The sequence below is a fragment of the Musca domestica genome, unplaced genomic scaffold (genome assembly GCF_030504385.1).
Source record: "Musca domestica strain aabys unplaced genomic scaffold, Musca_domestica.polishedcontigs.V.1.1 6, whole genome shotgun sequence".
Taxonomy (NCBI): Eukaryota; Metazoa; Arthropoda; class Insecta; order Diptera; family Muscidae; genus Musca; species Musca domestica.
This window is the reverse complement of record NW_026712363.1, coordinates 20,808,595-20,930,656: the sequence shown is the minus strand read 5'-3', so window position 1 is coordinate 20,930,656 and position 122,062 is coordinate 20,808,595. Positions and strand designations below refer to the sequence as shown.

At 35.8% G+C, this 122,062-nt stretch overlaps 2 protein-coding genes across 5 annotated transcripts; one reads left to right on the top strand and one right to left on the bottom strand.

Moving 5' to 3' along the window:
• The first annotated feature begins 14,542 nt into the window (after positions 1–14,542).
• LOC101887805 (glycogen-binding subunit 76A) lies at positions 14,543–64,344 on the top strand. 4 transcript variants are annotated; one of them, XM_005185568.4, is made up of 3 exons: positions 14,543–15,526; positions 61,440–61,642; positions 61,725–64,344. In XM_005185568.4, the coding sequence occupies exons 2-3, from the start codon at positions 61,475–61,477 to the stop codon at positions 63,429–63,431; spliced, it is 1,875 nt and encodes a 624-aa protein (XP_005185625.2). In that variant the 5' UTR covers positions 14,543–15,526; positions 61,440–61,474; the 3' UTR covers positions 63,432–64,344. The 4 variants fall into 4 exon arrangements, with proteins under 4 accessions (XP_005185625.2, XP_011293370.2, XP_005185626.2 ...); XM_011295068.3 differs by lacking the exon at positions 14,543–15,526 and adding an exon at positions 19,945–22,112; XM_005185569.4 differs by lacking the exon at positions 14,543–15,526 and adding an exon at positions 36,959–37,291.
• An 11,297-nt stretch (positions 64,345–75,641) lies between these two features.
• On the bottom strand, positions 75,642–110,996 carry LOC101889422 (uncharacterized). Its single transcript, XM_059129161.1, has 6 exons — positions 110,345–110,996; positions 91,596–92,204; positions 79,311–79,371; positions 76,454–76,528; positions 76,004–76,246; positions 75,642–75,892 (listed from the first exon to the last, which is right to left on the bottom strand). Exons 2-6 carry the CDS (start codon positions 91,687–91,689, stop codon positions 75,802–75,804), a joined length of 564 nt encoding a protein of 187 aa, XP_058985144.1. The 5' UTR covers positions 91,690–92,204; positions 110,345–110,996; the 3' UTR covers positions 75,642–75,801.
• Between the last annotated feature and the right edge of the window lie 11,066 nt (positions 110,997–122,062).

The following is a 122,062-nucleotide window of genomic DNA, read 5'->3' as shown; positions in this document are numbered from 1 at the left end:
TTTTTCAAGTTTTTTTCTCCAAGAGACCCGAATTAGATACTATTTGATAACTTCCTCCATGGAAAGCAGGGTATAAAAAAATCCGTTTGTAACGCCTCTAAATATTCGTCGTAGACCCCATAAAGTATATACAATCATGATCAAAGTTGATTTAATGATGTCCACCTGTCTGTCTATTAAATAATTTCTCATTTCAGTCTTGGAGATATTTTCAGTCTGGAAATATTTTATATCAAATCAATAACGAACCATTTGTTATTACAATAATTGAAAATTTAAGAAATAATATAAAAATGTAGATAATTATAATCAAGAAAAATTTTTCTTCAACTATATATTAGTTATAATAAGTTGATTTATTTTTAAACCTACTAAAATAAAAATGGTTTGCTGTTTTTCCTTCTATAAATCTAAAAGTTTCATTTAATTTGCAAAAGTTTAATTTCGGTTGCAAAAGGTTTCATTTCGGTTGGAAAAGGTTTCATTTTCCATGTAAAACGTTTCATTTCCACTGCAAAAGGTTTCATTTCCGCCGCAAATGGTTTCATTTCAATGGCAAATTTACCAATAACAAATGCTACTTGTTGTTTTTATACCCTCCACCATTCTATGGATGGTATATTAGCTTTATCATTCCGTTTGGAACTCCTCGTAAAGCTCTATTCACATTATCCGTCCGTCATACGACAGTCTAAAAGACGTTGACGGTTGACGGACGGAACAATCATTCACATTTTCACATTATAGTTGTGTTCCAGAACCTGCAAATTAGTACTAATTAGCACTAATTCTGCTACAACGCGTCCCCGTACTCCAAAAACTAGCAAAACTTGCAGCTCTCTCGAGAAAAAAATGGCGCTGAGTGGTGCACATTTCTGCTTGTTTTAGCTACATGAATTTGGCCGAGCAGAAATGTGCATATTGTAAATTTGACATTTAATTGGCAGGGCTAACAAGGTTGAAAAATGTATTGATACATTTCAATAAAGAAAATGATCAACTTGAAAACTAAAGAAAAACTAATATTTGTCGTGCAAATAACAAAAAGAGAAAATATGGAGCAACTGATGTATTCACTTTTGGATGATTCCAGCAGTGAAGAGGACTGGCTGAATGAGGAATCAGATTATTAATTATTATTATAAATTATTAATTTTAACTTATCGTCTTCAATACTCATTTTTTAAATGTTGGCGCTCTTTTCAGTAAGGTTTCACCAGTCCGATTAAGGTTGTTTACTTTTGGAATTTTGACATTTTATCGCATTTCTGCTAATTTTTCGTTCCCTTATTTTTTGAGCAAACCTAAATGAGAATGACATTTCGAACTGTTCTCTCTTCTGCTAGTTTTACTACTAAAAAAGTACTGGAACACAACTTATGTTTCCATCAGGAATACATTATTTTGTTTAAAACATATGTTTTATCAAATATCAATGAAGCTCATTTAATGAACACATTTGTAAAATTTGATTTTGGGACGTTCAGAGTTTCATTTTTGATGTGAAGTAATAGTGTGAATCAAACCATAAAAATGGGAAAAATAATGTTTGACGTACGGCTGACTTCCGACAAATTGACGGAGACTTGACGCATAGTGTGAATAAGCCTTAATATTCATGATAGACCCATGGCACAATTGCAGAAGGTAGAACAAAGCTACCCCCCAAATACAATTTTTTTTGTTTTGGTGCCCTTATTCTGTCAAAACATGTACACATTTTGTGTATGTATGTTTATTGTTTTGAATAGAAATACAAGCATTGCATTTTTCTAGTTTCTTTGAAGTTGAACAACCTTTCTTATTGAGCCATGGGTATAACAATGGTAGAAAAATATAGGTAGACGCATCGACACAGCTGCTGGGACAATGAAATGTCAAACCAATTTTGGAGTTGAAAATGTTGAATGAAAAATTATTTAAATTTGTAAAAATTGTTGAAAAATGTGAATTGTAATAACCTACGAATGACGTCGTCAAATACATAGAAGTATAAAGATGGGACAAGACAGAGTCAAAATATTGTCACCAGGTGTAAATACATCTGTTGTTACGATATCATAACAACATAATCACCAATGTTAAGTTGTTTTAACAGCAAATGCAATATTCAAACGTCAGTGAAATGCAATTTTTAGTTCAAAATTTTTGTTTACAGAAAATTTTATTCTTAAAATTGCTCTGTAAATATAATTTTTATGCTAACATGTCACTGTTGTGAGCAGCGCCTCCATATATTTTTCACATTAACTATTTTTCTATTATGCATTTTGTCCAGTCTTTACCATTTTAGGTCTTTGACGTCGTATAAGAAAACATATAAAAATCTACTTATATTTGAAAAAAACATTTAATTTTTTTTTGACATTTCAATGCTCCTAAGCATTGATGCATCTTCCTGTATTTTTCTGCCATGGGTATAACATTTGATGCGGCCAAAACGTGTCTCGTCGAAACAATGGTTCGAGATCCTAGGTCTCTTTGGACCAAATCCGTTTCAGGACATTTGGAATCGATCTAGAGGTGTCTGTCCGTCCATCCATTTGATGCACACGATAACTCTCGAAGGGAGCCTCCGACTTAGCTTAGAAAACTTAGATCGAGTTCGTAGATGAGCAGTATTGTTCCCATCCTACTGGTACCTACCTCAAAAAAGGTAAACAATTTCAATGAAAATACATTACCTAATACAACATAAACAGATCATCCAATTTTGTTCAAACTCTGTGCATCCCAATAACCATATTAGTGCTAGGACGATATCAGTTTACTCTCTCAAATACCTCCCCCACAAAGGGTCAAAATTTTGAATAAGTTTATCTCTCATAAAATGCATAATAATCATACATCCCACACAAACGACATTCTTATATATGATGTTTTCCTTTTGGTTTTTCTTTGTTGGAGATTATAAGAAGTTAGGGCGAAACAAGTTTTTCGCTTAGAAAAAAAAAACAAAACAATTGACATTAAAATTAACAGACAGAGCTGTATTCTTTTACAAATTCGCTTCCTGGCCGACCTTATATAGGGCTTGATAATAATGTTTATTCATATCCCCTAACTGGGACATTTAAGTCGACTTTGGTTTCGATTTTTGAACTGATTAATCGAGTTTTTCTGTACTTTCATATATAGATGGCGCTGTTACGGGTTGAAGTCTACAATAAGAAAGGCCACCAATATTACCTACTGGATTTATATGCAATTTTAGAATATGTAATACAAATCTCCATCACTAGATGTCGTCATACTGTGGATAAACTCATTGTGATTGGTCGATTATAAAGGATAGCCCTGGTAAAGACTTTGTATGTAAACGTACCTTTAGTTTGCTTTTACAGTTCAGACGCTGGCCGAGGATGGTTTCGAGATACTTGGCTTCAGACGATAGGCTCAATGTGACGCCATCCTGCGATGGTGGTAGCCCCATAAGCGAAAATTTTGATTATTTACGTACCCGCTAAGATGGAAATGGGACTCATCAATCATGATTATTTTTGATGAAAAATATTCTTCCTCTTCTTGGTGGCGGTGATTAAGTATGGCTGGAACGTATGTTATACGCGATTGTGTACTCTGGGGACTGCCAGCATATTTTGTTGTGCCAGTCTCTTCGAGGCCAGCGGCTCAACGTAGCAGTGTTTCGTCAGTAGGCGTTGCAGGGCCAGGAAATCTGCGACGAAATTGACGTTGTGCCAAAATCACCGACCGATTATTGGTCAAACAAATAGTCACCGATGTTTCGCTTGTGTATACTACAAAAATGTCAAACAGAACTGACATTGAGTGCCAATTGTAAAATTTATAGAATTATCTGATAGGAGGATTACTTTTGCGCCACCTTGTATAAGTAGATTTTTATATATGTTTTTGGAGTTTATTATAATTAGCGTTTTCAACAATTTTATTTATAAATATAAATAATTTTTCATTTAAAAATTTCAATTCCAAAATTGGTTCGATAGTTCATTGCATGGTAGAAGAATATAGGTAGACGCATCGACACAGCTGCTGGGGCAATGAACTGTCAAACAAATCTTGGAATTGTAATTGTTGAATGAAAAATTATTTAAACTTTAAAAAAATTGTTGAAAAATGCGTATTATAATAATCTCCGAATGACGTCGTATAAGAAAGCACATAAAAATCTAGTTATATTTGAAAAAACATTTAAAAATTTTTACATATCAATGTTTCCAGGCATCTACCTGTATTTTTCTACCATGGTTCATTGTCTGTCCAGCAGCTGAGTCGATGCGTGTACCTGTATTATTCTACCATGACCTGCTACATATACCTTGGCAAAGTAATACAGGTATACGCATAAGCGCAGCTGGTGGTATAACGAACTGTTAAAAACATTTTTGGAATTTTATTTTTTTTTTATGAAAAATTATTTTAATTTTTCGGAACACAAGAAAATATGTAAAAATCAATTTAATTATACTCTACAACGCTATGTGTTGGGGGTATTATAAGTTTGATTGGGCCAAAAATTATGTAACACCACGAAATATTGGTTTCCCACATAGGAAAGTATATATGGATCATCCTAGCTTGCCGAGCTGAGTCGATCTAGCTATGTATGTCCGTCCGTCCGTCTGTCCATGTTAATTTGTAATCACTCTACAGGTCGCAATTATGGCCCGATCTTCACGAAATTTAGAATGGAGATGGGACTGGGGTCAGAATAGAACCCTATTTCTTTTGGAGATGATCGCCAAATGTTTAGGGGTTGAAATGGACCAAATACTGAAAAAATGTCGGATTTTGCAGTAGCTATACAGGTCGCAATTATAGACCAATCGACGCGGAATTTCGCATGTAGCTAGAGTTTAGGGCGGGGAAGAAGCCTACCAATTTGTGTGGTCATCGGATAATATTTAGCGGGTAAAATAGGCCATATCTTTTTTGTTGAAAAAATTCAAAATTTTTCATTAAACCGCGAATATTTTAAATCCCGGCAAAATCACAAAGCCTTGGCAAGGTTACTTCTGATCTTTACATTGATGTTAACATCCATCAAAACGGATATATAGCAAAATATGTGCGATATATATGTCTATCAAAGAAGATATGCATGAAAGATCTCTTATATGTCGAGAACGGCTGAACTGATTTCGACAGTTCTCATTAATTCAGAATGGCCTCTTGGCAGGAAAGACAAAACCTCTAAAAAAATTGCATAAAAATATCTCTCTAAAGATGAAAATATTGATTTTGTAAAATTGTCTCATATTTTTTCAATTTTGTCATATTTTTGGCATATTTTCATTTTGAATTAAACATTTGGTAATATTTCTATAGCTAACAAAACTAAGTAGTTGAGATATCAGGATATCATATACAGATCGTATTTATGGCCCGATACTTACGAAATTTTGCATGGGGATAAGATGAGGGTCAGAATAGATGCCTACTCTTTTTGGAGATGATCGCCATATATTTAGGGGTTGAAATGGACCAAAAAACTGCAAGATTTTCTGCAGGTCGTAATTATCGCCCGATCCTCACGCACATTTGAATGGGGGTTACCGGACATTACAAAAGCCAAGCAGTTTTGGGTGGAATACAGGAAAGACGCACTTCTGACTATTTCGTTAACGATGATTTCGTTGAAGAATATAGCCAAATGTCTGTATCTCATATAGATGCGTTTCAGTAAAAAACCAACAATAAATGTTAATCTTTTGCCACTTCTGAGAGATTATAGGTCTTTGGGAAATATTGGTTCCAGATCTAGGAAGACCATTTACGTGCAACATCTACTTATAAATTGGAAATGAGCAAATTAGTTCAAGTTTCTATTATTCGAAAATTAGAGGACGGAACCTGATGGTTTTCTTTTATTATTTGTCACAACATCTTGTGGAATTCTTTCGAGTATCTCGCCCATATAAACTGTATGGTTTATTATAGTGTTGTAGGGTATTCAACGGTCGGCCCCGCTCGACTGTAGCCTTTGCTTACTTGTTTTTTAAATACTTTTGACAAATCAATATTCTTAAGTACTGGTGCATCTACCCAGCGGATTTTTTGTACATACATCTTCCAACTGAGACAATTGACAATGTATGTGTGACTTATCTAAAGCCTTATACAATTTCTACTTACATTTACACAGCGATTGCCTAGGCTGTCAGACGAGTCCGATGTCTACCGACAATGTAAGCGAAGGCTGGATGGGTTTGAAATCTATCGACATTGTAAATAAAGTTTGGATGGGTACGATTCCACCAACATTGTAAGCGAAGTTTGAATGGTCTTTTATATAAATCGCTGTATTAATATTCGATTGTGGAATTTAAATTTCAGCTGTTTTTTTTTTTTAATATTCTTATTATAATAAAAAAAAAGAAACTTATTCTAAATTCATGGAAAGAAACAAAGCTTAAACTAATGGAACAAATTAAAATTTAACGAAGGACATTGTTCGGATATGTCTGGCCTTATGGATTGAGAAACAATTTCTAATTTTTTTGACGTATTCCTTGAATCCTTCAAATCGAACAATCCATTGTGCTAATTCAGCTAAACTTCAAGATTTTCTTCCAAATTCACAGGGCACATACTTTGCTAGCAATTTAAGATTTTCGGAGGTACATTCCAAATTTTCATTTGATAATTTAAAATGCAATTTTTTACCTTCTTCTCAAGAATATTGGTAAATGGTGTTGTGGGTACAGTCTATTTAAAAAGTCTTCATCTGACCGTTAAGAAACGGACTGAGCCGAAAGAACGGTAGTCCTTTGGAGAGTGGTACCCAATTGCATGCATTTGGAACATCCATGAAATCCAATTCCACATAAAAAAAGCTCGGGACGGACTGTCACAAACAAATGCTCTTACTGTAATTTTAACTTTCAAGCTTTCTAAATCAATAACATTTTGATTGGTATATATTTCATACATTAAGTCGTGTAAGTATGTATCCACATCTGCGGGTTTTTTGTCGCCAAGATATGTTTCAATTAAAAATACTTCCGAGTCCGGGCAAACCATCTATGCCAATGTCCAAAAATAGTTGCTCTATTTTTTATACCCTCCACCCTCATTCCCTTTGTAACACCTCGAAATATACATTTTAGACCCCACAAATATATATATTCCTGATCAGCATAAAATTCTAGGTCGATTTAGCCATGTCCGTTCGTCTATCCGTCTGTGGAAATCACATTAGCTTCCGAACGAAATAAAGTAGGTTGATACAATTTTACTCAAATGTGTATAATGTCTGCAGAACTTTTGGTATTGAAAATGGGTCCACGTTTTGGTATAGCCCCCATATAATGGTACCTCCTTTTTTCGGTATTTTGGTGATTTAATCGACATTATTCACCGGAAATGTTTCAAATTTGGTATTTAAAGTTCGTAGCATGGTACAATGAAGAGAAGGTAGGTCAACTTTGAAAAAATTGCAAGTATAGAGGTCTACCTGTTTGGCTTGTAATGTCAGAAATAGTATCAAAACAATAACAAAATCAAACAACTTGTTGCATTTATTTTGAATAAATAATTGAAAACCGCGAAAACTGAATGAAAGGTCAACACTTCTTTTCAAAACCAGGTTCTATATATCTCTAAAGGATTATTTCGCTACAAAAACTCTAGATTTTGTCGATGCGTACGATGAAATAAACATTTTGAAAACACCCGAATTTGAATATTTTCTGAACAATTTTTTTGTTATTGACAAGAAAACACATACAAAAACAAATAAAGATGATATATTAAGCCAAGAAAATAAAAAAATTGAAATCATATGGTATCATAGCCCTACCTTGATATCATTGTACCATGGTTCGTAGTAGATACTACAGCCTTTGACAGAAAGTTGTCAGTGCAGGTCCACGTCTTCGTATAGCCCCCATATAACGGTACCTCCCGATATTCGGTATTTTGATTATTTAATCGACATTATTCACCGGAAATGTCTCAAATTTGGTATTTAAAGTTCGTAGTAGATACTACAGCCTACGACAGAAATTTGTCTGTGCAGGTCCATGTCTTCGTATTGCCCGCATATAACGGTACCTCCCGTTACAAACTTACAGCTTTTTTACTTTTTCTATGCAGATAAGTACCCGGTTTAACATTCCTTGTAAGCATAATATTCGTTTCCACACAACTACTGACTGATGATGGAACATCCAAGCCTTCCGGCCCCAAAATATCTAAAAGTTCATTGCAGCATGTTTTACCTGCACAGCAATGGTCGCACTAGTTGATTGTTGAAACAAATCGTCCTGATCGTTGCATGGAATCTGGTCATTTAATGCAATATTATTGTTTTCCAAACATTCCGTTCTCAACTGAACATTTCTTTTTAAATTATCGGCTTCCACTTTCTTTAACCGTCTTAAATTTCTCTTACTGAATCCTGACATTTTATTTAACACACAACAATTACTTTATTAATTCAATATTGCAACTTGCACTTTTAAGAACACTTCACGGAATGAAATGCTTTAAAAGAAAGAAATAAGCATCGAAAATGAAAAACGGTACAGCACCAGCTGCAACAACAAACAAAAAAAAAAACTTTACAAAACAATACAAATGCATTCGGTTCAGATGCATGTGCGATGGACAAATTTTATTATATTTTGTTTTGTTATTTAATTTTTACATGGGTTTTGTTTCACAATGTAATTGCAATAAAGACTCATTTAAATCGGGTTGTTAGTTGTATGCATGGCCCAATTATTAGTTCCTCCGATTAGCCCAGCTGATTTCACCCATTCTGTCAAAATACATTTGTTTACATCTGGAATTCGCTGCAAAATATGACAAACTGTCATCAAAAAATTTTTACAGTTATGATGAGAATACTGGCATACACAATTAAAATTTGATTTTCTAACTCTGCACAATTGCTTTCTCGTGATTTTAAAATATTACAAATAAAAAATGAAAGTTTACAAGGTTTGCAAAAAAAAAGTTTGAATGGCAATGTAATTTTTTTCTCCGTTCCAAAGGACGTAGACAAAAAAGCCAAATGGAGCACAAATTGCCAGGTAAAACCAAACAATGTGTAATGTGCTACAAATAATTGATAAAAATCAACTTATGAGAAAAGGTAAGAGCTTATTCCACTCGTACAAAATAAATGTGAGATATTTCTTTTTTCTCCATCAGTATATGCTGATTTAAATCCCGAAGAAACCAAAACCAAGCAAGGTTCTCATTGCCTCCCTACTCCTGGCCCAATGCCAACTCAAAGCCAACAGCATTATGCTAGGAACACAATTGGAACGAACGACGAATTTCGCGCGACAAAATGAGCCGCGTAAATTCGTCGTATGGAACTCAATACCGGCGAAATTATAAAACAGCTGATGAAGTTGTTTACTTTTTGCTCATTTGTTGACTACAATAAATCAGAGAATTGTATTGTTTATTAAAATTGTTAAAATAATTAACATAATGTATATTATAGTAAAAGCTTATCTGCTTCTTCACTCAGGCGCAAGTACACAAATTAATTATGTTTTTTTATACGAGTAACAGATAGTAGAGTGACCATAACAAATTTTAAAGTAAAAAATTGACTTTATTTACTAAAACACATAAATTTCGTACAAGTATGGCTACCTTGTACTGTTTTGTTCGCCGTTCGCCGGCGTATGAAATAGAAATAAAGCTAATTGAGTTCGCGGCGTCCGACGAAATTTTCGCCGGAGCCGTGATTGTGTGCATTTCCTTATACACATATGTTTTTTATTTTTGACGACGAACATACGCCGTGAACAATTCGTCGTTCGCTCCAATTGTGTTCCTAGCATTATCCAACAACTAATTGGTGACTTCGAAAAGAGTAACCAAAACTTTTCCAGTTACAGAAGGGATTTACATTTCTCTTTTTGCTCTATTAAATTTTCCAGGTCAACACGAAGACAGATATATGGACCCTTCCGTTGTGCAACCCGAAAAATAGGCCCATGTTATTGACAACAACAATTTGGATATTAAAGTCGGCACCATTCGATAGTCCTGCCCTTGTTGACTGATTCGGATTCGATTTTAAATATTTAATAATACCCTGTTCCTAGGAGTGATGTAGGTTTTAAATATCTAATGAATAATAAAATAAAAATTAACTAACAACATAACAAAAATACAATTATTGCCTTTGGGAAATAAAAATTATGCTTTGTTAATGTTTATTTGCAAATTCACCACAAAAAAAAAAAAGAAAAAACGAAGGCGAAATATTTTTCGCTTCAAAAGAAATTTTGACAGTTCAAAGGTGTAAATCAGCTGTTTTTAAGTAATTCGCCCTTTACACGACCTAATAAATGGGCCTTGGATGTATGCTATTAACCACTGTTATTTCATTTTTTCCTATTGACAAAATATCATACATTAATATGGGTATTAAATTGTAATGGCCAGCGGACTGCCGACAGCATTCTTCTACCATAGTACCTACTCCCATGTTTATTTTCTAGAATAAGCTATAAATATTGTTAGAGATTTTCTTGTTTGCATTCAATTCGGTCTCATCTTAACATTGAATAGTGTCATTGGCTTTCCTTTCTACTTTCCTCTCCTGCACTCTGCCTCTGTTGATAGGCATACATATCAAGTTTATTGTATTGCAAAAAAAAAAAACAAAAAACAAAAAAGAGCGCTCAACTGAATCTATTTGCAAAAATACAAACAACGACAACAACCGCAGCAGCAATGTATGCCAAGTAAATAATAATAAAAATATTTTTAAAAAGCCGGTAACATTTTCAGAGTGATTCGGCGAATTAAGAGAGAGAGAGTGAATGAGCGTAAATTCTACTCCACCTAAATAGACCAATAACAGGGGAGTACTTATGGATTTAATGCAGTGGCGTATATCATGCATGCCGTATGAGATTGGTCTGTTCCAGAACTGCAAGAATGTTAAAATTTTTACCACGACAACCGATTTTTCCTTTATGATATCGAAAAGAAAAATGTGAAACTAGTAGATTCTTGCTGGTTCGGGAACAAAGCAGAAATTGGAGCGTAATGTTCGAAAATGGCCGTACTTCCTATAGTTTGTAAATAGAGGTCTAAATCAACGTGTGAAGCATAAAATAGCAGTCGGCTAAAAGGGGAGCAAATGACCGGAAGCCAAATTTACAAATTGTAGCAAATCGCTTAAAAATATCGAATATCGGGTGCAGTTATGTGAGGGTTATAGCCAATTTTTATACCCTCCACCATAAAGGTGAGATGAAAAAACCCATTTCCGACTGTTGTCATTTCTAAGCCACACGTCCGGCAGTTGTTAAAATTATTCCAGAGACAGCTCATTGTATTGTTTACAAGCGTACAAAAGCATTTTGGTGAGAATTTTCCAGAAAAAATAGTTATTCGTGATGGAATTCAAGCGTGATAGTGTGATTTCTTTTTATTTGGCTGGAAAACCAACAAGTGGCTATCGTTGGAGCACTCCAGCATTTAAATGTGAATAAATCTTTTGTGTCTCGTATCATCGCTCGTTACCGTGATAATGGTAGCGTAGCCCGACGTCAAGGAAGTTGACGGAAGAAAACAGCAACATCAGCAGAAACGGTTCGAAAAGTAAAGAAGCGACTTGATCGAAACCTGCGTTGCAGTGGCCGCAAAATGGCTCGTGTGCTGAACATATCGCAATATTCTATTAGGCAAATATTGAAAAATGAGCTCGGGCTAAAGCCATTGAAATTCCTAAAAGTGCAAGAACTTACACCGCAACAGAAAGAAAATAGACTCAAAAGAGCTAAAGAGTTGGTTCGCTTGGCCGAAAGTGGTGAACTGCCGAATTTGGTTTTCCCCGTCTCCGATGATCGTGTTTACCTGTCAAAGAGGTCAGCTGAAAATGTGCACCTTCGGTTGGCCACCAGAACTCAAGCAACAACCATGGCGATGGTGTGGGCCGCCATAACATCCGATGGTCGCTCTCCGCTCGTATTAATCGGCCGTATCATCAGAATAAATGCCGAGTATTATCGCGAAAATATTCTGGGGGGTGTATTAAAGCCTTGGGCACGCAAACATTTTGGCCGCAGAACTTGGACATTCCAACAGGACTCAGGACTCCCAAAATCTCCGGATACCAATCCGTTGGGCTATTGCTTCTGGAGTATTTTAGAACGCAAGGTTGGCACTAAAAAATACCAAAGTGTCGATCATCTCAAGCAAGCGCTTCGCCGGGAATGGGACAAAATACCGCGGAGCAACAATTGGGCAGCGTGTGACGGTTTCATTGGTCGTTTGAAGGCCATAATTCGTGGCCAAGATGACCAATTCGAACAAATCTAAACTTATCCTAAAATTTGATGGTTTTTCCGACATTTTTTGCTTTCATTCAATAAAATTAAAAAAAATGTTAAAATTATGGCGTTTGACTTTGTTGCAGTTTTTATCTCACCCTGTATATGGGAGCTAAATCATAGCCGTTCAAGATAAAATTTGGCAGAGGTATTTCCAAGCTCTATAAGATATCTGGTAACAAATATCATTGCTGTCGAATGCATATCGGATGAAACATATAAAGGGTATTTTTTAAGCTAGATAGAACTTTAAATTGTAAAAAGTAACACAAAAAATGAAATTTTGATGAAACTTTTTTTATTTGTTTCAGTCTACACTGCCAAATCATCATGGATAGACTCACGTTTGAACAACACTACGAAATTATCCAAATTTTCTTTGAAAATCAGGCTCTAGAGCAGTTGACAAATGACCCGTTGTTTTATCGCAAAATTGTGTTCAGCGATTATCCAAATTTTCTTTGAAAATCAGGCTCTAGAGCAGTTGACAAATGACCCGTTGTTTTATCGCAAAATTGTGTTCAGCGATGAGGCGCATTTTTGGCTTAACGGGTTTATTAATAAGCAAAATTGTCGCATATGGAGTGAGACCAATCAGCAAGAGACCCTACAGACTCCATTACATTCAGAAAAATGCACCGTATGGTGCGGTTTTCACGCTGGTGGCATCATCGGACCTTATTTCTCCAAAAATGAGGACGGAAACTCGCGTTAGGTCAATGGAGATCGTTACTTCACCATGATCAATGATTTTTTGTTGAAAAATATTGATGACATTGATCCGGAGGAGATATGGTTTCAATAGAATGGCGCTACGTGCCATACGGCGAACGCAACCATCAACTTATTGAAATCAAAATTTGACGATAAGTTGATTTCGAGAAGTGGACCTGTCAATTGGCCTTGGAGGCGACCGTGCGATTTGACACCTCTCGATTATTTCCTGTGGGACTACCTGGAGTCACAGCTTTATGCTGATAAACCAGCAACAATTGACGAATTGAAGGTCAGCATTGTTCGTGTTATTCGTGACATACGGCCAGCAGTGCTCGAAAAAGTGGCCAAAAATTGGACGTCCAGTAGGCACTTCGTCAAGAACAGCAGCGGTGCCCATATGCCCGAAATCATTTTCAAATGCTAATGTCACGTTTTGATCTTTCGAATAAAAAAAATTAATTAAAATTTAATTTTTTGTGTTTTAATTTTTATAATTTCAAGTTCTATCGGTCTTAAAAAAAAAACACCCTTTATATGGGAGCTACATCTGAACAGATTTTCACCAAATTTGATGTACTTGCTTCAAGACTGATTTCGGTCGGATCTGCCAAAATTTAGGTCATTTGGACTTATATTGGCCATTTGATGCACAATTAACCCGAAATCAGTTGAAGATATATGTGGGATCTATCTCTAAATCTGACCCCCGATCACTGATCTGATCACCGTCCTTGGGCCAAACAACTATTGTTTGCAAAATTTCATCTCAATCGAATAATAAATGTGACCTGCATTTTGTTCACAAGAATACAAGGACGGACAGATTGACATGCATAAATCGACTCAGAAAGTGATCCTATGACGATCCTCAAAAGTAACTATAGTTCTATCTCGCTTCGTTCTCCATGTTACAAAAAAATGCACCAAGACATATTACCCTTACCCAGATGTGGTGTAGGGTATAAAAATGAGTTAGAGAATCGCTCGCACTACAGCTCTTGCATCTTGGGCACTTTAAATGAAATACTCCGTCACTGATAACATTAATGTAACTTAAGTTGAAGTGAGAGAATCCAATGCTAATAAACTCCAAAGCTTAGCAATAAACAACAAAACCAAAAAGGCAACACAACAGTCTGAACTCGTTCTCCAAAACAACATGTCATGTTACAGCAACATTATGGGACTGGCCTGGTATTACAAGATAAATTCCGACCAGTACACCAGAAGAGGTATGCGGGTTTTGCATCTCATTCCAGTATTGAATTCCTCTCCAAATCTCGTTGTTAAACGAAAGAAACGCATAATTGAATAGTGGACAGAGATTACTTTGTAAGGCAGAAACAGAGGCTGCAGTAGCAGGAACATTAACACCAAGTGTGTGCTGTTTGCAGTTATCTTCGACACTAACAGAGAGTGAGAAAGAGAGAGAGAGAGAGAGAGAGAGGGAGAGACATAGCAGCTAAGAGTTCTTGTAGTAAAAATTAACTAGGTATAGCTACTTAAAGAAAAATAGGTACTCAGATTATCAATTAATCGATGAAGGCGAACAACAACAAATACAAAGGCAAGTGTGCTATCATCAGATACAACAGACCAATCGAACTACCAAACAAATTGCAAATAAATGGCACTTGAACGAAAAAAGGTGGCAATAAAATATTTGTCAGAAATAACAACGGCAACAGCAGCAACAACAACAACAACATACCTACATTGAAATCTTTCAACAACAAAGAAATCTAAGGCACCCAAAAAGGCCTTTCAGATAATTCACAACAAATTCACCCTGCACATGGCAAAAGGCAAAAAACAAAATAACAGAAACAGAAAGAAATGAATGTAAGCAGAAGAGAAGAAATAACAGCCACAACAACACTAAAATTAACAAACAATCTGCAGGCGGCCAGAGAAAGAAGTGAATGCAATTTTTTTGCATTCGTCCTCCTCAGTCAAGTGGTGGCTGATGGATAGCTACATAGCTGGCTACTGCTGCTGTTGGGTTGTTTGACTGTTCTTGTATATTCTAGTTGTGGTTTTGGCGATCGTCGACGTTGTGAGAAGTGTTGTGGACTGACAAAAAAAATACTTGAAAATAATTGATAATAAATAGAAGAACAACAAAACAAAAATATATCTGCAAAGGAAACAATTTAAAAACAAAGAATTATGACATAAAAGACGATAAAGTGAAAGTGATAAAAGACGTTGCTTATATTGCAGCAATAAAAAAAAACAAAATAGGCTTTGTATTTTTTTAATAAAGCCTTGAAATAGATTCTCGAAAAATCCTCTATGATGCAAAACTGCATCATAGAGATTTATCATAACAACCGACACCTGGAGCAAAGCAACTCAAACTGTTAATGCCCATATTTACAGCCATAGATACGTGCCAACAACATTCATAGATACATTTCCAGATTAAATTACTTTGTGTTGATGTGCCAGCCTGGAGCCATTGTGGAAATTTAGATACCGACTTTCCAATTTGTGGCATCAATTTCCCAAAGGTAAGTTCATAATCATTTAAACTATTTTGTTGTTACTTGTTTGTTTCGATGTAATGTAAACAAAATGTTATTCAAACAATTAATTGGGTGTTGATCATTAAAATGCTGTAAATAAGAAAACAAAATAAACAATAATATTTATACACGTTGAAGAGATCAGCAATCTCCTCTATCTATCTAGGGGGAAATATATGTATTGGACAGGAGTATCCTATGCAAGTTCTTAAGAGTTTCACAAGCAATTTTTAACGTTTTTATACCCTACACCACATAGTGGTAAGGTGGTAATTTGATCGAAATCGGTTCAGATATAGCTATAGCTCCCATATATATTGTTCATCCGATTTGTTATTTATGTCCTCCGCAGCCGTAATATGCACTCTGAAACAACAATATTTGGGGAAATATATAAAATACAGCTCAGAGATACATTTGCCAAATTTCATCGAGATCGGTTCAGATTTGGATATAGCTCCCATATATAACTTCGTCCGATTTACCTTTTATTGTGCACCAAACGTCTAATATTTGTCTAAATGGGATGGAATTTAGCACTTACGACCGAATTGAGTCTAGAAGAAGTATGTCAAATTTGGTGAAGATCGGTTCAGATATAGCTATAGCTTCCATATATATTGTTCATCCGATTTGTTATATTTGTTACCCACAACCGTAATATGCACTCCGTAACAACGATATTCAGGGAAATATTTCAAATACAGCTCAGAGATATCTCTGCCAAATTTTATCGAGATCGGTTCAGATTTGGATATAGCTCCCATATATATTTTTATCCGATTTTAAATTATTTGTGCACCAAATGGGCAACACAAGTCCGAATTTAAAAGACACAAATGCTTCGGCATATTTAGTCCTTTGAACTTTAAATTATAATTATAATCATAGCGTAAATGATTGAATTCTCCCATAAAAACTTTTAATTGTTATGTGGAGCTCTACTAAATTAGCAAAGTGGTGTAGGTATCATAAAGTCGGCCCGCCCGACTTTAAGACTTTCTTTACTGTTTTTTTTTTTTTTTAATTTTATTGAATGAAAGTAGGAAATAGCATAAAATTTTAGAATAAGTTTAGATTTGTTTGAATTGGTCACCTTTGGCACGAATTAAATTAGGTCCACGTTTTCATATAGCCCCCATATATCGGTACCTCCCGAAATTCGATATTTTGATGATTTTAGCGACAATATTCACCGGAATTGTTTCATATTTGGCATTTGAAGTTCGAAATGCATACTACAGCCTATGACAGAAAATTGTTTGGGCAGGTTCACGTCTTCGTATAGCCCCATATAACGGTACCTCCCGATATTCGGTATTGTGATGATTTTAGCGACATGATTCACCGGAATTGTTTTAAATTTGGTATTTGAAGTTCGTAAGCAGAAATTTTTCGGTGCAGATCCACGTCTTCGTAAAGCCCCCATATAACGGTAACTCCCTATATTCGGTATTTTGAAGATTTTAGCGACATTATTCACCGGAATTGTTTCATATTTGGTATTTGAAGTTCGTAATGGATAATACAACCTATGAAAGAAAAATGTGTGTGCAGCTCCATGTCTTCGTATAGCCCCCATATAACGATACCTCCCAATATTCGGTATTTTGATGATTTTAGCGTCATTACTCACCTGAATTGTTTCAAATTACGTATTTAGAGTTCGTAATGGGAACTACAGCCTGTGACAGAAAAATGCCTATGTAGGTCCAGGTCTTCGTATAGGCCCCATATATCAGTACCTCCCTATATTCAGTATTTTGACGAGTGTACTTAAACCTACCGAAATTGTTTGAGATGTCGTATTTGAAGTTCGTAATGGATACTATAGCCTGTGACAGAAAATTGTCTATGCTGGTCCAAGTCTTCGCATAGCTCCCATATAACGGTACCTCACTTTATACGATATTTTAACGATTTTAGCTACATTATTCACCGTTTATTTCAAGTTTCGAATTTGAACATGGTAATGGCTTCTGACAAACAATGCCACGTCGTATAGACCCCAATATAACGGCTATATTCGGTATTTTTAAAATTTTAACAGAATTTTTTAAGGATTTAATTTTTTGAAAATTTCTAAATTCATTCCAAATGGTGGAGGGTATTCAAAGTTCGGCCCGGCCGAACTTACTGCTTTTTAACTTGTTTTTTTTTTTAATTTTGTTGAATGAAAGTCGGATATAGCATACAATTTTAGAATAAGTTTAGATTTGTTCGAATTGGTCACCTTTGGCACGAATTAAACCGTCATACGCCAATAAAACCGTCACACGCTGCCCAAATGTTGACCTGCGGTATTTTGGCCCATTCCCGACGATGCGCTTGCTTAAAGTGATCGACACTTTGGCAGTTTTTAGTGCCAACCTTGCTTTCCAAAATATTCCAGACACAATAGTCCAACGGATTGGTATACGGAGATTTTGGTGGCAATTGTGCGCTGGAAATGAAGCGGGGAACCTCATTTTGTAATCATTCTTGGGTAGCGCGTGCTGAGTACAATGGTGCTGAGTCCTGTTGTAATGTCCAAGGTCTTCGGCCAAAATGTTTGCGTGCCCGTTAATAAACCCTCCAGAATATTTTCGCGATCATTTTGTTTGTTTACAAACTGCTGGACAACGAATGTTTTCTCATCGGAGACGGGGACAGCCAGATTCGGGAGTTCACCACTTTCGGCCAAGCGAAGCAACTCTGTAGCTCTTTTGAGTCTATTTTCATTCTGTTGCGGTGTAAGTTCTTGCACTTTTTGAAATTTCAATGGCTTTACCACCCCGAGTTCATTTTTCAACATTTGCCGAATATTGCGATTTGTTCAGCTCACGAGCCATTTTTCGGCCACTGCGACGCGGGTTTTGATTAAGTCGCTTCTTTACTTTTCGAACCGTTTCTGCTGATGTTCCTGTTTTCTTCTGTCCACTTCTACCAGTATCACGGAATCGAGCGATGGTACGAGACACAAAAGATTTATTCACATTTAAATGCTGGAGTGCTCTAATGATAGCTACTTGTGGTTTTCCAGCCAAATATAAAAAAATCACGCTATCACGCTTGAATTCCATCACGAATACCTTTTTTCTGGAAATATTCACAAAAATGCTTTTATATGCTTGTAAACAATAACAGATATCGGACGAGTGGCTTTAATGACAGCAGTCTGAAATTGGTTGCAGTTTTTTTTATCGCACCCTGTATATTTGCTTTTACACTGAATTTGGTCGTATGTGCCAAAATTCAGGACATTTGGACTGATATTAATAATTTAGTGCACAATTAACCCGAAATCGACTGAAACTTATATATGAGAGCTATAGATATATCTGAATCGATTTTCAACAAATTTGATGTACTTGCTTCTAGACTGAATTTGGTCGGATGAACCACAATTCAGGACATTTGGACTGATATTAGCCATTTGGTTCATAATTGACCTGAAATCGGGTGAAATATGCAAATGGGAGCTATAGCTATATCTGAATCGATTTTCAACAAATTTGATGTACTTGCTTCTAGACTGAATCCGGTCAGATGTACCAAAATTCAGGACATTCAAACTGATATTCGCGATTTAGTGCACAATTAACCCAAAATCTTCTGAAACATATATATGGGAGTTATATCAACATCTGAACCGATTTTCTCCAAATTTGATGTACTTGCATCTGGACTCAATTCGCTCGGATGTACCAAAATTCAGGACATTTGGACTGATATTGGCCATTTGGTGTACAATTAACCCAAAATTGGCTAAAACATATATATGGGAGCTCAAGCTTTATCTGATTCGATTTTCTCCAAATTTGATGTACTTGCATCTGGACTCAATTCGCTCGGTTGTACCAAAATTCAGGACATTTGGACTGATATTGGCCATTTGGTGCACAATTAACCCGAAATCGGTTGAAGATATATATGAAAGCTATATCTAAATTTGAAGAGATTGGGCCGAACAAATTCTTTTATTCTTTTTGAAAAATCTCAATCGGATAATAAATGCGACCTGCATTTTGTGCTCAAAAATACAGGGACAGACGGACGAACGGAAAATTGGGTGGACTCTTTTTGCTTTTTATGCGCTAAATTATATTCTTTGAATAATTTGATCTTTTGTGAGGGAGGGGAGGTACCAGAAGGTGTAGACCGACATTGCCCATCTCTGAACTCGATGTAAGTTTGATAATAATATTACCATATAGCAAGTTTGGGTCAAATCAGATACTCCCTTCGAAATCCTTCAAATGTCCTGCAAAGGATTTGGTTCAAAGAGACCTAGGGCCAAACCCTTTTCTTTCGATGAGGCCCATTTTGGCCGTATCAAATGATATATTCCCCTTTGTAGCCCTATTGCTGAGGGTGTAAAAAGTCGCTTTACATATGACTCCAACGTGATATGTAACCTAGCTCTTTGAGAAATGTCCCGTGTATGTTTTTCCCAATATATCTAAATAGATCCTATGTTTTGGATGCTGTATGATCCGATCTCGTGTTGCAAGATCTCATACCGCCCCATGTGTTTATGTTGCAATTACGTTGAACTAGTTTTCCTTAGCCGTTACAACTAATTTAAACCAGCCATGCCTTCAATTGTTAAATCAATTTGCATCAATGGCTATGCAGCAGTACAAATCAGAAGAATGCAACATTAATTGCCGGTGAATTTCATATCATACATGTCCATAGACAGACGACGTATGTAAGTATGTCGCCAGCATATTGTAGATGTTTCCACATTGGAATCGTAGCTTTAGCTTTAGCAATTGTGGACTATCTTGCTCATGATGATTCTAGAGAGAACACACGACAAGTAACCGGCATCAACTACATAATTGGCGGAGAAGTTAATGTTGTAACTATGAGTGTGACGCGGCTGATGGCAACCAAACAAATCTAAACCAACCAGTAGACCGAGCGTGCGACCGACCGACCGACCAAACACAATAAGTATACAAAGTAAAGTATGGCAATTTTTGTTGTTGTTGTTGTTTTTTGTATTTTATATACAACACTACGACCTTGCAATGCCCTTGAATGACACTGTTGTGTGCGCAGAGCACAAAGCAGCGCAAAATAATACCCAAATACAGAGCAGCAGAACCGAGGGAGAAGAAACACAAAAATACAGCCAACAAAATTTGTGAACATAACACACAGCCAGCCAGCCAGTGAGCCGAACAGAAACAGAACAGAAGAAAAAAAAAATAAAACGCTCTGTCGTTTCTATAGAACAGACAAACGGAGTACTGCTCAGCGGAATTCTAAATACGGGACACTGGTGTAAAAGCCATTTGTATGGCGGGCGGCTATCAGACTTGTACGGACGTACGGCCAAAAAAATAACAAAACAGCAATACAGCAGCGGTGGATGACAATATTACAAAATAAATAAATGATACAAAAATAAATAACAAAATTAAGAAAAATAATAAAAAAAACAAAAATAAAAATTTAAAAATCAAGAGCAATAAATACAACAAATATTCATAAAACATAATTACAACAAAATAGAAAGAAAAAAACCATAAATAAAATAAAAAGTGTTTTGTAAAAAAGAAAAATTCAATTCAAAATCTTTAAGAATTTTTTTTTTTTTGTTCCAGTCAATTCCAAAAATAAGTGGAAATTTTTGTTTCAAAAACATCTGTCCAACTGTCTGTCTAAAACAAAAAAGAAAACTGTGTGAAAATAATCGAAAGCAGTTTTTTTTTTTTCAAAAAATTCAAGTCTTCAAGTTTTTGCAAATTAAAGAGCCGATTTCAAAATTTTCTGTTCAAATACAACAAAATAGAAATTTCACGAACCCTTGGAGCAAATCACAAGAAATCGTATTTCTAGTTGCCTTTTGACTTCCAGTGCGCAAAAATTTGCCCTTTAAAAAGCCCTTCGAAGCAAACAGCAAGAAATCCCCGAAACCCCCTCCGTAAGAAAAAGTTACAGGACTACTAATACAGCAGCTGTAGTTCTGGCAGCAAAAGTTGAATGACATTGTGAGGAAGAAAAGGCATACACGTTCAAATTTTAACTCCACGCTCCCTCAACATTGTCCGTGTCGTTCGGCTGGCTCTTCTCTCAATTGATGTGCCTCCGCAAACACCCACTCTTTGGTACATTTTAGGATACCGGTGGCTGTTTGATAGTTTTTGTTGCTGTTGGTTTAATACCAAGCGCGTGTGTTAATAACGTCCTCAGCGACAGAGACAAAACCGAGATAGCTCCCGACAGAAAAATCTATCAAAATAATCACAAGAAAAATATATATCAACAAATCATAGCAGATCTTTGTCTGCAAATGCATGTTTGCGTGCGTGTGTTTGAGAGAAAGTGTGTGGAATAAGGACCCTTTGAAAGTGTGTCACACGCGCTAAACATAAACCCAAAGGATATACAAGGGTGAGAGTGAGGGTTATCACACACTCACACTGAGCAATAAGCAGCCACTAAAAGAGAGCACAAAATCACCCTCCCAGCCAGGCGAAATTTAAAGGAGACTAGACCCAAAGTCAAATAAACAAAGAGCGCGAGAGAGAGTGAGAGGCAGAGAGAAACAACAACAGTTGCAAACATAGCCAAAAAAGTAAGTTATTTTTCGCTTTGTTTGTTGGCATTTTCTTTTAATGTTTTTCATGTAGTTTATTTTGATTCCATCATCCTTAAACCCAGCGAAAAATGTGTGTGTGTGCGTTTGTGTGGAAAGCATAATTGATAATAAAACTTCATGTCAAAACAAAAGTTTGAACAAACAAAATAGACGAAAAGAAAGTAGTTGGGGTGGGAATTGTCAGTGTTGATATTAAAGGTTTGAGAGTCGTAGAAAAACAAAAAACATTTGTGTGTTTGGCACATATTGGCGTTATATTTGTTGTTGTTGCTGTTTTATTTCGTGGAAAAAATGACACGTGTAGGGAATTTTCCTTCAACGTAAGCGTAACGTTATTTCTATACTTTTATTCTCGTTTGGTCGTTCGGCATTCTCGAGAAAAATCAAAAACATATCCCATCACATAACCTCACCCAACATAAGCTTTTATTTGGCCACAGACCCGAAGGCATCGTTTTGTATGTTAGTTAATTATGAAGATGGATGGCATGGTATGAGTGTATTGTTGGTTGGATGATGTCAAAAAGTTCTCATTCTAATTAAATTAGGAAAGTTTCTGCAACAAGTGTGTATTCAACGAATATCAATTTTTTTTGTAATTTTCTCAAATATTCCATTGCGGTAAAAATTGATGTAATAATTGACATTGGGCATATGCACTTGTCCTTGAAATGAGTTGTTGTTAAGTTGTAAAGTATTATGATAAATTCAGTTCCTCTATGAAAATTAAACTCCTGCAATGGATTTAAATCGGTTCTAATTTAAATAAGAACAATAAGTAAAATTCATTGAAGCGAGTAACATGTATCTGAACATGGTACAATCAAAAAGCCATGGCAGAGTAGGGATATGTAAGTCGACATTCGATTAATCAGTGCTTCTCCAGAACAAAATGCCGTTCACCAATCAATTCCTCTTTTTATACCCTCAGCTACATTGCACCCTCAGCCATATGGCTACAGAGGGTATATATCATTTGATACGGTGAAAACGTGCCTAGTCGAAATAACGATTTTAGACCCTAGCTCTCTTTGGACCAAATCCGTTTTAGGACATTTGGAGTCGATCTAGCGATGTTCGTCCGTCCGTCTGTCAATCTGGCTGGTGCGCACGATAACTTTCGAAGGGAGGATTTGATCCGAACTTGGTACATCGTAATATTGTTGTCAAACTTAGATCGAGTTCGGGGTTGGGGGACATCGGCCCACTTCTTCTGGTACCTCCCCCACAAAAGGTCAAAATTTTCAAAAAAAATATTTTCTGCACAGAATTAGAAACGATAATCCGATTTTGCTCCAACTTTGCAAAAATGGAAAATATCGGTCCATTCCATCCAATACCTAACCCACAAAGGGTCAAAAATTTGAATAATTAAAACGGTTATAAAATGTGATGTAAGAGTCCGATTATCAAATTACACATATTAAAATATTTTTATGAACCCATGGTCTGGTGTGAAAATGAAATATATCGGTCCACTCTATCTGGTACTTCCCCCACAAAAGGTCGAAATTTTCAAAAAAAAAAAAAGATGTAAAGAATCATTCACTTGTTTCGCAAGTTATGGCAGATAGTACACGCGTTTAAGCAGCCAGGATTTAATCGACTTTTATTACTCAAAGTGCTATAAGTTGATGGTGGAGGGTATACAGTTCTTGGTCCGGCCGAACTTAATTGCTTTTTATACCCTACACCACATAGTGATAGGGGTATTATGTCTTTGTGCATTTGTTTGTAACACGGAGAAGGAACAAGGTAGACCCATAGTTACTTTTGAGGATCTTCATAGAATCACTTTCTGTGTCGATTAGCAAATCAGTTTATCTGTCCGTCCGTCTGTCCATTTATTTTTGGGAACAAAATCCAGGTCACATTTATTATCCAATTGAGATGAAATTTAAAAAAAAAAAAATATGGGTTGGCCCAAGGACGAACCCTATTGAAATTGGCGAGAATCGGTTCAAATTTAGATATAGCTCTCATATATATCTTCAACCGATTTCGGGTTAATTGCGCACCAAATTTCCAATATCAGACCAAATGACCTGAATTTTGGCACATCCGAGCCGAATTCAGTCTAGAAGCAAGTACATCAAATTTAGGTTATTGCTCACCCTAAATGTAATCACATAAATTTTACCATTTGATGAAACTCGGTCCGGTTATTATCGAAGTCATGCCAAGCATCTACGACTCATCTAAATCGGATGCTAGTTGTATGCTATTAACCACTGTTATTTCATTTTTATACCCTCCACCATACTATGGAGGGTATATTAATTTTGTCATTCCGTTTGTAACGCCTCGAAATACTCATGTCAGACCCAACAAAGTATATATATTCTTGATCAGCGTAAAATTCTAAGTCGATTTAGCGATGTCTGTCTGTCTGTTGTAATCACGCTATCTTTCGAATGAATTGAGATAGACGGCTAAAATTTTGCACACATGTTCATTTTTCCAGTAGGCAGGTTAAGTTTGTAAATGGGCCATGTAGGTCCACGTTTTCATATAGCCCCCATATAACGGTACCTCCCGATATTCGGTATTTTGATGATTTCAGGGACATTATTCATTGGAATTGTTCCATTGTTTGACAGAAAATTGGCTTCGTATAGCTCCCATATAACTGATCCTCCCTATATTCGGCATTTTGATGATTTTGGCGGCATTATTCACCGGAATTGTTTCAAATTAGGTATTTGAAGTTCGTAATGAATACTACAGCCTACGTCAGAAAATTGTTTGTGCAGGTCTACGTCTTCGTATAGCCCCCATGTAACGGTACCTTCCGATATTCGGTATTTCGAAGATTTTAGCGACATTATTCAACGGAATTGTTTCAAATTTGGTATTTGAAGTTTGTAATGGATACTACAGTCTAAGACAAAAAATTGTCTGTGCAGGTCCACGTCTTTGTATAACCCCCATATAACGGTACCTTCCAATATTCGGCATTTTGATGATTTTAGCGGCATTATTCACCGGAATTGTTTCAAATTTGGTATTTGAAGTTCGTAATGGATACTACAGCCTAAGACAGAAAATTACTGTGCAGGTCCACGTCTTCGTATAGCCCCCATATATCAGTACCTCCCTATATTCGGTATTTTGACGAGTTTAGGTACAATGCTCACCGATATTTTTTGAGGTGTCGTATTTAAACTTCGTAATGGATGCTACAGCCTCTGACAGAAAATTGTCTATGCTGGTTTCAGGTCTTCGCACAGCTCCCATATAACGGTACCTCCCTTTATAGAAGTTTTCGAATTTGAATATGGTAATGGCTTATGACAAACAATGCCCATGTAGGTCCACGTCGTATAGACCCCAATATAACGGCTATATTCGGTATTTTTAAAATTTTAACAGTATTTTTTAAGGGCTTTATTTTTTGAAAATTTCCATATTCATTCTAAATGGTGGAGGGTATTCAAAGTTCGGCCCGGCCGAACATACTGTTTCTTAACTTGTTTCTTATTGAAAAAATAGCTTACGTTTGGATGGGTATTAAATTGTAATGGCCAGCGGGTTTCTGGGAGACATCATCCCTGAAAAGCTCGAAAAAAATCAGCTGATTTGTCAAAACAATTTGTACGCCATAAAAATAAACAAAACACGACAAATGTTTTTTTATTAAAACAGCTGATTGAATTTTTGAATAATTGGGCTGCCAAAATTTCTTTCCCAAATTGCTTTATTTTGCTTCAATGTTGTGCTAAAACAAGTAAAAACATTGTAATCAATTTTTGGGTAGTGTCATCATAAACATTCTTCTGTGGATTTTTGTTCATCACATAATGGCATCATAAAGCTTGCATAGAATTCAAATGTGGAATTTTTTTATATTAGTTTCTTTTCTTTTACATTACTTCACACCCTCTTCAATTGGTTTTATTACACCCTAATATTGAAATAAACAAATAAATAAAACACGCGAACATTTAGGTTAATTTAAGAAAGACAATTGGTCTGGCCGATTCGCCGTCTCACCGTGGCACCTAACTGAGACAACATCGCAATCATCGCCATCATCAACGGTATGAGCGATAGGAACAGCAGTGTTGGTGGCGGTGGCGGTAGCATTCGTGTCTGTGTCGTCAGCAGCATAACTCGCCCCAATATTTGTCTGCTGTCTTGGCTTGTTGTTCTTGTTGTCTTTGTAGTATTATTATTATTTATATGACACAAGTTGAAGGGATATTAATAAAAAAAATGAAAATTAAATGTGGAATTGTTTTGTTGTTGGTGTTGGCTTTCTTAACAAATAACATTGCTCAATAAATGACATAAAAATAAAAAAAGAAGCTGCTAAGTAACAACACAATGTTGTAGGCATATCATCGATAATATTCAAATACGAAAACAAAATACCCCCTATTGTCCGAACTTTTGGTAATGTACACAAATAAACCAACGATTTGCTGGATTTCATGTGATTCAATAACAATTGAAAACAATTTAACAAATACATACCTACTTCAAATGAAAGTGAATTTGTTTTTTTGTTGGAATTGAAGGCGACTTGAGTTTAATGCTGACGATGATGATACCATCATCATCGCAGCTTTTATTCGATTTTTATATTCCAATTCAGTGGATGATGGATGCTAATAATTAAAATAAAAGTATTTAATTAAATCGAGGTATTTATTTTATGGTAGGTTTGTAATTTTCTCAATTGGATTGGATGGAAATTCCCATGGTAGAAGAACACAGGTAGTCGCATCGAAACAGCTGCTGGGACAATAAACTGTCAAATTAAATTTGAAATTGAAAATTTTGAAAGAAAAGCTTTTCAAATTCGTAGAAATTGTTGAAAAATGAATATCATAATAATCTCCGATTAGCGTCGTATAACAGAACATACAAAAATATACTTATTTTTGAATTTCAATTTCAAAATTTTTGACATATCAATGTTCCCAAGCTTTGATGCATCTACCTATTCTTCTTCTACCATGGAAGTTCCATTGCAAATATAAAAGCTCCACTGTAGACATACCATAACTTAGAGTTAAACATATCTATGTACAGGGTGAGATAAAACAAGTAAAAAAAAACATTAAGTTTGGCCGGGCCGAACTTTTAATACCTTCCACCTTTGGGGAATGGAAACATTAGAACCAATTATGACCCACTAATACCAAATTCTTAGACATATTCTTGGGAAAATGTGGCAAAAATAATCAAAATACCGAATATCGGGAGGTACCATTATATGGGGGCTATACCAACGCGTGGACCCATACATACAATATTTCGCCACACGAACTAGGACCCATTAAGACCTACAAATACCAATTTTCAGAGAAATCCGCGAAAAAATGTGGCAAAAATAATCAAAATACCGAATATCGGGAGGTACCGTCATATGGGGACTATACCAAAACGTGGACCGATATATCTCATTTTCAATACCAACCATCCTAGACACAATACAAATTATTCTGCCAAATTTTGACGCTCTACGTCAAATAATGTGGCCTCTATCGTGATTTCAACAGACAGACAGACGGACAGACAGACGGACAGAAAGACAGACGGACATCGTTAAATCGGTTTGGAATTTTATGCTGATTATGAATATGAATGTCTACCGCGAATATTTAGGGATGTTACAAACGGAATGACAAAGTTAATATACCCTCCTTTGCAAGGTGGAGGGTATAAAAACTGCAACAAATTTTTAATTTTTTTTTTTAAATTTTATTGAATGAAAGCAAGTATCGAAAATAGCATCAAATTTTAGAATACGTTTAGATTTGTTCGAATTGGTCACCTTTGGCACGGATTATGGCCTTCAAACGACTAATGAGACCGTCACACGCTGCTCGAATGTTGCTCTGCTGTATTTTGGCCCATTACCGGCGAAGCGCTTGCTTGACGTGATCGACACTTTGGTATTTTTTAGTGTCAACCTTGCTTTCCAAAATACTCTGGACACAATAGTCCAACGGATTGGCATTGTGCGCTGGAAATGAAGGCAGGAACCTCATTTTGTAACCATTCTTGGATGTCGCGTGCTGAGTGCCAAGGTGCTGAGTCCTGTTGGAATGCCCAAGATCTACGGCAAAAAGGTTTGCGTGCCCAAGGCATTATACACCCTCCAGAATATAATAATTCGGCATTTATTCTGATGATACGGTCGATAATTTTCGGCATTTATTCTGATGATACGGTCGCGAAGAGCGACCATCGGCTGTTATGGCAGCCCACATTATGACCATGGCCGGCGTTTGAGTTCTTGTGGCCAACCGAATGTGCACACTTTCAGCTGACCTCTTTGACAAGTAAAAACGATCATTTTTTTTTTTGTTTACAAACTGCTGGGCAACGAATGTTTTCTCATCGGAGAAAACCAAAATCGGCAGTTCGCCACTTTCGGCAAAGCGAAGCAACTCTTTAGCTCTTTTGAGGTGTGAGTTTTTGCACTTTTTGGAATTTCAATGGCTTTATCCCGAGCTCATTTTTCAATATTTGCCGAATGGAATATTGCGATATGTTCAGGTCACATTTTTCGGCCACTGCCATTTCCTTAAAATTCTCACCAAAATGCTTTTGTACTCTTGTAAACAATATAATGAGCTGTCACTGGAATAATTTTAACAGCTGTCGGACGAGTGGCTTAGAAATGACAGCTGTCTGAAGTTGGTTGCAGTTTTTTCATCTCACCCTGTATATCTTTATCCTATATCCGGTTTATTGTGCACCAAATGGCTAAAATCAGCCCAAATTGATTGATTCTTGGCATTTCCGACTGAATTCATCCTAGAAACAAGTATATCAAATGATGGAAAAATCGGTTCAGATTTAGCTATAGCTCTCATATATATGTTTCATCCGATTTAGTGTTAAAGTCCTTCACATGCGTAATATGCATTCCACAACATTGATATTTGTTATAGAGCATGCGACACTGCTCGAAAATACGTCTGCCAAATTTTATCACGATCGGCTCAGATGCTTTATATAGCTCCGAATTTACGGTTATTGCTCACAAATGTGTAATATCATTCCAAATTTCAAATATTTTTTTCCTATTCAGCCGAATTTTATAATTTGGTGAAACTCGGTCCGGTGTATCTATTGCTCCAATAAATATTCTTTAATATAATCCGTATCGAAGTCATATCATGCACTATACAGGAATGTGGTTTGGTTCATAGTTGGTATGATCTACTTCACATAAATAACTTTTTTCTTACGGCAGCTCTACTAATTACGCATAGTGGTAAAGGGTATCATATAGACGGCCCCGCCCAATTTAGTTAGGCTTCGTTCCCAACCAAGGTAGTGACCACGTCCACTTACGTGCAGCGAATTGGAACTCACTTTTGTGAAGGCGTTGGTCGTCGCATTGTATTTATCCGGATGATACGGCCAAAGCGTGTCTCATCGAGATAACAGTTTTAGACACTAGGTCTCTTTGGACCAAATCCGTTTCAGGATATTTGGAGTCAATCTAGGGGTTTCCGTACGTCCCAATGTCTGTTTGTCTTTTTGGTTGATACGAACGATAACTCTCGAAAGAAGTATCCGATTTAGTCCAAACTTGGTAAAAGGTAATATTATTATCAAACTTAGATTGAGTTCGGGGATAGACAATATCGGTCCACTCCTTCTGGTACCTCCCCCACAAAAGAACAAAATGTTCATAGAAAATAATTTATCTCATTGGAAGAGAAAAGAGTTCAATTATCTTCAAATTTCACACACCCCAGTATCCTTATTAACACAATAATGGGATATATCAGACCAATCCTTCTAGTACCTCCGCCATAAAGGGTTTCAAATTTTGAATAATTGTATCTCCCGAAATACGAAATAATTACCCGATTCTCTTTAAATATCGCATATTCCAATATTTGAATAAACAACGGGTCAACACTTTTAATAATATAATCTTTTACAAATTGCGGAATAAGCATCTGATTCATTCTAAACTTCACAAATTCCAATATTTTTACTAACTCAAGATCTGTTGTGAAGATGGTAGATATCGGTCCACTCCTACTGCTACCTCCCCCATGAAGGGTCACAATATTCAATATTTACATATCCCATAACCTATGAAGCAAGTCAACGATTATGTGCCAACTTGGTATGTCTTAATACTTTTCTGAACCAGAGATCTGATGAAAGTATGGAATTAATCGGTTCACTCCTTTTCGTATCTCCCCACCAAAAGGTTAAAAATTTAATTAACTATGTCTGAATTTATTTATACATTTGCACATCCCAATATTTTTTTAAAGAATTAGATGTAGCGGAACACTTTGGTCCATACGCTGCACTCTGTTCCCACATTACTTATTACTTGATAATGAGAAAAGTAATTTAACGTGCTTTGTAATTTTGTTAAGGAATAACCCATTATTTCCAACCTACTGGTAATGCAAAAGCTAGTTTGTTTACATTTACTTTCAATGATTGTCCTTGTCCAAATTGAGAGAAAAATGTTACATTGTTCATTGAAGTTGGTGATAATCTCCGTTCCGATTTTCAATTCAATTGTACAATTTTCAAAAAAAAAAAATCTTATAAAAAATAATAATATTTCAATTAAACAATGAAAAACAAAATTTTGTTGTTATTTTTTTCTTCTCCCATCATTATCAAGAGTTTCTATACAAAAAACCGAATTCAAAAGCCACAAAAAAAAAAACACAAACACATTAACAACAACAATAATTCACATTTTCATTTTCGTAATTCAAAAGTGTGAGTGGGTGTGTTAGGGGGGTTTTGGTGGGGGCAGTGTTGACGGCCAAGACAATGATTGCCTGGTGGTTGTTAGTGTTGTTTTTTGGTTCTGTATTAAAGACAATTTATATTTGTATGACATTGGATGTCAAAGAGAATGTCATGCAGACACGAAAGAAAATCACACACACACAGACACACGCACGTACGCCCGCACACCCACAGTTAAATATACGCAGCATATGCTGCCACAAATACCGACGTAATTTCGTTTTCAATTTGAATTGAACGCTTGCACGCAAAGACCTCTAGGAGAAAGAGGGCGGGGTTCGTTGCCCATCCAAAACAAAAAATTAGGCTGAACTGCTTTTCTAGGTTAAGAAATAGAAAAAAAAAAACAACAAAGAATATAATAATTGTTTTACTCTCACTTTTCTTCTCTATCACTCTCTCTCTCTGACTCAGGGTCACCAATACATTGGTGTACATTGGTACAGGATGAGGCAAATATTATTTTATTTCATTTCATTTTGGAAAAAATTTATGAATTTTGTAAAAACAAACAACAAGTAAAACCTATACTATGATGCATAGATTCCTAAAAAACTCTTTGGACTTCTCTGTGTAAATGATGTGACAAGGATGACGATGAAATTTTGCAAAGCGATTGCAATTGTCATAATAATATTATTTATTTGCATTGATAATTTATGGAGTGCAAAAATCGCCGTAGATGTTGTACATACATGTATAGGCTCTGTGAAGTATGAATCATGCAAAGACGCAGTAAAACCATGGTTTATTGTTAGACACGAAATAGGGAAATTTCGTGAATATTTAAAGGACTTCGATAAAATATACACGTTGTCCAAATTGTCGATCCTCTATGGATTAGTATCCGAAAGAATGGACCAATATTGTCCATTTCGTATCGGTCCTAAATAAGCATGATATAAATATTGTGACGATTGGACTACATTGGTTACTTCCTTCACTTTACATCAAATCTGTGATAATTTTTTGAAAATGTTTTAATGTGCGTGAGGTACCAGACATAGCGGACCGAAGCATTCCATTTTCATGCTTCATCTAATACTGATAAAAATATTGGTATGGGCAAAATTTGAACATTTATATCCAATTTAATGCGAAATCATAAACTCCGATAAATTTCATAATCGTATCAGGTTTCTGGTTAAGGGTGAGATAAAAAAACTGCAACAAAGTCAAATGCCATAATTTTTACACCATTTTTTTAATTTTATTGAATGAAAGCAAAAAATTTCGGAAATAGCATCAAATTTTGGAATAAGTTTAGATTTGTTCGAATTGGTCACCTTTGCACTGATTATGGCCTGCACCTTTATGACTAATGAAACCGTCACACGCTACCCGAATGTTGCTCTGCGGTATTTTGGCCCATTCCCGGCAAAGCGCTTGCTTGAGGTGATCGACACTTTGGTATTTTTTAGTGCCAGCCTTGCTTTTCAAAATACTCCAGCTACTAGAGTCCAACGGATTGGTTTCCTGAGGTTTTGGTGAAACCTCATTTTGTAACCATTCTTGGATGACGCGTGCTGAGTCCTGTTGGAATGTCCAAGGTCTGCGGCCAAAATGTTTGTGCGCCCAAGGCTTTAATACACCCTCCAGAATATTTTCGCTATAATATTCGGCATTTATTCTGATGCCACTGTCGATTGATACGAGCGGCTGTTATGGTGGCCATCACCACACCATCACCATGGTCAGCGCTTGAGTTCTGGTGGCCAACCGAAGATGCACATTTTAAGTTGACCTATTTGGCAAAGTAAACACGATCATTTTGTTTGTTTAAAACTGCTGGACAACGAATGCTTTCTCATCGGCACTTCACCACTTTCGGCCTTGCGGTGTAGGTTCTGGCACTTTTTGGAATTTCAATGGCTTTAGCCCGAGCTAATTTTTCAATGTTTGCCGAATGGAATATTGCGATATTTTCAGCCCACAAGCAATTTTCGGCCACTGCGACGCGTGTTTCGATCAAGCCGCTTCTTTACTTTTCAAACAATTTCTACTGATGTTGCTGGTGTCTTCCGTCCACTTCCTTGAAGCGGTAACGAGCAATAGTACGAGACACAAAAGATTTATTCACATTTAAATGCCGGAGTGCTCTAACAATAGCTACTTGTGGTTTTCCAGCCAAATTCACGCTTGATTTCCATCACGAATAACTTTTTTTCTGGAAATTTCTCACCAAAATTCTTTTGTACGCTTGTAAACAATATAATGAGCTGTCACTGGAATATTAATTAACAGCTGTCGGACGAGTGGCTTAGAAATGACAGCAGTCTGAATTTGGTTGCAGTTTTTTCATCTCGAACTGCATTTTCATCTCACCCTGTACCAGAAGTGGTATACCATTTATTTCACTTTCTTTGCGCGTCTTATTTATCAAAAGCTTGAACCCTATGTGAGGGAGGTGCCAAAGGAATGGCCCGATCTCTACCGAATTTATAACAGATCTTGCGTTGATGGAAATATTGTGATGAATTCAGTCTGAATGGAATCGTATGTTAAATTCGTGTTTTAAGAGCTTCATGGATATTCAAAATTGTGAGCCTTTGTATGGGAGGTACCAGAAGGAGGGAACCGATATATCCCATTTTCACAACAGTTCTTGTGTTTGTAGAAGTAATGGGATGTGTGAAATATAAAGAGAACCTAATGCTTATTTCGGATTTTATAAACGTTTTGGTTACTCAAAGCTTTTACCCCTTTGTGGGGGAGTGCTGATAGAGATATTGAGATTTGGTACATTCTGAATGGAATCCAATGTTAATTTCGAGCTGCATGAATATTCTTGAGCTGCATGAATATTCAAAATTTTGACCGTTTGTGGGGGAGATATCAGAAGGAGTGGACCGATATGTTCCATCTTCACAGCAGATCTTGTGTTAGTAGAAATAATAGGTTGTGTGAAATATGAAGGGAACCAGATGCTTATTTCGGATTTTATGATCGTTTTGGATATTCAAAATTTTGACTTTTTGTGACGGAGCTATCAGAAGAAATGGTCCGATCATTAACATCTTTATAACAGATCTAATGTTAATGAAAATGTTGAGATGTACCAAGTCTGAATGGAATCGGATGTTAAATTCTCGTTTTATGAGCTTTTTTACCCTTTTTTGGGTGAGGTAGCAGAAGGAGTGGACCGATATGTTCCATCTTCACACCAGACCTTTGGTTAATAAAAATATTGTGATGTGTAATTTGAAGACAATCGGACTCTTACATCACATTTTATAAGAGTTATAATTATTCAAAATGTTGACCCTTTGTGGGTGAGGTACTTACTTAGATAAATTCTCTACGCCAAATAAATTACTTGGATAAATTATCCATGTTATCCAAATGATAAATTTTTCACATTGCCCAAATGACTCAGATGAATTATCCACGTCATAAAAATAACTAAGATAAACAATCCATGTCCCCCAAATGACTCAGATGAATTATCCACGGCATTAAAATGACTTAGATAAATTATCCATGTTAATCCAAATGGCTTAGATAAATTATCCATTTTATAAGATACATGATCCATGTAATCCAAATGACTTAGATAAATTATCCATGTTATCAAATTTACTCAGATTAATTATACACGGCATTAAAATCACTGATAATAAGATAAGAAGATAAGTTATCCACGTCATAAAAATGACTAAGATGAATTATCCATGTCATCTAAATAACATAGATATATTATCCACGTCAATAAAAATTACTAAGATAAATTAGCCATGTCATCCTAATGACTTAGATAAATTATCCATGTTATACAAATGACTTAGATAAATTTTCCAAATGATAATTTTTCCGTGCATTTATTGCTTCAGATAAAATATCCATGTTATCCCATTGACTCAGATGAATTATCCACGCCATTAATATAGATATATTATCCACGTCAGAAAAATCACTAAGATAAATTATCCATGTCCAGATAAATTATTCATGTCATTTAATGGATTAGATAAATTATCCATGTAATCCAATTGACTTAAAAAAATTATCCACATCCGAATTTTCTCCGGTATATGGTGGATTATTCATAGTAGCCGTATCATATCCTCGTCATACAAAATGCAGATATTTATAACCCGCCCATAAAAATAATATCCTCCACGCCCTTCGCATTGATTGAACTTTTGATATTTAGAAATTGTTTGTTTTTTATTAAAAAACAACAAACGTATCTCAAAAGGGCACTGCATTTGGTGTTGAATGCTATGTGAGGGCAATCGCGAAAAATCTGTGCGGTTCAATAACATCTGTAGCTATTAGACATGTACATGGGACATCTAAAATTAATTAGCACATGTTTTTGTTGTCGCTTTTTGCAATGAACTCAATAGCAATCCCAAAACGAAGGAAAAAATTGAAAATGTTGTTATAACGTTCAGAACACCTCCGTCTATATTCATCCGGCGTCAACAAAAAGTCTCACCTTTTTCTTTTCTCAGCATCTGCGAGTATGACTGACAGTTTTAAACCATGTTCTCTCGATGAACTTAAGAACTTCATGCATGCATTCCGCCGAGAGCATCTTCAATTCAAAATAATTAAATTCGATGCACTTTTCGATTTTACACTCAACCGAAAGTGCATACACAAACACATACATACATATATTTCAGTGTCATTGTCGCCTGCCTGCCTGACGTTCTATGGATTCTTATCAAGACAAATACAACGTAAGAGAGATTTCAACACTTACACACTGGCTGGCTGGTAGACAGACGGATAGATAGATCCCAGTAAACAATTTTTTCCGACTGCTCTGATTTTAGATTTTTTTCCGAAATTTCTGACGTTTTTTTCAGAAATTTCTGATAGAAATTGGTCCGATTTTCTAAACGTTTTTTTTTTTAGAATTTCTGCACATTTTCCTGTGTTTTTAAGCGAAAAAAAACTCGAAAAATGTGCAAACGGAGAGAGTAGATTGTCTATTGCTCTGGCATATTCTCTCCCACATGTAAACGGATGGTGGTGGTTTGACACATTCTCTCCCATAGTAGTTGTTGTTGTGATCATTCATTTCAAGATCTCAACAACAACAAAGCGCAAAGCAAAAATGCTATTTGTTATTGTTATTGTGAACTGTTAGATTTTCCGTTGTAAAAATGTGCGTTTTGTTGTTGTTGTGAATCAGCCTCTTTCTCTTTCGTTCCCAAAAAAATATGATGGAAAAAAATTGCAAAAACAACTACATACCGGTTTTCTGTGTGCACTGCTTTTTATTTTTAGTTCTTGTTTAGCAGTTGAAACAGAAACGTGCTTCGGTATAGTTAAATTATCTGTTATCTGTTCAACTCTTTTGTGCATTAAAATACTGTATGTTATGTTCCTAATAAAAATAATATTTATAATGTTAATGTATTATAGATGTAATATTTAAACTACATTTTTACGAAACCCGAAATAAATTGTTTGTTTTTTAAATAAATATGTGTTTTTTTTTTCATTTTTAAGTGGTGTGACGATTTTTTCGATATTTCTTCCGAATTCTGAACGATTTCTTTCAGAAAATCGGAACTTTCTCCCGAATTCTGAGCGTTTTTTTTCAGAAAATCTGAATTTTATTCCGAATTTTCTTTCGAATTCTGACCGATTTCTTTTAGAAAATCTGAATATTCCGCCGAATTTCCAGACGAATTCTGCCCGATTTCTTTCAGAAATTCGGAGTTGTCCTCCGAATCTTTTCCGAAAATCTAATTTTTTCTCCTATTTTTTCAAGAATTTTCACCGAATTCGGACCTAATTCGTCCAGAAAATCTAATATTTTTTCAGATTTTTTTCAGAAAATCTTTCCGAATTCGGTGACCACGTCCATACAACTTTCGTACCGAAATCGGAAGGAATTCGGAATCAGAATCGGACATTTTTTCAGAGATTCTGACAGAAATCGGACCGAATTCGGCAAAAATTGTTTACTGGGATGTCTTTGCATTCGAAGATGCAAATACCAAAATACAAACAAACAAACAAATCCCGAACGAAACCAAATGCGTTTTTATGAAAACACAAAATTCCTATTTGAAATGCCCAGAAATCGAAACAACAAAATCAGTTGATTTACAGAAACCGGCTAATGAGTGCGCGGTGTGTCGTTGTTGTCGTTACGTTGATATTCCTTTGTGCCATTTTTTTAAATGAGTCTAATGCGATGAATATTTTGTACCTAATTGAGAGCTATTAAAAATCCATAACAATTAATTAAAAAGTGAAGAAAATAACTGGAGTCGTTGTGGGATTTCAAAATAACAAAAAAAAGTGTAAATAAATAAATTATTGACATATTTGAGTGACACTTGTAAGAGCGAAAATCGTCAACGAATTAGTGTTGAACTCTGAATTTTGGGCATCGTGTCACACGCTTGATTCCAGCGGAATTTGAGTAAAATGTAAGAAGAGGTCCTCATTCTGGCCCTATGCTGTTATAATCGTTGAAAAAAAAAAACTGAAAAAGAGTGAAAGTTTAGAAATTATCATTAATTCAGTCAGATTAGCCGACGACACTGTTGACCCCTTATGGTTGAGGTTCCGAAGCAGTTGGACAATATTGACCAATTCGTATCTGACTCAAGACTGATAAAAATATTACAACGTGCCAGATTTGGACTATATTGACTACTTCCTATACTCTACAGTGTGAGATAAAAAACTGCAACAAAGTCAAACGCCATAATTTTTATTTTTTTTTTTTAAATTTGTTGAATGAAAGCAAAAAATGTCGGAAATAGCATCAACTTTTAGAATAAGTTTACATTTGTTCGAATTGGCCACCTTTGGCACGAATTATGGCCTTCAAACGGCCAATGAAACCGTCACACGCTGCCCGAATGTTGCTCTGCGGTATTTTGGCCCATTCCCGGCGAAGCGCTTGCTTGAGGTGATCAACACTTGGGTATTTTTTAGTGGCAACCTTGCTTTCCAAAAACTCCAGGCCAATGGACCAATAGTCCAACGGTGGCCATTGTGCGCTGGAAATGAAGCGAGAAACCTCATTTTGTGACCATTCTTGGGTGTCGCGTGTGTGAATGCGATGGCGCTGAGTCCTGGAATTGGAATGTCCAAGGTCTGCGGCCAAAATGTCTGCGTGCCCAAGGCTTTAATACACCCTCCAGAATATTTCCGCGATAATATTCGGCATTTATTCTGATGCCACTGTCGATTAATACGAGCGGAGAGCGACCATTGCCTGTTATGGCGGTCCACACCATAACCATGACCACCGCTTGAGTTCTGGTGGCCAACCGATGTGCACATTTTCAGCTGACCTCTTTGGCAAATGAACAAAGTACAGGTCGCATTTATTGTCCGATCCTGATGAAATTTTGCACAAATCATTTGTTTGACCCAAGGACTAACCCTATTGAAATTGGGGATAATCGGTCAAAATTTAGATATATCTCCCATATATATCTTAGTCCGATTTGCCTTTCGTTGTGCATCAAACGTGTAATATCAACCCAAATAGTATGGAATTTTGTACATACGACCAAATTAGGCCTGAAATTAAGTGTACCAAATTTGGTCGAAATCGGTTCAGATATAGCTATAGTTCCCATATATACTGTTCATCCGATTTGTGATTTTTGTCCTCCGCAGCCGTAATATTCACTCTGTAACAACGATATTCGGCGAAATATATCAAATACAGCACAGAAATACCTTTCCCAAATTTTATCGAGATCGGTTCAGTTTTGGATATAGCTCCCGTATATATTGTGCATCAAACGTGTAGTGTTACCCAAAGGGGATGGAATTTGGTACATACGACCAAATTGAGCATAGAAATAAGTATGTCAAATTTGGTGGAAATCGGTTCAGATATAGCTATAGCTCCTATATATAATGTTCATCCGATTTGTTATATGTGTTCTCTGTTACAACGACATTCGGGGAAATATATTAAATACATCTCAGAAATACATTTGCCAAATTTAATCGAAATCGGTTCAGATTTGGATATAGCCCACATATATATCTTTATCCGATTTTAAGTTAATTGTGCACCAAATGGGTAATCCTCTCATATATTAGTTCCTTTGGACTTTAAATTATAATAATAATCATAATTGGTATTATTTAATTCTCAAAAATTCTCCATAAAAACTTTTATTTGTTATGTGAAGCTCTACTAAATATGCAAAGTGGGGTAGCGTATCGTAAAGTCGACCCGCCCGACCTTAAGACTTTTCATACTGGTATTTAGTATTGAGTGAAGGAATAGATATATAATTCTGAAATTCGATATTTAGATTACTGGTATCTGTGTAATGGTATCTATGTTTGAGATTTGGCGGTGATTTGGAAATGAGTCCTATATTTGTGCGAAAAGTACTAAGGGATGTGAAGGGAAAGGGCGGGAATCCTCAAATTTGATATTGAGGTCTCGGTTGGTATCTGATATAGAGAAATTTGATATTGGGATGATCATTGTTGGTATCTGAGTTTGAGATATGAAGATTGTTTTGAAAATGCGTCCTTTAACTGTACGAAAAGAACTAAATGCTATAACAATACCAAAAAGTTTGCCGTTGGCCGTTGAGATAGTCATAAAATTCTGAATTTTGGTATCGAGGTTACTGATGGTGTCTTAGTTGGGGAAAGTGTACGAAAAATATGATAAAAAAAATGTTGGAATTGGCTCTCAAATTTTTTATTCAGCTTTCAAAATGTTTGCTGGGATGTCACAAACACTGATACCACAGTGCAGTGTAGGGTATTGCAATTGTTTTTGTTTTCTTGCCAGCCCCTTGCCATTATGACAAACTAGTTTAAACCGAAATGCCTAGGTTTGTTTATTTTTCAAATAAGTATTTGTTTAAACAATTAATATTAATTCTAATCATTTATGGTTCAGTGACTTTTTATTATATTTATAATAGTTGTGGATAGGATTTCATTTGATTATTATTAGCATTCAACTGTTATAAATAGCAAACAATTTTTGTTTTAATGCAAGTTCGCTTGTCCCTACTTCGTTGTCGTTGCTAATCGCTCACACTTCAGATAAGAGAGAGAGAGAGAGGGCGAGAGAGGTTGGATTGTATTTTGCACATGGTATGTATATATTTCTTATGTCACTAGGCATATAGGAATGCAAGAATGATTTCATGACAAGTTTCCATATCTGTCAGCTGGGTTCGGTTCGATTTAAAACGTCTCAAAGGGCATTTCAACAGATAATCCAAATCTAAACTTTTTGTTATTGTAATTTCAACAATACTATTTTCATTTGCACTCTCTTTGTTGATAGTAGGCATAATTCATGGGGTTGATTAGTAAACAATTGATATGTTTTGACAGTTCTGTCAAATTGCCAATACAATTTAATATAAAGTAAAATATTTGTAGTATTTCTACACGTTTCGCTACACGTCAGTTTGTGAAAATTATATTTATTTTATAAAAATTGGATTCATATAAGACTTCCGCTTTAAAGGGTGCAATGATAAATTCATCGGAGATTTCAATTTCAAAATGTTTTTTATTATTTGTCAATTTATAAGATGATAGTCTAAAAATAAGTTGACTTATTAATCTTGAGCTAACGCCTTTCTAGAAAAAATTTCGAATATCCTTACAGATAGATCTTACACTTTCAAGTATCGGATTTATTTTTATACCCACCACCTTGAAATATTCGTCAAGGACCCTATAAATCATAATCATATTCATTATCAGCATAAAATTCTAAGTCGATTTAACTATGCCCGTCTGCCTGTCTGTTGATATCAGGATACAGCCCACATTATTTGAGAAAGAGCTTCAAAATTTGGCAGAACAATTTGTATTGTGTCTAGGATGGTTGTTATTGAAAATGAGATATATCGGTTCACGTTTTGGTATAGCCGCCATATAAGGGTGCATCCCGATATTCAGTATTTTACCCAATTTTTTCTCGCATGTGTTTAAAAATTGGTAATTGTAGGTCATAATGTTTTTTTAGCTCCGGTGGCGAAATATGGTATGTATAGGTGCACGTTTTAGTATAGCCCCCATATAACAGTTCCCCCCGATATTCGGTATTTTGAGAATATTTCCACATATTTGTCTAAAAATTGGAATTCTTCTCCCCTGGAAAAGAATTATCTATATAGGTTCACAATATCGTATATCCCCGATATAACGGTACACCCCCCCCCCCCCCCTCCGATATTCGGTACTTAGATGATTTTAACCAAATTTTTCAACGGAATTGTCTGAAAATTTACACAAGGAGTTCCTTGTTAGTACTTTATCACCTGGAAGAGAATTATCTATATAGGTCCACGTTTTGGTGTAGCCCCATATAACGGTACCACCCGATATTCGGTATTTTGATGATTTTTGCCATATTTTCCCGCGAATTTGTCTAAAAATTGGTATTTGTAGGTCATCATAGGTTCTAGCTCGTGTGGCTAAACATTGTATGTATAGGTCCACATTTTGGTATGGCCCCCATATAACGTCAGTGAAGACGAAGTAAACGAAATAGCAAATTAAATAATTAATTAAAGGGGAAATGTAATAAAATTATAAAATAAAAATACGAATAATCGGAATTATAAAAACAGAAGTCCGTTTTATACAAATATTCAACAATTTGTGGTGGAGCCGAGATTTTAATTTTGTAGACACATAAAATATGTCGTGGAGTCTGCTGGCTATTTTAGGCAGTCTTTAAAGATTATTCTACTCCAAAATGGGCTCTGCAGGAAAAAATAAGTCTGGCATATTGCAACATATTTGGAGAAACTGCTTTAGGAGGAAGGCTTGGAGGTGTAACACAACAGATAGACATATTATAAAAGGCCATCTTTTAGTGAAAAAGCGGAAAAACATTGAGAGGCCTTTGCTGACAAGTAGCACCAAATGCAGGCAAGGAAAAAATAAAAATAGTGAATTTTCCGAAATGAAATGAATTATTATTTGTTATATTTTTATACCTTCAGCCATATGGCTAGAAAGGGGATTATTTCATGGGACACGACCAAAACATGTCTCATCGAAATAACGGTTCTAGACCCTAGATCTCTTTGGACCAAATCCGATTCAGGACATGTGGAGTCGATCTAGCGATATCCGCCTGTCCGTCTGTCTGTCTGGCTGGTGGGCACGATAACTCTCGAAGGGAGTATCCGATTTGATCCAAACTTAGTACTTCATAATGTTATTGTCAAACTTAGATGGAGTTCGGAGATGGCCAATATCGATCCACTCCCCCAACAAAAGGTCGGAATGTTCCAAAAAATATTATAATATAATTATTAAAAATCCTACTATTTGTATTAGTGCAAAGTCATGTAGGAAAATTGACAATATCGATCCAATAATTTTTTAACCCAATGTCTGGTGTGACTATGGAATATATCGGTCCACTCCTTCTGGTACCAAAATTTGGAATATTCATGAAGCTCATTAAACACGAAATTAACATCCGATTCCATTCAGACTTGATTCATCTCAATATATCCATTAACACAATATCTCCTATAAAGATGGTAGAGATCGGACCATTTCTTCCCGTATCTCCCTTACACAAGTTTCTAGATTTTGAAAAACAACTCGCTCAAAGTAAGCGAAATAATCATCCAACTCTCTTTAAATTTCACACATACAAACATTTTTGCTAACGCAAGATCTGGTGTGAAGATGATATATATCTGCCAACCCCTTCTTGTACCTCATCCACAAAGGGTCACAGTTTTGTAATACCTTTATCTGTAATAACTTGATATATCCGAATATGTCCTCCTGAGATGAATATGGAATTTATGATTTCACATAAAATTGGATATATTATTAACCGGAATTGTTTCAAATTTGGTATTAGAAGTTCGAAAGGGATACTACAGCTTAAGACAGAAAATTGTCTGTGCAGGTCCACGTCTTCGTATAGCCTTCATATAACGGTACCTCCCGATATTCGGTATTTTGATGATTTTAGCGACATTGGTCACCGGAATTGTTTCAAATTTGATATTTGAAGTTCGTAATGGATACTACAGTCTATGACAGGAGATAGTCTGTGCAGGTCCACGTCTTCGTATAGCCCCCATTTAACGGTACCTCCCGATATTCGGTATTTTGATGATTTTAGCGACATTATTCCCCGGAATTGTTTCAAATTTGGTATTAGAAGCTCGAAAGGGATACTACAGCTTAAGACAGAAAATTGTCTGTGCAGGTCCACGTCTTCGTATAGCCTTCATATAACGGTACCTCCCGATATTCGGTATTTTGGTGATTATTGCGACATTATTCACCGGAATTGTTTCAAATTTGGAATTTGAAGTTCGTAATGGATACCACAGCCTTAGATTGGAAATTGTCTGTGCAGGTACACGTCTTGTGTAGTCCCCATATCAGCTTAGATAAGTCAAAATTTCAAATAAGTTGTGATACATCCCAAATCTACAAATTTCATTAGCCCTCATATCATGAAAAAATATTCCAAAAAAAACTGTACACATATATATGTGGACTTTGTATCCTAAACTAATGATAGTTTGGGCTAATTCGCGTGGCAAATATGATTTTGTGTGGGTTTTCTGGAAACAAATATTGAATGGAAAACATTTTGGCAAGTCATTGTGAACTACATATATCTCGATGAACGGGGAGAGGTGTACAAGCGTTTTATTATTTTATAAGATAAAACATACGAAAGATGCATTCATTCAGGAGCATAGACACATGTGTCTTTATATTCGTATATATGGATAGCATAATTTCTTTCATGTTTTGCTCAATTTCAAATTAATAACAACAAGAAAACTAATTTCATCATTAATTTTTGTGTGCAAATATTTAAAAATTCTCACAGCTCGTTTTTCGTGGGCGGTTTAATGTTCTTATTTTTAAATTAAAGAAAAAAATTGAAAAAAAAGTATGGGAAAAAACAAACTAAAACGTGTCGTCTTAAAAAAATTTAAAAACAAATCCAGGAAATAATTTATAAATCATGTGACATTTTCAAAACATTTTGAAAAAATCCTAAGGCAAAAAAACTTAGCAAATGCGTTCGCGTGTTCAGTTTTTTTTTTTCATTTTCAACTCAAATAACATCTGCTTGGAAACATCAAATTTGAATTTTGAATATTTAAGGCAAATAATCTCATTAAAAAAAATGGTTGTTATTGTACACTTTTTTGTTTTGTTAATTAACAAGTCTATTAAAAATTGACACTTCATTGAGTTGTTATGCCTTCTCCTTTAAGTATTTGCTAAATACGTAATATATGTGGATAATTAGGTTGGCTAATTGCAACCACACTCGGGAATGTAAAAATGAATGTGAGAATGTGTTAACATGAAATGATGCATATTTTTGAAACGATACGCCCATTTCAAATTGTTTCGTAAGTAAACAAGTACAAATGCCATGAAAGGTGTGAGATAATATGATACCTTGTCCCAATGTATCCCTGTCCTAAGATGGAACCTAAGATATTAGATTTTTTTTTCTATAACTAAAAAAACTTGTATCATTTCAAAAAAAAAAAAAAACAAAAAAAAATTCTCCAAGATGTAACACAAAGCTAACTTGTAGTGTGTTTACATACAATTGATAATCCATATATAATGTGAACTTTATTAAAGGCTAGTCTACACATTGTGTCAGAGTCATATGTAAAGATATTTTTGTTTTGTTTTTTATAGCATAGTTTTGAGCGCTTCTAATATATTTTTTTTTTTTTTTTTGAAATTCAAAACAAATGTCATAGATTGGTACCGAAAGCCAACGCTTTGTGCGGTAGATGCCAGAAGGAGTAGACCGATATATCCCATCTTCACAACAAATCTTGCGTTAGTAGAAATAATGGGGTATGTGAAATATGAAGAGAACCGGATGCTTATTTCGGATTTAATAATCGTTTTGGTTATTCACAATCTTTGACCCTCTGTGTGGGAGGTACTAAAAAGAATGATCCGATCTCTACCATCCAGAGGTGCCAAGTCTGAATGGCGCCAGGTGTTAATTTCGCGTTTTATGAGCTTCATGGATAATCAAAATTTTGACCCTTTGTGGGGGAGGTACCAAAAGGAGTAAACCGATATTGTCAACTTTCGCACCTGATTTAGCACTTATGCAAATATTAGGATTTGCAATTTTGGAGAAAAATCGGATTATCCTTTCTCTTTCTGTGCAGAAAATTATTTTCTTTGAAAATGTTAACATTTTGTGGGGGAGGTACCAGAAGGAGTGGACCGATATAGTCAATCTTCACACCAGATCTTGGGTTAATAAAAATATTGTTATGTGTGTAATTGGAAGGCAATCGGATTCTAACATCACATTTTATAAGCGTTATAAGTATTCCAAATTTTGACAGTTTGTGGGCAATGTACTTGATGGAGTGGACCGACGCTGTCCATTTTCACACATGACCTAGCTAACTTATGCAAATATTAGGATTTGCAAAGTTGGAGCCAAATCGGATTATCCTTTCTCTCTATGTGCAGTAAAATATTTTCTTTGAAAATTTTGACCTTTTGTGGGGGAGGTACAAGAAGGAGTAGACCGATATTGCCCTTCTCCGAACTCGAAGTTTCAAAAATATTACGTTGTACCAAGTTTGGACCAAATCGCATATTCCCTTCGAGAGTTATCGTGCACACCAGCCAGGCAGACAAACGAACGGACGAACGGGTTTATAATAGCCATTGGGTTAATATTAGCCGTTATTTGCACAGTAAACCTGAAATCGGATTAAGGTTACATTTGGGAGCTATATCCCCATCTTAGCTGATCTCAATAAAATTTGGCAAAGATATTTCTGAGCTCTAAGATATCTTTTTACCAAATATCATTGTTGTCGAATGCATATTACGAATGTGAGAGGCTTAAACACGAAATCGGATGAAACATATATATAGGAGCTATAGCTATATCTGAACCGATTTTCACCAAAATTTGAAGCAATTGCTTTTAGGCTGAATTCCGTCGGATGTTCCAAAAGTCAGGTCATTTGGATTGATATTGGCTATTTGATGCACAATTAACCCGAAATCGGTTGAAGATATATATATGGGAGCTATATACAAATCTGAACCGATCTTGATACAATTTAGCCGAGGTATTTCCAAGCTCTATAAAATATCTGGTACCAAATATCATTGTTGTCGAATGCATATTATCCCCTCAGTGGATTGCTTGTGTGTTAAAAATTTCGACCATAAAATCTGCAATATTACCGGATACACTAAATACCTAAAATAATCGGATTCCAAAAAATCGTAAACCGAACATATCAAAAAATGCTGAATGTTGAATGGGCGTAATATGCTTAGTCAATTCAGCCATGTTTGTCCGTCTGTTGAAATCATGAACTCGCAGTATTAATCATAGAGGGGCCGGGACCTTGTTTATTTTCGGTGTTTTAGCCCCAATTTCCAACCAAATCCGCTATAAAATGATGTTTTTTGTTACTTGCTATAGATATAGATAGCTCCCCATAATGGAAATTTTTTTGAGGATAGGATTGAGGATTTAGCCTGGCCCATCTTAATGTCGTTTTGCTTTTTATACCCTACAACACTATGTGTTGGGGGTATTATAAGTTTGATTGGGCCAGAATTTATGTAACACCTCGAAATATTGGTTTCCCATATAGGAAAGTATATATGGATCTTCCTAGCTCACCGAGCTGAGTCGATCTAGCTATGTATGTCCGTCCGTCCGTCTGTCCGTCTGTCCATGTTAATTTGTAATCACTCTACAGGTCGCAATTATGGCCCGATCTTCACGAAATTTAGAATGGAGGTGGGGCTAGGGTCAGAATAGAACCCTATTTCTTTTGGAGATGATCGCCAAATGTTTAGGGGTTGAAATGGACCAAATACTGAAAAAATGTCGGATTTTGCAGTAGCCATACAGGTCGCAATTATAGACCAATCGACGCGGAATTTCGCATGTAGCTAGATTTTAGGGCGGGGAAGAAGCCTACCAATTTGGGTGGTCATCGGATAATATTTAGCGGGTAAAATAGACCATATCTTTTTTGTTGAAAAAATTCAAAATTTTTCATTAAACCGCGAATATTTTAAATCCCGGCGAAATCACAAAGCCATGACAAGGTTACTTTTGATCTTTACATTGATGTTTACATCCAACAATCGGTTATATAGCAAAATATGTGCGATATATATGTTTATCAAAGAAGATATGCTTGAAAGATCTCTTATATGCCGAGAACGGCTGAACTGATTTCGACAGTTCTCATTAATTCAGAATGGCCTCTTGGCAGGAAAGAAAAAACGTCTAAAAATTCGCATAAAAATATCTCTCTAAAGATGAAAATATTGATTTTTTAAAATTTTCTCATATTTTTTTCAATCTGATTTCGTTGAAGAATATAGTCAAATGTCTGTATCTCATATAGATGCGTTTTAGTCAAAAACCAATTGTTTAGCTCAGAGGGGCTCCGCCGATGGGAGTAAAACGCCGAATGCGTCGAGCAGTGGACCGTAGGGGGGAAATATAAAAAGAAATAAAACACAATAGTTTTTCTTAATATATAGAACTATTTATTGCTAGTTTGATGGGTGGTAACGATATTACCTGTGGCAACAATATGCCCTTCTATGCACAACGATATGTGCTGCAAACGATATTGCCGGTGTTGTCTGTCCGAATCACAGCGAAATACTACTTGATGTCTAAAGGAGGCGGCAAAACAAGTGACAAATAATTACTCGTTAAAACGTCAAAGGCGCTAGCACAAGGTTGCAATAAACCGTAGCGCGTACATTTTAACGAATAATTAAGGACCAAACCAGGGGTCAATAAAAAGCAATATTCAATACAATTCTAAATTAAACATGCCGACCCCCTTGAAACATCAAAGCATGTTTCAACACAATTAAACTTAATCTAATTTAGTTCCAATAATAGGTACGGGATGCATAGTGCAGTGTGAGCTTTTTGTTCGAACAAAATGTAGGGAATGGAAACGCAGATAAATCAGCAGTAACAGATTCGGGATCCAACTCCGCTACAACGATAACATGAAGCCGCAGATGAATCTGCAGTAACAGATTCGGACTTCAATCAAGCTACTTTATTACACGAAATATAATACTTTGAAGCCGCAGATGAACCTGCAGTTACAGATTCGGACTTCAGTCGAGCTACATTTTTTCCCGAAAGGATATTCGCTAGGCCGATTTCATGCGGAGGTCGTTTTACAACATTGTTTACAGATTTTAATTTCGCTTTATGATTTCCATCTGATAAATTGGTTTTTATGAATTTAATCAGGTTCCTCTTCGACATTTTGTTAAGCGATTTCAAACAAACAAATTTAAATTTTGAATTTTCGACTCCAACCGATGTGGAGGATGTACATATTGAGGGACGAAAAACTGGGGCTGCAGCTGACAACAACGATTTTGACGAGCTTGCCTGAGCTTTTGGAGTCAAAACCGGAATCGAACTATTCGGTTTTAATGACTCGCGATGTAATAACGTGTGATGACGTTCACCACATTTCGAACAACTATTTTTACTAGTACAATTTACTAGTTTATGTCCCTTTACCAAACAATTTATACAATGTTCGTGGCGCTTGACGAATGCAAATCTATTTGCGGGGAATAATTCCTTAAATTTTGAGCAAAAATGAAGTCGATGGCATTTCTCTCGACAAAGAGAACATGATTTTGCAATAAAAGGGGGAGACGAACATTTGGAATGGGAATTCCTAGCAGTATTTAACGAATCTGAACTAGGCGAAGGAATCGATTTCTCTTGATAACTTTTCAAACACACAAGCGTGTTTATCCTTTCTGAAAGGAAGGTGTCTAAATCTTTCCACGAAGAGAGAGCCGCTTTGTTTTTAATACCTTGTTCCCACAGCAGTGTCGTTTCTTCCGGTAAGCGTTGCAGGCAAAGAAAGACAAGTATCGGATCCCATTGATCCGTGGGAACGCTATAAGTCGACATGGAGGAGATACAACGATTAATTCCAACTCTAATCTCTTTCAAACCAGAGATTGTTTCCTTATCTAGAATTGGAAGACTAAATAACGAAGACAACTGACGATGTACCAATATACGAGTATTGTCATACTCATCATTTAATGCTTTCCAAGCGAAAGCGAAACCACGATTTGTTAAAGGAAATTGAGAAACTATTTCCCTTGCATCACCAGTAGTCTTTTGCAGCAAGTAATACAGGCGCTGCACATCACTTAAGCGAGAGTTATTTATATAAATGGCGCTAAACAAATCCCGAAAGGAAGGCCAAGAAGAAAAATCTCCCACAAAAATATCAATATCAATTGGGGGCAATGCCATGTTGTGAACGATATCACAACCAGAAGAAATACTTGTGGCAATATTTTCCTGCGAATCAGGAACCAAAGGAGATAGAGCCGATTGCTCTTGATTTTTATCCGCGTTTTTACTCAAGTTTTTTAATACACAACGAGTTTTTACAATTTTTCTATTAATTGTGGCCATATTGCTAGAGTAAATGTTTAAAGAAACATTATATTTACTTTCTGCCAAATGCAGATATTCTTTTGTAACATTTTCCGAATTTTCTAAGTTTCGTAACGACTTATTGACCGATTGCCATAACTTTTCTAGCTTGCTCTTCCTTTCCTCTAGTATACTAATATCTAAATCGTCACCTTTTATAGCACCGATTTGTGCACCAAATTCTGTCAGAGCGTCAGATGCTTTTATGAAAGTTTGTAGAGGAGCGAAGGCCATAATTATAACACGAAACGCTGAACAAGTTTGGGGAAAAATACAAAAATAAATAAAATAACAATTTTATTTTTATTTATTTAATTAGCCAAAATGACCGTCTATAGGGTGTATAAGTTTACTAAAGGATAAAAAACAACGATCAAAAGTTTAATACACGATAGTATTAATATTATTCTTACTTCAATAATAACAATAATTTTACACCCAATACCAACTAATATAACAAACAGGGGTGACCGACCAACGTAGTGTAGCTACTCAACCTAAGCGGACACGACAGAAAGAGGAATACATAAAAATATTCTCCCTTCGTTTGTTATGTTCGTTCACTGATCTAACAATGCACAAACAACAAGTGCTGATCAGAGAACGACGACAAAGCAACCAAGCAGCGGTGGGGGTTCAAACAGTGTTGTTGTTGTTTGCGACAAACAAAACAGAAAATGAATTTGACTGTTGTTACAACGAGAAAAAGAGAATAAGTGTAACAACAACAATATGCAATATTAAAGCGGACAGACCAAACTAAAAGAATGATATTGCGATCTTTGCTTTAGGTAGTAAAGCACACCAAACTAATAACTAACAACGACGACGTGTTTGTTGGTATCAACGAAACGAGATGTTTAATGTTTTGTTGTTTTACATGAACCAAAACAAAAAGAATATTAGCAAACGATTTTTGCAATAATTTTCTTTTGGAGTTTTGTTTTGATTATGATGCTGCCGAATGCAAGCATCCAAAATAGAAGCCGACGATTGGCGGGAAACAAAACAAGAGGCAAAGAAGTGACGTTGTAAAACGACCTTTGTACCTAAACAAACTGATTGTTTGTTATTGTCGAGGCAATTTACTAACGCGAGCTCACTTTAAAACACTGCACTATACGTACCTTGTAATGCAAGATTAATGGACTGTATATTTTGGATTCCAAATCCGTTCAAGAGGGCTGGAATATCCGGTTCGATTGGACCAATGTTTAGCTCAGAGGGGCTCCGCCGATGGGAGTAAAACGCCGAATGCGTCGAGCAGTGGACCGTAGGGGGGAAATAAAAAAAGAAATAACGATATTACCTGTGGCAACAATATGCCCTTCTATGCACAACGATATGTGCTGCAAACGATATTGCCGGTGTTGTCTGTCCGAATCACAGCGAAATACTACTTGATGTCTAAAGGAGGCGGCAAAACAAGTGACAAATAATTACTCGTTAAAACGTCAAAGGCGCTAGCACAAGGTTGCAATAAACCGTAGCGCGTACATTTTAACGAATAATTAAGGACCAAACCAGGGGTCAATAAAAAGCAATATTCAATACAATTCTAAATTAAACACCAATAATAAATGTTAATCTTTTGCCACTTCTGAGAGAGAAAGAAACCTGATGGGTTTCTTTTATTATTTGTCACAATATCTTGTGGAATTCTTTCGAGTATCTCGCCCATATAAACGGTATCGTTTATTATAGTGTTGTAGGGTATTCAACGGTCGGCCCCGCTCGACTGTAGCCTTTGCTTACTTGTTTTAATTAAATAAAAGTTTCTTAAAAAACACATTAATATTAGTTAACATTTTTCTGAATAAAATGCTAAAAAAATACTTGAAATAACCACAATCCTAAAACCAGTAAAGAAAGTCTTAAAGTCGGGCGGGGCCGACATTATGATACCCTACACCACTTTACTAATTTAGTAGAGCTCGGCATAACAATTAAAAGTTTTTATGGGAGAATTCAATCATACACGCTATGATTATATTTATAATTTAAGTTTCAAGGGACTAAATATGCCGAAGCATTTGTATCTTTTAAATTCGGACTTGTATTGCCCATTTGGTGCTCAATTAAATTGAAATCGGATAAAGATATATATGGGAGCTATATCCAAATCGGAACCGATCTCGATAAAATTTAGCAAATATATTTCTGAGCTGTATTTAATATATTTCCATGAATATCGTTGTTACGGAGTGTATATTACGGCTTTTAGTAACAAGCAAATCGGATGAACAGTATATATGAGAGCTATAGCTATATCTGAACCGATCTTCACCAAATTTGAGATACTAGCTTCTAGAGTCAATTCGGTCGTAAGTGCCAAATTCCATCCCATTTCGACAAATATTAGACGTTTGGTGCACAAACAAAGGTAAATCGTACGAAGTTATATATGGGAGATATATCCAAATCTGAACCGATCTCGATAAAATTTAGCAAATGTATTTCTGAGCTGTATTTGATAGATTTCCCCAAGTATTGTTGTTACAGAGTTCATATTACGGCTGCGGGGGCCAAAAATAACAAATCGGATGAACAATATATGTGGGAGCTATAGCTATATCTGAACCGATCAAATTTTGCATACTTATTTTCAGGCCTAATTTGGTTATATGTGCAAAATTCCATACTATTTGGGCTGATATTACACATTTAGTGCACAATAAAAGGCAAATCGGACGAAGATATATATGGGAGCTACATCTTAATTTTGACCTTGGGCCAAACAAATGATTTGTGCAAAATTTCATCTGGATAGGGCAATAAATGCGAACTGTACTTTGTTTACAAAAATACATGGACAGATGGACGGACAGACGGACTGACATGCATAAATCGCCTTAGAATGTGATTCTATGCAGACCATCAAAAGGAACTATGGGTCTATCTCGTTTCCTTTTTCCTGTTACAAACAAATGCACAAAGACATAATACCCTGAGCACCTTGTGGTGTAGGGTATAAATATTAGAATAAATTATAGACACTTAAAAAAATCCACATTTAGCGTTTTTTTATGTAGAAAAAAATACATAATTCTATACTTATATTTGTATTTATTCTGCATATATTTATCACAGATAAAAATTATTCACATATTCTGCCTATTTGACGACAACATTGGCATTTAAAGATTGTCATACTATGTAAATTTCATTAGACAACAACAAATAAAACCTAACACTACAAAAAAAAAAAAACAAAACTGAAAACAAATCACAAATCATGAAATACAAATTTGAGATAAACCAACTGCCAAAGACAAAGACATCTGGCGATGAAGCATAGAGCCCCGAAGAAAGAATCTCTCAATTGAATTTGAACGAAAAAAAATTCTATTCACCTAACAACAGCTGCTCAGCATTAGTAGCAGTACAACAATAGTTCTGGCAACAGGCAATGGCGATTAAGAAATACACAAATTGGCCAATTACATGATGAGGCGGCCTTGAACCACTCTAGCAAAAAAAGGGGGTTAATTTCAGTTAGGAAAAAGAAATAGTTGGCAACAATGTAAGGAAATAACAAAATGCCGTATGATTCGAGAAGAACGACAAACGAATTACATACTTAGGTGATAGGAAATTCATCAATTAGAAATTATTCCTAAACCATGGCCCACGACAGACAGACAGACAGACAACAACAACAACAATGTATGCGTGTGGGTGTTTGGTACCATCTGTAAGTTGCCACACGTTCGCCATTCTTTTGGAGGAAACACATCAAACTTCCGTTTTAAACCAGAAACTATTTCGTCGTCGTTGCCACACAGATTTGGGAGGGTGGGAGAGTAGAGCATGGGTAGGGGGTAGCTATCTTCGCCATTTGTCGCATGGCATGCAAAGAATGATTTGCATCACGAGTTTGTTGCGCGCAATGCAAATTCCTCAGCTGATCTGCTGATCTTTGCAAATGACCAGATGATAAAAATATAAAAAGAGAGCATTTCTCTTCTCTACATAGTACCAGCAGAAACCAACCAACCGCCCACCCACCCACTACCCACAAACGAAATTGTTTGCTTTACATGTGTGGGTGTGTGCGGCATATTTATTGCTCAGCGATGGTGGGTTATTTTGAATGCTGCACAATATTTTTAAGCGACAAAAATCGCGTTTGTTTCAACTGCAAAACAGACAGCTTTTGTTTATCTTGCGACTTGTTTTTTTTTTTCTCAATTCTTAAAATTAATTTTTATTTTTATTTATCGTTAGCTAAAAATAACATGCACTTTTTTGCAAAAAAAAGCGCAGTAGCAGCGTAAAGCGCATACATCTGGATATATCTTTTTATTTTGTTTTGTGCATAAATAAATATTTTTTTTTTATTTTTTTTTTGTTTGGCTTTTAGTTGTTTTTGTTTTTATACTTTCTGTTGTTGTTCTTCTTCTCAAATGGCTGGCATCCAAATAATTTGAAATGCACTTAACGCCGTTTTTGACTTATTCTTTTGACAGTATGAACCCATTATAGGTAAATCATATTTTTAAATCATAAATTTTAAAGATCTCTTTCCGGAGCTAAAATTTGGTACAAATTTGGTACCAGAACTAGTAATGCCAACTAGATGCACTCTACATTACAGGCATTTAACCGGGACCGACCATGTGATACCCTACAACACTACAATATGTTAGAAGCCCCCTTATGTCCAAATCCATTTTGGAAAATTTCGCTTTTGAAACTATGTTACGGAGCACTGCCAAGATATTACCCTTAGCATTCAAATAGATTCCAATGGACATCCAAAATGCTAGAATTCTTCCCTGTCCCTAACTCCCTTCTCTGACGTCTCGATTGGCTTCAATTGTGTGAACAGGAAATTTTTCTGTTTTTGGTTCATTCGAACCCTTAAATATTTTGCGATCATCTCCAAAAGCAATAGGGTTCTATTCTGGCAATAACCCCACCTCCATTTTCAATTTCGTGAGGGTCGGACCATAATTGCGACCTGTAGAGTGATTACAAATTAACATGGACAGATAGGAAGATCCATACTTACTTTCCTATGTGGGAAATCAATATTTCGAGATGTTACATAATTTTTTGCCCAATCGAACTTATAATACCCCCAACACATAGTGTTGTAGGGTATAAATAGGACGATTTTATGAAGCGTTCGTATCATCAGGGCTGTATTTCTGTACTTTTACGAAGCCGTTCTAAAAAGTGATTTCACATTTTAGACGAATTATACTCTCAGCCATATGGCTAGAGAGGGTATATATCATTTGATATGGTCAAAACGTGTCTAGTCGAAATAAAGATTTTAGACCCTAGGTCTCTTTGGACAAAATCCGTTTCATGACATTTGGAGTCGATCTAGCGATGTCCGTTTGTCTGGTTTTTTTTATATTTTTATTAATCCATGGTCTGGTGTTAAGATGGAATGTATCGGTCCATTCCTTCTGGTACCTCCCCCACAAAGGGTTCACATTTTGAAGAGCCAAAACGATTATAAAATCCGAAATAAACATTCGGTTCCCTTAATACTTCATACATCCCATTATTACTACTAACACAAGATCTAATGTGGAGATGTGATATAACGGTCCACTCACAGTATCCAGTATCCGATGTCCGGTATCAAATATCCTTGTTGTGGATCAGAACTGATTTCCACTAAATTTGATGAACATGCTTCTTGACTGAATACAACCGGATATGCCGGTTGGTATGCCGGTTGATATTGGCCAGTTGGTGCACAATAAGTCTGATATCGGATAAAGATATATAGGGGAGCTATATCCTAATCTTATCCCATCTCGATAAATCTGGTACCAAATACAGGGTTGCCCATATTCGACGGACCCATCTGGCAACGCCATAACTTTTGACAGATATGTCACATCGCTTAATGACATATCGCGTTTGAAGCGTCAGTCCAAGCAGATTTTTACCATGAACCAATACACGCCACGCGAGCGCTCTGAAATAGTTGAAATTTACATTCAACAGAAGAAGTCAATTGTGAAAACTCAACGTGCTTTTAAAACATTAAAAAATGTTAGAAGTGTTTATACGAAAAATTTTCGACTGGTAAGGCTCTTTCTAATCCGAAGAGGCCATATAAAAGTCGACCAAGGCGATCGGCCGAGAATATCGCTGCCGTACGAGCCAGTGTTGAGAGGTCCCCAAGAACATCCCAAAAACGCCGTTCTCAGCAGTTGGGCATGGCTCGGTCCACTTTACAACGGATTATTCGCATTGATTTGCATTTGTTCCCGTACAAAATTCAATTGACGCAAAGAATGTTGCCTGCGGACAAGCCTCGTCGATTGGAATGGGCCCAAAGGTCCGTCGAATATGAGCAACCCTATATAATTCCTGTAGAGTGCGCATATTACGAATGTGAGGGATTTAAAACGCCAATCAGATGAAACATATACGTGAGAGCTAAAGCTATATCTGTATCAATTTTCAAATTTCAAATTTGATGTACTTGCTTCTGGACTGAATCCAGCACGATGTGCAAAAATTTAATCCATTTGGACTGATATTGGACATTTGGTGCACAATTTACCCAAAATTTATTTGAAGATATATATGGGACCTATACCTAAATACGAACAGTTTCTCACCAAGTTCAATAGGGTTCGTCCTTGGGCAAAAATATATTTTAAAAATATATTTTCGGGAAAATTTCATCTCAATTGGATATTAAATGCGACCTGCATTTTGTTTACAAAAATAGATGGATGGACGGGCTTTTATGCAAAAGCGACTCAGTAAGTGATTCTATGAAGATCCTTACAAGTAACAATTTCACTTCCTTTTCCATGTTACAAACAAATGCATAAAGACATAATACCCTGACCACTATGTGGTGTAGGGTATGGTTAGGATGGGTCTGGTGGGTCTAGCATATAATCAATCAATCGCACAGTACCTACCACATACTGTAGTTATATTATATAAATTATTTTTTTGGGGAACATTTGTGTTTATCTATGCAAATGCATATATATTCGAATTCCCTGTTTTCTACATCTGGTCAAATTGATGTATCTCTTCTTCCTCGCTCTCGCTCTCGCTTTCTGTCTCTTTTGGCTTTCTGTTTTCTTTTAGCATGACGTTGATGCATTTGAAGTTTTGTTTCTATTTGCCGTTTGTATGAATGATTTCATTGTTGAAATTTTGAAATATTTTTATTTGATTATTTTATTTTTTTTTTTTATATAATATTGGCAATTTAGACGAAATAATGAATAGCCAGGCAATAAATTAGCAAATACTGGGTGGGGATGAAATCCGAAATGTCGCATACAATGTGTGGCCGTTTATAAACATCCGTTCTAGAAAGTCATGTGGTTAGATTTTTAAGACAATCACTTCGTTTTTGTTAAAATTAAAAAAAAAAATAAATCTGCAGTGGAATCTAGGAGTTGAAAACTCAAATCTTTATTTTTGATTTTCTTTCTCCTTCGAGAATGCATTCCAATTGGTATAATCGCCGTTTTAATTTTGAAATTGTGATATTTTGTATTTAATTTATATATGTATTTTTTTTTTGTTTTGTATTATAGAATGTAATTCTATATTAGATATCTTCTTATTTACATTTTTGAAAGCAAAATAAAAGGGGTGTGACTACAGTCTAGTAATGGGGCACGTGATTTCTTTTGTAAGACCTGCCCACTTTTTTATTCTCAGACACGTTTGTTTTTATTTTTTTTTCTCGAAAATATTTGGTCTATATTTTGCCTCTCGATAGATCAATTAATTTAGTTGGTCGACGATCACAAGAACTTAAGGTTGTTATTTTTTTCCCTGTGACATTTATTCTAATTAATTTATAATAAAATATATATTCTGGCCGACATTATTATATTAATATAAGGTAAATGTACATTTATTTAAATAATTGAATTAATTGCTGTGGGCGGGTTGATTGCGTCCTTAAATTTCAAAAAATATACGTTGTGCCTTACATCTGATCTGAGTGACCACAGCATACATAGTCTTACTTCGAATTCGGTTTTCGGTGATTTTCAACACGGCAATATCGCCCCCATAATTCCATAGTTAAGGCTATCGGTTGCATTTTCGTGATACTGGAAGACTTCATCAGAATTTTGGGAGGAGACTGCTGGAATTTCCAGAAAAATATATTACAATTTGTATATGTTTCGGCTGAGATTCATATACCCACAATACAATACATTGGACGTATTGGTCTTAGGCCCGCCATGTATTTTATCGATCTTCCTTTTCCAAAGGAGTACCTGTGATAAGATGTAGGGCAGCATATCTCTTCAAAATATCTCTCCCAAGAAGGGTCATCATTTTGAATAGTAATAACTCTCGTAAAATGTTAAATTATTTTCCGGTTCTCTTCAAACTAACGGATCAACAAATTTAGGAAAATCGGACATTAAGTTCCCTTTTAAAGGGAGTTATTATTGTAATTCTTATTATTATTATTATTATTATTATTATTATTATTATTATTATTATTATTATTATTATTATTATTATTATTATTATTATTATTATTATTATTATTATTATTATTATTATTATTATTATTATTATTATTATTATTATTATTATTATTATTATTATTATTATTATTATTATTTTTATTATTATTATTATTATTATTATTATTATTATCATTATTATTATCGTCTGTCCGTCTGCGTAGCGACGTCGTAATAGATACTGCAATATAAAACAAAAAATCGGCCATGTGTAGGTCGATATTCGGTATTTTGATGATTTTAGCGACATTATTTACCGGAACTATTTCAAATTTAATATTTGAAGTTCGTAATGAATACTACAGCCTATGACAGAAAATTGTCTGTGCAGGTCCACGTCTTCGTATAGCCTCCATACCACGGTACCCCCCGATATTTGGTATTTTGATGATTTTAGCGACATTATTTACCGGAATTATTTCACATTTTGTATTTGAAGTTCGTAATGGATACTACAGCCCATGCCAGAAAATTGTCTGTGCAGGTCTACGTTTTATAACCCCCATGGTACCTCCCTATATTCGCTAATTTGATGATTTTAGCTAAAAGTTTCTCATTTGAATATTGTAATAGCTTGTGACAAAAGTTGCCTATGCCTATGTCCACGTCGTCGTATAGACCCTAATATACGGCTACATTCGGTATTTTTAGGATTTTAACATAATTTTTAACGGATTTTGTTTTTTTGGAAAATTGTCAAATTTGTACCAAATGGTGAAGGATATTCATTACAGCTTTTTTACTTGTTTCGTATCCAAATAGTTATACCCTACAACACATATAGTGGTAAGGGTATTATGTCTTTGTGCATTTGTTTGTAACATGGAGAAGGAAGCGAAATAGATCCATTGTTACTTTTGAGGATCTTCATAGAATCACATTTTGAGTCGATTTAAGCATGTCGGTTAGTCCGACCGTTTGTCTGTCCATGTATTTTTGTGAACAAAATGCAGGTGGCATTTATTATCCGATTGAGATGAAATTTTGGCCCAAGGACGAACCCTATTGAAATTGGTGTGAATCGGCTCAAGTTTAGACATAGCTCTCATATATATCTTCAACCGATTTCAGGTTAATAGTACACCAAATAGACAATATCGGTACAAATGACCTGAATTTTGGCTCCTCCGACCAAATTCAGTCTAGAAGCAAGTACATCAAATTTGGTGAAAATTGGTTCAGAATAGCTTTAGCTCCCAAAATATGTTTCATTCGATTTGTGGTTTAAGTCCCTCGAAAACGTAATATGCACTCCACACCATTGATTTTTGATACCAGATACAAGCTCAGAATCCTTTCAGATTTGGATATAGCTCCCATATATATCTTTATCCGATTTCTTTTTTGTTGTGCACCTAATGGCTAACTTCAGCCCAAAAGGAGTGAATTATGGCCTTTCCGACCGTATTCAGCCTAGAAGCATGTGCTTCAAATTTGGTGAAAATTGGTTCAGATAAAGCTCCCACATATATGTCTAAACCAATTTGGAGTTAAAGTCCCTCACATTCGTAATATCAAAGTTTAGAATAACTTTATATTTGTTCGAATTGGTCACACGCTGCGAATATGGCCTTCAAACGGCCAATGAAACCGTCACACCAATATTTTCAAGAAAATCCAATATATACAGGGTGAGATGAAAAAACTGCAACCACAGCTCATTATAATGTTTACACGCGTACACAAGCATTTTGGTGAGAATTTTCCAGAAAAAAAGTTATTCGTGATAGTGTGATTTCTTTATATTTGGCTGGAAAACCGCAAGTGGCTATCGTTAGAGCAATCCAGCATTTAAAAGTGAATAAATCTTCCTTGGTTCGAAATGTAAAGAAGCGACTTCATCGAAACCCGGGTCGCAGTGGTCGAAAAAGAGCTTACACCGCAACAGACAGGAAATATACTCAAAAGAGCTAAAGATTTGCTTCGCTTGGCCGAAAGTGGCGAACTGTCGAATTTGGTTTTCTCCGTTTCCGATGAGAAAACATTCGTTGTCCAGCAGTTTGTAAACAAACAAAATGATCCTGTTTACTTGCCAAAGAGGTCAGCTGAAAATGTGCACCTTTGGTTGGCGCTCTTCGCTCGTATTAATCGACCGTGGCATTAGAATAAATGCCGAATATTATTGCGAAAATGTTATGGAGGGTGTATTAAAGCCTTGGGCACGCAAACATTTTGGCCGCAGAACTTGGACATTCCAACAGGACTCAGCACCATCCCACTCAGCACGCGTCGCCCAAGAATAGTTGCAAAATGATGTTCCTCACTTCATTTCCAGGCGCTCAATGGCCACCAAAATCTCCGGATACCAATCCGTTAGACTATTGTGTCTGGAGTATTTTGGAAAGCAAGGTTGGTACTAAAAAATACCAAAGTGTCGATCACCTCAAGCAAGCGCTTCGCCGGGAATGGGCCAAAATACTGCAGGCCAACATTCGGGCAGCGTGTGACGGTTTCATTGGCCGTTTGAAGGCCAAAATTCGTGCCAAAATTCGGACAAATCTAAACTTATTCTAAAATTTGATGCTATTTCCGACATTTTTTGCTTTCATTCAACAAAATTTAAAAAAAGGTAAAATTATGGCGTTTGACTTTTTTGCAGTTTTTTATCTCATCCGGTATAAATCTGTCGACAAAACCGACTAATACTTTTTAACTTGTTTTTTGTTAAGATTACTATTTGTGTGTAGCTGTTCAAGTAGGTAGACGATTTGCAAAAGTGTTATGGCACATCTTCGTAATTGAACAGTCTGAAAGACCAAACGTAATTTAAAAGTATTCTTCATGTTTCCTAATTTATTCGGATGCCAGCTGGTTCACAGCAAGCTAAATCGTTGTTTATCCACGTGGCCTATATAGGGTTACCCTTAAAGCCCTTCTGACAACTAATTATGTTGTCATTGTCGAATTGTTGTCCAAAGCGATCCCTTATCCGACCTGTAGTGAGATTCTCTAATCCATTTTTTCAGCTATCGAAAAATATCGGTAAAATTAGAACGCTAAATTATGAGTGGAAAGTCTAAATTAAAGTTCACATCACTGTTGCGCTCGGTAGGATTTGGTGACAACTTTATTTTGGTCGCTAACTTCCCAATAAAATCGTTAGTTACCGGAATTATACCCATTTTAATTTTACCGATTTTTGTCGGTAACTCAAAAAATATCTTGCAGAATCGCACAACTGCTATAGGCCTTGCTCACAATTTTTTGTGATTTCAAATATTTCTGAGAATATTGAAGACTGAAAATATCTTACAAAATTATCATTACTCACACCATCTCCCATCGCTGTTAGCTATACTGTAAAGATGTCATATGGATCATCATTAATATACTCAATATATGTGAATATACACAAATATATGCATATGTGTGTACATACATACAAACATATACTAAATATAATGAAATGAAAATAAAAAAAAAAATCGGTCAACAATTTCAATGATTTCATAAAAATTTGCCCAAAAATATATTTTTAAAAACAGCAGAAAATGAAAATTACGAAGAAGAAGAAGAAAATGAAGAACATCACAACAACAACAGATACTAAAATAAAAATCTTTGTTCTTTTTTTTGCAGTTCGGCAAAACGAAATCGCTAAAAGTTTGACGTAAATGAACGGTCCAGGCGATTTGCCCTTACAACACTACAGTGGAACGCCCGACGCCAATAATTGCAGTCTCATTTCGATAATACCCACACTAGGCATGTCATCATGTAGAGGTCGGGCCGAGGCATTTGCACGCCGTTTATCATCAAAGTTGCGCACGTTAGGCTCACAGGTGATGTATAACTGAATGATTGATTTATGATTCTCCCGAAAAAAATAATAACAATTGTTTTTCTCCCGCTTTTTTATGACAGGCTGACGATAGCGAAAACTCTGGTGATGAACAACCCATAGTCGTCAATGGAGAACCCAAAAATACTTGGGTCTCCGGCCATGATGGTGGCCAAACTGTGACAGATCTACAACCCTTGCGGCATGAATCCGATTCCTTTTTTGATTTCGATTGTGAACTGGAAAGTCCTGGCAGTCCCGTGGATGAATGTGAATATTTAAGATTAATAGAATCTACTTCAAATACACCCCACAATTCGGCAGCAGAATCGGGATATGCCTGTGCCTCTGCCGCCAGTTCTCACAGTTCCTCAGATGGTCCCTATTTTGATGTCAATTCGGAGAGCGATCCAAGTCAACAGCAAAAGTCGCATCTCTGTCAGCCACACCACAAGGAAGATTGCGATGAGGTGGACTTTCCCAGAGGCATGCAAGTGAATGAAGATGAGCAACCATTGCCGGTTTGTAATGGTCATGCCTGTGTACTCTTTAACAAGCCCTTGAAAATTCCAACGGTCAATAATGAGGGCGACAAAACACAGCCCACCTACAAGGATGTGAAAAAGCCACTGCCTAGTGAAGGTCCTGACATTGAAAGTGCAAATCAGCCCAAAAACGGCGACAAACATCTGCAAGATGAAATCCTCAAAGAACTACAACAACAATCACAGAATGTTACACAGCAGGAAAGGGAAGAGAGTGCCACAACCGAATCCTCGGCAGAGATTTCGGAAACGACTGAGACGAAACCCGAAAATGAAGAGACTGCTGTGGAACACACCATTGTTAATGGCCATGCCGAGAATGGCGAAGAGGTTTTGAAAATCGAAGTTTGTGAACTGCAAAAATCACCAGAAGAAACCAAAGAGGAAGACACGCAGACCGGCGTAGTGGCATGTGCGGAAAATTCCGAGAAACCAAATGAAGCGAAAGACAGCAACGATGTAAAGAAACAACTTTTGAATACCTCACATTTGGACACCACAGACGATGAGGATGAAAGTCGACCTCAGCGGGTAAAACGTTGCTCATCTCTGAAAACGGGCAAGACTCCACCCGGCACACCAGGTCGCAAAAAGATTGTACGCTTTGCCGATGTTTTGGGCCTTGATTTGGCCGATGTTAAAACGTTCCTCAATGAAATACCCACCATACCAAAGTCCGCCTTTGAGGATTTGGAAATCCTCGACAATGAGCCACCCATTCAATTGGGCCCCAAAACCGACAAAATCCTGATGCCTCTGTTCCAGCAGCCGGGCGGCCTACCCAATTTCCTTGACATTGTCAAAGACAAGCAGGTCTCGCTGGAGAATGCCGCCGTCACCGACAACATCAATCACACCATTACGGGCAGTGTGCGCGTCCGCAATTTGGACTTTCATAAATCTGTGCACATACGCTATACCCTGGATAGTTGGCGTAGCTATGCTGATCTACAGGCAAACTATGTAGAGAACACCTGCGATGGCTTTTCGGACAAGTTTTCGTTTGTGCTCTTCGGCAATTCGTTGCATGTGGGACAACGTTTGGAATTCGCCGTGCGGTTCCAGTGTAAGGGTCAACAGTATTGGGATAATAATTATGGTGCGAATTACTGTTTCCAATGTTTGCCAACGGCAGCGCCGACAATTACACCACCGGTAATGCCCTCACATCACACAAACAACAATAATTTGGTCGGGATACTAAGTCCAACGGCCGGAGATGCCTGGTGCACTTCGTTCTATTGAAGAGAAGATAAGCGAAACAAAGCAAAGAATTAGGATGGTACACAGAAAACGGTGTAAAATGTTGCACTATGCCAACACATGTTGAACGAAAGGAAAGGTAGAAAGAGCAAGCAAGGGGAAGGTAAATAATTCATGGAAATTAGCGTTTGTCCATAAGTCGAGAACCAAAAAAAAAAAGAAAAAACAATGTGAAAAGAAGGAAAAGGTTAAAGGTTACACAAATTACTTGAAGGTCAGGGGTAATAATATATTGTTTAAATTTGAGAATTATGTAAAGATTTCAGCATTGGAAAAGTTTGAATTTGTTACTGATGTAAAAGAAAGTGATAGGATTAATGGTCACAACTTTCAATAGGTCTATCTGACTACTTTTTCTGCAAGAATTATCCAGCATCTTCTTTCTGAAAGAGAAAGGAAGTTTTATTCCCTTTTGTAAAAAAAGTAAAATGTTAACCGACAACTGTTAACCGTATAGCAATATCTCAGTGAAAAAAAACCCTTTCAAAATGTCTCTCTCTTTCGAATCGCTTTCTTTTGTAGAACGTTTTTTTTAACAGACGACTTCAAGTAACAATTTGCAATAATTGTTATACATTTTTGGATAACCAGATAGACCTAATGTTTTTGAATAAGTGCGACCTTCAAAAGATGAGAATACATAAAGGTGAGAACACATAAAACGCATTTTTCACTGACTTAAGTAATCGGCTGGTTTTTTTGTAAAAGAAAGAAAGGAGCGTAGGGTGAACAAGTATAAATTATGGAACTAAGTCAACCTAAAACTCCTTTACTCTTTTACGAAAAAATAAGCCAAAAGCTAAAGTCAGTAAAAAAACCTTCTATGTATCTGCATCTTAAGGAGAATTTTTTCAAGCATAGGTCATAGGCTGGTTTCTTCGTAACCCTTTTTTTGTTGCGAATAAGCCTGCCAATGACTTATGTCTAAAAAAAACCATCCATGCATTCTCATCTTTAAAAAAATGAAAAATAATTGTTAATTTAGTACGTCCTCGTTGTCCTCGACAGACAGATTATTGGGCTGATTCAATCCGGGAATATGTGTGCGTCAATCTAAATATGAAATTTAGGCTATCGATGTCATTTCCGGCCTCAAACGAAGTAGGTATTTTGTATAAGGCGAAAAACAAATCTTTGTCTTTACTTCTATTATTGTATGCGCCTAGAATTATGCTTCAATATATAATCGCTTGTTCAGCAAACTGTGTGCAGTCGTAATGCAGCGTTTACATTATGGAAAATTCTGCATTATATCAATTTTTATTTAAAATGCTATTTAAAATTGTAAAAAATTAAAAATTGTGTTCGAACCAAGTCCCATTTAATAAGGTCGCGCAGGAGGCAATTTCAGTCTCTAGATGTGGCTACATAAGCAGCTTGGCATCACGGCTAGGCATTTTAGTACGGCTCTGATTTTTCTTTATGATATGTCACAAAATATGCCATGCGAAGACTTCAAGCTGCTTATGTACCCAGGATCCGAGTACGGCTCTGACTTTGCTTTATGATGTGTCATGCGAAAACTTCAAGCTGCTACCTTTAAGGTGAGAATACATAAAACGCATTTTTGACTGGCTTAAGTCATCGGGTGGCTCCTTCGGAAAAGAACAAAGGAGCATAGGGCCAAAATCGAACTAAGTCAACCTAAAACTCCTTTCTTCCTCTACGAAGAGGCCAGCCGATGACTTAAGCCAGTCAAAAAAGCGTTTTATGTATTCTCAGCGTTAGCGTTTTTCTGCTCGGAGTCCATAAAAAATGAAGAAGAGCAAACTTAATGCGGTTATACAGGAGGCGAATTCAGGTCTAAGTCTTTTTCAATGGAATTGTCTGAAAATCCACACAGGGAGTTCCTTCAGAGTACTTTACTCCCTAGAAGAGTATTTTCTAGATAGGTCCACGATATCGTATAGCCCCCATGTAACGGTAACTCCATATATTCCGTATTTTAATGATTTTAACGACATTATTCACCGGAATTGTTTCCAATTTCCAAATTCGTTCCGAATTCGACCCGGCCTAGCATGCAGCTTTTTTTTAATTGGAGTTATTCCATTTGATATCCGAATTATTTAAATTGTAATTAGAATTATTGTACTTGAAACTCAAAAAACCTATGATATGCTTGTTCGAACTACAAATAAAATAATTCGCCTTACAAATGTCATATTTCGAATTTCAAATGAAAAAAGTAAGAATTGTGAATAATATGCCTAAAGTACGTTTACATACAAAATCTTTACCCAGGGTAACCCTCACAATTGACCAAACACAATAAATATTACCATGGAGAACATATGTTATATTTATTGTGATTGGTCAATTATCGGGGATAACCCAGGTAAGGTTTTTTATGTAAAAATGCCATTACAAAACCTTACATAGACCCACTGTAAGGGGATTTCTGTCGATGAATAGAAAAATTATAGTGTGTTATAGTACGTTTATATATATGAGGGTTAACCCACTGGATTTGGATTTAAATTGTCATATCCATTACTTTTACTTCAAATAAATCCTCTCAAAGTAGGTTAACCCTATAAAAAGTTCTAACGTAAACATGGCATTAGCATACAAAATCTCTGATCCGATTAATACCAATAATTGACCAATAACAATCAATTAATGGTATGTTTTATAAAGACCGATTTTTGTGATTGATTGATGATTAAGGTTAACCCCCCGGGTAGAGATTTTGTGTGTGTAAACGAACTTTTAAAATAACTTTGAAAATATTTCTGCCTTTGAATATATTTCTTTGTGTAACCTTTAACCAAACCAATCAAATCTTGAAATTACAGTATCCCCGCCTCCTCAAAAAAACATTAACTCACTCACATATAAGTAAATAGCAACTCTCAGGAAATAAAAACAAATACAACCACATAAATATTTTTTTACGAAATCAACCCAATGCCCCTCACCTGTAATGACTGTAATTTCAACGAAAGAAATGGGGTTAAAATAAAATTTAAAATCAGATTATTTTAATTGTTTGTACAAAAAAAAATCTATGAAGCCCGCCGTTGCAATAAAACCACAACAACAACAATGAAAACGTTAAAGAAATAATACAAATAATCTCGATATAAACTCTAGTACTCGTAGTATATTTCTCCTTTCTTTAAGTTATTTAATTTCTATATCATTTTTATTTTAATTTATTTAATTTAGTTTTATATTTTTTATTTAACTTTTCTGGCGACAAATAGAGAAAGTGTGATTAATAGTGGCATATAAGGAAACTTTACATAGGAATTTTATAATTTGGAAAGAAAACAATATTAACCTTAATAATTGACCAATCACAATTAATTTGACAATAGAAAATATAAAATAAAATTATGGTGATTGGTCAATTGGTTAGGTTAAGTTAATACAGGTAGAGATTTTGCTTGTAAATGTGTTATTAACATATATTATATAACATTTATGTCCACATCTGTTATTCTGAGTACACTGGGTTGTATGAGTAACGACATCACTAATACTCAGAACATTTAATGTGCCGTATGATTAACGACACTACTTATACGGCATGCAAATTAATTTTAATTATATTTTTTTCAATGCCAAACACAATTGTCTTATATGCCTTATTTGTAAAACTTTCTTTATTAAATTTGTTTGTGATTATAAATATTTTTTATTTAAAAAAAAATAAAATAATTTTTGTTACTTGTTTTGACTCATTGTTTAGATTTCCTTTTTTTTTCACAAAGAAATGGAAAAAAGCACAAAATAATATTTTTACACCGTATTAAATTGTAAGCAAAATTATTTACATAATTCTTTAATTTTATTTCATTATTTTTTTTTATTATTTAGTATGTATAAAAAAAACATAAACACCTTTAGTATACACACAACCAATAAATAAATATAACAAACATATTTTTAAACAAAAACAATTTTTGAGTTTTTTTCTTGTGTTTTCTTAAGTTTAAAACTGGTTCCCAATCAAGAGAGGTGCAAGGGAAAAGAATATTAAAACTAAACTCAAAACAAAACTATTGTTTATATGTATAGCAAATAAGCCTTCCATGTGTTTTGAGAAATATTTACACCAACAACAGAAAAATTATAACGACTAAATAAAAACAACTAATAACAATCATTGAACATATATTTAATACAAAAATTTGTAATTAATCCACCCTACAACCAGCCACAATAACTGCTACCTGCAAACAATGTGAAAAATTAAACAACTACCTCAGAGAAAGAAAAACACAACAACAAAAATTGCAATTATATTACAAAACATATACATACAATAACAATTTAGAAATTACGGAACTTAAATTACATCAACTTTGCCTAGCAAAAATAAAATTAAAACAAAAATACATACAAACATATGTATTACATTAATATTATTGATAAATAAATATATGTAACGATATGACAAAAAACAGAAAACTTTAAAAGTTATTAATTTTACACTAAAGCAATTCCTAAATAGTATAAATTTATTGTTTTATTTTTGTTATACAAATTTTTTGTTTCCAATATTGGATGCCTGCACAGCAAACCCCGAAAACTGTTAATTAAAAGTGAGACAAGTAAGGCAAGTAATCGCTAGTAAAGGAGGGAGGTATTCAATAAATTAAAAATGCCGAAAGATTCATTTTTAAGTCTTGTCCGTGGTAAAAAATTAGAAGGTAAAGTCTTTTCAAATAATAATATCCATCTCTGCTTTTTTCTGTAATTTAATTTCGCTGAATAAAAAACAGATTCCCATCTCTGATTTCTGTGTATTCAATGAATTGACAAATTTTAATTGTCAAATGAATAATTTTAAACAAGTAAAAAAGCTATAAGTACGGCCGGGCTGATCTTTGAATACCCTCCACCATTTAGGAAGATTTTGGCAATTTTTAAAAAAATTAATTAAAAATACTTTTAAAGTCTTAAAAATCAAGTCATTATAGGGTATATACGACGACGTGGAGCTGCATAGGCAACTTTTGTCATAACCCATTACAATATTCAAATGCGAAACTTAAAAAAAAAATCACCAAAATACCCAATATAGGGGCTATAGGAAGACATGGACTTTTCTGTCTTAGGCTGTAGTATCCATTACTTTCAAATACCAAAATTTGAAACAATTCCAGTAAATAATGTCCCTAAAATCATCCAAATACCGAATATCGGGGGTACCGTTATATGGAGGCTATACGAAGACGTGGACCCACATTTTCTGTCTTAGGCTGTATTATCCATTACGAACTTCAAATACCAGATTTGAAACAATTCCGGCAAATATTGTCGCTAAAATCGTCAAAATACCGAATATCGGAGGGTACCGTTTGATGGGGGCTATACGAAGACGTGGACCTACATGGCTCATTTTCTGTCTGAGGCTGTAGTATCAATAACGAACTTCAAAAAACCAAATTTGAAACAATTCCGGTAAATAATCTCGCTAAAATGATCAAAATACAGAATATCGGAAAGCACCGTTATATGGGGGCTATACGAAGACGTAGACCTGCACAGAAAACTTTCTTCTCTTAAGCTGTAGTATCCATTACGAATATCAAATACCAAATTTGAAACATTTCCCGTTAAAAATGTCGCTTAAATCACAAAAATACCGAATATCGGGGGCTATATGAAGACGTGGACCTGCACAGACAATTTTCTGTCTCAGACTGTAGTATCCATTATGAACTTCAAATACTAAATTGGAAACAATTCCGGTAAATAATGCCCCTAAAATCATCCAAATACCGAATATCGGCGGTACCGTTATATGGGGGCTATACGAAGACGTAGACCGGCACAGAAAACTTTCTTCTCTTAGGCTGTAGTATCCATTACGAATATCAAATACCAAATTTGAAACATTTCCCGTTAAAAATGTCGCTTAAATCACAAAAATACCGAATATCGGGAGGTACCCTTATATGGAGGCTATATGAAGACGTGGACCTGCACAGTAAATTTTCTGTCTTAGGCTGCAATATCCCTTTGGAACTTCACATATCAAATTTGAAACAATTCCGGTGAATAATGTCGCTAAAATCATCAAAATACCAAATATCGGGAGGTACCGTTATATGGGGGCTATATGAAGACGTGGACCTGCACAGACAATTTTCTGTCTTAGGTTGTAGTATCCCTTTCGAACTTCAAATACCAAATTTGAATCGATTCCGGTTAATAATGTCGCAAAATTCATCAAAATACCGAAAAAGGGATTTACCATTATACGTGGGCTATACCAACACGTGGACCTACATCACCTATTTTCAATACCGAAAGTTTTGCAGACATAATACACATTTGAGAAACATTTTATCAATCTACTTCATTTTGTTCGGGAGTTAGAGTGATTTCCACAGACAGACTGACGGACGAACATCGCAATATCGGCATAGAATTTTTTGCTGATCAAGAATATATATACTTTGTGGGATCTAAAATGTATATTTCGAGGTGTTACAAACGGAATGACAAACTTAATATACCCTCCATACTATGGTGAAGGGTATACAAAAATTGCAAACATGTCTTTACCTTCTTAAATCTACCATGGTCTTGCTAAGGAATATTTTGTACGAGATATGACATTTTTGGGCACTCGATTTTAAGAAGAGGATTAAAAGAATAGCATACTTTTGGGAGGCTTAATTAAATCTTTGGTAATTGTTCTGTCTGGTTATCATGAAATCAGTAACAGTGCTACTGGAAGTGATCTGCTAACGCAAATGTTCCGTAAAAGAGAGCGATTTGAGAGAGAAAGATTTTTTATTTATTTGGTTATGATTATTTTTTTTTTTTTTTTGACAATGAAGCTGCAAAATCTGACATTATTTTTTATACCCTCCACTATACATAGTATGGATGGTATATTAAATTCGTCATTCCGTTTGTAAATCATCGAAATAATCATTTGATCAGCGTAAAATTTTAAGACGATTTAGCCCTGTCCATCTGTTGTAATCACGATAGAGTCAAAACGAATAAAGATAGGAAGCTAAAACTTTGCACAGATCAGTCTTTTGTCTGCAGGCAGGTCAAGTTCGAGGCTCTATCGTATTTTGATGATTTTAGCCACATTTTCCAATGAAATTGTCTGAAAATCCACACAATTAGTTCTTTCTGGGTACTTTACCCTCTGGAAGAGAGTTGTTTATATAGGTCCACGATATCATATAGCCCCCATACAAAAGTACCCTTCCAAATTCGGTATTTTAAAGATTTTAGCCACATTTTCCAATGGAAAATTATATGACAAAAAATTATATGTGCAGGTCCACGTCTTCGTATAGCCCCCATATAACGGTAACTCCCTATATTCGGTATTTTGATGATTTTAGCGACATTATTCAGCGGAATTGTTTCAAATTACGTATTTAGAGTTCGTAATGGGAACTACAGCCTATGACAGAAAGTTGGCTGTGCATGTCCAGGTCTTAGTATAGGTCCCATACATCAGTAACTCCCTATATTCGGTATTTTGACGAGTTTAGGTACAATACCCGCCCGAATTGTTTGAGATGTCTATTTGAAGTTCGTAATGGATGTTACAGCCTGTGACAGAAAATTGCCTATGCTGGTCCAGGTCTTCGCACAACTCCGATATAACGTTACCTCCCTATATACGATATTTTGATGATTTTAGCTACATTATTCACCGTTTATTTCAAGTTTCGAATTTTAATATGGTAATGGCTTATGACAAACAAAGCCTACCGAGGTCCACATCGTGTAGACCCAAATATAACGGCTATAATCGGTATTTTTAAGATTTTAACATAATTTTTAACGGATTTTATTTTCTGAAAATCTCCAAATTCGTTCCAAATGACGGAGGGTATTAACTTGTTAATACTTCTTTATTATATATTCTTATAATTAGAACAGTTTTGGCATTTTCGTATAATGTATTTACAATTTTTTATTTGTTTGAAATATCAAAATGTAAAATTTTTTATATTTTTAATTTGTTTGAATATATTTTAAGAATTTTTTTTATAATGTTTAAATTAAATCAAGCAACCTATAAACTGAATAAAAATCATACATATATAGTCTGATAAACAGATTTACATTAAAAATAATATTATATTATACTACACTCTTATATTATGTCTATGAAAAATTGTTAATAGGATTTAAAAAAATCAAGAGAAAAACGTTAGTAAAATTAAATTTATATAGTTTTAAGACAAAAAAAAGCAAACACTTGTTACTGAGATTGAATGTTAGGCACTCCAAAAAAAGTAATAAAAACTGGAACGTTTTTTGTTAAGTATGACATTTTATAAAGCGTTTACATGTGAAATCTTTACCCGGTTTAACGTGAATAGTTGAACAATTAAAATTAAATTAAGTGGATAATTATCAGAGTTAACACCGATAAAGATTTATATGTAAACGTGTAAACTTTTAGTTTAAAAACAAAACTACCTGTTAAGAGAACTTATGATTAATTGAATAGAAGAAATTTCGAAATGACAGACGGTGGAGACAAATTGTTAGATGCACCCACTATAAAATTAGACGAGCATGGTTATGATAACTAAGAGAGTAATAATAATAATAATAAAAGCAACGTCATGTTGGAGACGCCATAAAGCGTTTACACGCAAAATCTGCATCCGGATTAAGCGCCATAATTAGCCAATCACAATAAATTTCACGTATGTTATTCATGGTCTAATTTATTGTGATTGGTGAATTTTCAAGGTTAACCCTGATAGAGATTCATAGGTTAAACGAAAATTAATACCTCATTTACACAAACAAAAATACTTATTACGTTTGAAATTAAATTAAATATATATACATATTAAGATTAAGAGTTATATTCGTTTTACGACAAAACAAAATATACCTCACAATGTTATTGCTAACGGAAAAAAGATGGCAATTGCAATATAAATAATGATAAATAAAACAAGAGATAAATATTTAATCGCAAGTATTTTAATTTATAAGGACCAAATATCGGGTGAGAAACTAGAATAAATTTTCCACATTATTGGAAGCGATTGACACAAAGTTTTTGCCGGTAGTTTGTTTGTTTATCTTTGCTCCAGTTTATCATTCGTAAGTGATTGTAATATGTTTACAGCATTAAGTACATCATGAAATACAATACCTTTACCTAGGTTATCCGTGATAATCAACCCACCATATAAGATGTAATGCCATAAAAGCGCTATTAAAGGTTTTGAATGGGTGAGATGAAACAACTGCAACCAACTTCAGACTGCTGTCATTTCCAAGCCACTCGTCCGACAGCTGTTAAAATTATTCCAGTGACAGCTCATTATATTGTTTACAAGCGTACAAAATAATTTTGGTGAGAATTTTCCAGAAAAAAAGTTATTCGTGATGGAATTTAAGCGTGATTTCTATAAATTTGGCTGGAAAACCACAAGTGGCTATCGTCAGGGCACTCCAGCATTTAAATTTGAATAAATCTTTTGTGTCTCGTACCATTGCTCGTTACCGTGATACTAGTAGCGTAGCCCAGTGACGTCAAGGAAATGGACTGAAGAAAACAGCAACATCATCAGAAATGGTTCGAAAAGTAAAGAAACGACTTGATCGAAAACCGCGTCGTAGTGGCCGAAAAATGTCTCGTGTGCTGAACATATCGCAATATTCCATTCGTCAAATATTGAAAAATGAGCTCTGGGTAAAGCCATTGAAATTCCAAAAAGTACAAGAATTTACACCGCAACAGAAAGAAAATAGACTCAAAAGAGCTAAAGAGTTGCTTCGCTTGGCCGAAAGTGGTGAACTGCCGAATTTGGTTTTCTCCGATGAGAAAACATTCGTTGTCCAGCAGTTTGTAAACAAACAAAATGATCGTGTTTACTTGCCAAAGAAGTCAGTTGAAAATGTTCACCTTCGGTTGACCACCAGAACTCAAGCATCATTGCACTCAGTACGTGCCACCAAAGTATGGTTCCAAAATTAGGTTCCTCACTTCAATGGCAGCGCACAATGGCCACCAAAATCTCCGGATACCAATACTTGGGAAAGCAAGTTTGGCACTCAAAAATACCAATGTGTCGATCACCTCAAGCAAGCGCCTCACCGGGAATGGGACAAAATACCGCAGAGCAACATTCGGGCAGCGTGTGACGGTTTCATTGGCCGTTTGAAGGCCATAATTCGTGCCGAAGGTGACCAATTCGAACAAATCTAAACTTATTCTAGAATTTGATGCTATTTCCGACATGTTTTGCTTTCATTCAATAAAATTCAAAAAAAATAGAAAAATTATGGCGTTTGACTTTGAATTCGGTCGGAAGTGCCAAACTTCTGGTCATTTGGTGCACAATTAACTCGAAATCGGTTGAAGATATATATGGGAGCTATATCTGAATTTAAACCGATTCTCATCAATTTCAATAGGGTTCGTTTTTGGGCTAAACAAATATTGTTTGAAAAGTTTCAACTCATTCGGATAATAAATGCGACCTGCATTTTGTTCACAAAAATACATGGACAGACGGACTGACTGACATGCATAAATCGACTCCGAAAGTGATCTTATGAAGATCCTCAAAAGTAACTATGGGTCTGTCCTGCTTCATTCGCCATTTTGCAAACAAATGCGCAAAAACATAATACCCTTACCACAATGTGGTGTAGGGTATATATACAAAATATGGCAGCATGACTTCAGTAAACTACGTTAAATGATAAAATGACGATGATTTGACTTATTTTCTTATAGGACAGTTCATATATAAATGAAACTTACAATAACGAAAAACGATTTATATGTCCGACAACATTTCGACAACATTTATCAGTCGGAAAGATGTTATAACCGGCCTTAGTCTTTATTATCTTAGGAGAATATGAATTCTACTCAGCTGATGTTTGTTTGCGTATACATACACAACCAAAAGAGAATGCCACAAGTTAAAAAGCAGTAAGTTCGGCCGGGCTAAACTTTGAATACCCTCCACCATTTGGAACGAATTTGGAAATTTTAAAAAATTAAAATCCGTAAAAAATTCTGTTAAGATCTTAAAAATACGGAATATAGCCGTTATTTTGGAGTTTATACGATGTGGACCTACATAGGCATTGTTTGTCATAAACCATTACCAAATTCAAATTCGAAACTTGAAATTAACGGTTAATAATGTAGCTAAAATCATCAAAATACCGAATATAGGGAGGTACTGTTATATCGGAGCTATACGAAGATCTGGACCTGTATAGACAATTTTCTGTCACAGGCTGTAGCATCCATTACGAACTTCAAATACGACATCTCAGACAATTTCGGTGGGTATTGTACCTTAAATCGTCAAAATACCGAATATAGTGAGGTACCGTTACATGGGGGCTATACGAAGACCTGGACCTGCATAGACAATTTTCTGTCATAGGATGTAGTATCCGGTTAATAATGACGCTAAAATACTCAAAATACCGAATATAGGGAGGTACCATTACATGGAGGCTATACGAAGACGTCGACCTGCACAGACAATTTTCTGTCAAAGGCTGTAGTATCCATTACGAACTTCAACTACCAAATTTGAAACAATTCCGGTGAATAATGTCGCTAAAATCATCAAAATACCGAATATAGGAGGTACCGTTATATGGGGACTGTACGAAAACGTGGACCTGCACAGACAATATTCTGTCTTAGGCTGTAGTATCTATTTCGAATTTCAAATACCAAATTTGAAGTAATTCCGGTGAATAATGTCGCTAAAATCATCAAAGTACCAAATATCGGGAGGTGAAAACGTGACCCTACATGACGCATTTTCCTTGCCTACTGGCAAAATAAACATGCGTGCAAAATATTTTACAGGAGCAAAAATTTTCCACTACAGGAACTGGATTCTTTGTCCATAAAAATATGAAATGAAAAATATTTCCCTTATAATATTTTCCATTTCACATTTCATTCCCTTATAAAAGTTTCAATTTCACATTTTCACAGAACAAGAGCTGAAACCCAGGTCTCCGGTTTGGTATAGCTAATATGAAACTGTTCTTTCCTATTTTAATAATATCGAGGTTATTTGTAACATCCCACATTAGATTATGTATATGTGGTACCTACCTTTTAAAGCCTGAACTTTCAAAATTGTTCTTCAAAAATAAATAGATTCCAAATTCTTTCCTTTAACATATAAAAGCTCGCCTCGCTCTTGCATTTCGGTATATAACTACAATATTTTTTTAATGTAATGCAATGTAAGATTGTTTGTTTGTGAATTGGTTTTGTGTATGTGTATGTGTGTTTCTGTGTGTATAAGTACAATTTACTCTTAATATACTATTTTATACAACTACAAATTACAATAGTAATAATAAATGTTTATTACTTAATTCAATTCATCAAATATTAACAAACATCATCCAAGGCCTCATCTTCATCCAGACTGGGTCCAATTTCAACAAATCCCTCTTCGGCGATATCGGGACCACTGTCAACTCTGGAAAATGAGACAAATGTAAAACTTAAAAATTAACAAATGTAAAGAGCTTTAGATAGATTTATTACACGGAGGCATAGCGTTGCTTTGCGAACACTTCTATGTACGTACTTTTCAAAATCACATTGCGGCAAAAGACCCTCATCCTTGCTTATCGTGTTGCTAAAGCGAAAGACCAGACACAGCCGCAGCACTGCCACCAAGATGAGTAAACCACCGGCTACATAGCTCAGCCATAAATTGTGGGGCCACAGCATAAGAGCAATGCCAATTGTAAGGTACGGCAGGGATAGACGCCAACTGCCGAAGTATTTGCTCAGCTCCCAGCAACGTAAACACTTGGAATAGTTATCGCTAAACGATGGAGGAGTGGTGGTGGGTGAGGAGGAAGGAGACGGATATTGGATATTAGTTAGTAATTTGCTTTTGTGTTCAAAAGTTCACAGAGACTACAGGAGGTTAAACAGATATTACAACAGCAGCAACAACAACTATTAAATTGTCTGAGTAGTAGTAGTTGTTGTTGTTATTGCTGCTGTTGTTGTTTTCATTTTTGCTTACTTGCCAAATATTAATTGAAGAAAAAGAGTTATGACCCATTTGATTTCAAAGAATAAAATAATTATTGATGAAATCCTGCACGGAGAAATCGAAGAAACAAACGAGAGAAATGAGAAAGAGAGAGCGTGAGCGTGAGTGGGGGAGTGAGATTAAATATAAAATCAAGTAAATTATGGATGTCGAAGATTAACAACCACAATTGTCTGTAATTGACAATCAGAAAACCATGGCTATTAATTAAATATTGTATTTGTTCATTTTGAAAGTGGTATAAGTGCAGTTAGGTAAAAAATGTTAAATTAGTACTAAAAAATTATACAAAAACAAGGTAAAAAGAATCAGTCGGTTTTGCCGATAGATGTATACTCTCAGCCAATGCTCGATTATTTAAATATATTTTGACTTCTGTTATGATTATTCAAATTTTTCACCCTCTATGGATAGGTTCCGACCAATATTGGCAATTTCGTATCGGACCTAAATAAATATGATATAAATACTGCGACGTATCAGGTTTGGACTATATTGGTTACTTCCTTTAATTTACATGAGATATGTGATAATTTTTTAGAAAATGTTAAAATGTGCTTGAGGAACCAGATATAGGCGACCGAAGTATTCTATTTTCATACTTCATTTTATACTTCATAATAATATTGGTATGGACCAACATATCCCATTTTCACACCAGACCTTGGGATAGTAAAAATATTGTGATTTGTGCAATTTGAAGAGAAGCGGATGATTATTTCGGAATTTATGACCGTTTTGGTTCTCCAAAACTTTGGCCCTTTGTGTGGGAGGTACCACAGGGAACGGTCGGATCTCTACTATCTTTACAACAGATATTGGGTTGATGGAAATATTCCGATGTGCCAAGTCTGAATGGAATCGAATTTTTATTTCGCTTCATGAATATTCATAATTTTGAACCTTTGTGGGGAGGTACCAGATGGAGTGGACCGATATTTTCCCCTTTGCCCAGAAGGTGTGAACCGATATTGCCCATCTCGGATCTCGATCTAAGTTCGACAATAATATTACGATGTCCGAAGTTTCGATCAAATCGGATACTCTCTTCGAGAGTTACCGTGCGCACCAGCCAGACAGACGGACGGACATCGCTAGATCGACTCCAAATGTCCTAAGACGGATTTGGTCCAAAGAGATCTAGGGTCTAAAACCATTATTTTGATGCGACACGTTTTGGCCGTATGAAATGATATCCAAGGTGAGATAAAAACAACTGAAACAAAGTCAAACGCCACAATTTTTTTTATTTTTTTTTTTAATTTTATTGAATGAAAGCAAAAAATGTCGGAAATAGCATCAAATTTTAGAATAAGTTTAGAATTTTTCGAATTGGTCACCTTGGGCACGAATTATGACCTTCAAACAGCAAAAGAAACCGTTTCACGCTGCCCAAATGTTGCTCTGCGATATTTTGGTCCATTCCTGGCGAAGCGCTTGCTTGAGGTGATCGACACTTTGGTATTTTTTAGTGCCAACCTTGTTTTGCAAAATACTCCAGACACAATAGTCCAACGGATTGGTATCTGGAGATTTTGGTGGCGATTGTGCGCTGGAAATGAAGCGAGGAACCTCATTTTGTAACCATTCTTGGGTGGCGCGTGCTGAGTCCTGTTGGAATGTCCCAGGTCTGCGGCCAAAATGTTTGCGTGCCCAAGGCTTTAATACACCCTCCAGAATATTTTCGAGATAATATTCGACATTTATTCCGATGCCACGGTCAATTAATATGAGCGGAGAGCGACCATAGGCTATTATGGCAGTTCATATTATCACCAATTCTGGTGGCCAACCGGTGGTGCACATTTTCAGCTGAACTCTTTGGCAAGTAATAACGATCATTTAGTTTGTTTACAAACTGCTGGACCACGAATGTTTTCTCATCGGAGAAACCCAAATTCGGGATTTCACCACTTTCGGCCAAGCAAAGCAACTCTTTAGCTCTTTTGTGTCTATTTTCTTTCTGATGCGGTGTAAGTTCTTGCACTTTTTGGAATTTTAATGGCTTAACCTCGAGCTCATTTTTCAATTTTGCCTAATGGAATATTGCGATATGTCCAACATCATTTATTCACATTTAAATGCTGGAGTGCTCTAACGATAGCCACTTGTGGTTTTCCGGCCAAATAAAAAGAAATCAAACTATCACGCTTGAATTCCATCACGAATAAATTGTGTGAAGCGCCTTAAGGTATGTTATTAAAATGCTTAAAATAAATGTAGAAAAGTAGCTTTACATGTGACTCTAACATTATGTGTATTCTAGCCTTAAGAAATAAGTTGGTGGACAAATGTGAAACTCATTCGAATTCGAGCCGAAGTTTATTGAAAGAATTGAAAATAAATCGAGTATAATCTTATTTTTTGATATCCCTCCAATAAGTGTAACGACAAAATTTTTCTCCTTGAGCTAAAATACTTCGACAGGGTCCAAGAATTCTGTATGAACTTTAATTTAATTTATTTCTTTTGAGGCAGAAAAAGAAAGACAGGTTTTTTGTTTAATATTACGTTGAGTACTGGCGAGCCCTCCAACATAATACAAAAGAGTGGAGAGTACTACTTCTCGCTAGTATCTTTTTTCCGCGAGTAAAATTTAAAAAATCTGAACTTTGTCAAATCCTCATTCTGTCAAAGTACAATTCTACAGAGTTCGTTTTCGTTTGGATCTCTTAATCTACTTTCAATGTATGAGTACTGCTCGTATTTGTCGCTACCCAATTTTGTTTTTTTACTATCTCCCACTTATACCACTTTCTCAATTATCCGCTCACTACTAAATCCATAGATATACATTACAAATAGCAAATATTTGCTGTATACTTACAATATCAATAGTCCCGCCTGATACCCATGCACATAGACATCGACTCCAACGCCGCAAATAACTGAAATTAAATCAAAAACATGTTTCCTTTTCAAATATTCCATTTAATGGCAGTTGGTTGACGAGACAATACATTTACAACAAGGATTACAATATTTATGATATTGGTTTAGTTACGATGGCAGTGTCTGCTGGTATCGCAGATTAATTAAGTTGTTCGAATTACAGACTAGAACTAAATTACGAGTATGGAACGAATTTAATGATTTGTGGGGGGTAAATTGAAAGTAGAGGATTTTTCTTAATTAAACTAAGATAAGTCAATAAAAATACAGCTAAATATATATTTTTACTCGTTGAAAAAACAAATTGGGAAATAGAATGGGAGTTTTGATAATACATGGGTTTAAATACACTCAATCTATATTTATAAACCAGTAAGGAAAGGTCGAAAGTCGGACGGAACCACTATGCATATTTAGTAGAGCTCCCGTAACAAAAAAGTTTATATTGGCAATTTATGTGAATATGAACCAAATAACATTGCTGTATAGTGCATGATATGACTTCGATAAGAATCATTTTAAAAGGTATTTATTGGAGCATTCGACATACCGGACCGATTTTCATCAAATGGAAAAATGCGGTTGAATATGAAAAAATCTATTCAATTTGAGCTGATATGGTGGACAATAACCGTAAAATGGGATGAAAATGTATATCGAAGATATATACAAATCTAAACCGATATTCATAAATTCTCGCAGAGGTATTTTCAATCCGTATCAAATATCATTGTTGTGGAGTGCATATTACGCATGTGATGTGCTTTTACCACTAAATCAGATGAAACATATATATGGGAGCTATAGCTTTACTGGATCGATTTTCACCAAATTTGATGTACTTGTTTCTAGACTGTATTCGATCGGATGTGTCATAAATAGAGATATATATGGGAGATATCGAAATCGGAACCGATTTCGAAAAAAATGTTAAACACTTATTTCTGAGCTGTACAGGGTTGCCCATATTCGACGGACCTTTGGGCCCTTTGGGCCCATTCCAATCGACGGGGCTTGTCCGCAACATTCTTTGCGTCAATTGAATTTTGTACGGGAACAAATGCAAATCAATGCGAATAATCCGTTGTAAAGTGGACCGAGCCATGCCCAACTGCTGAGAACGGCGTTTTTGGGATGTTCTTGGGGACCTCTCAACACTGGCTCGTACGGCAGCGATATTCTCGAGCGATCGCCTTGGTCGACTTTTATATGGCCTCTTCGGATTAGAAAGAGCCTTACCAGTCGAGTATAAACGCTTAATGGTGTTCTTAGTAGGCGCACTTCTCACATTTTTTAATGTTTTAAAAGCACGTTGAGTTTTCACAATTGATTTTTCTGTTGAATGTAAATTTCAGAGCGCTCGCGTGGCGTGTATTGGTTTATGGTAAGAATCTGCTTGCACTGACGCTTTAAACGCGGTATGTCATTAAGCTATGTGACATATCTGTCAAAAGTTATGGCGTTGCCAGATGGGTCCGTCGAATATGGCAACCCTGTATCTGATATCCGGTACCTAAGATTATTGTTGTGGAGGGCATATTACGCATGTCAGGGACTTAAAATCGCAATTCGTATACAACATGTATATGGGAGCTATAGCTATATCTGAACCGATTTTCAGGTCATTTGGACTGATATTTCCCATTTGGTGCACAATTAACTCGAAATCGGTTGAAGATATATCAAAATTTGAACCGATTCTCACCAATGTAAAAGACATAATATCCTTACAAGTATGTAGTGTGAGAATAAAAAGTAGTGAAATAACGGACCGACTGAATGACCGAGAATCAAAGCCCAAACGAAACGGCTGCATCTAGGGTCTAGGTAGGTAAACGGCACGAGGGTCAGTCTTGGTGTGTTAGCGTGTGAAAAATCCAGGTTTTTCGAAAATCTCACTAAAGGAATGAAAAAGTACTAAACTGTACTAAAACTGGAATACATTGTATTGGATAAATGGGTCACTGATGGAGTGCAGGATATATGTACCAGAGGGTTTTTGAAAATTAGACATTTAAGTTTACGAAAAGTTCTGAAATGGTACCATTTGATATTATGTGAACGGAAAACATGAAATTTTGTATAAAAATCAAGATTGGAAAGTAAGCTTGATATATCAAGTTGGTTTTGAAAATATGTACTAAGTGCTATAAGACACTAAATTTGGAACAGTTTGGTTTAAGGTATCCACTTACCTTGGAATTTTGAAATTTTGTATTGGGATTCCTGTTGGTGGTAGGTTTGTGATAAGGAGGTGATTTTGGAAATGAGTAGTACAAGTACACGAAAAGTACTAAATAGTACGATATTTGATACAATTTGGTTTCGGAAATGTGTACTATAATTGTACGAAAAGTACCAAATTGTAGTAAAATTGGTATTGGGTGAGAGATAAATATAAAATTCTAAAATTTGATATTTAGGTTACTGATGGTATCTGTGTGAGATTTAGCTGTGGTTTGGAAACGCGTCCAATATTTGTATGAAAACTACTAAATGGTACTAAATTTGATATTGGTTGAGGGAATAGAACTGGAATCCTGAAATTTGATATTTAGGTGTCTGTTGGTATCTTGAATTTAGATATGGAGGTAAGGGTTGTAATTCGACAAAAAGAAATTTGATATTTGGATTAATGATGGTATATGTGTTTGAGATTTGGCGGTGGTTTTGGAAATGTGTACTATAATTGTACGAAAGTGACAAAATAGTACTAAATTGCATATTTAAGGAAAGGATAGGGCTGGAATCCTCAAATTTTGATATCTGTTGGTATCTGATGATGAGATCTGGTGGTGGTTTTGGAAATGTGTACTAAATTTTTACGGAAAGTACTAAATTTGGTATTAAGCGAAGTAATATCGCTGAAATCCGATATACAGGGTGAGATAAAAAAACTGCAACAAAGTCATACGCTATAATTTTTAAATTTTATTGAATGAAAGCCAAAAATGCCGGAAATAGCATCAAATTATAGAATAAGTTTAGATTTGTTCGAATTGATCACCTTTGGCATGAATTATGGCCTTAAAATTGCAAATGAAGTCGTCACACGCTGCCCGAATGTTACTCTGCGTTATTTTATCCCATTCGCGGCGAAGCGCGTGTTTGAGATGATCGACACTTTGGTATTTTTTAGTGCCAACATTGCTTTCCAAAATACTCCAGGCACAATAGTCCAACGGATTGGTATTAGGAGATTTTGGTGGTCACCGTGCGCGGAAAATGAAGCGAGGAACCTCATTTTGCAAACCATTCTTGGGTGGCGCGTGCTGAGTGCGATGCTGCTGAGTCCTGTTGGAATGTCCAAGGCCAAAATGTTTGTGTGCCCAAGGCTTCAATACAACCTCCAGAATATTTTTGCGATAATATTCGACATTTATTCTGATGCCACAGTCGATTAATACGAGCGGAGAGCGACCATCGGCTGTTATGGCGACCACACCATCACCATGGCCGGCGCTTGAGTTCTGGTGGCCAACCGAAGGTGCACATTTTCAGCTGACCTCTTTGGCAAGTAAACACGATCATTTTGTTTGTTTACAAACTGCTGGACAACGAAAACATTCGTTGTCCATCGGAGAAACCCAAATTCGGCAGTTAACCACTTTCGGCCAAGCGAAGCAACTTTTTAGCTCTTTTGAGTCTCTTTTCTTTCTGTTGCGGTGTAAGTTCTTGCACTTTTTAGAATTTCAATGGCTTTACCCCGAGCTCATTTTCCAATATTTGCCGAATGGAATATTGCGATACGTTCAACTCACAAGCCATTTTTCGGACACTGCAACGCGGGTATCGATCAAGTCGATGCTGATGTTGCTGTTTTCTTCCGTCCACTTCCTTGACGTCGGGCTACGCTACCAGTATCACGGTAACGAGCGATAGTACGAGACACAAAAGATTTATTCACATTTAAATGCTGGAGTGCTCTAACGATAGCCGCTTGTGGTTTTCCAGCCAAATATAAAGAAATCACACTATCACGCGTGAATTCCATCACGAATAACTTCTTTCTGGAAAATTCTCAGCAAAATGCTTTCGTACGCTTGGAAACAATATAATGAGCTTTCACTGGAATGTTTTTAACATCTGTCTGAAATTGGTTTCAGTTTTTTCATCTCACCCTGCAATTGCTTGATTTTAGAAGAGAAAAAATCAATTCAAATTCAAATATGGAACACAAGACACGAGGAATGATCTCTCGGGAAAAATGCGTTGCGTGGGATGATTACATACCATGCATGGTAGAAGAATACAGGTAGACGCATCGACACAGCGGCTGGGACAATGAAATGTCAAACCAATTTTGAATTTGAAAAATTTGAATGAAAAGTTGTTCAAATTCTAAAAATTTAAAAAAAAAATGCATATTATAACTACCTCCGATTGGTGTAGTTTAAGAAAACTTATAAAAATATAACTATTTTTGAAAAAAAAAAAAAAAACATTTTAAAAATTTTGACATATCAATGTTCCCAAGCTGCGTGTTCTACCATGTTATATACAGACCAATTCAATTTTACTTCCGATCTGTTCCTTCTTCGGCTTTATTTACGTTTTTTAAGTTATTTAACTTGTTATACTTAGGCTATATATAGTTCAGTTGTACCTTTTTTCAGACTCGCTCTTGAAAAGAAATTCCATTTACATATACAACTGCTGTTTAAAAAATCCCCTCCTCAAACGCCATAAACTATTTATTGATTTTTTGCCTAAGCCAAAAAATTGAACTTTTCCATTGAAAAAATATTACATTTCCACTCAATTTTCTTTAATCTCAAACTCCGAAAAATACAAACTGAAATACACCCAAACCAAATCAATATCCATCTGGATGTATGTGTGTTTTCATGTACGTCTGTGTTTATTTGTGTGTGTGTGTGTGTTTTTTTTTTGCGAACAAGAAAATATGTCGTTAATGCCTTTTTGTAGAGATATGATCAGGATGGAAATCCAATCAAACGGCATTATGCATAAAGGATTACCAAATCATGAAAGAAGCCAACTAACACGAAAGGAATCAGCCAGAAGAAGAAGAAGAAGTTTTGAAAGGATGGGATGGATAATAGACGCAAAGCAGCAACAGCACATGTACGCGCCAATTCTCATACACTTCCAAAGCGAACATCTATAGCCATTCATATGAATGTATGAACACACATTCCGGGTGTATTTTTGCGGAGTTGTACAATAACACCGACATCAATATGTTTTTGCAATAACAATGGCGCCAGATATTGTTGAGAATTTATTGTCAACTAAACGCTTCGCCACGGCCCCTACCTCTCTGGAAGCCACACTATTTTAGTCATTGAAAGTTTTGTGAAGTGCAAAAGGCGGCAAAGTTTTTTGGAGGGGCACAAGTAGGGTATTTTAATCGGGAAAAGACAATGATTTCGTTAGGAGGCAAAAGTTCTTCTGATAAAGGAATTATTATGGGGGACCAGCGGGTATTCCTATGGAAGGCCAGTGAGTCCTCTTATAAAAAATAAAGTTTCTTATGAGTGAACTCCACCATAGTATGGAGGGTATATTCTGTTTGCCACTCCATTTGTAAAACCTCGAAATATACATTTTAGACCTCACAAAGTATATATATTCTTGATCAGCATAAAATTCAATGTCGATTTAACGATGACAGTCCGCCGGTCTTCCCGTCTGTGAAAATCACTCTAGCTTCAGAACGAATTGAAGTAGGTTAATAAAATTTTACTCAAATGTGTGTATCGTCTGCAGGACTTTTGGTATTGAAAATGGGCTATATAGGTCCACGTTGAGTTATAGCCCACATATAACTATATCGCCCTATATTCGGTATTTTGGTGATTTTAACAATATTGCTCATCGGAATCGTTTCACATTTCGTAATAATATTTCGTAATGGGTACTACAGTATATGATAGAAAATTGTCTATGCAGGTCCAGGTCTTCGTATGGCCCTCTTATAACGGTACCTCCCGATATTCGGTATTTTGATTATTTCAGCGACATTATTCACCGGAATTGTTTCAAATTTGGTATTTGAAGTTCGTAACGGATACTACAGCCTAAGGCAAAAAAAGTCTGTGCAGGACCACGTCTTCGCATAGCCACCTTATAGCGGCTCCTACCGATATTCGGTATTTTGATGAATTCAGCGACATTATCAACCGGAATTCTTTAAAGTTTCGTATTTGATGTTCCCAAAAGCTTCCAAATATCGGTACCTTCCCATATTCGGTATTTTGATGATTTTAGCGACTTTATTCGCTAATTTTGTTTCAAATTTCGTACTTGCAGTTCTTAATAGGTACTTCAATCTATGACAGAAAATTGTCTATGCAGGTCCAGGTCTTCGAATATCCACCATATAACGGTACCTCCCCATATTCGGTATTTTGCTGATTTCAGCGATATTATTCATCGGAACTCTTTAAAATGTCACATTTGAAGGTCCTAATGGTTACTACAGTCTATGACAGAAAATCGTCTATGCATGTCCAGGTCTTCGTATTACCTCCAAATACCGGTACCTCCCTATTTTTCCAGTTTCATATTGAATATTGTAATGGCCTATGACAAAAAATGCTGCATAAAGATCACATGAAGATCGTAGAACACCTGGTCAACAAAAAGATATTGGAACACCTCCTGCTAGAGGGCGGCTGAAAGCGACGGAGGAGTGGATCAATAAACGTCACACAATATACCATCAAACTGTTATACTGGTCACTATGGGAGACTCAATGGAGGAGACCATTTCTGACAGATACCGTAAAATTGTATGAAGATGTGTACCGAGGGTATAAAAAAATCTGAATTGATCTCGATAAAATTTTGCAGAATTATTTCGAGCTGTATCTGATATCCGGTATCAAATATCATTGTTGAGGTGTGCATATTACGCATGTGGGGGATTTGAAACCTCAAATCGGATGAAACATATATATGGGAGCTATAGCTATATCTGAACCGATTTTCGGTACTTGCTTCTATACTGAATTCGATCGAATGTGAAAAAATTTGGACTGATATTAGCCATTTGGTGCACTATAAACCCGAAATCGGTTGATGATATATATGAGAGCTTTATCCAAATCTGATCCGACCTTGACAAAATTTGGCCTGCATCTGATATGTGGTACCAAATATCATTCTTGTGGAGTGCATATAACGAATGTTAGAGACTTAAAACGCAGAATTGGATGAAACATATATATAGGAGCTATAGCTATATCACAACCGATCCTCACAAATTGTATGTAGTTGCTTCTATACTGAATTCGGTCGGATGTACCAAAATTCAGGACTATTGGGCTTATTTTAGCCATTTCGTGTACAATAAACCTGAAATCGGATATAGACATATATGGGGCTATATCCAAATCTGAACCAATCTTGATAACATTTTGGCAGAGGTATTTTTTTGGGCTGTATCTGATATCTGGTACCAAATATCATTCTTGTGGAGTGCATCTTACGAATGTGAATAAAAGTTTCAGGACATAAAAATTAGTGTAAATGTGTAATATTTATTTATGTCTATTGAGTATCAAAAATTCGCCGCAAAACACTGTCCGAATCTCACAAACACAATGACAAAACAGCATTGTTTGCCAAATGCGTATCGAGTTGTGTAAAAATGTGTAAATTTGCGATTTGATCTTAGATTGTAATAAACCCGCCAAAAAGAGTTCGGTGGAAAACGCATTTTCCAAGCAAGAACAATAACAATACGCGACTATTGGCAAAACGCAGCATCAACACCCAAAAAAACAAGTCTCCGACATTTTCTGCAAACAAACAAATTATTCCGCACAAAAACCCGAAACTTGAGGAAATAAAGGACAGTAAGTGTCGCTGGGACCAACACACTTGCATTTGTGTTTTTGTTTTCTCTCCCCTCTTTCTTTCACTGTTTTCCGAAAATTAACGTCTATAAAACAGGAATGAGGATATTGAACTGTCTCCGCCTTGGGATGATGCCACAAGAAAGTGTGGGGTAGGGAGAGGGAAAAAAACTTTTTGGCAAAGAATTTTGTTGACACGTTTTGTGTCTCAGAACAGAAACAAACACAAAAAAAACAAAATGAAATTTAACCTTTTCTTTTTTTGGTGTGTCTCGCACTCCTACGTAGCTGTTGGTTTGTTCTTCTTCCTCAATGGGCTTCCATTTTTCCTGGGCAAACCCAAAAGAAAGAAAAAAATAAGTTGTATAATAACAATTTCCATTATCAACACTTGGTCTTTTGTGCATATTTAAGTCGGTGTCGTGGTTTGTTTTTGTTGTGGTTGTGATTTTCTCGATGTCCCAACATATCCGCCTGGTATATTATTATTAGTATTATTTCCCTAATGTAATTAGTTTAGGATGCCTACTTAAGCTGCTACTTGTATGCTAGGTCACTAAGTAGATAAGTTAAATTAATTTCCAAAGATCATTAATCCAATGAGTAACTGGCACTTATATTTAGGACGAGAGAATTCTAATGTCAAAGCAGTATAAAAATAGGTATGAAAGGACCAAAAACTTTGACATTTTTTACATGAGAAGATCATATTATCTCATGTAAGACTGTATAGTTTTCTCATCCATAATAGTCTTTCCATCTAATACCAAATGTTGTTCTCTCCAAGCAGTGTTCTCTGAGAGTGAAAATACATAAAACGCTCTTTTTGACTGGCTTAAGGCTTTTTCGTAAAAGAAGAAATGAGTTTTAGGTTGGCTTAGTTCGATTTTGACCCTACGCTTTTTTGTTTTTTTTACGAATAAGCCAGTCGATGACTTAAGCCAGTCAAAAAAGCGTTTTATGTATGCTCACCTTAAGTGGCCTCATAGAAGATTCATTTAATTTTTTTCATAGAAGATGAAAGGACCTTCTCAAAAGAGATCAAATGGCACTTAATGGGTTTCTCAATGAAGACAAAATGGTCTTCTCTTCGAATTCCAAATGTTCTTCTCATCTCATAAAAGAGTAGTGAAATAACTGACTGACTGACCTACAATCAAAGCCCTTGCAAGACGACTGAAACTAGAATCTTAAAATACACGAGAGCCCGTCTTAGTGCATAGGCATGTGATAGGGCTGGATTTTTGGAAATTCGTACTAAAAGGGTACGAAAAGTTCTAAAATGTACTAAAAATTGAAATAATTTTGTTTTGGACAAACGGAATGAGCTAGAATTCAGAAATTTGAAATGAGAGTCACTGATGGAGTGCAAGACAGATGTACCAAAGTGTGTTTGGAAATTCGGACTTTAAAATTACGAAAAGTACTTAAATGGTACTTGGGTGGACAGTTAGTGCTTCAAATCCGAAATTTGATATTGGGGTCGCAGTTCATGTAAAGCTTTGACATATGGAGGTGGTTTCGGAAATGAAAAAACTAAATGGTACTATATTTAGTTTTGGTTGAAAATTTGGAATGAGAGTCACTGATCAAGTGCTGGATATATGTCAAAGAGTTCTTGAAAATTCGATCTTTAAGATTACGAAAAGTACTAATGGTGCAAAACTTCTGAAATCTTTCCATTTGGTATTATCTAAACGGATAGAAATTTAATATGAAAATTAAGGTTGGAAAGTATCTTTGAAACATGAAAGTGGTTTTGAAAATGTGTACTAAGTGTGCAAACTGTACTAAATGGTTTTGTTCAGGGTGAACAGATGAAGCAGGAATTTTGAAAATTTGTATTGGGGTCCCTATTGGTGGTTGGTTTGTGATAAGGAGGTGGTTTTGGAAATGTGTGCACGAAAAGTACTAATTAGTACCATTTTCGGTACAATTTGTTATTGGGTGAAGAGATAGTGCTTGAAATCTAAAATTTTATATTAGGGCCGCTGTTCATGTTTAGCCTGCATACATGAAGGTGGTTTCGGAAATGTGTTCTATAATAGTATGTAAAGTTCTGAATTGTACTTTATTTGGTATTGGGTGAAGGGATAAAGATAAAATTCTGAAATATGGAATCACAGTTACTAATGGAGTGCAGGATAGATGTATCAAAGTGTTTTTGGAAATTCTAAAATTGTATTATTTGGAACTATGTGAAAGGATAGAGCTAAAAACTTGGAATTTGGTATGAGAATCCTCGTTCGAACGTAATTTTGATTTATGAAGGTGGTTTTGGAAGTTGGTACTAAGTGTGCGAATTTTACTAAATTTGCAACGTTTGGTTTAGGCTGAACGTATGATATTGGAATTTTAAAATTTTTTATTGGAGTCCCTGTTGGTGAAATTAGGTACTACAAGTGCACCAAAAGTACTAAATGGAACTTTATTGGTACAATTTGGTTTTGGGTGAACAGATAGTGCTTGAAATGTGAAATTTGCTATTAGGACCGCTGTTCGTGTTTAGCCTGGACAAATGGAGATCGTTTCAGAAATCTGTACTATAATAGTACAAAAAGTACTGAATGATTCTATATTTGTTATTTGGTGAAGATATAGAGACAAAATTCTGAAATTTGGAATGAGAGTCACTAATGGATTTTTCGAAATTCTAACTTGAAGGCTACGAAAAGTACTAAGATGGTACTAAATTCTAAAATTGTTCCATTTGATATTATCGAAACGGATAGAGCTAAAAACTTGAAATTTGGTGTGAGAATTAAGATTGGAAAGTAAGTCTGATATGTGAAGTTGGTTTCGGAAATGTGTACTAAGTGTGCTAACTGTACTACAAGGTACTCAATGAGGAACAATACATGAAGGTGGTTTCGGAAATATGTACTATAATTGTACAAATAGTACTAAATTTGGTATTGGATGAAGAAATAGAGATACAATTCTGAAATTTGATATCTATGTTACTGATTGTATCTGTGTTTAAGATTTGTACTAAACTAACTAAATAATAACTATAATTAAATTTGGTATTGGGTGATAGGGCTTGCAATTTGAAACAAGGTCTCTGTTGGTATCCGAAATTGAGATATGAAGGTGGTTTTTTGAATTGTAGAAAAAAGTACTAAATGCTATTAAATTTGGTATTGGGTGAAGGGGTGCAGCTTAAAATCCGATATTTGATATCGAGGTCTCTGTTGGTATCTAAAATTGAGATATGGAAGTTGTTTCGGAAATATGTGCTATATTTGTACGAAAAGTACTAAATGGTACTATATTTGGAATTGGGTGAAGGATTGGGCTGAACTGTTGAATTTTTAAATAGTTATCACTGTTGGTGTAGAGATGCGCACTAAAATTGTACGAAAAGTACTAAATGATACTACTAGTGCTGGAATCCTCAATTTGGATATAAAGCTCTCTGTTGGTATCTGAAATTGAGATATGGAAGTGGTTTTGGAAATATGTACTATAATTGTACGAAGATTACTAAATAGTACTAAATTTGTACTGGGTGAAGGAATAGAGCTGAAATACGATATAAGTGTCACAGTTGGTGTCTGTGGTTAAGAACATGTGTACAATAATTGTTCTAAAAGCACTAAATGTTACAAAATTTGGTACTGGGTGAAATCCTGAAATTTGACATTTCTATTAATGATGGTATCTGTGTTTTAAATTTAGTGGTGGTTTTGGAAATTTGTACTATAATTGTACGAAAAGTACTATATTTGGTATTCGGTGAAGAGATAGGGCTTGAATCCTCAAATGTGATATTGAAGTCTATGTTTGTATCTGAAATTAAGATATGAAGTTGGTTTTGGAAATGTGTACCATAATTGTACGAAAAGTACTAAATTGTACTCAATTTGTTATTGGGTGATGAAGTAAAAGTCCTGAAATTTGATATTTAGATTACTGATGGTATCTGTGTGTGAGTTTTGGTGGTGATTTGGAAATGTATACTATAATTGCTGGAAAAGTACTAAATGGTACTAAATTTGGTATTGAGTGAAGTTAGGTTTCTCTTAATATTTGGAATTGAGATATGTGGTTTTAGAAATGTGTACTATAATTGTACGAAAATTACTAAATAGTACTAAATTTGGTATTGGGTTGAGAGATAGGGCTGGAATCCTCAAATTCGATATCTCTATTTAGACAAAACTTATATTCTCCATGTAATGTTATTTCTTATAAATTCTTCTTATCCCCATCATAATTTTTACACTAGAATAGAAAAACAGAATACACACTACACAGGTGCACGTGTACCACTGCAGAATACAACTAATTATTCTCCATATCATGCTATTATTGGTAGCAGTTTTCTTTAATTTTTTTCTGTCATCGCCAATGAAATTTAATATTTAAAGAATAATCTTCTGCATACTTACCAAAGGCGGCCATTATACCAAAAATTCGTATCAGCGGCTTTAGACAATCACAAGGTTCGCCAAACTGTCGTCGTCGCCTTTGAAAATGTGACATATTGCCAAAATGTGTCTCCCAATGTTGGCCAGGCTAACTGGTAACGCAAAACGACTGGATAGCTGTCCAACTGGTGGTGCGCCCAACCGACTGAGTGATGGTGGCCCGGCTGCCTTTTTCAAGGCCTATTGATGTTGATGGTGCGACTGCTGCTACTTCTGCGGCTGCTGCTGCACTATTAATACCAAATGTATAGACACGATGACAATGAACACGTTGAAAAGCTGTGATTTGTAGTTCAGACTATAAACTTCAAGAGATTGCCTGGTTGCGACTAGTTTTTGTTCCGTTCTCTGTTATTTTTTCTTTGGTTTTGTACATATATATATTTTTATTATAGTTCCTATTTATTTAAAGTCCAAAATACACGCACATGTATTGGCATTTCAGCACAGTCATAATCTCATAATATAAGTACACTTGACCCCCGGCGGGCAGGCTGGCAGTACCATTAACATGCTTTGGAATGTTCCAAGTTTTTGCAGCACAAATCTCTGGAGTCGCCAAGACAAAAACTGGAAGAAGGAGATTTATAATTTTATTATTACAAGTACAAGTGGTTTTGTGTTAGTGTCTGTGTATGTGCGTGTTGGATATCCTGTCCCAGGATAATAAAGCTTCGTAGTTCTATGTTGGCAAGCTGGTGTTGGTAATATGATATTGTTAAACGATAAACGCAAACACTGACACTCACACCCATACAAGCCAACTTGTAAGAGTCTTGCACACACACACACACACACAAAACAAGTGCGTGTTGTTTACACATAAAATCCCATAAAACAACAATAGTTTATTGTTTCTCCATAGAAAACACTTGAATAATAATACGAATAATGTGTGCCAGTGTAAGTGTGTGTGCGTGTGCATGTCAATGTGGGTTTTCCTGTGAATTCCCATAGTGTAAATAATCCTGCGGCAAATTTCAAATACATCAACCGCAAAAACTACGATATTTAAAATGTTGTTTAATAGGGTGGGAAAAAGCTATAACATTTACAAAATTCGCCTAAAGGTATGCAATGGAAAGTATAAAGGGAAATTATTATTAACTTAAATGACACTAAAAAATTTACTTTTTTCTAAATTTTGATCTAAAACTTAATTATGTTTAAATATTCTTACAAACACTGTTATTTTTAACAGAGAATATATTCTTTAGAGCAAAAATGTTTGTCTATAGGGCAGATTTGAAACATTGAGACTTTGGTGATTTCTAACGTTTTCACGTAGGCTCTTTCGGAATATCAAGGAAATGTTCCTAAATTGCAGTTGTTTTAAAACTTTTCTACTTATATGATAATAAAGAAAAAATTTAAAAAAAAAATAAAATTCATATCTAAAATCAGAATATTTTTTTTTGCTTCAGAAATCATAATATTTTACGATTGTGCCAAGGGAGTGGATGTAGAACAGAGCTAGGTAGAGAAATTCAAAATTATTTTGTGATCGTATGGAAAATATTGGAAGTGTCTTTTGCTTTTTTATTTTAATATTTATTTATTTTTTCGAAACGTGGTTTATTTAAAGACGTGGATTTTTAAAGAATATTTTTTGAAGAGCGTACAAGACGTGGATTTTAGGAGGAGCCTTCGAGACGTGGACTTTTTAAAGAATATTTTCTGAGGAGCCTTCGAGACGTGGACTTTTTAAAGAATATTTTTTGAAGAGCATTCGAGAGTCTTCGGGACTTGGAGTTTAAAAGAATATTTTCTGAGGAGCCTTCGAGACGTGGACTTTTTAAAGAATATTTTCTGAGGAGCCTTCGAGACGTGGACTTTTTAAAGAATATTTTCTGAGGAGCCTTCTAGACGTGGACTTTTTAAAGAATATTTTTTGAAGAGCATTCGAGAGTCTTCGGGACTTGGAGTTTAAAATAATATTTTCTGAGGAGCCTTCTAGACGTGGACTTTTTAAAGAATATTTTTTGAAGAGCATTCGAGAGTCTTCGGGACTTGGAGTTTAAAAGAATATTTTCTGAGGAGCCTTCTAGACGTGGACTTTTTAAAGAATATTTTTTGAAGAGCATTCGAGAGTCTTCGGGACTTGGAGTTTAAAAGAATATTTTCTGAGGAGCCTTCTAGACGTGGACTTTTTAAAGAATATTTTTTGAAGAGCATTCGAGAGTCTTCGGGACTTGGAGTTTAAAAGAATATTTTCTGAGGAGCCTTCGAGACGTGGACTTTTTAAAGAATATTTTCTGAGGAGCCTTCTAGACGTGGACTTTTTAAAGAATATTTTTTGAAGAGCCTACTAGTCGTAGGTTTTTAATTTTTTTTTTCAGTGTTGCCTTTTTTGTTTGGGATACCATAGCATTTTGTTGTTGCAAAATGGTCAGGCTTACTCCCTTTATTGTTGTTTTTATAAAAACAACGTTTGTTTATTAGTGGAGAACGATGGTAATATCCCAGAATATCCCAGACACAAAAAAACAAGGGAACTGATGAGGATTGGTGGCTCTTTCCGAAATCTAGGTATTTCCTGCCTTACCTCCTGGTAAACATTACCATCGTTCTCCTCTATAAACAAACGTTGTTTTTATAAAAACAACAATAAAGGGATTAAGCCTGACTATTTTGCAACAACAAAAGATTTTTTTTATTCACAGAATTATTATTACACAATTCAATTACTATAAATTATTTTGGAAAAGAAAATATAACACAAATGACGTAAAAAAATATTTGAGGTATTGAGATAATGGTTTAAAGAAAAATTTTAAATTTGTCAAAATTATTCCAGTGACAGCTCAATATATTGTTCACAGGCGTACAAAAGCATTTTGCTGAGAATTTTCCAGAAAAAAAGTTATTCGTGATGGAATTCAAGCGTGATAGTGTGATTTCTTTATATTTGGCAGGAAAACCACAAGTGGCTATGGTTAGAGCATTTAAGTGTGAATAAATCTTTTGTGTCTCGTACCATCGCTCATACCGTAAAACTGGTAGCGTAGCCCGACGTCAAGGAAGTGGACGGAAGAAAACACCAACGTGAGCAGAAATGCTTCGAAAAGTAAAGAAGCGACTTGATCGAAACCCACGTCGCAGTGGTCGAAAAAATGGCTAGTGAGCTGAACGTATCGCAATATTCCATTCGGCAAATATTGAAAAATGACCTCGGGATAAAGCCATTGAAATTCCAAAAAGTGCAAGAATTTACATCCCAACAGAAAGAAAATAAACTCAAAAGAGCTAAAGAGTTGCTTCGCTTGGCCGAAAGTGCCGAATTTGGTTTTCTCCGTCTCCGATGAGAAAACATTCGTTGCCCTGCGGTTTGTAAACAAACAAAATGATCGTATTTACTTGCCAAAGAGGTCAGCTGAAAATGTGCGCCTTCGGTTGGCCACCACAACTCAAGCGCCGCCCATGGTGATGGTGTGGGCCGGCATAACCGATGGTCGCTTTCCGCTCGTATTAATTGACCGTGGCATCAGAATAAATGCCGAATATTATCGGGAAAATATTCTGGAAGGTGTATTAAAGCCTTGGGAACGCAAATATTTTGGCCGCAGACCTTGGACATTCCAACAGGACTCAGCACCATCGCACTGGACTCAGCACGCGCCACCCAAGAATGGTTACAAAATGAGGTTCCTCGCTTCATTTCCAGCGCACAATGGCCACCAAAATCTCCGGTTACCATTCCGTTGGACTATTGTGTCTGGAGTATTTTGGAAAGCAAGGTTGGCACTAAAAAATAAAAAAGTGTCGATCACCTTAGCCGGGAATGGGCCAAAATACCGCAAAGCAACATTCGGGCAGCGTGTGATGGTTTTATTGGCCGTTTGAAGGTTTTAATTCATGCCAAAGGTGACCACTTCGAACAAATCTAAATTTATTCAAAAATCTGATGCTATATTCGGCCTTTTTTTGCTTTCGTGTAAATGTAAAAAATATGACGTTTGACTTTATGCAGTTTTTTTATTTCACCCTGTATATGGGTCCTATATCCAAATTTTGAAACGATCTTGAAACAATTTGTCAGAGTTATTTCTAGGCTGTATCTGATATCTGGTACCAAATATCATTTTTGTGGAGTGCATATTACGCATGTAAGGGATTTAAAACCCCAAATCGGTTAAAGCACATGTATGAAGCTGTACTTGCTTCAAGACTGAATTCTGTCGGATGTGCCACAATTCACTCCATTTGGCCTGATATTGACCCTTTGGTGCACAATTAACCTAAATTTGAACCGATTCTCAATAGGGTTCGTCCTTGGGCCAAACAAATATTGTCTGGAAAATTTCAGCTCAATCAGATAATATTTTATTCACAAAAATTCATGGACAGGCAGACAGGCGGTCAGGCGGACAGACGGACTGACATGAATAAATCGAAAGTGATTCTATGAAGGTCCTCAGGAGTAAATATGGGCCTATCTTGCTTCTTTCTTCATGTTACAAATTAGTGCACAAAGACACTCTTACCACTATGTGGTGTAAAAATTGTGTATGGAACCCGTAATCATGACACCGACGATATGTCAATTAATTTAAACATTTTTATAGCATAATTTTAGACGCTTCCTCAATTTTATACCCTACAACACTATGTGTTGGGGGTATTATAAGTTTGATTGGGCCAGAATTTATGTAACACCTCGAAATATTGGTTTCCCATATAGGAAAGTATATATGGATCTTCCTAGCTCGCCGAGCTGAGACGATCCGTCCGTCCGTCTGTCCGTCTGTCCATGTTAATTTGTAATCACTCTACAGGTCGCAATTATGGCCCGATCCTTACGAAATTTTGCACGAAGGTGGGGTTTGGGTCAGAATAGAAGCCTATTTCTTTTGGAGATGATCGCTAAATGTTTAGGGGTTGAAATGGACCAAATACTGAAAAAATGTCGGATTTTGCAGTAGCTATACAGGTCGCAATTATAGACCAATCGACGCGGAATTTCGCATGTAGCTAGAGTTTAGGACGGGGAAGAAGCCTACCAATTTGGGTGGTCATCGGATAATATTTAGCGGGTAAAATAGACCATATCACAAAGCCATGACAAAGTTACTTCTGATCTTTACATTGATGTTAACATCCAACAAATCGAATATATAGCAAAATATGTGCGATATATATGTCTATCAAAGAAAATATGCTGGAAAGGTCTCTTATATGTCGAGAACGGCTGAACTGATTTCGACAGTTCTCATTAATTCAGAATGGCCTCTTGGCAGGAAAGAAAAAACGTCTAAAAAATCGCATAAAAATGTCTCTCTAAAGATGAAAATATTGATTTTGTAACATTTTCTCATATTTTTTAAATTTTGTCATATTTTCGGCATATTTTCATTTTGAATTAAACATTTGGTAATATTTCTACAGCTAACAAAACTAAGTAGTTAGGATATAAGGATATCATATACAGATCGCATTTATGGCCCGATCCTTACGAAATTTTGCATGGGGATAAGATGAGGATCAGAATAGAAGCCTACTCTTTTTGGAGATGATCGCCATATATTTAGGGGTTGAAATGGACCAAAAAAACTGCAAAATTGTCAGGAGGTCGTAATTATCGCCCGATCCTCACGCACATTTCAATGGGGGTTACCGGACATTGCAAAAGCCAAGCAGTTTTTGATGGCCATCCAAAAATATTCAATGTGTGAAATAGTTTGCCAACTTTTGTAGACTAAATACGAAAATCTCCATTCCAGCGACATCTACCAATAAATTGGAAATGAGCAAATTCGTTTAAGTTGCTATTATCCGAAAATTAGAGAACGAAACATGATGGGTTTCTTTTATTATTTGTCACAATATCTTGTGGAGTTCTTTCGAGTATCTCGCCTATATAAACTGTATGGTTTATTATAGTGTTGTAGGGTATTCAACGGTCGGCCCCGCTCGACTGTAGCCTTTGCTAACTTGTTTTAAACTAAAATATACAATTGTAGATGTCGTATAACTATTACTAGTATTGGGAACTCTTAAATGTATGCTATGTCAAACATAAAATGTGAAAGAAGCACTTTACATATGACTCCAACATGATGTGTGGACCGATGTCTAAAGTGATTTTGAAAGTAGTTATCTTGCTTATTGTTGACCTCTTTTATTATTACTTTTTGTGGGATCCGTAACGATTTATGTCATATATTTTAAGTCTACATTAAAATGTCACCTTCATTAATATTTAATGCAGCAGCAACACCAGAAAACTCCTAACATCTTCAATACCTAGCCACCCTAATGCCCACACATATTAATGCAAACCTCTAATGATTGTTTGTTAGTTAAATTTGTAAGCGACACCAGCGTATTGTTATGTCAACCTTTGTGGTGTTGGCGTGCCTCTATGGATGCTTAAAATATCGCTTTCCTTAGAGAGTTTTGAGACACCATGCAGCAACTCAGGGATAAAACAACAGAGGCACAGGACAAAGGAAAACTCAGACAATCAGTGACATATTTTGGATTTGTTTAAGAAAATGATAGAGATATAGATATGATTTTGAACTGAAGCAGTCTTTAATGAAGTAAATTTCAGAGATGAATTTAAAATGTTTTTAAGGGCTAGTTTGAACATAGTGTTAGAGACTTATTCACATTTACCTTTAGCGTTTTCATTGCATATAATTTTATAGTATACCAGCAATTGCCTGCTAGTTCGCCAGGTTTAAAATTCGGTCCACCACTTCATTTCAGTATTAAAAATGCACAATTTATCCATTATTTCTTGGACAAAAATGCCAAGCAAAACTTCATACATCGTATTAAGTTTTCAAGTTTGATAACATTTTATTCATATTAAAGTTTTTCCTTAATCGAATAGAATAATTGGAAAATGATTACTTTTTGAATCAAAGAGTTTCCAAAATCTCTTCTTTTCTGGAAAAAAAACTACTTTAATTTGTTTTTTTTTTTTTCATAATAAAAATTGGCCGACTCAATAAAAAAATCCTAGTAACCAACAGTGACCTCAATATCAAATTTTAGGATTCAAGCCTTATCGATTTACTCAATAGTAAGTTTAGTACCGTTTAGTACAATCATCTGCTCTCGAATATATATACCAACAGTGGCCTCCATATCAAATTTCAGAATTGTAGCTCTTGTTGCCATAATTTTCATATGATTTTTTAGTACGCATAACCAAAACCAGCTCCTTCCCTCAACCACAGACACCAACAGTGACATCCTTATCAAATGTCGCCATTCCAGGCTATCCCAACGCCTAATACCAATTAGTACTTTTCGTTCAATAATAGTACACATTTCCAAAACCCTCTTCATTTTTCAATTCCTGATGCCAACAGAGACCTCAATATGAAATTTCTTGATTCCACCTTTATCCCTTCACGCAGTACAATTATACTGCACACTTCCAAAACCACCTCCATATCTTAATTCCAGGTACCAACAGAGACCTCAACATTAAACTTAGGAATTTTAGCTCTATCCCTTTTGCCACTAACAAATTTAGTACCATTAAGTACTTTTAGTACAATAATAGTACACATTTCCGGAACCACCTCCATATCTTCAATTCCAGAGACCAATAGAGATCTCTATATCAAATTTCAGGATTCCAGCTCTATCCCTTCCCCCATCATCAAAATTTAGCATTATTTAGTACTTTTCGTACAACTATAGTATTCATTTCAAAAACTAGCTCCATATCTTAATTTCAGATACCAACAGAGACCTCAATATCAAATTTAAGAATTTTAGCTCTATCACTTCTGCCAATATCAAATTTTTAATACTTTTTGTGCAATAATAGTACACATTTCCAAAACCCTCTTCATTTTTCAATTCCAGATACCAATAGAGATCTCAATATCAAATTTCAGAATTCCAGCTCTATCCCTCCACTCACTACCAAATTTAGTAATATTTAGTACTTTTCGTACAATTGTAGTACACATCTCCAAAACAACCTCCATATCTCAACCATAGACACCAACAGTGACATCCTTATCAAATTTTAGCATTCTAGCTCTCTCTCAGCACCAAATACCAATTTTAGTACTATTTAGTACTTTTCGTACAAATTCGAAATGTAGCAGTATTTAAACTTTTGGTACAATTGCAAAAACCCTCCATATCCCTTAATTGCAGACATCAACAGAGACCTCTATATAAAATTTGAGAATTTCAACAAATCCCTTCACCCCAATACCAAATTTAGTACCATTTAGTACTTTTTTCAAACCACTGCCAAATCTCAAACACAGGTACCATCATTAATCTAAATATAAAATTCCAGAATTCTATATCTATCCCTTCAACCAATACCACATATAGTACCATTCAGTACATTTCGTACAATTATAGTGCACATTTCCGAAACCACCTCTATTGGTTCAGGCTACACATGAACAGTGACCCAAATACCATCTTTCAGATTTCAAATTGTATCAAACATACAGTACAATTTAGTACTGAATGCTACATTGTTCGAAGTTTGCTTCATGAACTCAATTTACTTATTTTGTTGATGTATGTCAAACTCCAAGTTAGGGAGCTGCAATTCCTTGAGTTCTAAAGATACCAACAATATTTGATAGAGAGGTAAAAAAGAATCGTAGAAAAAAATTGAAAAGTTCTAACTCAAAGAACACATTTTCTGACTTCTTCACGATGACTTTTGGTATTTGTATAGCATACTTTTAGGGGTGTCCAACAATTTATGTACAGGGTGAGATAAAAAAAAAACGTCAACAATGTCAAATACCATAGTTTTTACATTTTTTTTTTAAATTTTTTTGAATAAAAGCAAAAAATGTCGGAAACAGCATCAAATCTTAGAATAAGTTTAGATTTGTTGGAATTGGTCACCTTTAGCACGAATTATGGCCTTCAAACGTCAAATGAAACCGCAACACGCTGTCCGAATGTTGATCTGCGGTATTTTGGTTCATTCCTGGCGAAGCGCTAACTTGAAGTGATCGACACTTTGGTATTTTTTAGTGCCACCCTTCTTTTCCAAAATACTCCAGACACAATTGTCCAAAGGATTGGTATCCGAAGATTTTGGTGACCATTTTGTTTGCTTACAAAATGCTGGACAACGAATGTTTTCTCATCGGAGACGGCGAAAACCAAATGCACCAGTTCACCACTTTCGGCCAAGCGAAGCAACTCTTTCGCTTTTTTGAGTCTATTTTTTCTGTTGCGGTGTAAGTTCTTGTACTTTTTGGAATTGCAATGGCTTTACCCCGAGCTCTTATTTCATTCTTTGCCGAATGGAACATTGCGAAATGTTCAACTCACGAGCCATTTTTCGGCCACTGCGACGCGGGTTTCGATCAAGTCGCTTCTTTTCTTTTCGAACCATTTCTGCTGATGTTGCTGTTTTCTTCCGTCCACTTCCTTGACATCGGACTACGCTACCAGTGTCACGGTAACGAGCGATGGCACAAGACACAAAAGATTTATTCACATTTAAATGCTGGAATGCTCTATCGAAAGCCACTTGTAGTTTTCCATTCAAATATAAAGAAATCACACTATCACGCTTGAATTCCATCACAAAAATTGTTTTTCTGTAAAATTCCCTCCAAAATGCTTTTGTACGCTTGTAAAAAATATAATGACCTGTCACTGGAATAATTTTAACAGCTGTCGGACGAGTGGTTGAGAAATGACAGAAGTCTGAAGTTGGTTGCAGTTTTTTCATCTCAGTCTATATATGCAGAATGCTTTATAGTATAGTACATAGTTTGTATAAAATAATGCTTCTTTTAATTTTAAAAATGGTTGGGATCTCTTAAAAGTATGCTTTAATATTTTTTTAAATATAAATGCGAAAAACTCAATTTACATATACCTCTAACATAATGACCAAACTTCTCTAAAGTTCATTGATTTCCTGTTCGCTAGCATACACAAAATAATTATAGAAATCCTTGCACTGGCCTTCTTAACGGTCAACTAATTTTTGTTTATACAAACCATATCCCTGATGCCTCAATGTGTCTAACATCCCCAAATTTCAGACCAAAAAAGAAAAATATGATCTGGACTACCAGCATGCCTTTTGTTCACATGCGTGCACTGCATTCTTATGATTCATTATGAATTCTTATGATGGCATTCTTATGTTTTCTCTAGCGTTTTCATGTCGCCTATGTTGTATTTAGCTTGTCCATAATAAAAATCACCTCATAATCTACGGCACCCAAACATACACACACAAAAAAAACTTCAAAACTTATACGTTTATGTTGGCAAAGATTCAAAACTTATTTGTCTTTCTTGTGTGATTTTTTATGAGAGTGTGTGTGTGGTTTTTTGTTCTTTTTGTTTGTATATAGGATGTTGTTGGGTGAGAAATTCTCAAAATCCATTTTGTTTTGTGTCAGGAAATTGTAATTGATATAGGTCGGTAAGGTGATACCCTGCAAATTGTTGTCTTAATTAAGGTGTTTCTCCTAGAAGTATACCTAACACTATTGCGTATATTAAAGAACTGTATAGTAAAGGGAGCTCCGAAAAGTATACTATAGATTGGTTATCCAAAAATTTGAACATAGTCACTTAACATATGACTCTAGTTTGACGTTTAGGCATTGAATATTTTGCGAAGTTGTTTTAAATCCGTTATGAACTCCTGTTGGCATCAGAATCTTCAGAATATGAAATCCGACAAAAACTAATCTGGTTTGAGAATTAGGGCATAAACTTCCAAAATAACAAAAAACAACAGGTTTTGTTATATGGTGTCTATACGTAAACGTGCCCCTGTGTATTCTGTTTTTAATACCTGGCATCCTAGGCTTTAAGATGAATATTTCGCGGAATTTCAAATGGAATGAAAAAATTAGTAACCCATACAATTTATAATGGAGGGTACTAAAAGGTCACTCGCTAGGTCTGAAATCCTCATATTTGATATTGAGGACTCTTTTGGTATCTGATAGCTAAAATCCTGAAAATTGATATGGATGTCATTGTTGGTTTCTGGGATTGAGATATGGAGGTGGTCTCGCAAATGACTGTGGTCGAGAGAAGAAAGTGGTTTTGGATATGCCAACTATATTTGTACTAAATTTGATAATGAGGAAATTTAAAAGTGCTGAAATCCTAAAATTTAATATTAAGGTTAATGTAAGTATCTGAGGTTGAAATATGGACATTGTTTTGAAAATTCGTACATTAACTGTACGAAATGGAGTAAATGCTACTTAATTTGCTGAAATTTGATATAGATGTCACTGTTGGTGTCCGTAGTTGAGAGAAGAAAGTGGTTTTGGAAACGTGTACTATGAGCGATGAAAAGTGCAAAATGCCTCAAAATGTGCCGTTGGGTGTTGAGATAGAGATAGCAGGTGGTTGTAACGGTACCTCCTGATATTCGATATTGATATAAGGTGATAATATGATTTAAGACTCCCTTTCTAACGGGGTTCTTTAAAATTCTGTTTCGTAATGGAGTTTCGGTTCTTCCCGATATTCGGTATTCTGAAGGTTTTTGGACACATTTTTAGACGCAATCGTTTAAAATTCGATATGTGGAGTTTGTAATGGGTTCTGTCTTCAGTGGCAGAAAATTTGTGGAATAGACTCATTATTCTTTTATCACTTGTAAGACGTTACCCCCTAATATTTGACTATTTTAGTGCCAATTTATCCACATTTCTAGCAGATTTTTGTTTTTAAATTTGGTATTTAAAACTCGCAATAGATAAAAACCACTATAGCAGGGACCGATACCATCGACATAATGACATTTTTAAGACTATATACCAACCGATTTCAAAAATTGAAGTGGACCCGGCCCGTCCGAACTTAACACACGTTCGCTTGTTTTTATACCCTACACCACATAATGGGTATTACGTCTTTGTGCATTTATTTGTAACATGGAGAAGGAAGCGAGATAGACCCATAGTTACTTTAGAGGATCATCATACAATCACTTTATGAGTTGATTTATGCATGACAGTTCGTCAGTCCGTCCGTCTGTCAATGTATTTTTGTTAACAGAATGCAGGTCGCATTTATTAACCGATTGAGACGAAATTTTGGATATAGCTCCCATATATATTTTCAACAGATTTTGGGTTAATTGTGCACTAAATGACCAATATCAGTCCAAATGTCCTGTATTCTGGCAATTCCGACCGAACTCAGTCTAGAAGCAAGTACATTAAATTTGGTGACAATCGGTTCAGATATAGCTAAAGCTCCCATATATATGTTTCATCCGATTTGGTGTTTAAGTCACTTCACAAGAATGATATTTGGTACCAGATATCTTATAGAGCTTGGAAATTTTATCGACATCGGCTTAGATTTGAATATAGCTCCCACATATATCTTCAACCGATTTCGGGTTAATTATGCACCAAAAGGCCAATATTAGTCCAAATGTCCTGAATTTTGGCACATCCGACCGAATTCAATCTAGAAGCAAGTACATAAAATTTGGTGGAAATCGCTTCAGATATAGCTATAGTCCCTAACATTCGTAATATGCATTTGACAACAATGATATTTGTTACCAGATATCTTATAGAGCTCGGAAATACCTTTGCCAAATTTTATTGAGATAGGCTAATATTTTGATATATCTCCTATATCTATCCTTAATCCGATTTCAGACTTATATCAGCCCATATGGAGTGAATTTCGGGACATAAGTTTCCATTTGGTGGAACTTTGGAATATAATCCTTCCCAAAGTGATATCATGTACTCTATAGCAATGTTAATTGGTATAAGAGATTAAAACGTCTCCGTCAAATTTAATGAAAATCGATTTAGAAGTGGATATGCCTCCCATATATTATTTCCCTCTAAGCCCAAATTATAACTGGTCTAAAGCCAAATGTTGATAGGTGGTATGATCTACCTCAAATATCATATAGTCGGCCCTCCCGACTTTTGACTTTTCCTTTCTTTAATACTTCAGATTTAGGCAACGTTTCTTTAAATATTCTTAAAATTCAAAAAAAATCGTTTATTTTCCATTTTCTTTAAAATTTTTCAAAAATAACTATAAAATCTGCATTAGACTACTGTCAAGGACAACTTAAAATTCCCTAGAAATTTAACATAGTCCCATTTTGGTGTCGCTTTATTATACCCTCCACCATTTTATAGAGGGTCGAAATATTCATAATAGACCCTACAAAGTATATATTCTTTATCAGCGTAAAATTATAAGACTATCTAGCGATGTCTGTACCAGTAGGCAGGTTACGTTCGTAAATGGGCCATGACGGTCCACGTCTTAGCGACATTGTTTATCGGAATTTTTTAAAATTTCATATTTAAAGTTCTTAATGGGTACTACAGCCTATGACAAAAATTTTTGTATGCAGGTCCACGTCTTTGTATATATATATTCGGTATTTTGATGATTTTAGCAACATTATTCACCAGAATTTTTTGGTTCGTAATGGATACTACAGCCTATGCCAGAAAATTTGCTGTGCGGGTCCACGTTTTATAATCCCCATGGTACCTCCCTAAATTCGGTATTTTGATGATTTTCGCTACATTATTCACAGATTTTTTTTTCAATTTTCGTATTTTATTATTGTAATATAACGTCTATATTCGGTATTTTTAAGATTTTAACAGAATTTTTGGCGAATGTTATTATTTTTATACCCTACAACACTATATGTTGGGGGTATTATAAGTTTGATTGGGCCAAAAATTATGTAACACCTCGAAATATTTGTTTCCCACGTAGGAAAGTATATATGGATCTTCCTGTCTCGCCGAGATGAGTCGACCTAGCTATGTATGTCCGTCCGTCCGTCCGTCTGTCCATGTTAATTTGTAATCAAGCTACAGGTCGCAATTAAGAACCGATCCTCACGAAATTGAAAATGAAGGCATGGTTATGGTCAGAATAGAACCCTATTGTTTTTGGGGATGATATTTAGGGGTTGAAACAGAAAAATTTCCTGATTTTGCAGTTGCTCTATAGGCCACAATTATGAACCAATCGACGCGAAAATTTACACGGAGTTAGAGTTTAGGAGTGGGCAGAAACCTACCAAATCACAAATACATTAAAAGATCACTTCTGACCATTACAGTTATGCTAATAGCCAAGAAATCGGATATATAGCAATATATGTACAATATATATGTAAAAGAATTGATCTAATTTATTCTGCTTATAAATCAAGAACCGCTGGCCCGATTTTCACAATTCCCATCAATTCAGAATGGTCTCTTGCCAGAAAACGATAAAATCTTAGCAAATCGCTGAAAATATACCAATAAAAAAGTGAATATTTTTGTCGAATTATTTCAATTTTTGTCATATTTTTTATCGCATGCGATTTTTTCAATTTGACTTACAATTTTGAATTGTAAATTTTCTAAATTTTTACACCCCCAACCCTACGTTTTAAGGGTATTATATGCATATCGCAATTATCGTCCGATCCTCACGAAATTTTGCATGAGGGTAGGGTTAGGGTCAGAATTAAAGCCTGGACTAAAAAAGCTTAGTTTTTCCTAATTGTGTAGTCGCTCGACAAGGAATTTCGCATCAGAAGGACAGGAAAGAAGTCTAACATTTTGGATGACCATTGGATTATATTTAGCTGTAAAATGGACCACAATTTTCGTTTGAAAGTAAATATTGGCCAAATTCTCCGGGTCAAAAAACTAAGGGTAACCTCTGGGAGGGGCTCTTTGACATTATGTCAAAAACGAAATCTTCCAACATGGATTTGGATATAAGGGGACTTCGAACGTATTGTAGTGTTGTAGGGTATCTCATGGTCGGCCCCGCACGGCTATAGCCTTTGTTTACTTGTTTTTTTTTTTTTTGAAAATTCCAAATTCGTTCCAAATGGTGGAGGGTATTCAAAGTTCGGCCCAACGGAACTTAGCCGTTTTTATACCCTACAACACTATGTGTTGGGGGTATTATAAGTTTGATTGGGCCAGAATTTATGTAACACCTCGAAATATTGGTTTCCCATATATGAAAGTATATATGGATCTTCCTAGCTCGCCGAGCTGAGTCGATCTAGCTATGTATGTCCGCCCGTCCGTCTGTCCGTCTGTCCATGTTAATTTGTAATCACTCTACAGGTCGCAATTATGGCCCGATCTTCACGAAATTAAGAATGGAGGTGGGGATTAGGTCAGAATAGAACCCTATTTCTTTTGGAGATGATCGCATAATATTTAGGGGTTGAAATGGACCAAATACTGAAAAAATGTCGGATTTTGCAGTAGCTATACAGGTCGCAATTATAGACCAATCGACGCGGAATTTCGCATGTAGCTAGAGTTTAGGGCGGGGAAGAAGTCTACCAATTTGGGTGGTCATCGGATAATATTTAGAGGGTAAAATAGACCATATCTTTTTTGTTGAAAAAATTCAATATTTTTCATTAAACCGCGAATATTTTAAATACCGGCGAAATCACAAAGCCATGACAAGGTTACTTCTGATCTTTACATTGATGTTAAGATCCAACAAATCGGATATATAGCAAAATATGTGCGATATATATGTCTATCAAAGAAGATATGCTTGAAAGATCTCATATATGTCGAGAACGGCTGAACTGATTTCGACAGTTCTCATTAATTCAGAATGGCCTCTTGGCAGGAAAGAAAAAACGTCTAAAAAAATCGCATAAAAATATCTCTCTAAAGATGAAAATATTGATTTTATAAATTTCCTCATATCTTTTTCAATTTTGTCATATTTATACCCTACACCACATAGTGGTAAGGGTATTATGTCTTTGTGCATTTGTTTGTAACATGGAGAAGGAAACGAGATAGACCCATAGTTACTTTTGAGAACCTTCATAGAATCACTTTCTGAGTCGATTTATGCATGTCAGTCCGTCTGTCCGTCCGTCCGTCCGTCCGTCCGTCTGTCCATGTATTCTTGTGAACAAAATGCAGGTCGCATTTATTATCCGATTGAGATGAAATTTTCTAAACAATATTTTTTTGGCCCAGGGACGAACCCTATTGAAATTGGTGAGAATCGGATCAAATTTAGATATAGCTCCCATATATATCTTCATCCGATTTCGGGTTAAATGTGCACCAAATATCCACTATCAGTCCAAATTACCTGAATTTTGGCACACCCAACCGAGTTCGGCCTAGAAGCAAGTATATCAAATTTGGAGAAAATCGGTTCAGATATAGCTATAGCTCCTATATATATCTTTCATCCGATTTGATCTTTAAGTCCCTCACATTCCTACTATGCACTTCACAACCGTGATATTTGGTACCAGGTATTAGATGGAGCACAGAAATAGCTGTTTTAAATTTTATCGAAATCGGTTCAGATTTGGATATAGCTCCCATATATATCTTCATCCGATTTCGGGTTAATTGACCACCAAATGGCCAATGTCAGCCCAAATGGCCCGAATTTTGGCACATGTGACCGAGATTAGCCTTAAAGCAAATACAACAAATTTGGAGAAAATCGGTTTAGAAACAGCTATAGCTCCCATATATATATTCATCCGATTTCGGGTTAAATGTGCACCAAATGTCCACTATCAGTCCAAATTACCTGAATTTTGGCACACCCAACCGAGTTCGGCCTAGATGCAAGTATATCAAATTTGGAGAAAATCGGTTCAGATATAGCTATAGCTCCCATATATATCTTTCATCCGATTTGGTGTTTAAGCCTCTCACATTCGTAATATGCACTCCACAAGAATGATATTTGGTACCAGATATAAGATACAGCCCAGAAATGGCTGTTTGTAATTTTATCGAAATCGGTTCAGAATTGGATATAGCTCCCATATATATCTTCATCCGATTTCGGGTTAATTGTGCACCAAATGGCCGATATAAGTCCAAATGGACTGAATTTTAGTACATCGGACCAAATTCAGCCTAGAAGCAAGTATATCAAATTTAGTGAAAATCGGTTCAGATATAGATATAGCAACCATATACATGTTTCATCCGATTTAGAGTTTTAGTCCCACACATTCGTATATTTGGTACCAGGTATTAGATGGAGCACAGGAATAGCTGTTTTAAATTTTATCGAAATCGGTTCAGATTTGGATATAGCTCTCATATATATCTTCATCCGATTTCAGGTTAAATGTGCACTAAATGGTCAATATCAGCCCAAATCACCAGTCTAGAAGCTAATACGTAAAATTTGGAGAAACCCGGTTCAGAGATAGCTATAGTTCGTAAAATGCACGATAGAATTAGATAGATTTTGATTTTGTACCAAATATCTCATAGAGCTCTGAAATGCCCTGTATAAACCTTTTTATGAGAGCTCTACTAAATATGCATAGTGGTGTAGGGTATCATATAGTCGGCCCCGCCCGACTTTTAAGCTTTCCTTACTGGTTTTGGCATATTTTCGTTTTGAATTAAACATTTGGTAATATTTCTACAGCTAACAAAACTAAGTAGTTAGGATATCAGGATATCATATACAGATCGCATTTATGGGCCGATCCTTACGAAATTTTGCATGGGGATAAGATGAGGGTCAGAATAGAAGCCTACTCTTTTTGGAGATGATCGTTATATATTTAGGGGTTGAAATGGACCAAAAAACTGCAAAATTGTCAGCAGGTCGTAATTACCGCCCGATCCTCTCGCACAGTTGAATGGAGGTTACCGGACATTGCAAAAGCCAAGCAGTTTTGGATGGCCATCCAAAAATATTCAATGTGTGAAATAGTTTGCCAACTTTTGTAGACAAAATACGAAAATGTCCATTCCAGTGACTTTTTGGAAAATTCACAAACACAGGAAAGACGCACTTCTGACTATTTCGTTAACGCTGATTTCGTTGAAGAATATAGTCAAATGTCTGTATCTCATATAGATGCGTTTCAGTCAAAATCCAATAATAAATGTTAATCTTTTGCCACTTCTGAGAGATTATAGGTCTTTGGGAAATATTGGTTCCAGATCTAGGAAGACCATTTACGTGCAACATCTACTAATAAATTGGAAATGAGCAAATTCGTTGAAGTTGCTATTATTCGAAAATTAGAGAAAGAACCCGGATGGCTTTCTTTTATTATTTGTCACAATATCTTGTGGAATTCTTTCGAGTATCTCGCCTATATAAACTGTATCGTTTATTAAAGTGTTGTAGGGTATTCAACGGTCGGCCCCGCTCGACTGTAGCCTCTGCTTACTTGTTATTTATTTTATTTATTTATTTATTTATTTATTTATTTTTTATTTTTTTTTTTTTTTTTTTTTTGAAAATTCCAAATTCGTTCCAAATTTCAATGAAAATATCACAAAATGAATTTTTTCTCATCCTCAAAATCTGATTGAAATTGAATTGTAGCATATTGCACTTTTCGCTAATATTGCCATTTTTTAGCTTCATCAAGAGGTGTAGCCAAAGCAATGTTTTCATTTTTCCTAATTTATGGCCAGTTCTAAGAACAACAAAACACATATAGTTCTTTTGCAACAAACAACAATAACTTTTGTCGTCATTTCCACTTGAAACAAGGACCACCTAGAACAGCGAAAAAACATTAACAATTCATATGACATTAAAAAAAACGTAGCAATAAATCTTGAAAGTATTACAACGAAACCAGAAACAAATATGAAATAAACCCCATGTTTTTGGTTTTGGAAAACGACTAGGAGTTACTTATTTAAATATTATTGTGTGCATCCCAACCACAACCAGCTAGCCAACCAGCCAAACAAACAAAATTACTTCATTACCCGAAACTCTCTTTCAAAATTTGTTTTCAGCAAAAACAAAACACGACCACGCTCACAACCACAAAAGTCAATGCAGAGCAAATCAAGTCACAACCAAAGGCGCAAAGGAAGTAAAATACACGTAGACGGTGATGATGTCCTTACAGCGGTACTTAAGGTATAATTAAATTACATCATTAAGGTTTGTTTAGTTTTCCTTGTTGTTTCTATTTTGTAAAGTTGTTATTGTTGTTGTGGTTCATCTTATTCTTCTTATACGCATCCAGCACAAAGTCAATTTCAATGAAAAACTTTTATTTCACCGCAACAACATGACATTCAGTCGTGGCTTCATTCTCGCCGGCACACTCACTTCTTTTCAATTCACTTTGACAAAATAAAATTCCACTTTAAGTTGGTGTTACATTCGAGCAACAAAGGTTCAATACGAAAAAACACACACACAGAGAAAAACACGGCGAACGAAGATCCTTACGCGTAACTTTTGGGGCGAAACACAAAACGCAATCGAAAAGCACGACAACGACGCCTGGTGAACACGTCCGCATTGGTCTAAAGGCAAAAGTCAAATGTTGCTTGATTTTTGCCACAGCCACAATTCATGGCTGTGTGCTATACGACCAGCTAGCTCACCGACCAAACGACTAACCAACCAGCAGGCCTGCCAACGAACCAGCCAGCCAGCAAGCCAACCAACCAACCTAACATCACTGATATCGGCATGTAAGAACAAATGTAAGCAATTTGCAGAGACGGACGGACGGACGGACGAAAAGACAGACAGAAAGTCCTGGCAGGAGTAGTGACAGTAATATTCTCACCGCCATAACATCATCGTGTTGTGGCAGATACTATAACGACAACGAAGTACTACTTGGAAAGATGAAAACATTGCTCCGTCTCTGGGTGTTTTGTCGATTTGGATGTTGGTTGGATGTTTATTTTCTTTTTCTCATTGCTTAGATGCACTGTGGGATCAAAGGATGTGATGAGAGAGATTTTTGTGAAGAAAATGGAGGACGCACTTATTATCCGCTTGAGATGAAATTCTCCAAACAGTATTTGTTTGGCCCAAGGACGAACCCTATTGAAATTGGTGAGAATCGGATCAAATATAGATATAGCTACCATATATATCTTCAACTGATTTCGGATTAATTGTGCCCCAAATTCCCAATATCAGTTCAAATGACCTGAATTTTAGCACATCTGACCGAATTCAGTCTAGAAGTAAGTACACTAAATTTGGTGAAAATTGGTTCAGATATACTTGTAGCTCCCATATACAGGGTGAGATGAAAAAACTGTAACCAGTTTCAGACTGCTGTCATTTCTAAGCCACTCGTCCGACAGCTGTTAAAATTATTCCAGTGACAGCACATTATATTGTTCACAAGCACATAAAAGTATTTTGGTTAGAATTTTCCAGAAAAAAAGTTATTCGTGATGGAATTCAAGCGTGATAGTGTGATTTCTTTATATTTGGCTGTAAACCCACAAGTGGCTATCGTTAGAGCACTCCAGCATTGAAATGTGAATAAATCTTTTGTGTCTCGTACCATCGCTCGTTACCTTGATACTGGTAGCGTAGCCCCACGTCAAGTAAGTGGACGGAAGAAAACAGCAACATCAGCAGAAATGGTTCGAAAAGTAAAGAAGCGACTTGATCGAAACCCTCGTCGCAGTGGCCGAAAAATGGCTCGTGAGCTGAACATATCGCAATATTCCATTCGGCAAATATTGAAAAATGAGCTCGGGTTAAAGCCATTGAAATTCCTAAAAGTGCAAAAACTTCCACCGCAACACAAAAAAAATAGACTCAAAAGAGAAAGTGGTAAACTCCCGAATTTGGTTTTCTCCGATGAGAAAACATTCGTTGTCCAGCAGTTTGTAAACAAACAAAATAATCGTGTTTACTTGCCAAAGAGATCAGCTGAAAATGTCCAGCTTCGGTTGGCTACCAGAACTCAAGCGCCGGCCATGGTGATGGTGTGGTCGCTCTCCGTTCGTATTTATTGACAGTGGCATCAAAATAAATGCCGAATATTATCGCGAAATTTTTCTGGAGGGTGTATTAAAGCCTTTGGCACGCAAACATTTTGGCCGCAGGCCTTGGACATTCCAACAGGACTCAGCACCATCGCACTCAGCACGCGCCACCCAAGAATGGTTACAAAATGAGGTTCCACGCTTCATTTCCAGGGCATCAAAATACTGAATATAGAGAGGTACCAATATATGGGAGCTATACGAAGACCTGGACCTGAATAGACAATTTTCTGTCACAGGATGTAGTACTCCTTAGGAGATTCAATGGCCACCAAAATCTCCGGATACCAATCCGTTGAACTATTGTGTCTGAAGTATTTTGGAAAGCAAGTTTGGCACTAAAAAATATCAAAGTGTCGATCACGTCAAGCAAGCGCTTCGCCGGGAATGGGCCAAAATACCGCAAAGCAACATTCGGACAGCGTGTGACGGTTTGATTGGCCGTTTTGGCCAATTCGTGCCAAAGGTGACCAATTCGAATAAATCTAAAGTTATTCTAAAATTTGATGCTATTTCCGACATTTTTTTGCTTTTAATCAATAAAATTAAAAAAGTAATTTTTTTTATCTCACCCTCTATATACCCTATACAGCCGGCAGATACAACGTGCATTAAACGCATTTCTTAATGCGCATTTCATTTTTGCTCTGGCATGCAGCATGTCACCGGCATGCATTTTCCACCCACAGATCAAATAAAATCTTAGTGTATTTGTAGCGTCAGATGCTTCGCTTCTTTTCACTTAGCAGCTGGAAATATATTCTATTTCATTTTTTCAGTTCATTTCAGTTCAAAACAATGAAAATACTAAATACCTTTCATGTTTTGTTGTCTGTGGTGTTATCTATTTTGATTTTCACAAACGTAAACAATTTGTCAACAACTGATTGATATTCGGCAGCGTTGCCGAAATCCGTTTTTCAAAAATTTGCACAAATTTTACTGGAAGCAACATTTATCGAAATTATTTCAAATTTCGCACTACAGCCCAAATGGCAAAGAACTACTTAAGCAGGACCACGTCTTCGTTAAACCCCTATATAACCGGTTTCATTTGAGAGGTATTTTCGGCCGAACGTAGCTGTTTCCACTATGCTTCAAAAATTTTAATTTAATTTCATCTAAATCTCATTGTAAAAAAAACTGAATTCTCTCCGATTGTCTAATTAGGTTCTTGTGGGAATTATAACAAATCTGAATTATTCCACCACTGTTATGTCACCTCTAATGCTGCCAATGTTGTTTTCTTCAACATCTACACGAGTTGTTGTGCGTTCCTTCATACACATGCACTCTAGGGATATATATAGGAGGAATATATTCCTCCTAGCGCACATGATGTCTCTCACTACAGTTACACACACACACATAACTCTAGACATGAAATGAATTTCTTTCCAAGTACATCTCGTATGAATAAATGTAAGAGTTGTTGGCTTTTGATCGCAAATTTATAACAAGACCAACTTAACAATTTTCGAACAAAATACAATCACTTGTGTGACAAAAGTAGATTCATTTCGCGTTTTGAATGATACTTACGGTGGTTACGGTGCTCGGGAAAATACAATGTGTGTGTGTGAGGAACGATGAACAAACGATAAGGTTGCGTATGGGTTAACACATGCAGGTGTGGAAAAAAAAAGCGTAAAACCATAGCCCAAGTATAAGGTCCCCCCTCCAAGCCCGCTGACTGTCAAATTAAATGTCAAAATCCATTATTGTAATTGAAATCACAGACAAAAAGATAAACAAATATCCAAAAAAGTGTAAGCAAATTTTGAAATTTCATCTGGGTTTTAAATTTGGAAGGAACACCTTGTTATTGAGCCATAAGTGAAACAGAACAAGTAAAAAAAAAACATTAAGTTTGGTCGGGCCAAACTTTTAATACCCTCCACCTTAGGGTAAAGGAAACATTAGAAGAAATGTGGCAAAAACCATTAAAATGCCGAATATCGGGAGGTATCGTTATATGGGGGCTATACCAAATCGTGGACCTACACATGCAATGTTTCGCCAACGGAGCTAGAACTCATTATGACCTACAAATACCAATTTTCAGACAAATACGTGAAAAAATGTGGCAAAAATCATCAAATTACCGAATATCGCGAGGTAGCGTTATATGGGGGCTATACCAAAACGTGGACCTATAATTACAATGACTCGCCAAACGAACTGGGACCCATTATGACCCACAAATACAAATTTTTAGACAAATCAGTGAAAAATTATGGCAAAAACCATCAAAATACCGAATATCGGTAGGTACCGTTATATGGGGGCTATACCAAATCGTACACCCATACATGCAACGATTCGCTACCGGAGCGGGAACACATTATGACCAACAAATACCAATTTTTAGACAAATCCGTGAAAAAATGTGGCAAAAACCATCAAAATACCGAATATCGGGAGGTACCTTTATATGGGGCTATACTAAAACGTGGACATATACATGCAATGTTTTGCCACACGTACAAGGACCCGTTATGACCTACAAATACCAATTTTCAGACAAATCCGTGAAAAAATGTGGCATAAATCATCAAAATACCGAATATCGGGAGGTACCGTTATATGGGAACTATACCAGAACGTGGACCGATATATCTCATTTTCAATACCAACCATCCTAGACACAATACAAATTGTTTTGCTAAATTTTGGCGCTCTACGTCAAATAATGTGGGCTGTATCGTGATTTCAACAGACAGACAGACAGACGGACATCGTTAAATCGACTTAGAATTTCATGCTGATTATGAATTATGAAATACTTTATGGGGTCTACGACGAATATTTAAGGATGTTACAAACGGAATGACAAAGTTAATATACCCTCCTTTCCAAGGTGGAGGGTATAATAAAGTTTCTTTCTTTGTTGAAGCCATGGTAGAAGAATACACGTAGGTGCATCATGCTCGCGAAGATTGATATGTCAAAAATAGTTAAAAATATCTGCAAAAATAAATGGATTTTAAAATATTTTCTTATGAGATGCCGATCAGAGGTTGGTATGATCTGTGACTTTCAACATATTTCACAAATTTATGCAAATTTTCATTCAAATTTTTTAATTCCAAAAATCTTTTGATAGTTCATTGTACCAGCAGCTGTGTTGATGCGCCTACCTGTATTTTCAAAAAAATTAAATCCGTTAAAATTTCTGTTAAAGTCATCAAAATACTGAATATAGAGAGGTGCCAATATATGGGAGCTATAGACCTGGACCTGCATAGACAATTTTCTGTCACAGGCTGTAGCACTCCTTAGGAGCTTCAAATACGAAATTTGAAACAATTTTCGTGAAAACAGTACCTAAAATCGTCAAAATACCGAATATAGGGAGGCATTGATGAATAGACACCATACGAAAACCTGGACCCGTATAGACAATTTTCTGTCATAGACTGTATTACCCAACAGCAATTTTAAATACGAAATCTGGAACAATTTCAAAATACCGAGAATAGAGCGGAACCGATATATGAGGGCTTTACGAAGACCTGGACCTGCATAGACAAGAACTTAAAGTACGAAATATGAAACAATTTTGGTTAATATTATACCTAAAATCGTCAAAATACCGAATATAGGGAGGTATTGATGAATGGGCGCTGGACCTGCATAGACAATTTTCTGCCATAGACTGCAGTGCCCATTAGGAACTTTAAATAGACTGTCCATCAGGAATTTTAAATACGAAGTCTGGAAAAATTCTGGTGAATAATGTCGCTAAAATCATCAAAATACCGATTATAGTTAGGTACCGATATATGGGGGCTTTACGAAGACCCGAACCTGCATAGGCAATCTTCAGTAATAGACTGCAGTAGCCATTCTTAACTTCAAATTCGAAATTTAAAACAATTTCGGTGAATATTATATCTAAAATTAAAATTCCGAATATTGGGAGGTACCATTATATGGGGGCTGTACCTAAACGTAGACCTGTATAGCCCATTTTGAATATCAAAAGCCATTTTTATACTTCAAGGATTGTCAATCTTCTTTGATACCAAATTTTAAAGAATTCCGTGGGTAAATGTGACTAGGGTTATCAAAAACCCGGATTTCGATGGGTATTGTTATGTGTGCGTTATAGAAAGACGTGGACCTAAATATTCAATGTTCTTCCACCGGAGCCAGAACCCATTATGAACTACAAATACCAATTTTTACTCAAATCCGTGGGAAAATGTGGCAAAAATGATCAAATACTGATTATTCGGAGGTACCATTATATGGGAGCCACAGGAGCTAGAACCCATTATGTACTACAAATACCAATTTTTAGACAAATCCATGGAAAAATGTGGAAAAAATTATCAAATACTGATTATCCGGAGGTACCATTATGTGGGAGCTATACGAAAACGTGGACCTATACATTCTAAGTTCCGCCACAGGAGCCAGAACCCATTATGAACTACAAATACCAATTTTTGGAGAAATTCGTGAAAAATGTGGCAAAAATCAACAAAACTCTGAAGATCCGGAGGTACTATTATTTAGGGGCTATACGAAAATGTGGTCCTATGCATGTAATGTTTTGCCACCGGAACTGGAACCCAATATGACCTACAAATACCAATTTTTGCACAAATCCGTGGGAAAATGTGGCAAAATCATCAAAATACAGAATATCGGAAGGTACCGTTATTTGGGGGTTATACAAAAGCCTGGTCCAATGCATACAATGTTTGCCACCGGAGCTGGAAATGTGGTGAAAATATAAAAATACCTAATATCGGGCGGTGTAGGGGGCTATACCAAAACGTGTACCTATATATGCTATCTTCCGCCACCGGAGCTTGGGAGAATTTTGAAGCTCTAAGTCAAATATTGTGGGCTGTATCGGGATTTCAACAGACAGAAAGACGGATATCGGCAAATCGACTTTGAATTTTATGCTGATTATGAATATATATACTTTATGGGATCTACGACGAATATTTAGGGATGTTACAAACGGAATGACAAAGTTAAGTTGAGGGTATAATTATAGTACAGGGTTGCCCATATTCGACGGACCCATCTGGCAACGCCATAACTTTTGACAGAGATGTCACATCGCTTAATGACATACCGCGTTTGAAGCGTCAGTCCAAGCTGATTTTTACCATGAACCAATACACACCACGCGAGCGCTCTGAAATTTACATTCAACAGAAGAAGTCAATTGTGAAAACTCAACGTGCTTTTAAAACATTAAAAAATTTGAGAAGTGCGCCTTCTAAGAACACCATTAAGCGTTTATACGAAAAATTTTCGACTGGTAAGGCTCTTTCTAATCCGAAGAGGCCATACAAAAGTCGACCAAGGCGATCGGCCGAGAATATCGCTGCCGTACGAGCCAGTGTTGAGAGGTCCCCAAGAACATCCCAAAAACGCCGTTTTCAGCAGTTGGACATGGCTCGGTACACTTTACAACGGATTATTCGCATTGATTCGCATTTGTTCCCGTACAAAATTCAATTGACGCAAAGAATGTTGAGAACCAAATTTAAAACCTTAATTATACCCTAAGCCTTACACGGGGAGCATATTATTTAAAGGGGTCAACAGGAGCCTCATCAGCGAACTTTTTTGACTACATTTCCATTGGAAGATGATCTTAAGCTTTACACTTCTTAGGTCTTCTTAATAAAATTGTATGGAATACCCCATTTCTAACCACACACACACACACACTACCTACATATGCATGAATGTGTTCTTTTATAGTCAATTTTTGCCGCCTTGTGGGATAATAATCACAATTAAGTGTTGAAGATGTTCGAGCAACAAAGTGTTTTTGTTGGGCACATTTGCAGCTACAACAACAACGACAAGTTTATTCTCCAACATAGAAATTAAAAATAAAAAAATATATATATTTTGTTTACATTAAGATTGCTAGGTATGTCATTAGACATTAGTTACCCGTTATACCCCTCTTAAACAATGTTGTTGTTGTTGAATTACATATGAGAGATGAGAGTCGAAACCAACACCACCTCTCCCCAATATAACAGTACTCGTCTTCAACACTTTGAATTAACCGCGTTCTGCCCATAAACAATTAAAAACCGCGACACAATATGTTCCGTTATCTAAGGAACTTGCCAGTGTGATATAAGGCCCTTGTACACCCTTTTAGTGTGCCTGGGTGTGTGTGTATGCGATAAAATAGCAACATACAAAAGGTGTCCTTTTTCATATAGCCAACCAACACTGCAGTCATTGTCTCTCGCTCTCTATCTCCCTCTCTGTAATTACAAACAACACGTAAATGTACATCTAATGAGGTCATTTGGCCGTTAAGGTGCCACCTCACATCAAGGACGAAGTTTTTCTCTTTTCCTTTTGTTTTAAAACCAGTCTCGGTTTATGAACTATAAAGCTGTTGACAAAAAAGGACATCATAATCGATTTGCGCCTTTAAAGTCACGTCTTAATGTGACCTTAATTTAATTTCGAAATGTTATACAACAAAAGTATTCTTTTGTGTGTTTTTTCCCCGGCATTCTTGGACAACAATGTGGACATTGTTGTGTGTGTGCGTGTTCTTAAAAAAAATAAATAAGGCAGGTGAGAAATCTGAAAAGAACACGAATGAGAATTATTAGGTGTAGTCAAAAGCTGAGGAGCCTTGACAAAAGTCATGGGAAAAAACGTTATAAGCCGTTGTAATCTCTCTATTATTGTAGAGATTCCAAGGCAACAATTTCATAAATAAAAAGGCCAACTCAAGGCATTTTTATACGGCTTATTGTTCCCATATTTCTTAAGAATTGATTAACAAAGAGATTTTGTAAAGAATAGGTTTACACTTTCTAATTACAAAAAAAGGAAGGAAAAAACATATATTTTTTATATTTCTTCATTTCATATAAGGCTCACTGTGTGGGGTGTTGATATGGGTGTTGCTTGTAAAGTGTCTTAAAACAAGTCTTCAGTTGATTTTCCTGACACATCTATACCCTCAGCCAATGTTTAGTTATTTAAATATATTTTGACTTCTGTTATGATTATTCAAATTGTTTACCCTCTATAGAGTATGTTCCGAAGAAATGGGCCAATATTGTCCATTTCATACCATACCTAAATAAATATAACAAAAATATTGCGACGTGCCAGGTTTGACTTTATATGAGATATGTGATAATTTTTAGAAAATGTGAGTGAGGTACCAAATATAGTTGACCGAAGTATTCCATTTTCATACTTCATCTAATGCAGAAAAATATTGGTATAGGCAAAACTACGAGAAAATCGAAAATTTATATTCAATTTTATGCAAAATCATAAATTCCATATTCATCCCAGGTTTCTGGTTGAGAGAAATATTTAGATATGACAAGTTGTAAAGAATCGCTGACTTGTTTCGCAGGTTATGACAGAAAAAAGTATTGAACATTGTGACCCTTTTCATTTTTGAATTTTGTTCTTCAAAATCTGGTACCCTTTGGGGGTAGGTACCAGAAGAAATAGTTTGATCTCAAACATTTTTATAACAGATCTTGTATACATGGAAATATTCATATGTGGCAAGTCTGATGGTTATTTCGGATTTTATAATCGTGTTGGCTATTGGGGAGGTACCAGAAGGAATGGCGCATGATGGTTTTTACCACATTTTTTTCACGTATATGTCTAAAAATTGGTATTTGTAGATCATAATGGGTCCCAGTTTGTGTGGCGAGTCATTGTAATTATAGGTCCACGTTTTGGTATAGCCCCCATATAACGGTACCTCCCAATATTCGGTAATTTGATGATTTTTGACACATTTTTTCACGGATTTGTCTGAAAATTGGTATTTGAAGGTCATAATGGGTTCTAGCTCCTTTGGCGAAACATTGCATGTGTAGGTCCACGATTTAATATAGCCCATATACAACGGTACCTCCCGATATTCGGCATTTTAATGGTTTTTGCAACATTTTTTCTAATGTTTCCTTTACGCTAAGGTGGAGGGTATTAAAAGTTTGGCCCGGTCGAATTTAATGTTTTTTACTTGTTTTTTTTTTTTTTTTTTTAATTTTATTAAATAAAAGCAAAAAATGTCGGAAATAACATCAAATTTTAAAATAAGTTTAGATTTGTTCGAAGTGGTCGCCTTTGGCACGAATTACGGCCTTCAAACGGCCAATGAAACCGTCACACGCTGCCCGAATTTTGCTTTGCGGTATTTTGGGCCATTCCCGGCGAAGCGCTTGCTTGAGGTAATCGGCACATTGGTATTTTTTAGGGCCAACCTTGCTTTCCGGTATCCGGAAAATTTTGGTGGCCATTGTGCGCTGGAAATGAAGCGAGGAACCTCATTTTGTAACCATTCTTGGGTGGCGCGTGCTGAGTGCGATGGTGTTGAGTTCTGTTGGAATATCCAAGGTCTGTGGCCAAAATGTATGCATGCCCAAGGCTTTAATACATCTTCCAGAATATTTTCGCGATAATATTCCGTATTTATTCTGATGCCACACTCGATCAATACGAGCAGAGGGCGACCATAGACTGTTATGGCGGCCCACATCATCATCATGGTCGGCGCTTGAGTTCTGGTGCCCAACTGAAGGTGCAAATTTTCAGCTGACCTCTTTGGCAAGTAAACACGATCAATTTGTTTGTTTACAAACTGCTGGACAACGAATGTTTTCTCATCGGAGAAAACAAAATTCGGCAGTTCACCACTTCCGGCCAAGAGAAGCAACTCTTTAGCTCTTTTGAGTCTATTTTCTTTCTGTTGTGGTGTAAGTTCTTGCACTTTTTGGAATTTCAAAGGCATTAACCCGAGCTCATTTTTCAATATTTGCCGAATGGAATATTGCGATATGTTGAGCTCACGAGCCATTTTTCGGACACTGCGATGCGGGTTTCGATCCAGTCGCTTCTTTACTTATCGAACCATTTTGGTTGATGTTGCTGTTTTCTTCCGCCCACTTCCTTGAGGTCGTGCTACGCTACAAGTATCACGGTAACGAGCGATGGTACGAGGCACAAAAGATTTATTTACATTTAAATGATGGAGTGCTCTAACGATAGCCACTTGTGGTTTTCCAACCAAATATAAAGAAATCACACTATCACGCTTGAATTTCACCACGAATAACTTCTTTTCTGGATAATTCTCACCAAAATGCTTTTGTACTCTTGTAAACAATACAATGAGCTGTCAGTGGAATAATTTCAACAGCTGTCGGACGAGTGACTTAGAAATGACAGCAGTCTGAATTTGGTTGCAGTTTTTTCATCTCACCCTGTATATCTGCTATCAAAATTCACATTTTACTTCGATTGAATTATATAGAGAAGCTACTTTTACTTTCATTACTTTTTTCTTTTGTTAAAATTAATTTTTTAAATATTTTCCTTTTGTTCTGCAGGATGGCGAAATTCATTAGCATTGACAGTGAGCATATGCATGTAGAGGCAATTTAAAAGTTGATTACTTCAAGTGAATTTGCATTATTACAACATTAAGGTATTGTTATGATAGCTTTATTATTTGTTGGCCTAAATGAAACGACACCACAGCAGGAATTCTGCCACAAAATTGTTAAATATAAGCAATTGTATGGCACACATACACAGGGACAAGTGAGGCCATGGTATAACAAATACCTTGTCTTTCTTAAACACACTCACACATACTCTCTCTCCCTCTCCCACTTCCTC

Excerpts from the sequence above, each read along its gene's own strand:
- LOC101887805 (XM_005185568.4), top strand. The coding sequence starts at position 61,475 with ATGAACGGTCCAGGCGATTTGCCCTTACAACACTACAGTGGAACGCCC. Across the intron at positions 61,643-61,724 it reads TGCGCACGTTAGGCTCACAG|GCTGACGATAGCGAAAACTC; the intron begins GTGATGTATAAC and ends TTTTTATGACAG.
- LOC101889422 (XM_059129161.1), bottom strand. The coding sequence starts at position 91,689 with ATGTCACATTTTCAAAGGCGACGACGACAGTTTGGCGAACCTTGTGAT. Across the intron at positions 76,529-79,310 it reads CAGGCGGGACTATTGATATT|GATTTCATCAATAATTATTT; the intron begins GTAAGTATACAG and ends TTCTCCGTGCAG. Across the intron at positions 75,893-76,003 it reads CCGCAATGTGATTTTGAAAA|AGTTGACAGTGGTCCCGATA; the intron begins GTACGTACATAG and ends CTCATTTTCCAG.